At 38.0% G+C, this 144,179-nt stretch overlaps 11 protein-coding genes and 2 pseudogenes across 11 annotated transcripts; 5 read left to right on the forward strand and 8 right to left on the reverse strand.

Moving 5' to 3' along the window:
* The first annotated feature begins 1,318 nt into the window (after positions 1–1,318).
* On the forward strand, positions 1,319–2,257 carry LOC116894059 (olfactory receptor 51A7-like). Its single transcript, XM_032895782.1, has one exon. The coding sequence runs from the start codon at positions 1,319–1,321 to the stop codon at positions 2,255–2,257; it is 939 nt and encodes a 312-aa protein (XP_032751673.1).
* Positions 2,258–10,423: 8,166 nt separating this feature from the next.
* On the reverse strand, positions 10,424–11,395 carry LOC116894060 (olfactory receptor 51S1). Its single transcript, XM_032895783.1, has one exon. The coding sequence runs from the start codon at positions 11,393–11,395 to the stop codon at positions 10,424–10,426; it is 972 nt and encodes a 323-aa protein (XP_032751674.1).
* Positions 11,396–37,175: 25,780 nt separating this feature from the next.
* LOC116894061 (olfactory receptor 51H1-like) lies at positions 37,176–38,132 on the forward strand. The gene has a single exon (XM_032895784.1). The coding sequence runs from the start codon at positions 37,176–37,178 to the stop codon at positions 38,130–38,132; it is 957 nt and encodes a 318-aa protein (XP_032751675.1).
* An 8,648-nt stretch (positions 38,133–46,780) lies between these two features.
* LOC116894062 (olfactory receptor 51H1) lies at positions 46,781–47,731 on the reverse strand. The gene has a single exon (XM_032895785.1). It carries the CDS (start codon positions 47,729–47,731, stop codon positions 46,781–46,783), a length of 951 nt encoding a protein of 316 aa, XP_032751676.1.
* A 10,839-nt stretch (positions 47,732–58,570) lies between these two features.
* LOC116894063 (olfactory receptor 51T1) lies at positions 58,571–59,602 on the forward strand. Its single transcript, XM_032895786.1, has one exon. The coding sequence runs from the start codon at positions 58,592–58,594 to the stop codon at positions 59,600–59,602; it is 1,011 nt and encodes a 336-aa protein (XP_032751677.1). The 5' UTR covers positions 58,571–58,591.
* Positions 59,603–64,209: 4,607 nt separating this feature from the next.
* LOC116894064 (olfactory receptor 51A7-like) lies at positions 64,210–65,166 on the reverse strand. The gene has a single exon (XM_032895787.1). It carries the CDS (start codon positions 65,164–65,166, stop codon positions 64,210–64,212), a length of 957 nt encoding a protein of 318 aa, XP_032751678.1.
* A 13,758-nt stretch (positions 65,167–78,924) lies between these two features.
* LOC116894065 (olfactory receptor 51A7) lies at positions 78,925–79,888 on the forward strand. Its single transcript, XM_032895788.1, has one exon. The coding sequence runs from the start codon at positions 78,950–78,952 to the stop codon at positions 79,886–79,888; it is 939 nt and encodes a 312-aa protein (XP_032751679.1). The 5' UTR covers positions 78,925–78,949.
* An 8,770-nt stretch (positions 79,889–88,658) lies between these two features.
* On the reverse strand, positions 88,659–89,356 carry LOC116894066 (annotated as a pseudogene).
* A 9,075-nt stretch (positions 89,357–98,431) lies between these two features.
* Positions 98,432–99,375, forward strand: LOC116894067 (olfactory receptor 51A7-like). Its single transcript, XM_032895790.1, is given in 2 exon segments — positions 98,432–99,329; positions 99,332–99,375. Coding segments are annotated over 2 exon segments (936 nt in total). The 5' UTR covers positions 98,432–98,437.
* Positions 99,376–104,824: 5,449 nt separating this feature from the next.
* LOC116894068 (olfactory receptor 51G2) lies at positions 104,825–105,763 on the reverse strand. Its single transcript, XM_032895791.1, has one exon. The coding sequence runs from the start codon at positions 105,761–105,763 to the stop codon at positions 104,825–104,827; it is 939 nt and encodes a 312-aa protein (XP_032751682.1).
* Positions 105,764–114,214: 8,451 nt separating this feature from the next.
* LOC116894069 (olfactory receptor 51G1) lies at positions 114,215–115,156 on the reverse strand. Its single transcript, XM_032895792.1, has one exon. It carries the CDS (start codon positions 115,154–115,156, stop codon positions 114,215–114,217), a length of 942 nt encoding a protein of 313 aa, XP_032751683.1.
* Positions 115,157–130,226: 15,070 nt separating this feature from the next.
* On the reverse strand, positions 130,227–131,234 carry LOC116894070 (olfactory receptor 51A4-like). The gene has a single exon (XM_032895793.1). It carries the CDS (start codon positions 131,232–131,234, stop codon positions 130,227–130,229), a length of 1,008 nt encoding a protein of 335 aa, XP_032751684.1.
* Positions 131,235–137,526: 6,292 nt separating this feature from the next.
* On the reverse strand, positions 137,527–139,620 carry LOC116893167 (annotated as a pseudogene).
* Between the last annotated feature and the right edge of the window lie 4,559 nt (positions 139,621–144,179).

Raw genomic sequence — 144,179 nt, forward strand, 5'->3', positions numbered from 1 at the left:
TCTGAGGTTATGAGTCTATGGGTCTGGGAGGTGTTCTGTAAGAACATCAAGACTATAAGCATATAGAACACAACATCTTTATGGCCATGATTAAGATGGATATTTGTAAAGATTTACATACTTACCCATGTGGTTTTTGTTTTATTCTTTTGAAAGAAAGAAATAGAATCTTAAATATGAAATTCCCTTTGGGTAATTTCTCATCCTTACTGTGTTAATGTATAATATCATGCCTGTAAGTACATATTATTTCAGTGCAAACTTTTCCAACCTAAGGGTCATCAAATATTCCTATAAAAGTTCAGAATTTAAATGATTTACAATTTTCAGGCTAAGTATGACCTTATGAACTATGTCTCAATTCTTTAATTCTTGCTCTCTTTCTCTGTTTTAGAAACATCAAAGGCCTCTAATTTGTACAACAGTCAAAGAGGTGAGTTTATTTTCAAATCCTTAACGGTCACATAACTTGTGCCATAGATGACAATGTATGGTGAAAATATTGAACAATATTGTCAATAGCAACAAATTCCTTCAGTTGTCTGGGGCTTTTTTTTTTTTATAAGATTGGTCTGCATGAACACATCAGGGAGCTCTTCTATGCTACAAAATCTTATATTTAATTTACTTATTTTGTATCTTAAAACATGTAGTTTGAGGTACTGGGAAGATGGTTCTGACACGAATGTGCTTTCTGTGCAAATGTGAGGACCTAGATTCAGTTCCCTAGTCTGCATGTATAAAAAGCTGGGTGCAGAGGCATGTGTCTATAATCCCAGAACTGAGAGGAAGGAACAGAGGATTCCCACAGCTCACTTGTCAGCTAGTCTAGCTGAAGTGGAGAGCTCCAGATACAGTGAGAAAGTTTATCTGAAAAAGTAAGGTAAAAGAGATTATGGAATGCACCTGATGTTGACTTCATGCACAGATATATGGGAACCTACACACACACACACACACACACACACACACACACACACACACACGAAAATACATATGCATACAGAAAGATGTAGATTTTTGTTGTTAGTGGAGGGATCAAAACACATTTGTACTTTCTAGCTTTACAGTTACCTATCAATATATATGAAAATAAAAGTAAATATCTATATTCAAATAATGAAAAGGTCTTGAATAAATACTATGAAAAAATTGTTTAAATACGTTCCATAGTTTTAAAAGTTATATAGTTTTATCCTATAATTTGACTATATTAATTTTAACTTGAGATTTGTAATAATGACAACTAAAAGATGATACTTTTGATTACTGATGGCACTGTAGGTCCTGAAGTAGCTGACCAAGATATGTCTTTGTAATGATTGTCAATACCTCAGAGGTTGAAATCTCTTCATTCCTACTGATTGGGATCCCAGGCCTTGAGCATATGCATGTGTGGGTCTCCATCCCTATCTGCCTCATGTACCTTACAGCCATCCTAGGAAACTGCACCATCCTCTGTGTCATCAGAACGGAGCCTTCTCTGCATGAGCCCATGTACTATTTCCTCTCCATGTTGGCCTTCTCTGACCTGGGCCTGTCTTTCTCCTCCATCCCCACTATGCTAAGAATATTCTTGTTTAACACCATGGGGATTTCTGCTGATGCCTGCATTGCCCAGGAATTCTTCATCCATGGATTCACAGACATGGAGTCTTCAGTGCTTCTCGTTATGTCCTTTGATCGCTTTGTGGCCATCCGGCACCCGCTGAGGTACAGTGCCATCCTCACAAGCTCCAGGGTTGTGCAAATCGGGCTAGCCTTTGCTGTTAAAAGCGTTCTCCTGGTGCTTCCCCTTCCATTTACTTTAAAGAGACTCAGATACTGCCATAAACGCCTGTTGTCACATTCCTATTGTCTCCATCAGGATGTCATGAAGCTGGCCTGCTCTGACAACAGGGTTAACTTTTACTATGGGCTGTTTGTTGCACTCTGCATGATGTCAGACAGTGTGTTCATTGCTGTGTCCTATGTGTTCATCCTGAAGACAGTGTTGGGTATTGCATCTCATGGGGAGCGGCTCAAAGCTCTCAATACTTGTGTCTCCCATATCTGTGCTGTGCTCATTTTCTATGTCCCTATCATTACCTTAGCTACCATGCATCGCTTTGCAAAGCATAAATCTCCATTAGTTATGATTCTGATAGCAGATGCTTTCTTGCTGGTACCACCCTTGATGAATCCCATTGTGTACTGTGTTAAAACTAGGCAGATTAGAGTAAAAGTTTTAGAAAAACTGGGTCTGCATTCTAAGTAATGGGAACGATATTCTTAGAAGTTGCATTTTCTGTACAATAAGCTGCTTTGGAGAGACAGCAGTGTTTCATCCTCAAAGCAGATTGTCCCATTTACTGCATAGTTCTATAGTTTCTTTCAATCAATTAGTGCTGTCACTTTTCTGCTTTGAAGGAGGAAATGGCTTCATATTTTGTAAACTTCCATGAGACCTTTTATTGTTGTTTGGATGGTTGAAAACATCTGTATTTAGGCACAAAATTGAAGAATAAGAGTTTGCACAGTCTTCTAAAGAACATCTAGATGTGGTCTTCCCTTGTGTCTGGAAGAAGCCTGAAAGATACTGGAACTGTTTAATATTTGTCTCTTACTTTGATTCCCCCTGTGTTGCATTAAACCCTTTATCACATGTTTGAGATTGTCCAAGTCTGTTCTTTGCTGTTCAGTGTTGTAACACAGATATCACCCTGAGAGATGCTGATACTGCAACACTGCAGAATCCACACTACTACAAGCTCGTGAGTCAGTACTCACAGTAGGGGCATCCCGGGTAATTTACATCCCAATTAAAGATTGAGCAATATGTTCTAGGGTGATGTGAAAGTGGAAGCTATACAAACTGTCATTTGTCCATCCTGATGTATGGTGAAATCAACTTTAGAGAGATAAATTATAAAAGGGTTTTAGCATTTGTCAGCATCATGGTAAAAGTTAGGAGACAGAGAGAATGTATCTCAGGGGTTGGAGGATAATTTACAACTCTAGTTACCCCTGTATATGTTTCTTATACCAAAGGTATGATGGATTCCTACACAGAAAGGGGTTGTAGATTACTCACTTTTAAATCTCTTGTCAGTAATATAATTTTTCTATAGTATGAACTTGGTAGATATGTATCAGTTTGCACTGAAATTTTAAAGTAAATGAGGGAATACTTGAAAAAAAAGGTAGCATAAAGGGATACAAAATTAGCAAGCCTTTCTAGTTTTCTTTTGCTGTGATATAACATCCTGACCAGAGCAACTTGAGGGAAGTAAGTGTTTGTTCATTATACTTCCAGGTCACAATCTGTCTCTGAGGAGGAAAGAGCAGGAACACAAGGCAATAACCTGAAGCAGAAGCAGTGCAATCGTGATGCTTCCTGGCATGCTCAGTGCTTTGCACCCACCTCTCTTTCTCACACAGTCTAGACACACTGTCCTAGAGCTGGTGCTGCCTACAGTGAGCTGGCTCGTCTCATATCAATCATCAGTCAAGACAATCTCTCATAGACATGACCACAGGCAATCTGATCATGGCAAATCTCCATTTGAGGTTTCTTCTTCCCTGGTCAATCTGAATTCTGTAAACTTGACATTAAGAACTAACGAAAACAAAAAAAAATATAAAATCTTGACATTTTTGTCATGAGAAAAGTCTTGAATCAGATTAGCAAAGTGTATTCAGTAGGTAATGTTATCCAGGACCAATGTTCCTCTCGTTCTGCTGAAGCGAGGAGCCAGAGAAGTCATTACCTTGACTCTGTAAAGGTTCTCTCCTCTCTACACACCAGTGCAGGAAACTAATCCTTCAGGAATATGAGGATAGAGGGGTTCTTCTCTTTTAGTCAGTGATCATTACTTTTATCATTCATATATATATATATATATATTTGTGTGTGTGTGTGTGTGTGTGTGTGTGTGTGTGTGTGTATTAATGAACTGGCCCTTCAAGCTAACAGTTTCTCAGCAAACAAAACTCCACCCCTATAATGTAAAACATGATCAAATCTTGTCTCTAGCAACGTGGTCAGACAGCAGAGGGATACCCAGCTACACAAAGGTGACCCTGCTATTTATTCAGAAACAGTCTGGAAGTTGGGAGAGCCCGAGGCAGACAGTCTGGCATTTCACCTATACCAGTAGTGCTCCACTGGGGCACAGTAAAGAGTATAATGTTCCCGGGCAGTGAATACAGATTTAAAAACATAATACAATAAAGGCCAGATCACCAGTCAGAACCTGATCTGAGGGCATACTTTTAAGTTGAGGAGGGCAGTCTTGTTGGCTGTCACAGCTGGCATCAGATGGCCCCTGTAATGTCCGATCTGTTTCCCAATTCACTGGGTTGCTGTTCATCTTTCCCTGCCACGTGCCTATGTTTTTGTGTGATCTAAGCCTAGGCCAGCCAGAGTATGAGGGATCCCAAATCCTGTGAGACAGACAGAGAAATACAGGGTTCTGGGGCATGTGGAGACAGATGTGATTTGGACTAAGCTATGGGATTCTTTTCTCCTTTGGGGAATGTCAGGGTGGGGAGGTGGAAAGTGGGGAGGGGGAACACCCTTAGAGAAGTAGGGGAGGAGGATGGAATAGGGGGCTTATGGACAGGAAACTGGGGAAAGGAATAACATTTTTAATGTAAATAAAAATATCCAATTTAAAAAAAAGAAACTGGGACCTACTTTGCTCTGTAATCTCTGAGTTAATAATCAGATCACTCACTGCTCAGGATTTAACTCAGGAGCATGCAGGGGTGGGAGATAGTATGTTTTTGGGTGTGTGTGTGTGTGTGTGTGTGTGTGTGTGTGTGTGTAAAGCTATATCTATTTCATTAACTTATGACTAGTATTTTGAGTGTTTAGCATTTCTTTTGGTTATAAATGAAGACCATACAAGATGTGCTAGTCACAGTAGCTGTGACTCTGTCACCAATAGAAACCATTGGTTTTCTATTCACAGAATAGTCTGTGCAGGGTTTGCAATCACAGCCAGTATGCACGTATCAATAAAGAAGCACACGTGTTTCTGAATCTCGAATTAGTATAAAAAAATTCGATTGTCTTTGCAGCCTTCCATGCATTTATTCTTTTGTATTTATAAACACTGTTCTGACTAGATGTTGACAGTTTCATCAAACATGCTTTAATGGGTCATAAGTACCATTGTTTTAACTGATAGAGAACGGAATAAATTATCCTGTGTTAGCATTTTATCACTGAAGTGAAATACCTGTGATAACATATTTTGAGAAATGGTCTCACTCTGCAGCATAGGCTGGCTCTAGACTTGTACACATTCTCTTGCCTTTGCCTTCTAAGTGCTGGTATTACCTGTCTAAACCCTCATGCTGGCTCTCTCATAATGCTCTTTGGTGTCTTGACAGCTCGATTTCTAATCATGTTCCACTTCTTTGAGGTTTTAGTTCAGATTTTTCCTAAAGTAACAAAAGATGAATTTTGAGAGAATACAATAGTATTTCAGCCTCACACCCCCTCCTTTCCTCTTTTCCTCCCCTCCCCCTACATCTCCCTCTCCCTCCCTCTCTCTCAACTATGGTGCAGTTACACTGTTGAGCCAGTTAGTTTGTTTCCAGTGGGGCTCACTTGGGCACAGCACTTAGCCCACTGATACCTCCATTGCTCCATGTAGAAGACAGAAAACAATGTCATTTTCTTTGTTTTGTTGTGGCGTTAGATTAGTGATACCCTTTGCCTTTAAATGAAATGTCAATTTAAGGACTGAAATCCAGTGCATACCTTTAATCCCAGGAGGCTGAGGCAGGAGAATTATGAGTTCAAGGACAGCCTGGACATACAAAATGAAACTATCTTCAAAGAAAGAAATCAAACAACAGGATTCAGGAGAGGTTTTGAAAGTTGTACACTGGAGTGTAATTTCCCATTCATTCTCGTTAGAGAGGAATGATTTCCAGTGTTCAGGAAGGTTTCTACTCTTTCTGCTTGCCCTGTGTATGTCCAGAAGACAGTGAGATCACAGGGATCCAGAGGAGCCTGGCACATAGTAGTGCTTCTGTAAATGCTTGTTGGAACAGCTTCACTCGAAGCCTCAGTCCTTTGAAAGAGGCATTAAAGTATGAGTTTCTGCATATGAGATTCAAAAATTTGATGAAAGGACCCCAAGGTATTACTGCCAAAAGGGCTTTTAGCATTTCTGATTCCCCTCATTTTCTCCCTCCTTCTATCTCCCCTCCCTCCTTTCCTTTCTTCCTTCTTCCTCTCCTGATGTTTCCCTTCCTTTGTTTGAGGTAATATTGAAGACACAGGGCTATTAAATTATTTTGGATTTTAAGAACATGAAACCATCACCCAGTTGTGAAGTATTGCTGGGATGGTCCCTCTCAGTCTAAAATGCCGGCTACATGGGTCACTCAAATGTAAATATCCATCAAAGTATACAGTGTTTAAAATTATAGCACAATTTGGATATATTAAATGTTCAACTTTTAATGTGTGTGTCTTAAAGTGTCATTTTTTAAAGTGCAGAAAAGTTGATAGCATGTAATTTATCACGTTTACATATACTTGAAATGCAGACATTAATTAAAGATACGAACCATGCTCATCACAATCCAAAGCTCTCTTGTTCTCCTCTTCCAGTGGGCGAACACCTTTCAGATTACTAGGACCAGGGACTTCATTTTATCTGTTCAATAATGACATAGGAACTGGGGTGATATAGTCTGTACCTTTTTTGTGTCTGACAATTTTTATTCAACATTAGATTCAAAATTCACCCATTTTCTAATTTGTAGCTATACTTTATTGTTGACTAATATTGCATTATGAATATAATGTAGTTCATTCCATTTTTCTGATCATTTGGCTATTTCCAGATTTGACTATTCTTCCATTGAATCTAGTCCATTGTAAAGAAAACCAAAATGATGAAAATGTGTATATCGATGAAACTGGACAAAATTATAATGAGTGAGGCAACCCAACCCAGGCCCGAAAAAACAAATATGTTTTCTTCTGTATGTGAATGCTAGCGCTGACTGACTCTTTTGTTTGTTTAACTTGAAATACACATAGAGTCTGAAGATGATGTTGATGAAGTACTTTTTGGGAGTTAGCTGGTAGAAGATAGTTGGAATGAAAGTAGATTAGGAGAATATTATAAGGGAAATGTTATATCAGGGCAGGGTATAGGAGACTGAGGAGATGAGGAGTGAGTGTAGGAATGTTAACCAAAGAGAAGGGTGTATGAAATAGCCATATGGAAACCTACTATCTTGAAACCAAATAAAACTATAAAAGATACATTGAAGGGAGGTACATTGCACGAGTAGATACTGATGCTCTTTCAAGCAATGATTACTACAGAAAATCTTGAATGCCATATAGGAAATACTTATGTAGGAGTTATTGGTCAAGAAGATCCCATAGGCCCCCAATGACACAAGATCTTGCTAGTCCTTTTTTTCTTGCCTATCAAAACTAGGTTAGAAGACCCTATTGTTGAATATGTGACATACATGGGTTGTAAGATACAGACACAACAAGTAGGTAGAGAGTTGAAAACTTCCTCCCTATGGAGTTTAAATGTTCTAAAAGGCATTGCTGAAGCCTCTGGGGGAGAAATGACAAGCAGTTTTACTCAGTTGTGAGCCCCACAAGCTATAAAACTAGGCAAAATATGTCCATTGGTGCAATAGTGGCACAATTATTATGGGTGCAACCAAACGCATTCTGATTGTATTGAAGGCTCACACCACAAACGGGAGACATAATTGTTATTGGAAAGCTGGTCAACAATCCATACTATGAGAGGGAAGGTCCAAGGCAGGGGTATACCACTGTTGTTTAAATAAATTGACAAAGCATCAAATTGCATTCCGAATTTCTATGTATTTTTATAGAAAAAAAGCTACTTCCAGACTTAATGAAAGAATCTTCTCTTTGCAGTGAATGATGATGGATTTACAGATTTAAGGATAGTGAATATGGTAAGGCTGAGGGCTCAGCCTTAAATAAGACAGTTGTACTTCCTATTCTACACTAAGGTTTAGGGGACATTGAGGAAGAGAGAGATGGAATGAATGCAAGATCTTGAAGACTTTTTTTTTAAAAAATAAAAATATGTATTTATTTAGAAACATTCAAAACATCAACCAAACAACTGCAATTTTTCTTTTGCAATTACAAAGTGGTATCCAATTAACAGAAAAACATTTATTTTCCTATAGGCTGCATCAGAGACAACTGAAGATGAAAAACCTCAAAAAGCAAAACCAAACTTCTCTACCCATATAGAACTAATTTGTACTGCGCTCCAAGAAGAACTTGCTCTAAATTTCCATGCCAAATTACAACTCTCAGACTGTATCAGGCAAGGTTAGTGGCTATTGAAATACCACCAAGACAGGGCTATCTAATGACACATTCGGCAGTGTGTTGACTGTACAAAAAGGACACTGTGCAGTTTTAAAACAAATCCTACACAGCCTTACATTTCAATTATTTTTCTTTAAAAGGAGTGAGTTGTATACAGGGGGTGTTAAATGCTTTATAAACAAGAAAAATGTGCTAGAACCAACTTATTCATCATCCTCTTCATCTTCATCTTCCTCCTCTTCCTTATCCTTTTCATTCTCATTTCATCTTCCTTCTTTTTCTTGCTCTTTTCAGCGTTAACCACCCCCCCTTTCATTGCATTGGATTTTCCTTTCGCTCTGTAGGCAGCAATATCTTTTTCGTACTTCTCCTTTAGCTTGGCAGCCTTCTTGTCACAGGGTTGCTTGCCATCAAGAGTGGTGCTGTTCCACATCTCTCCTAATTTCTTTGCAACATCACCAAAAGTTAAGCCAGGATGTTCGTCTTTGATTTTTTTGGCAGTACTCAGAACAGAACAAGAAGAAGTATGAAGGCATCCTCTTGGGCGCATTGGGATTCTTGAATACCTTTTTGGTCTCCCCTTTGTGGGGGATATTATAGGTTTTCATTTCTCTTTCATAACAAGCCTTTTCAGCCTTTGGCATACCTTCAAACTTCCTTTTTTCTTTAGTAGACACGACCTTCCATCTTTCTGAGAACTTCTTGGAGAACTCATATTAATAGTCATGATAACATAACATAAAGAAAAATTGAGAAATCATCCTATGCTTACAGAATTGAACAAAAATTGAATTGTGTTCATTCATTTTTGTTGAGCACCATCCACAAAGCTTCTTTTACACAGTTATGGCACATGTTGTAGTCTCTAGATGAACAAATGTTCTCTTGATCTAGACTGCTTTGACTTCGTGGCTCACCCCAGGTGTACAAGTGGCAGGTACTTACCTCAGGGTACAGATTTTTCTCAGATCTGGACTGCGTCTCATTCTAGAAGCCAGATAGTGAGAGCAGAGACTACTAGAGAAGCACTTTCCATAGAATAGTAAGTTAAGTCTTGTTGAAGATTCCTTCTCTCATCACATTCATTAATACCCTATTTAACAAGCAGATACATGCACAGGACAGAGGAAATCAGGTGTCCAATCTCAAAGTCACAGAGGAAGTAGCTGGTGTGGGTGAGGATATATAATTGTCTTATTGGGAAGTAAAGAACTGAGAATGAAGACATCTCATGAACAGTGCATAAACTGTATATACTTGTACATGTGCATGCACAAACACACATACACACTTATTTTATATAGTTTTGCTATGTAGATCATGCTGGCCTAGAGTTCACAATTCTGCTACCTCAGTTTTTTAATTGGATTAGAGGTGCATACTATCATTCACTGCTCAGGACATTATATTTATTAACATTAATTAAAAGCCCAACTCTGGTTAACTTTGAGTGATATCAATTCATCTTTACTTGTTATTTTTCTCAAGTTCAAGGGATTTTAACCACAAATATACATACACTAAAATCTTGATTAAAATTTGAAAAATGAATAATGAAAGATACATAATTGTTTTTACCCTAGGCTGATGCACTTTATGGGCAATGTCTTGGTGTGAAGAAAATGAATAAGAGATGCTTGTTACTCTGATTATCACTAGGAATACTACATATGAGTGGAAAATCAGATGAAAACTCTTCTCCATCCATCTGGGCAGGAGGTTTGTCTTACCTTTTTTCTTCCATGTAGCTTTAAATTCTCCACTCTTCTCAGTTACATGGTACACAGTTATGGAATGAACAAGCATGCCCTTACTGGGATGACTGTGGTATGATACAGAATCCAGCTCTTTCTAATGCTAGCGATAGTGCCACAATAGATGGCTCACTTCAGTTCTCTGGGACTTTTATGTTTTCTTCAACATGCTCATATACAGTTGTAGAAAAAAGTAACTAATTTGTGTATAGATATGAATGGACTGAAGTAACCTGTCAGCTAAGGCGAAGTGAATTTTCAGTCATGGAAGCCTTTGCATTGGGAGTTCTTTATCACGAGCACGGAGGAGCATCTTTCCTCACAAAGCACAACCCACCTTTCTGGGTAGTAACCTCTTGAGAATTTTTTCTCTAATCTCCTTCATCTTGACACTGTAGAGAACTGGGTTTATCAGCGGAGGGAGCAGGAAGTGGACATAGGAGAGGAGAGTATGGGCAGGCAGAGGGAGTGGCAGCTTGAATCGGTTAATGAGTGCCAAGAGAATCATGGGTGTGTAGAAGAGGAGCACAGCAGAGAGGTGAGCAGCACACGTTTGACCAGCCTTCCAGCGATCCTCGGTAGACCCCACACCTTGCAATGCTCTGCCAATCAGGCCGTATGAGAAGAAGATTAGCAGAGGGTCTAGTGCCATCGCTGACAGTACCACAACCAGGCTATAGAATGCACCCCATGTTCCTGGGCAAGCTAGGCGAGCCATATCCGGGTGTAAGCAGTAAGAGTGTGTCAGGACCTGTGGACGGCAATATGGCATGTGAGCCAATAGGAATGGCAGGGGCAGATGGAGACTCAAGCATCGGAAAGCGATGGCTACGGCAATCTTGCTAATGACACCATTGGTGAGGAGGACTGAGTAGTGAAGAGGGCGGCAGATGGCTACTGCCCGATCAAAGGCCATGGCGAGCAAGACAGAGGACTCCATAACAGAAAAGACATGAATGAAGAACATCTGTAGAAGGCAGGCTGAGGCGGGGATAGCGTGAGCATCAGTAAAGGCCAGGCCTAGCAGGGTGGGCATTAGCACTGTGGCCAAGCCAACATCAGACACACTAAGCAAGAAGAGGAAGAAGTACATTGGTCGATGCAGTGTGGGCTCCAGGGCAATGATCCAGAGGATCGTACCATTGCCCAGGGCAGAGAGAAGGTAGATAGTGATGAGAGGAACTGACCACCAGGATGGTGTAGCTTCCAGGCCAGGCAGGCCAACTAACAGGAAAGTGGGGGCCATTAATGTGCTGCTATTTGAGGTTTCCTGAGTGGAAAATGGTGACATAGTTCAGGATCACTCTGAAACCTGAAAAGTAATTAAGCTTATTTAATTAATCATGGCCTTGTTTCTTTTTTTTTTTTGTTTTGTTTGCATGTTTGGATGGTACCTTCTACAACCTGTCTCTCCCCTCTAGGCATAGACTCATTCAAATAGTGCATTCATGCCCCCTCACATGCCTACCCTCCATCCCCAGCTGTAGCTTGCTTTGTATAGCTATTCTTTGTGCTTATGTATATTCCTTTAACCTTGTTTTGGTCTCCACTTTCTTCTAATTTAATGTTCTTTATTTGATATACGCCAGGAGATCTATGCTAACATGATTATCTTCTCTTCTTAACTAAAGGCTGCCTGTCTTCTGTGCTCCTTACTAACCACATTTGAGCTCCATTACCAATTCTCAATAAAGTCACCAATTACTATTTTGTTTACAAGCTAGATTGCTTTGTTGCTATATTTCATGTTTTGTGTTGTTTTTCATACAATATATTTTGATCATACTCTTTCCCCTCTCCCAATTCCTCGCAGACACTCCTACCTCCTTACCCACCCAAATTCATTTCTGTCTCTCAAAACAAAGACAAACAATAGAACAAAATATGAAAATTAGAACAAACAAAAACCATTATTAATAATAACAACTAAAATGAAACAAAAAGGCCATTAAAATACTATTGATTTCATTGTATGTTGACCAACTATTCCAGTACATGGGGTAAGAACTGGAGAATGAATGATGAACCTATTGACATTCCATTGGAAAACTGATAAAAGTGACTTTTAATGATATATATTAATATATTAGATATTTTCTTTAATCATTTATTTCTCAATGAGCCATGGCTTCATGATTCCCTTTCCTTTTACTTAAGTGCACCTCTCAGATTTAACTTTGCAGTATACTTGGGCTATACAGGGTGATCTTGATTCTAAATTTGTACAAAACACTAGAAAGAGAAAACCACAGGGTAGCATACATGCAAACAGGGGCCTAAAATAACTGTCCTTTGAGAGGCTTCACCCAGTAGCTGATGGAAACAGATGCAGAGACCCATAGCCAAACATAAGGCAGAGCTTGGGAAATCTTGTGGAAAAGGGGAAAGGAAGGATTGAAGGAGACAGAGGAGTCAAGGACACTATGGCGACTGAACTACCAACCGGAGAGCATGCATGAGAGAGGGGGAAGGGGAAGCTAGGTTCCAGATGTAAATTTAATAAATAAATTAATTAAAAACAAATAGATTTAAAAAAAATACATCCTTCTGGTACTGCAAATTAGGCTCTAGAATCTTAGTTATACATGACTTAGTTAACTTTGTTTGACTAGGAACCATTGCAATAATCTTTACCCATACATGTCATGCACCCATGTGTAGAAATTCTGGGTGTTGACTAAAATGTACTGATTAAAATAATGAGTTTAACAAAGCCACAGACTATGAAGGTTACCAGCAAACACTGATCATGTTCCCATATGGTAAAACTGAAGAAATTAGATATCAAATTTGGAAAGTATTTGCATTCAAAACAGCATTTTAAAAGTATATAAAACACAAAATAAATCAACTTTATATTTTGAAAATTACAAAAAGAGTTAAGAAATTACAAATTCCAAGGAATGTGCAGATATATTTCTGATTTGTAGGTTGGAAAACTCAGTAGATAAATGATCAGAAAACTTCCTAAGAGATTATCAGATATATAAGACATTGCAATAAAATTTAGATTAAAAAAAGCTATAACATTATAATATCATAAAACTCTTATCTGACACTAATTAGATTATATTTAACACATAAAATATTAACAAACATAATAGTAATAAATTAAATAATTAGGCTTTACGCAATGTTACATAAATGTGATGAGAGTACTTGGGAGGTGGAATGGAAATTGTGAATTTATGGGCAGCTGACCAACTCCAAAAGACCCCCATCTTGATGAAATCAAGCCAAAGCAAACCAACTGTAATAAAGCAAGGGTAACATTAACTGCAAACCATATGTACAGGTAAAATATGAAGGGATGAATGGAACAATAATTTCATTCACAGGAAAAGGATTTCAGCCCACATTCCTGAGAGAAATGAAGAATTTGGTCTACCTGAAGAACTATAAGTAATCAATAAATGGATGGAAAGCTAATATAAAAGATGGCTGTGCATAGTTAGTGATTATCATAGGAAAAACATAAAAGAAAGTAAACACATAAAAGTTAATTTCAATATTACTGACAGAATATTGAAAAAGTGAGGGCAGAGCCATTGTGCAAGAGAGCAATCAAGGGATGCTGAGTATGTAGTCAGGGTTTAGACCCTTGGTGTAGATAACACTCGACATTCTTAGTCCAACCTCTGTGGGTGGATGAATTAGGGGAGCAGTTCTGTGTCAACTATATTACATTTTTTCTATGCTGTGTCTTCATTAATGCCATATTTTAAAAGACAAAGCATTCTTTTACACATGTCAGATAAAAATACTTTTAAAGAATAAAAATTTCTACTGGAAGGAAGTTGTAAGAAAATACTTAGATCAATTTTTTTTTATTATGAAATTGTGTAGTCCCACTGGGAGCAATTGGGCAGGCCCTAATGAAATAAACTCATTATTAGTGTCTGCAGTTAAGTTTAGGTATCTGAGGGTAAGACTCACAAGACATAAAGAGGCATATGGAACTGTGCTTTTTAGAGCAAACAAGTAGAAGTTCTCATAAAGGGGAAAATAATGAACAAAGAACCTCAATGTCAATGGTTCAGTTGAAGAAATACTGTAGTTTGAGAAAAACTGTTTAAAAATACTTATGAAATATTGTGTCATGTATGTTTTTAAAACATCAAAAATTAACCGGTGTCTCCCACAAAGCTATAGTTCTGTGTAAATGCTAGAGAGAGATCTGGATTGGTAGTCCAGGATTTGTTCTGATGTGATGAAGTGGCTTGGGGCAAGAAAAATAATACCTCGAGTCTGTTTTAGAGTTCTGAGACTGTGGCCTCAGCTCTAATGTTTTGTTTCCTCTTTATTAGGCAGACTTTCATATCAGTTGCTGGGGAAGCCACATTGCTGCTCTCAGATCTCACCTTCTCTATTCACTAAGCAGGAAGTGCTCCTAGCTGGGACTTCTATCTGCCATACCATGGGCTTTTCTATCAATTTATCTGCCTTTCTGTCCCCTTTCTTTGTATTTTTCCATTTCTCACATGGAATTTGACAATATAGCTCTATCTTCTTGCCTAAGGCCTTTTGTTTATGCACTGCTTTAAGAAAAAGCCACATCCTTGCTTCTTGTTGAGAGAGTTCTCTTATGTTGCCCAGGTGATCTCAAACTAATGAGCTCATGTAATCCTCCTACCTCAGCTTTCTAAGTATCTGGGACTATTTCAGGCCTTTGTTGTCATATGTGACTGTTAGACTGCTCTCTCTCTCTCTCTCTCTCTCTCTCTCTCTCTCTCTCTCTCTCTCTCTCTCTCATCAACCCCTTTACAATCAGGATTCTGACAAGTACTTTTTAAAATCACTCCTGCTATATTTGAACTTAGGCATAGGAACCTTCCAGCATTGCCACGCCTCTTTAGATATAAAGATGTGTTGCTGTTTTTTATACTCTTCAATTATTACATCTTATAAAAGAGTGTTCTTCCTCTCTGTGCCATCCATCTAAAATGCATCATGGCATTCCCGTGCAGATATTGCTCCTCTTGTTCTCCAACTTCCTGTGACATCATTCTTCCCGTCATGCTTGTGTTAGGTACAGAGTGTGACTTAGTCTCTGCTATCTCCATTGCTCTTTTTGTTTGTTTGTTTCTCATATAATTAGGATTTTACCTTATAGAGAAGGTTTATTATTTACTGCTACGAATATTATCCCTTGTATAAACTCAATGTCAAGTAAAATGTTTCCTAAACCCTTTGCATGTCTGTGTAGCATTTCCTACACTGTGTTTCTCTTAAAATTTCTTCTGGGTTCTGCCTCTTATCTCTGAAATGTTTTCATCTTAATTATTTCTCAAAGCATCCCCATCTACTTCCACCATCCTGAAATACACTCCATAGATGCTTTCTTATAATATTAGTCTTACTGTTACTGTAGTCCTTTCTTCACAGTGAATAAGTTACCACTATCTTCCTGTGGATGTTGGGGTGTCTCTGTATAACATACATTCTAGAAAGTGCTTCTGAGTAGATGGGCTTGTACCCAGGACACTGAAGGTCTGCATGTACTTTAGAGAACATTTCTGAGATTTCCCAGATATATCACTCCTGGGCATACACCCAAAAGATGCTCCAACATATGACAAAGACACATGGTCTGCTATGTTCATAGCAGCCTTATTTATAATAGCCTGAAGCTGGAAAGAACCCAGATGCACTGCAACAGAGGAATGGATACAGAAAATGTGGAATGGAGTGTACTCAGCTATTTAAATCAATGACTGCATGAAATTCTTAGGCAAATGGATAGATAGAACTATAAAATTTCCTCCTGAGAGAGGTAACCCAGTCACAAATGAATACACATGGAATGCACTCACTGATAAATGAATATTAGCCCGAAAGCTTGGAATACCGAAGGAAAAACTCACAGATCATATGGAGCTCAAGAAGAAGGAATACCAAAAATGTAGAGGCTTCAGTCCTTCTTAGAGGGAGAACAAAGCACTCACGGGAGGAAATACCAGTTCAAAGAGTGCAGCAGGAACTGAAGAAAAGGTCATCCAGAGACTGCCCCACCTGGGGATTCATCCTATATGCAGCCACCAAACCCAGGCACTATTGCTGATGCCAAGAAGTGCTTGCTGACAGGAGCCAGATATGGATATCTCCTGAGAGGCTCTGCCAGAGCCTTACTGAAACAGATGAGGATGCTTGGAACTCTAACCATCAGACTGAACACACGGACTCCAGTGGAGGAGTTAGGGGAAGGACTGAAGGAGTTGAAGGGGTTTCCAACCCCATAGGAAGAGCGACAATATCAACCAATCAGATGCTCCAGAGGTCCCAGGGACTAAACCACAAACCAAAGAGTACATATGGAGGGAGCCATGGCTCCAGTCACATATGTAGGAGAGGATGGCATTGTCTGGCATCAATAGGAGGAGAAGCCCTTGGTCCTGTGAAGGCTTGATTCCTCAGTGTAAGGGAATGCCAGGGTGTTGAGGAGGGAGTAGGTGGGTGGAGGGTTAGCATGTTGTAGAAGAAGGGGGAGGGGCGGTGGGAGAGTGGGGAACCAGGAAAGGGGATAGCATTTGAAATGCAAATACATAAAATATCCAAGAAAAATAAAATTAAAAGAAAAGAATGGGTCATATCCTGGGTGTGCTTAGTAGAACACAAAACAAAGTGGGTGGTTGAGACTGGTGCTTTCAGAGAAAAGTTGTAAGGGATTTTGTGGGGCAATTTAAGTAGAAATGTCATTTAGATTTGAGAACTAAATCAGTCTCATCTTGTCTTATTAAAAATCTTACTGTACAGTCACTCATCACACGTAGCATGTCCATTCACACACCACTACACATTGACATTCAGAAGGTAGTGCGAATACCCATGTGCAACAGATATGCACAGCACTCACAAACATCACACATTTCTCACACATATACCTTTATACTTAGAAACATGTACACTTACATATTTACACAAATTATACTTCAGCAAAAATTGGTAAAGCGTCTCTAGATCTAATGAAAACAAAATTGTGTGTTCCTATCCATGTCACCCTCAAGAATGAAATAACAAATATATGCTCATTTTTTAGGCAAATAATTCCAAAAATATATTGATGTTTAAACATGCACTAATATGGAAAAGCCATGTGGAAACACAAGCAATGGTCATAAATATGTATTGTTACCATATATATATATGTATATATATAAAATCATGGATTAAAACACTCAATATTAATTGCTGATCACTAATCATTTAACAATTCACACAACCAAGAAAGCACAAAGACTTTATGAATTACGCTTATGCACATAGTTAATAACTTCTGTACTTCACATACAAATATGTTCACAGGAGCTTCATAAACATCTTATCAATTTGTAGAACTCACAAATGCAGCATGTGTGTATATATGTATGCACACACATGTATATTCATATATATGTTTAAATGCACGAGTGCATGATCTCATGAACAATTCCTTAGGAGAGTATTTCATGTCAAACCATTGTGTTATTCTTATTTTTCATATATAATAAACTTCTACAAATACATGTGCACCTCCAAATGAAACTTGAAGCCTAAGAGTTTAATTTTAGCTAGTCAACACAGGAAGTGAAGACATCATTGCTGGAAGACATTTGTAAATACCACACAAGATTTTCTAGAAGACAAAGTCTTTGGACTTTATGAAATTGGTTTCCTGTTACCTGAGACTCAACTGACTGACATGAGGCAGTGATTAGGACAGGATATTTAGTTATACTGGAGAGTTGATTCTCGTGTAATGAAGACAGCCTGCAGACACATCGAAGTGTCAGACAGTATTAAAAATTTGCAGTAATTTATGTGCCAGGCCTAGCCTTGACATTTAAATTTTTTCTTGACACTTACCAGACCTTGGATCAGACAGCGTCTTTGACTGTAGTGCAAACATTGATCCCTTCTTCCTCAAATCTATAATCTTAGAATGACTTTAGTGTGTGGTCAAAATGATAGAATTTATAGCACAGACTACACAGTGGGTTGTGTGATCTAGATCAGGCCAGGCTGGAAAGCAGGGCTAAGAGTGTGCATTTCTCTTCAAAGCAGTGATTTTGCCCCCTGTCTTGAGAGACTCCTGTGTGTCTCAGCATTAACTCATAATATAGTAAAAGAGATTCCTCAGTACTGAGCACTGTTGGAGACAAAGTAAGATATTAAGTCAGGAACATTTGAAGGATGGATGTGAGAAAGTACCCACATGAATATAAACAGCAAGATGCAAAATGAGGGCAGAGCCATTGTGCAGGAGAGCAATCAAGGGACGCTAAGTATGTAGTCAGGGTTTAGACCCTTGGTGTAAATAACACTCGACATTCTTAGTCCAATCTCTGTGGGTGGATGAATGAGGGGAGCAGCTGTGTCACACTATATTACATTTTTTTTCTATGCTGTGTCTTCATTAATGCCATCTGTGGGATTCAGCTTTTCCCTGAAGGACTGGGAGAACACAAGCTTAGTAGATTTCACTAGGGGAAAGGAAGTTAGAAGAGCAGCCCAGATTCAATTATCAAAGTTCCTCCAATTTACCATCCAGGGTATGTGGCTATCAGTGATCTGACTAAACTACACTATACGTTTTAAAGTTATGTACCAATGATAACTTTGGTCAACCAAGTCTGACGTAAATAAATTATACTTGTAAAATATGGTATTCAAATTTAGAGCATTTTATCCTCAGTTGACAACACCCCCCACCTCCATCCCTTTTAGTGCTGTGTGCTCCTTCACTGGATATCCTTGTGTGTACAGTTGTATCTGTCTCCTCAGTAGTGTACATCACAGGGGCCAGTTTAAGTTTCCTATGGCTCAGAGGCTCCCAGATCCTTCAGGCATTGCGATGCACATCCCTATGCCTGCATGCATCCAGCATACTTTAATAAGCCTCTCCAATCACACCTCTTACTCTGTGATTGATTTAAACACAAAGCTTATCTTTCCTCGTTTCTATTTCCATAACAACATCTAACCATTGCACCAGATATAGCTTGCTGAACTTCGTGAGCTTTAATTTTGAAGCCCTTGATTATACAAAAATTATTTCATGACCTCGTGTCTTTGTGTCTTCCCTGAGAACGCTGTGCTCTTCTTACCCCCCCAACCTGACCAATTTTAACTTTCCAGCTCTAGTCCACTTTTTATGTTAAAAAGAATCAAAATAACTTCCTAGTTAGAGTGTTTTATGGCTCTCCATCCTGAGCTCTCAAGCTCGATAGGGGAGGAGGAATGAGATGAGAAGCAGTGGGAGGGCAGAATGGGAGGGGGACAACAACTGGACTGTTAAAAAAATTAAAGAATAATACAAATAAATAAATAAAATACAACTAAAAATGGAACGTTCAATGCCCACCCAGCTCCTCCTTTCTCTCTTCACATTCCTTTCTTTCTCCCTTCTCCACACTTACATTGTCACCCACAAGACTGACATTTGTGGCTTTTCCCACATCAGCTTCTGTCTTTAATAGTTTACTCACCATACCTGGCTTCTCAGCGACCCTCACACACTCTAGTGCGGCAGTGAACTGCCTCTGTTGTAGTCTTTATGTTATGTCTGTCAGCCGCACTGAGTCTGGGGGAATGGGGAGGGTGTGGGGTGAAGGGAAGGTGAGCCCAGGTGTCCAGGCCTGTCTTTGCCAGAGCCCCATGGGGAAGCCTCAGTAAGAGCACTGTGGTTAGTTAAGAACCTGTTTGTCACAGCAGAAAGACCATGATGACCTTTAAATTGCAGCAGGAACCGAAGGACCCCTTCATTACTAGCTCTCAGCCCTGATTTCAGAATGGGAGGAGCAGACCCCTTTCCACTCCACACTGCCCTGACAGTCATAGACCCCAGCAGTCCTAGGTGCCCTACCTTCCCCTGACCTGTCTGGCCTTTGACCATTATCACAATATTTACCTAGCCTTTTGTTTGCAGACAGTGGATAATGAGCCCCTGAGAGTGTCTCCGGTTTGTTCTTTGGGGACCCCTTTTGGTTTTGTTGCTTCTGGTTTTGACTAATTGCCATTAACACAGTGTAGCACCACATGGTGGTAATAGGACCCAGGTCACAGGTTCAGTCTCCTCAGGGATGGCTTATTCACTTTGCTTTGCTTCCTCAATCTTAGGTCAGAATCAACCCAAATCCTACATGTGCTACAGCATGGTATTAATCCCCAGTGTGTTTTGATCTCTGACTCTACACACATGTAGTTGTATGTTTGTAATCATGTTTACCTAAAGTACACCTCAAGATTAGCAAGATTCTCTGACTCTCCTGAGTCAGTGGTTAAATTATTTTGCCTTTCTCTTCTCTATACTTTTCACATTCGTATCGCCCTTCTTGTTCTCAATAGACACATTCTTTCCCAGGTCTAAATAGGTGGTAGCATATCACCGGCATTTTCATTCCCACCCCAGACTGTGGCTTTCCCATTGCATCCTTAACCCAATCAGCCTATATCCCTCTAAATAACTTGGGTACCCACTGTGTACAATGCCCTCACTGCTCCTCTTCTTCCCCAGACCTTCCAGGAGTGCCTTTGACCCAGTCATACCTTTTACAGGCCCAAGTAACCAAATCCTTGGCATACCACAGCTCTTCACTATCTAACACTCTAAATGGTGCAACCCTTAGGACCTGAAGCGACTCTCAGATTTGCCCATTACACTTTAAATATTTGGCAGATGAATGAATTGGCCTTAGTTCCTCAAACCTGCAAAAGTTTCAAATCCAGGCCCATGTTATCTAGATTTTAATTTTGGTTAATAATACAAACACAAAACAATTAAACTTGTAGGGGTTTGTTAAGCTGATATCATTAATTGGATAAAAATTCATCCCCATACAACCCATTCTTATTTTATGAGATTGATGTCACCAATTACTCTTACACATTATATAATCATTGATCTGGATTTGTGTCTTTAAATGTTTCTATTATTTTAACTGACAATTGAAATCATAATAATGCAGTCCAAACCTGTCTTATTTGCAAAATGCCTGCTTTTTTTTTTTCTATTTTTTTTTTTCGGAACTGGGGATCGAACCCAGGGCCTTGCGCTTGCTAGGCAAGCGCTCTACCACTGAGCCAAATCCCCAACCCCCAAAATGCCTGCTTTTGTTTCAGCATATTGCTCTGTGGTGTCTTTCATTTTAACTTGAAGGGCCCCTTTTATAAGTTTTTACAAAGCAAGTCTTCAGTTTTTGTTTTCTGAGAATACTCCAATTTCACATATTTTGGAAGACATACTTTCTGAGCACATTGCTTTTGGTCCATAGAGTCATTGTGGTTACATTGTTCTTTCTGGACCTTTCCTGTTCAGCATCCACAACATTGATACAAAGCAAGATTTCTGCTGAAAATATATCCTCTGACCCCAGCTCATGTGGAAACGCCCTCGAATGAATTTAGCTGTTTCTAGGCATCTTCACAGTTCCGCTCTCTCTTTGAATTAGACAGTTTCATTAGAAAGGGTGCCTGCATGGTTCTCTTTTTTTGGTTTCATTTTAACTCAAACATCAGAACCTCTTGAATTTGTATGTCCACTTTCCCCCTAAGATTTGGGTTATTTTAAAATTTAGATTGTGTATTTTCCCCTGTCCTCTCTCTTCTTTTTCTGTAATTATAATACCATGTGTATTTTATTTATTCATTTGGTAGTAGTTCATGAAGCCATTTAATTATTTACTTACTTCTTTCCAGTTTTATAATTCTAAATCCAAGATTTCTAATGACTAGGCTTCCAAGTTTGAGAACTATTTGCCCTGTCTTATCTATTCTGCCTCTGGGCTCCTGTAATGCACCTTCAATTTTTATATCATTTACACCCAGGTCTTCTAATATTCTCTTTTACTTGATGCATCATAACCCTGATTTTGTTTTTGTTCTCTTTTCATTCCTCCAGTATTATTTTTATCCTGGAGTTTATCCTTATATAGAGTTTTAAATTTTTTATTTTATGTACCTTATAATGCTTTTTTGTACCCCTTGTATATTTTTATTATAACATGTGGCCCTTAAGAAAATATTTCGTTCTCCTGGGTTTTGCATGCTAGTTTCCTCCAGGGCTGTTCTCTCTAGTGCTATTGCAACCCATCCTCAGTCTAGAGCTGAGAAGTCTGACTTTCCCAACCCTTTCACCAGTCTCATGTTCCCCCTGCTGTCTGTTTGTGGTACCACAGTTACAATGCTGACAGTGCTTACCTTTTGTTTTAGCCACCTCCAAGACCTACTATAAGTCATTCTGTGCACAAAATGTCAATGGATCACATGAGAAGTCAAGAGAAAGCTTACACTAGAGATTAGGGAGATTGTGGAAATGTTGAATTTCATACTGTTATTTTTTTATGCATATAATATATGCATATGTATGCGTGGGTGCACAGGACATGTATATGTATGAGTGTGATGAAAGTCTACATGTAGCCACAGCTGCTGATTGTTCCCGATTGTAACAACCGTGTTACACCCAGAAGGTAACACTTCATAGCCCTTCTTCCCATCCTTTGTATCTTACAATCTTTCTCCCTCCTCGGTGACATTCTCCAGGCTTTGCAGGAGCTCCGGAGTTGAGCAGTTCATCGTCCCTGGTTCTTAGACCTTTTAGCTGTTATGAGTATTTGTACTAACCTGTGCATTCTACATAAAGAAACTTCTCTGTCAAAGGCTGAAAGCAGAACTAGTTCATATCTTATAAATTTTAACATAGTTAAAAATGAATTCTCTGTAATATTTGTTACAATGTAATGAAATTAGGGTCAACCCCACCCAATTTTTTATAGATGTCAATAGTTGCATCTACAACATGTAAGAAAAGCAATGGAACAAAAATAGGTAAAAATGATATTGAAAAAGTGAGTAAAATAGGAAAGAACCTATTTGGCTCCTAGTACCCTGTAAGTCCATAGTTCTTAGGGATGTGTAAAAGAAATAAACACATAACCATTGTGCAATACAAAGAGTCTAGGAAACTTCCACAAAATATAGACAAGAAAAAAAAAACCCAGCAAAATAATGCAGAAAGTAGAGCTTCTTCAACAAATTACTCTGTAATAATTTTATGTAAAATAGTTGTACAGAAAGTGACTTAGAAAGGGTTGTGAAACCTAACAGTAAAAATATCTAGATGAGAAATTGTAGAAAAATATATTCTTAACTAAAATCAGAATTCATTAAAAATCATATATATCATAAATATATACTTGATTTCATAAATTAAGTCTAAAATATTTTTAAAAATTTTAAAACAATCCAGGTGGTGGTGACACAGGTGGTGGAATCAGCACTCAGGAGTCAGAAACAGTCAAATCTGAGTTCAAGGCCAGTCTGGTCTACAGAGCAAGTTCTAGGATGGCCAGGGTTATACAGAGAAACCCTGTCTCAGAAAAGAAATGTTAAAATACATAGTTAAAAATGGAAAGACAAGGTATAGTTAAGAGGAAATAATTACAGGGCTAATGAGTGGATCATTTGCTTTCTGTGATTATTTTCAGTGAACAAAGATTACAGTTAAAGAATGGATATGAATTCTCAGGGTCAAACAGCGAGAGGGAAGAGCTAGCTACAAAGGAGTAACTTCCGTGAATGGTTTGGAATGATGGAATGCTTCTGTGTCATGATTAGGTTGAGGCTCAGAAGGCTCAAATGTCTCAAAATTTATGAAATAGCAAAAAAGTGTGAATTTTATTTTATGTAAATATGAAAAGCAATGAAGTTGACATTTTCACAGGACTTTTGACAGCTTCACTGTATTGGTTGCTTTTCTCATTGCTGTGACAAGATACCTGGCAGAATGACTTTAGGAAAAGAGTCATTTTCACCCACGATTTAGTGGCTGCAGTCTATCAGGAAAGTTGTGGTAGTGGAACGATTTTTGTATATAGGAAAGAGAGGATGAAGCTTCTTCCTCTCGTCTAGACAGAGCAGGAAGCAAGAGAGACAGATGGGATTCAACTGGCTTTCTCCTACTGTTCTTTAAAATTATCCATGTGAACTCAGCCCTTGGGATCACTCCAGACTCAGGAGAGATCACCTGCTCAGTTAATCCCCTTTGGAGCTTTTCAGTATGCCAAAGCCATGCCTCATTAATGACTTAGATATTAATTTGATCAAGTTGACAAAACTAAACATCATATTCATACTAAAATTTGTCCTAAGAAGTTATTCATCTCTTATGCTTCTCCTTTTCATATTTCTCTTGGTGACCATGATCATACAATATTTATTGGTTTGAGATTATGAATTCCAGCACTTGAATCAGACAAGCTCTACTAACTCCTTTCAAAACACTTCGCAAAGGGTTAGAATAGCTGAGCACTGCTAGATCCTGGAGAAGAATGGGTAGCATCTGGCTGGGTGAACTTTTCTCTGCAACATAAGAATACCATTACAGAAACCCACGACTAATGAAAATGCAGTTATGAAGCCCAGTCCACGCCAATGCAGTTACAACTCAACAGCTCCACCTGAGGATCAAGGAGTGCTTTGGAAAAGGAAGTGGACAGACTGTGGGAGCCAGAGGATCAGGGAGTTTGCTATAAGATTGTGCCTCCTCAGATGTCAGAAGATACATTCTTAAGGTCTCACCAACATGACTGCCGAAACATGAGCTGACCAGGGATGACACCAATAAACAACTGACATGGAAGGAAGAGGGCTAAAATACACAAAACTACCACCAGCTGAGGAATGCCAAGGATAGAACTGGTTTTCCTTGGGGGAAAGGAAAACTGATTATTATTATTCAAGTCAACCCTGAAAACATTCAGAGGGGTAACATTATACAGACTGCATGAGTATTTATTTGTTTAGGGATATGTATATGATCCAACAATACTTAATGGAAAAGAGGCTATAAATTTGGAAAAGCGCAAGGACGATGCATGGGAGGGGAAGGAGAGAGGAAAGGAAAGGAGAAGAGAAAATTATGTAATTGGATTATAATTTCAGAAAATAAAAAAATAATAATGAAGATAAGGGAGGACACTTCATATTTATCAAAAGAAAAACCCACCAAGATGAACTCTCAAGCCTAAATATCTATGCAAGGGAACCTACTTTCATAAAAGAAACCTTACTAAAGCTCAAATCATACATTGCACATCACACAATAATAGTAGGTTTCAACATCCCACTCTCATCAATGGGCAGATCATGGAAACAGGAATTAAACAGAGACATAGAGAAACTAACAGAAGTTATGAATGAAAAGGATTTAACAGATATTTATAGAATATTTCATCCTAGAACAAAATGAAGCAAATACACACAAAAGTAGTAAAAGGCAGGAAATAATCAAACTTAGGGCTTTTTTCAACCAAGTAGAAAAAAAGATTTATACAAAGAATCAAGAAAACCAGGAGCTGGTTCTTTAAGAAAATCAACAAGATAAATAAACCCTAAGAAAGACTAACCAGATGGCACAGAGAGTGTATCCAAATTAACAAAATTAGAAATGAAAAGGGAGACATAACAGAATCTGAGGAAATTGAAAAAAAAATCAGATCCTACTACAAAAGCCTGTATTCAACAAAACAGGAAAATCTGGAGGAAATGGACAATTTTATAGACAAATAACAGGTACCAAAGTTAAATCAGGAACAGATAAACCCTAACGAACTAGAAGCAGTTATTAAAAGTCTCCCAACCAAAAAGAGCCCAGGACCAGATGGGTTTAGTGTAGAATTCTATCAGACCTTCATAGAAGACCTCTTACCAATACAGTCCAAACTATTCCACAAAATGGAAACAGACGGAGCACTACCGAATTCCTTCTATGAAGCCACAATTACACTTATACCTAAACCACACAAAGACCCAACAAAGAAAGAGAACATCAGACCAATTTCCCATATGAGTATCAATGGAAAACTACTCAATAAAATTCTTGCAAACTGAATATAAGAACACATCAAAGCGATCATCATCATGATCAGGTAGGCTTCATCCCAGGGATTCAGGGATGGTCCAATATACTGAAATCCATCAACGTAATCTACCATGCAAACAAACTCAAAGAAAGAAACCACATGATCATTTCATTAGATGCTGAGACAGAATTTGATCACCTCTTCATGATCAAAGTCCTTGGAAAGATCAGGAATTCAAGGCCCATACATAAATATAGTAAAATCAATGTATGACAAACCAGTAGCTAACATTAAACTAAATGGAAAGAGATTTGAAGCAATCACAGTAAAATCATGGACTAGACAAGGCTGCCCACTCTCTCCCTACTTTTTCAATATAGTACTCCAAGTCCTAGCCAGAACAATCAGACAATGAAAGAAGGTGAAAGGGATACAAATTGGAAAGGAAGAAGTCAAAATATCACTATTTGCAGATGATATGATAGTGTACTTAAGTGCCCCAAAAGTTCCATCAGAGAACTACTAAGCCTGAAAAATATCTTCAGCAAAGTGTCTGGGTATAAAATTAACTCAGACAAATCTTTAGCCTTCCTCTACTCAAAGGATAAACAGGCTGAGAAAGAAATTAAGGAAATGACATCCTTCACGATAGTCCCAAATAATATAAAATACCTCAGTGTGACTCTAACCAAACAAGTGAAAAAGATCTGTATGAAAAAAACTTCAAGAAGTTCTGAAGAAAGAAATTGAAGTAGATCTCAGAAGATGGAAAGACCTCCCATGCTCATGGATTGGCAGAATTAATATAGTAAAAATGGCCATTTTGCCAAAAGCAATCTACAGATTCAGTTCAATCCCAATCAAAATACCAATCCAATTCTTCAAAGAGTTAGATAGAACAATTTGCAAATTCATTGGGAATAACAAAAATCCCAGGATAGGGAAAACTATACTCAACAATAAAAGAACTTCTGGGGAAATCACCATCTCTGATCTAAAGCAGTATTACAGAGCAATAGTGATAAAAATCTGCATGGTATTTGTACAGAGACAGACAGATAGACCAATGGAACAGAATTGAAGACCCAGAAATGAATCCACACACCTATGGTCACTTGATCTTTGACAAAGGAGGTAAATCCATCCAATGGAAAAAAGATAGCATTTTCAACAAATGGAACTGGTTCAACTGGAGGTCATCATGTAGAAAGATGCAAATAAATCCATTTTTATCACTCTGCACATAGCTTAAGTCCAAGTGGATCAAGGACCTCCACATCAAACCAGATACACTCAAACTAATAGAAGAAAAAGTGGGGAAGAATCTCGAACACATGGGCACTGGGGAAAATTTCCTGAACAAAACACCAATGGTGTATGCTCTAAGATCAAGAATCAACAAATGGGACCTCATAAAACTTCAAAGCTTCTGTGAGGTAAAGGACAATGTCATTAGGACAAAATGGCAACTCACAGATTGGGAAAAGATCTTTACCAATCCTATATTCAATGGAGGGTTAATGTCCAAAAAATATACAAAGAATTCAAGAAGTTAGTCCCCAGTCAAAGAACCCTATTAAAAATGGGGTACAGAGCTAAACAAAGAATTCTCAGCTGAGAAATATCAAATGGCTGAGAAGTACGTAAAGAAATGTTCAACATCCTTAGTCATCAGGGAAGTGCAAATCAAAACAACCCTGAGATTCCACCTCACACCAGTCAGAATGGCTAAGATCAAAAACTCAGGTGACAGCAGATGCTAGCGAGGATGTGGAGAAAGAGGAACTCTCCTCCATTGTTGGTGGGATTGCAGACTGGTACAACCATTCTGGAAATCAGTCTGGAGGTTCCTCAGAAAATTGGACATTGAACTACCTGAGGACTCAGCTATACCTCTCTTGGGCATATACCCAAAAGATGCCCCAACATATAACAAAGACACATGCCCCTCTATGTTCATAGCAGCCTTATTTATAATAGCCAGAAGCTGGAAAGAACCCAGATGCCCTTCAACAGAGGAATGGATACAGCAAATGTGTACATCTACACAATGGAATATTATTCAGCTATCAAAAACAATGACTTTATGAAATTCATAGGCAAATGGAGGGAACTGGAAAATATCATCCTGAGTGAGGTAACCCAATCACAGAAAAACACACATGGTATGCACTCATTGATAAGTGGCTATTAGCCCTAATGCTTGAATTACCCTTTATGCACAGAACACATGAAACTCAAGAAGGATGACCAAAATGTGAATGCTTCACTCCTTCTTTAAAAGGGGAACAAGAATATCCTTGGAAGGGAATAGGGAGGCAAAGTTTAGAAGAGAGGCAGAAGGAACACCCATTCAGAGCCTGCCTCACATGTGGCCCACACATATGCAGCCACCAAACTAGATAAGATGGATGAAGCAAAGAAGCGCAGGCCGACAGGAACCGGATGTAGATCTCTCCTGAGGGACACAGCCAGAATACAGAAAATACATAGGCAAATGCCATCATTAAACCACTGAACTGAGAACAGGACCCCCGTTGAAGGAATCTTAGAAAGGACTAAAAGAGCTTGAAGGGGCTTGAGACCCCATATGAACAACAACGCCAACCAACCAGAGCTTCCAGGGGACTAAGCCACTACTCAAAGACTATACATGGATTGACTCTGGGCTCCAACTGCATAGGTAGCAATGAATAGCCTAGTAAGAGCACCAGTGGAAGGGGAAGCCCTTGGTCCTGCCAAGACTGAACCCCTAGTAAATGTGATTGTTGTAGGGAGGGTGGTAATGGGGGGAGAATGGGGAGGGGAACACCCATGGAGAAGGGGAGGCAGAGGAGTTAGGCAGATGTTGGCCCAGAAACCCAGAAACCCGGGAAGGGGAATAACAATCGAAATGTAAATAAGAAATACTCAAGTTAATAAAGATGGGGAAAAAAAGAATTAAGGCAGAAGTGGAGCCAGCATGGGCTACATGGAACTCTGTCTCAATAAAAAGTGTCTTTGGGGGAAAAGTCAGGTTTCCATGGGTATTATGAAAATCACTTATGGTATATAGAAACCTTAAATAGGTATAAAAATTACTCATAAATGCATTATTGTGTTATCAACTAGCTCTGACCATAATTTTTCATAAGAGCTCCATAATAGCTTATGTAATAGTGAAATTGTTTAATTACCTATAATAAAACCCACCTAATCAATTTAATCAGTGACAAATGTTATTTGTTAATACTTCAGAATAACTTCATAAACATATGATATGAGAACCTTTCATTTCTCAATTAAAACAGAAGGAAATAAAGAATTGTGAAATGTAATAAGCATAGAACTTCTTTTGAAATAAAAAAAAGATGTTGAATAGTTCTATAGAGAAAACATAAAATAGATTTCCATTCTTAGAAAGAGGAGAGGATATTAGAGACATTTAGGAAGTACATTATCACAGTATATCATTTATTCTCTATTTTTAAATTTTAATTGAAAATAGATTTATTTTTTTCATACAGTGTATCCTAATTATAGTTTCACTCCCTCTACCCATCCCAGTTCTTTCCAAATCCACTAACCATTGGATCCAATCCCATTCTCTCAGAAAAAAAGAGATCTCTATGAGATAACAACCAAACATAACAAATTAAGTCTAATAGTCTAATAAAATGAAGCAAAGACTTTCACATTAACATAGGAGAGGGCAACCAACATAGGAGGTAGAGAGTCTCAAGTGCAGGTAACAAATTCAGAGACCAACTTATTCTCACAGTCAGGAGTTCCATAAAATACAAAACCAAAACCAAACCAAAGCAAAAAAATAACTAAAAAAAAAACAAAAAACAAAAAACTGTGGGTTTTTTTGACAGATTTTTAAAATTCAATTTACATCCCATTTGTTGTCCCTCTTCATGTCCCCCCTCCCAACTAACAGCTTTAATATATACACAGAGGAACTGCTGTAGACTCCCGTAAGCCCTGTTCTTCCTGCTTCAGTGTCTATAAGCTCATGTGCACATTGCTTAGTTTATTCCCTGGATGCTCTCCATACCCTGGTTCTTAGAAGCTTTCCACTCACTCTTCCACAGGATTCCCTAAGCTCTGAGGGGAGAGGTTTGATGGAGATTTCAAATTTAGACTCTCTTTCTACATAATGTCTGGCTACAGGTCTCTGTATCTTTTCTGGTCTGCAGCTAAAGGAGACTTCCCTGATGACTGGATAGAGTACGTATCTATGAGTATAGAAGAATGTCCTTAGGAATCATTTCATTAGGAATCATTTCATCTCAGCCAGTCTGTTGATCAGTCTTTCCTCCTCCTCTTTTCTCCTGCTGCTGCTTCTTCCTCCTCCTTTAGAACAATTGTATTTGGTCTTTGAGTCTTTGGGATATTTAGTTTTGGTTTGAAGTCTATTTTGTTAGATATTAAAACAGTTACACAAGTTTGCTTCATAGGTCTATTTGCTTGGCATATCTTTTTCCAAGCCTTTACCTTTAGGTAATGGCCATCTTTGATGTTGAGGTGTATTTCTTGGATGCAACAGAAGGAAGGATTCTGCTTTTGTGTACATTCTGAGTCTTTGTCTTTTGAAGGCGAGGGGAATTAATACATTACATTGATATTGAGGGATATCAATGACCAATGATTGTTGATTCCTATTGTTTTGTTGTTGTTGATGATGATGGTATTTGTGGTTCTCTTTTGATTTTGCTGATGTAAGATTATTTATTTCTGTGTTTACATAATTGTAATTAACCGCCATAGGTTGGAGTTTTCCTTGTAGCATTTTCTGTAGGGTTGAGTTTGTAAATAGAGATTGTAAAAATTTGACTTTATTATAGAATATTTCTCCATCTATAATGTTTGAATGTTTTGCTGGGTATAGTATAGTTTGGACTGGCATCTCTGGTGTTAGAGTTTGAAGCACATCTCTCCAGGCCCTTCTGACTTTTAGATTCTTTACTGAGAAGTCAGGTGCAATTTTAATAGATCCGAATTTATATGTTATTTGGTCTTTTTCTCTTACAGCTTTTAATATTTTTCTCTTTTTTATGTTTATTGTTTTGATTAGTATGGGGCAAGGTTTTTTCCTGGTTATATCTATTTTGGGTTCTGTATACTTTTTGTACTTCTATAGGCATCTTTATTTTTCATTAGGAAAATTTTCTTCTATGAATTTTGTTGAAAATTTTTTCTGGTTGTTTGAATTGGGATATTTCCCTTTCTTTTATTCCTATTATTCATAGGTTTGGTCTTTTCATAGTGCTCCCATATTTTTTGGATTTTTTTGCCAGTAATTTTTTAGATTTAATATTTTACTTGACAGATTCTCTCTTCCACCTCTTGTATTTCATTGGTGAAACTTGCCTCTGTAGTTTTTGTTTGCATTACTAAATTTTTCATTTTCACAACTTTCTTAGTTTATGTTTTCTTTATTGTTTCTATTTCTGTTTTGGGGTATTAAATGGATTTGCTCATTTCTATCAACTTTTTCTCTTGGCTTCCTATAAGGTATTTACTAATTTCCTCCGCTTTATTTGTGTTTTCCTAAATTTTCTTAAGGGATTTATTAATTTTCTCTTAGGAACTCTTTCATTTTTATATTGTTAGCTTTATGTTTTTTCTTGTGTTTCAGCTGTGTTGGAATATTTAGGGACTACTGTGGTATAATAGCTGGGATCTTGGGGAAACATATTGCCCTGGCTGTTGATTGTGCTTTTACAATGTCTAGGCACCAGGGCTTGGGATGATTACAGATCTAGGTGATGGGTTTTGGATTTGTCTTTGTTGGGTTAATGTTTTGTTGCTTGGTTTCTGTTTTCCTTTTGGATTTTGGAGAGTGTGATGGCTGTCTGCTGCTTGTTTTACTGCCCAGTTCAGTTGGCAAATTCATAGAGAATGCCTTCTGGTATTGTGGGGCTAGTATACAGGGACGAGTGGGGTGAGGGTGGTTAGGAAATAATGTCAGTAGGATCCATGGGGGATGTAGACAGGAGAAAGAGATGCTGAAGCTGCTGTTTTATTATAGCATTAGGACAAGACTGAAGGATTGGGTCTTGAGAAACAGAGAAAGAGAGAGAGGAGAAGGTCTGTGGACAGCATACCTTATAAAAGTAGATCATACAAAGCCCTTGAGCCCTTCTTGTTACTTAGCTTCTTTGGATCTGAGGATTATAGCATAATTATTCTTTACTTTATAGCTAATATCTACTTATAAATTATTTATACCATGCTTGCCTTTTTAGGTCTGGGTCATCTCACTCAGGATGAATTTTTAAAATTCCATCCATTTGCCTATATATGTTGTGATTTTTCTAACAGCTGGGTAATACTCCATTGTATAAATGTACCACCTTTCCTTTATTTATTCTTTGGTTGAAGGACGTCAAACAGTGGGAGAAGGGACTATCTCTGAATCTTTTACTTATTTTAGGGACCTTTTCCTCCTACCGAGTTGCCCTGTCCAGACTTAATATGAGGGGATGTGCCTAGTCTTATTGCAACTTGACATGCCATAATTGGTTGATAACCCCTGGAGGCCTGGCCGTTTCTGAAGGGAAACTTGAAGAGACAGTGAGGATTAGATGGAGAAAGGAGGTGGTAGAGAGGAGAAACTTGGAGGAAAAAAGGGAGTAGAAACCAGTTAGGATGCAGCATATGAAAGAAGAATAAAAAATTTTAGAGTAGATTGTGCTATCAATAACAGATTTTATTTTCAACTGAGTTATAAAGTTAAAGAAATGCTTAGTAAGATATTAGTAGTTAGAATGTTGTGTTTTTCATCAACCAACATATTAAAATAAAAATGATGTGATAAAATTTGTTAAAGTTGTATAGTTGAGCTGATTTGGTATGAGAGAAAAACAACAGAAATCAGATTACATAGAGATATACTTGATTGATTGACTTGGATAAGTAATAAAGTAATATTTGTTAGGTATTTAAAATAAAATCATGATTATTCAAACGCAGAAACAATTATTTGTTTGAAGTGAGAAAAACTGAATAACAGCATGATATATTGCGAGATGACATATTTACTATGAACACTGGAACACAGAAGTTAGGATGTTGAAAGTAGAGAAGATCTTTATGTTATTAGCTTGGTAATCATACTAAAACATGGTTATGTGATTTAAAGATGAACCTTGAGTTGGAAACATAACATTTTGAGGGACTCTGAGAATACAAGAATGTCTGTACCGGTGCTGACAAATCTGGAGTTAACATGCAGATAGATGAACAGCAGATGTGGAACAGGGACCAGTACATGAATTCCATTCTTTGTCATCATTTTGTCCTCCCCTTTAAGATTATAGGACACAAGGGCACAATTTTGCCAGAGTTTCTTCTGTTATTTCTATCCTGTGTTATTTCTTCTATTTAATTTCTACAAATTGTCTGGAAAAATTTCTAAAATGATCTTTTCTGAACAAGAGATCAATATACTTGCCATATTTATAAAGAGTCGTGTGTGTGAAAGACTATGAATAAATGTAATAAATAATATTATAGGAGATATTATTGATTATGAATGCTGTCAGCTATTATTTTATTTTTTATCTGAAGTGATAACTAGATATTGTAGAATTCATTTTCCCTTGATTGATGGAGGCATTGACTAATGACTCCCCATATTTCCTCTTACTTGCCTTATGATTAGATTTACTAGATGAATTTTGATGACTGAAAAGTGAAGGTGAAATATAAGAAAAAGTGATGAGAAAAATCATTGTAATTTGGAATGTTTTCCAGATGGGAAAATAATGAATGTATTTTTCTCTGATCTTTTAAAATTTGGATGTATTTTGAGATAAATAAAAGTGTATATCACTTGTTCAGTGCATGGAAACAGTGAGATGCATAAACAGGCCAGGAGAAGATGTCATAGGCACTAACCAGTTTCTGGAACGCCCCACGTACTGTCTTAGTAGTTGGTGCTCTCAGCATTATCTCATTTTAAAATCCCGAATGGTTGGGTGTTGGTTTAGTTGCCCTGGAGAGATCTCTGTTTTGGAAGCCCAGGGGATCTGCAAAAGTCTCCATGGCACAATAAAGGGGAGAATCCTAGAATAGGTCAGTACATAAAATTCCTAATCGTGTCACGGCAATGGTTTTGCCAGATGAACCTCTGGCTGGGATGTTTCACATCTTTCCTTAGTTAGTGTACTCTCCGCAGGCAGGTAAGTGTGAGAGAAAAGTAGGAAGATCAAGCTGGCCACGGGAACGGAGATTTTAAGATAGCACTACGAAAGCATCCTTGATGCCTCCTTTATCTCTGTCTCTTGGCTTTGATTTCTCCCCAGAAGCAGCCTGTGGCTTGCGTGTTGTTCTCTTTCTTCTCACATTTAGTTTAAGGGAAAGGTGTGAATCAGTAAACTTCTGCAATCTAACCTGTAGGACAGGGATGGAGATCATGTTCCAGAGTGAACACACTGACTTGGAAACAGTGGATTTCAGCCATGGAGTTAATGTGGCCGAAGACACATGTCACCTATGGGTTATGGTGTGCTTATTTCTGTATTGAGCAAGGTCGGAAATTTCTTTCCTTGTGATGGACATTCATGGTTTAACTAGGTGATGATGGTTATAGTTAGTCTATGCTGGGACAGTTTTTATTTTATACTTATTTCTCTAATCTCATCTGCCCTTTATACATATGGAAATAATGAAGAGTAAATTTCTCCTGTTAATTCCAATCCTAGTCATAGTCTATATTATGCCAATAAATGGGGATCTTTAGTATCCCAGAAGTCACTTATTGATTTACAGAAAATTTAGATCTGTTTTGGTTTCTTGGTGGAATAAAAGATTCCATCTGCTTCTTCAATCTAAGATGTACAGATCTTAGGCTAGGAACCTAAAGGACAGATATGGAATATTTACATGGCCTCACATATCCACCAGGAGGGGTACAGTGCACAGCATAGAAGGACAGGGCTCCATCAAGCCACCAATGGCAGAGTTTTGAGTCCAAGGGCACAATCTTCAGAAGATAGAGTTGAATTCCATTTGTTTTCTAGATCTTAGATAATTTACATAAACTCAAGACTTAGGATTCATGTGGAAAGGGTCTCTGTCAGGAGTTGCTGTGAGTTTGCCGTTTCTAATCGAGTCTGCAACTCCCTTGGCATTTAGTTTTAATTCTCAACAATGCTATGCAGCTCCTCATCTCTTATTGTCATAGAATTTTTCCTCCTAAAATGAGTGAATGAAAGAATAATAGCAAAGAATGTTAATTCTATTATCTGGGCTTCAGAGTTTTGTTAATAAATAATTAAATGCATCAACTTTTATCTCTACTGCTCCTGGATTTCTGTTTTTTCTCCTCTTCTTATTTTCTCCCACACTACTGTACCCCTCTTTTATTTGCTCACCTTTTAAAATTCTTTTATCATCAATCTGTATTACAGGCATTTTGCTTAGTAAGAGTTTTCCTTCTCAAAAAGCACTAAGGCATAGATATGTGACACAATAATTTATCGGAGAGGTAGAAAATGTAAGCTACTAATATAAAAGATGAAATCATTTAATGAATAGTCAACCGTGTTTTGTAAGCACAATGGAAAGAAATGAGTATTGCATAGAAGTAGTAAATGTCTCACTTGGAATTCTTGGTAAGAAATCTTTAGAGAGAGATAGCTGGAAGAGTTAAAGCACAATTACAAGCAGCTATCATATATTTTTCCAACATGTCAGAGAGTCAGCCATGAATGAGATTGGACAAGCACAGGATGATCTGCTTAATAATAGCAGAACAGAGGGTGAAAATGTTTTTAATTACAAAAGATATTGATTAAATATAATTCTTTGTGTTGTGGGAAAAACTATCAGCTTCAACTTCCACTGTCTGAAAAGAACTCTGCTTCATATAAAAAAGTAAATAAGACTTCCAAAAACAAGAGCAACAAAATTAAACAGACAAAATACAATATCAATATTAAAACATATGTATATTCTAAATTATCATGATCCTAGCTCATATTATTTTTTTTCTTACCAGTGATCCTTTTGAGTAAATACTGTCATTGTCTCATATTATCTGACTGTGAATGGAGAACTGGGATTTGAGTTCATAATAGGTAGATATAGAGTGTATATTATTAATATTTCATTGGCCAACATGAAACTTGATTCCAGCCAAATGATAAAGTAAACAATTGCATATGTTAATGCTGAGATATTTTCGAAGAGTATATTCTACTTCTGGTTGTGAATCATGTGATGACTTCTCAAGGGGGGTCTCTGGAAAAATCATAAATACTGGTTCTGGTTATATAAGCATATACTATATATTTTCATTAAAGTGATCATATCTTTCCCTCAATTAGGGTATGCGGCATGACAAATGTGCTTTAGAAATAAAAACTGTAACATGAAATGATCTTTAGGTGAGCCCCAATGTATTCTACATTAACAAAATAAATAGCTTACTCTGGAAAAGATTTTAACTGTTGCTTCTTTATTCTGCCTTCTACTAATATCTCACCAATTTAGAAGAGACAAATACTCTCATTTTAATGATTGATATGACTGCAGTATTTGGATTCACGTTAAGGCTGGTGTTACATCCAGACTCAACAGGATGAAGAAAGGTTGTGCTTTGAGCAGAAGTATACAAATGCGAACTAGGCATTTTAAGAGCCCAACAAGTGTGATTGGTGGGAGAGGTAATCATTACGGCAAATAAATAATTTATATTTTATGCTATTATTGTTGGGATTGTACTGTGTAATTTGTCCTCAGTCAGTCACTGGTGCTGTGTCACCTTAGGTATGACTCACATAGAGGTTGTACAAGGGAGGGCTGGAATCTGAATAGAAGATGTGTGCTTCTCAGCTTAGTAAATTTGAATCCAATCAAATAATAAGGAACACTGTGTCTTAAGATTGATTCTCAAGAAGGATGTTCTGCCTTATCAGCTGCTGATTAATCAACATGAAGGACTTTAATGAGGAAGAAAGAATAGAAAAGGGGAAAGTTTTCCTTTCTTCTGCATTTTATATAAGTAGTATTGTGGCTGATGAATAGCTGGGTGTGTCATTTTCCCCTGGACCATTAGGCATTTCTTCAATAAGATCTTCTTTAGAATGGTAAGTTCGGCACACACTGAATGAGGAAACAAAATGGCTTCACTCCCAAAGAGGTCAGTTTGTAACACAGCAATAAACACTGCCATTGTCTTTTCAGGAAGACACTTATCAGGATTCCAAAGATTCCTCATGCCTGTACCATATTGACTTCATGGCAGATCATAACCATTCTCAATTCCAGCATCTGTACTTTGTCTTAACTGGAATCCCTGGACTTGAGCAGAAGTATTACTGGATGGCATTCCCATTGGGTGCTATATATGCCATTGCTGTCTTTGGAAATGGTATCATCATCTCTACAATCAAGTCTGAATCTTCTCTGCATATTCCTATGTACTACTTTCTGTGTATGCTGGCATTTGCAGATATGGGGCTCACTCTTTGCACTCTGCCCTCTATGCTAGGCATATTCTGGTTTAATTACAAATTCATTTCTTTTGATGGTTGTCTTGTTCAGATGTACTTCATTCACACCTTCTCAGCCATCGAGTCAGGAGTGCTAGTTGCAATGGCCATTGATCGGGTCATAGCAATCTGGAGCCCTCTTAGATATGGCACCATTTTAACCAATGGTGTGGTCTGTAAAATAGGGGTGCTTATCTTGTCAAGAGCAGTCTGTGTGGTCTTCCCGGTGCCTTTCCTCATCAAGAGGCTCCCTTTTTATCGCTCTAACATCCTCTCACACTCCTTCTGCCTCCATCAAGATGTCATGCGCCTTGCTTGTGCCAGCACTCGTGTCAACAGTCTCTATGGCCTTATCGCTGTCATCTTTACCAAGGGTTCTGACTCCCTTTCTATCCTCTTCTCCTATGTGTTCATACTTCGCACGGTGATGGCTATTGCCTCTGGGGAGGGCCGGCTGAAGGCTCTCAACACCTGTGTTTCACACATCTGTGCTGTACTTATCTTCTATGTGCCATTGATTGGGGTGTCACTCATTCATCGCTTTGGAAAGCACCTGTCGCCACTGACTCACGCCCTCATGGCAAATGCCTACCTTCTTGTTCCCCCTGTGCTAAACCCCATAGTTTATACTGTGAAGACGAAGGAAATACGGAAAAAGATTATCCAGATATTTATTCGAACCAGGATTTCCACAGAAGGTTAAAACTTCTTTTGAGATAGCAGGAAAAAGTTCTGTAAACACTCAACTATGACTATGAAAATTAACAAAAATATATTTTTTAAAGTTTTCTGTGTGAGTTAAATTGTGAAAAGACATTTTCCTTCTTGGAAAATGGATACTTCATTTCTCCAGTGCCAAATTGTAATTTTCTTTTCTTTTCTGTTTTACTTATTCACTTTACATCCTATTCACTGCCCTCTCCCAGCCAACCCTCCCAAGATCTTTCCCCCATCCCCATCCCCTTCTCCTCTGAGCAGGTTGGGGACCTTGGTATCTCCTAATCCTGGCATTTCAAGTTTCTGCAAGGATAGACACTTCTCCCACTAAGGTTAGACAAGGCAGTCCAGCTAGTAGAACATATCCTACACACAGGAAACAGCTTTTGAGATAGCCCCCTTTCTAGTTGCTCAGGACTGATACGAAAGTCAAGCTGCACATCTCTTACATATGAACCAGGAGGCCTAGGTCCAGCCTGTGTATGTTCTTTGCTTGGTGGTTCAGAGGAGTAACATATGTAATTCTGGCTCCTTTATAAAAAAAAAGTAAGTTGTTCACATTATGTGCATTTGCATTTGTGTCTTTGTCTTTCATTCAGTTTCATTTATCAAAATGTCTGTTTTTGTGTGATTAATTTTGTGAGTTCTTTTTTTTAAAAAATCTGGCTACTTTACTGAAAGTGTTTAGCTGTAGGAGTCCTCCAGAGGAAGTTTTAGGCTCACTTAGGTATACTGACATATCATCTGGAAATAAATATACATTGACTTCTTCCTTTCCAATTTGTGTACTCCTGATATCCTTCAGTTGTTGTATTGATCTAGCTAAGACTTCAAGTACTATATTTAATAGGCAGGGAGAAAGTGGACAGCCTTATTTTGTTCATGATTTCAATGGAATTGCTTTGCGTTTCTCTTCATTTAATTTGAAGTTGGTTATAAACTGCTTTTATTGTGTTATGTCTTTTGTGTTCTTAATCTCCCCAAGACTTTTATCATGAAAGAAATTTTGTCAAAGTTTTTTTTCCATCTAACGAGATTGTAATATAGTTATTGTCTTTCAGTGTGTTCAGATATGGGATTACATTCGTTGATTTTAGTATGTTGAACCATCTCTGTATTTCTGGGATAAAGCTTATTTGACCATGGTGGATGATACTTTTGATATGTTCTTGGATTTGGTTTGCAAGTATTATGTTGAGAATTTTTGTACCTAGGTTCATGAGGGAAATTGGGCTATAATAATCTTTCTTTGTTGTGTTTTTAATGTGGTTTGGTATCAGGGTAAAGTTGGTCTCATAAAACAAATTGGACAATGTTCCCTCTATTTTTATTTTTTAGAATAATTTGAGGAATATTGGCATTAACTCTCTTTAAAAGTCTAAAAGCATAGTGTACTACATCATCTAGCCTTAGGAATTTTTTGTTTGAGAAATTTTATGTCTGTTTCAATTACTTATCTAATCTTAATTAACTTTGATAAGTGGCATACATCAAAAAATTATCCATTTATTTTTAGATTTTTCCCACATGTTAGAGTACAGGTTTGTAAAGTATTGTCTGGATTTCTGCAATGTTTGTTTTTATACACCCCTTTTCAATTCTAATTTTGTTCATTAGATAGTCTCTTTGCCTTTCACTTTAATTGATTTTCTCAAAGAACCAAATTTTTGTTTAATTGACTGTAATTTTTTGTTGGTTTTGTTTCTGTTTTATTGTTTTCAGCGTTGTGCTTGATTATTTTTGGCATGTGTTCCTTTTGGGCATTATTTATCCTTCTTAATTTTCAGGCGTGCTTGTATGTTGTTAGTATCAGATGACTCTAATTTTTATGTAGGCATTTAGTGCTCTGAAGTTGCATCTTACACTACTTTTTATTGTGTCACATATTTTTGTGTATTAAATTCCACTCAATTCCAGAAAGTCTGTAATTTCTTTCTTCATTTCCATCTTGACTAAATTTTCATTCAGTAGTGAGTTGTCCAGTTTTCATGAGTTTGTAGGCTTTCTATTGTATCTGTTGTTGATATCCAGTTTTAATTCACTGTGGTCAATAGGACACATGGTGTGATTTCAGCTTTCATATATGTGTCAAGACTTGGTTTGTATGGGAAAGTTATTGGAGAAATTTTGGAGAAAGTTCCATGAGGTGCAGAGAAGGAATATTCTTTTGTGCTTGGGTGAAATGTTTTGCAAGTATTCGTTAAGTCCATTTGGTTTATAACCGCCGTTATTACCAGAATTTCTCTGGTCGGTTTTGTTTAGATTATCTGCCTATGGACAAGAGTCAGATATTTAAGAATGAAGTACATCACTATCAGTGTGTTAAGGTCAATATTTGGTTAAAGCTGTAGTAGTGTTTATTTCACAGACATTGGTGACCTTGTGCTTTGGACATAGATGCTATGAATTGTAATGTCTTCTAGGTATTTTTGCTTTGATAAATATGTAATATCTTTCTGATTAGTTTTGTTTGAAATTTATTTTGATAGTTATTAAAATGGTTATAAGAACTTGCTTCTTCGTTCCATTTTCTTAGTATATCTTTTTCCATCCTTTTAAGCTAATCCAATGTCTGTGATTGATATTAAGGTGTATTTCTTAGAATCAGCAAAAGGATGGATATTGAATCCATTCTGTTTGTCTATATCTTTTTATTGGGGAATAGAGTTGATTGATATAGAGAAATATCAATGAATAGTAGTTGCTGATTCCTTTTATTTGGTTATTGTTGTTATTTGTTATTGCTGTTCTTGATGTTGGTGGTGGTATGTGTATGTGTGAGTGAGTGTGTATGTGTGTGTGTGTGTGTGTGTGTGTGTGTGTGTGTGTGTGTGTGAGAGAGAGAGAGAGAGAGAGAGAGAGAGAGAGAGAGAGAGAGAGAAAGAGAAAAGGGTTCCTCTCTTTCGATTTGTTGATCTGGGATTAGTTAATCTGAAATTGGGTGGTGTTAATTTTCTTAGGTTGGAGTTTTTCCTTCTAATAGCTTCTGTAGGGATAAATTTTAGATAGATATTGTTTAAATTTGGTTTTATTAGATGGTCTTATTTTCTCCATCTATTGTAATTAAATTTTTCTTTTTTAATAGTATTTTTATTTATCAATTTTAAGTATGTATATTTCTTTTTATTGGAGTTTTTAAAATTTATTTACATTTCAAACAATATCCCCTTTCCCAGTTTCCTGTCCATAAACTCCCTATCACATCTACCCTTGCCCTTCTTCTATGAGGGTGTTCTCCTATGCATCCACACACCCCTTCCCCCCTCTCTGCCTTGACATTCCCCTACACTGTAGGGGTTGAGTCTTGGCAGGAACAAGGACTTCTCCACCCATTGGTGCCCAATATGGCCATCATCTGCTACATATGCAACTGGAGCCATAGGTCTGTCCATTTATATTTTTTGAATGGTGATTTAGTCCCTGGGCACTCTGATTGGTTGGTATTATTGTTCTTATGGGTTTACTAACCCCTTTATTTCCTTCCAACCTTTCTCTAACTCCTGCAATGGGGACCCCATTCTCAGTGATGTTTGGCTTTGAGCATCTGCCTCTGTATTTGTCATGCTCTGACTGAGCCTCTCAGGAGACAGCTATATCAGGCTCCTATCATCATGTACCACTTGACATCCCCAAAAGTGACTGGGTTTCATGGGTGTATGGGACTGGATCCCCAGGTGGGGCAGGCTATGAATGGCCATTCCTTCAGTCTCTGCTCCAAACTTTGACTCCATATTTTCTCTGATGAATATTTTTGCTCCCCCTTCTAAGAAGGACTGAAGCATCTGCACTTTGGGTGTCCTTCTTCTTGAGCTTCATGTGGTCTGTGGGTTTAATCTTGGGATGTGGATGGGGTGAACACCCATATGGAGGAGGGGGTGGGCGTGCGGGCTTATGGACAGGAAACCGGGAAAGGGAATACCATTTGAAGTGTAAGTAAAGAAATATATCTAATAAAAATAGTTAAAAAAAAAAGAATCGACAAATGGGACCTCATAAAACTGCAAAGCTTCTGTATGGCAAAGGACACTGTCATTAGGACAAAATGGCAACCAACAGATTGGGAAAAGATCTTTATCAATCCTACATCTGATAAAGGCCTAATATCCAAAATATACAAAGAATTCAAGAAGTTAGACTCCAGAGAGCCAAATAACTTTATTAAAAATGGGGTATCAATGTAAACAAAGTATTCTCAGCTAAGGAATATCAAATGGTTGAGAAGTATCTAAAGAAATGTTCAATATCTTTAGTCAGGAGGGAATGAAAAATAAAACAACCCTGAAATTCTACCTCACACCAGTCAGAATGGTCAAGATCAAATACTCAGGTGACAGCAGAGGTTGGTGAGGATCTGGTGAAAGAGGAACAGTTGTTGGTGGGATTGCAAGCTGGAAATCAGTCTGGAGTTTCCTCAGAAAATTGGACATTGTCATTAAAACAAAATGGCAAACAATATACTAACCCTACATCTGACAGAGGGTTAATATCCAATATATACATGGAATTCAAGAAATTAGACACCAGAGAATCAAATAACCCTGTTAAAAATGGGGTACAGAGTGAAACAAAATCTTTCTTGGGTATAGTATTCTGAACTGTTCAAGGTCAGCCTCATCTACAGAGCAAGTTCCAGGACAGGCAAAACTATATGGAGAAACCCAATCTCAAATTACCTAAAGGAGAGAGAGAGAGAGAGAGAGAGAGAGAGAGAGAGAGAGAGAGAGAGAGAGATTGATTCTGTCCCTTGACCTGGCTTTTTTCTCCTTCCTCTATTACTATTATTTTTAAATATGTATTTTTCTTAGTATCATACATTTCTTGGATGTTTTGTGCCAGGAAGTTTTTAGATTTAAGATTTCTTTTGACTTACATGTCCACTTTTTCTATTGTGTTTTCAATGACTTAGGTTCTCTCTTCTGCTTCTATTATTCTGTCAATGAGGCTTACCTCCTTTTCCTAAACTTTTCATTTCCAGATTTACCATAGTCTGGGGTTTCTTTATTGACTCTGTTTCCATTTTCATGTCCTGAAACATTTTATTTCACTCTTTATGATTCATGTTGATATTGAATAAAACAAGCATATCTCTAAATATTATTATATTCTACATCTAATCCTTTAAAATTACACAAAAATACAAATGTAACAGTATATATCATGCATGGTAACATAAACATAGTACTTTTTAAAAGATAAGGTTATCAAATACAAATACAAATCCAATCTATTAGCTTACCTTATAGATCAACAGGTTATAATGATTTTTGACTTTTTTTTGTTCATTTCTGCTTACATTGCATCAATACTGAGTCCTTGTTTAAGGTAGAATAATGCTTCATAACCTTCAGACTTATATATTCAAATTCTGCATAGATCAAGAAATGGTCAGATAACTTCTGTTGAAATCTCAAGCTTAGTCTTTCAGGATTATTCCTTTTTATTAATCACTTTATTTGCTTAAATTTCAAATGCTACCCCCCTTCCTGTTTGTTTCCTCCACAAACTCCCCCATCCTGTCCTTCCTCTCCCTCCTCCCCTTTGCCTCTATGAGGGTGCTCCTCCACCCACTCACCCACTCATGCCTCACTGCTATAGCATCCCACTACACTGGGACATCAAGGTTCTTCCCCTCCTATTGATTTCAGATAAGGCAATCTTCTGCTCTGTATGTATCTGGAGTCACAGATCTCTCCATGTATACTCTTTGGTTGGTGGTTTATTCCCTGGGAGTTCTGGGTGGTCCAGTTAGTTGATACTGTTCTTTGTGTGCAGTTGCATTCCCCTTTAGTTCCTACATTATTTCCCCTATCTCTTTCCCTGGAGTCCCCTGGTTCAGTCTGATGGCTGGTTGTGAGTATCTGCATCTGTATTGGTCAGGTGCTGGTAGAACCACTCAGGGAACAGCCATACCAGGCTGTCAACAAGTACTCCTTGGCATCAGTAATAATGTTGGGGTTTGACCTCTGTCTTAGGGTTTTACTGCTGTAAACAGACATCTTGACCAAGGCAAGTCCTATAAGTGACAACATTTAATTGGGACTGGCTTACAGGTTCAGAGGTTGAGTCCCTAATCATCAAGGCAGGAGCATGGCAGCATCCCAGCAGGCATGGTGCAGGAGAAGGAGAGTTCTACATCTTCATCTGAAGGCTGCTAGCAGAATTCTGGCTTCCAGGCATCTAGGGTGAGGGTCTTAAATCCCCCCCACACAGTGACACACCCACTCCAACAAGGCCACACTTCCAAATAGTGCCACTTCCTGGGCCGAGCATATATAAACCATCACAGTGTCTGCAGATGGGATAAAGCAATAGGTGGGGCAGCCTCTGAATGGCCTTTCCTTTAGTCTCTGTTCCATTTTTTTTGTCCCCGTCTTTCTTTGGACAGGAACATTTCTGTTTGAGATGCATGGGTGGCCCCATCCCTCAACTGGGTGCCATGCATACTTACTGGAGGTGGGAGATACAGGTTGTATCTCCACTTCATTGGGTATTTTATCTAAAATCATTGCTATTGGGTCCTGAGAGCCTCTTGCTTCCTTGGAGTCTGGGACTTTCTAGTGGCTACACCCAGTTCACCAAACCCCATTGCTACATGTTTCTACTCATGACCCTCTGTACTTATCTCTTGTCCGTTCCAATACCTGTGTCTGCCATCCTTTCTTCCCTTCCCCTCCTCTCTCCCACACAGGTCCTTCCCTCTCTCTACCTTCCGTGATTATTTTGTTCCCCCTTCTATGTAGGATTGAAGCATCAGGATTAATCTTAAACTGACTCTGTGTAGTTCATCTTGTGAAGTTGAAGTTTTTGTTTAAAGTTTTAACAGTATTGATTGTTTTTCAACCATCTATCCTAGAGCCACAAGGTCCTTTTTCTCTTTGCAATTGACTTTTGAATTTTGGAACCCCTGAGGACTAAGCCAAGTCTCAGTCCACAGGTTTCAGGTAAACAGCTTTCAGTTTGAATTCAGCTATGCCATTTATGAGAAGTATAACCTTTGACAAGTTACTAGTCTGTGCCTTACTTTCCTTCTGTATAAAAAAGCTTATACCTATTTTCAAAGATGGTTGAAGAATTCAGTGAAATAACAGGTAAATGTTCTAGTGTTATCAGATCCTATGCATTAAATGCAGAATGTCTAATATGGTTTTGCATTGTAATCTTCTGAGAGCACTTATTTATGGAGAAACATTGTAGGATTGAACAGAAAATACTATATGTTTCTTTGTATCCATGGGGTCTAGTATAATTACTGGGATTTCTTAGTATTAAATATATATTAAATGAAAGATAAATGACCTAACAAATTAGTTGTCTGATAGTTAACATAATTATTAAAACAGATACTAGTATAAATAGAAGAACAAGTTACATATTTATCTAACATGTGTACACTGCATTTCAAATCTTTCACTTATGCTCAGCATTTCTACTCAGCTTACACAAACCTTGGAAGTGGCTTTATTATGTTAACTTTTATCAAAACCTCTAGTACACAATAAAATGGGCAACAATCTTTCTAGGTCAAAAGAATTCTGCATTATTTTATTAAATATGTGAAGGAATACTAAACCTGCATCATTTTTAAAAAGATAAGCATGAGAAATAATATGAATAATTTATTTTTATAAGAGAATTCTTTAAATACACAAATAAATACCTGGACAGAAAGGTAATTAATTATTGCGCTGTATTGTAACTGTAGAGGAATTTTAATCCAACAACATGGCTGCTCTGGCAAGGGATCATATCCAAAGACCTTCTAGGTCTATGAGACCCAGCTGGAATACAAACACACCTTTGGTACACACTTTTAATTCCAAGCAATGGCATCTAAGTGAAGGGCAGTTCAGTGAGGACAGTCAGTTGATTTCAGGCATGCAGTATAGTTCAGGTCTGTTTAGTTTACGCATCAGTGCAGTTCAGTTTGTGGAGTTCAGAGGCAATGTTTCCAAGTAGAACAATTCAGTCAGAAGCCGAGAGAAGCAGTTTTAATCAGTCAGCTTGGAGAGGAGTTTGAGCCAGAACAGTTGAGTTGAACCAGCCAGCCAGAGCTCAGAACGAGGTAGAAAGGGTGGGTTTATTCAGCAGTAAGCTTCTGTGACAACAATTACATCTGGTGAATAAAAGAGACTTACATATAACAATTCTTTTTCTATTTAAATTTTATTATATTTATATTTAAATATAATATTCTACAGCCAATTATTCAGTAGTTTTGTGGGATGTATTGAATCATTGTTAGTGCAACTACTGCTTAACAGGCACATCAAATATTACTTAACATTATGAGAATAAATTCTCAAAGAACAAATAGAAAGGATAAAGAAAATACTCATAAGGATTATTTTATCTGTAAACCCATAATACATCATTACTAATGCTCATGTCTAATTTGTAGACAAAAAGTACATCATCAAATTAAATTTGATTTTTTGATAGCAGATATCAAAATGTGTGCTTTCTAAAATTGAATACAAACATAACAAAATGATGTGGCTTATCTTTGCCCATACCCTTGCTCACTCGTACATTGCATTTAAATCAGATTTCAAAATTTGATTGTGTTATAGCTGTTGAAAATGGAAATATAAATCACTCCAGTGTTGACTGAATTTTTCATGTGATTCCATTTGACTAGGCTCTGCTCTTTCTCCCCTGGAACATTCTCATGACTCGACCTCTTATCTGTTTGTTCTTTACACTGTACACAATAGGGTTTAGCACAGGGGGGAGGAGAAGGTAGATATTGGCCATAAGCATGTGCACAATTGGTGATAAATGTTTCCCAAATCTGTGGATCATGGTGGCACCAATGAAAGGAATATAAAAAAGAAGTACAGCACAGATGTGAGAGAGGCAGGTGTTGAGGGCTTTGAGTCTCTCAGCTCTGGAGGCAATGCCCAGCACTGTCTTGAGGATGAGTACATAAGAGAAGAGAATGATGAGAGCATCAAGCCCTAATGTGAGGATCACAACAATGAGGCCATAGAGACTGTTGACACGGGTGCTGGCACAGGCTAGGCGCATCATATCTTGGTGAAGACAGTATGAATGAGATAAGATATTGGGATGACAGAAGGGCAGCCGCTTTATAAGAAAGGGCACAGGGAAGACCACACAGACTGCCCGGGCAAAGACAACTAGTCCAATCTTTCCAATAACACCATGAGTAAGGATAGAAGCATAATGCAGTGGGTCTCGGATAGCCACAAATCTGTCAAAGGCCATGGATAATAATACTCCAGAATCTACTAACCCAAACACATGGATGAAGAACATCTGTGCCACACATGCATCAAAGGGAATCTCAGGAGCATTGAACCAGAAGACGCTGAGCATAGAGGGCAAGGTAGACATGGAGAGACTAACATCAGTCAAAGCCAAGATGCAGAGGAAGTAGTACATAGGCTCATGGAGGCTCTGCTCTACCTTGACAACTGCTAGGATGGTGCCATTTCCCAGGAGGGTTAGTATGTAGAGAAATCCCAGGGGAAAGGCCATCCACGAGTTCTTGTCTGACATCCCTGGGATGCCTGTCAGAATGAAAACTGGGCGACTGGTATGTGATCCATTCAAATTTACCATGGTGTGCTCTCCACTAAGTAAATTAACTCTTTCAATAGTTCACACTTGCAAATTGAAATAGTGCCTCATATGAGAGAAGTAAATGGCTTTATAATTGCAAAAATAAAACAACAGAGGAAGAAAAAGTTAAAAACAAATTTCTGAACAACTTTTATATTACGTCGTCCTTATCTTTCCTCAGCAGGTCATATGTGGTGGGTTTTTTTTTTGATTTATTTGTTGACCTGAAAAATGAAAATGACACTAAACATTCCATGTATACATTAGAGAACTTAAATCTCAATTCTTTTGACAATTCTCAAAGTTTAAAAAAAGAAACAAACATACAATTTATAGCCTAGAGAAGTGAGATAATAATAGAAAAGTTACTAAACTCACTTCCACAGTGACATCCAATTTCACCTACCCACATTTACAAAACCAACACACATATTCATAGGCGTACATGTATGAATATATATAGACACACCACATATACATACATTTATTCATCTACCTCACATTGATTCCAGCATATTCAAAATGAACTATGTGGATAGTGACATTTCGTTGGAATATAACTAAGAGCATAGTGAAAAATGCACTAGCTCATATGCACCCACATGCAAAACCTAAAATAATATACCACCTGCACAACTTTATTTAATATTGTAATTTAGGAACTTTTCTTGAAACCCAACATGAACCTATTGCAAACACTTCTACAAATCACATGACTATTACAAGATTCTGTCTTTCTGAGACCCACGAAGCTGTGTGACATTTTCCTTTGAGGTTCTGTTACTGGTCATCTACAACCACTAGGATTTTCCTCAAATGAGTTATTTATTCTGCAGTTAATGTTGTTGTTTTTAGAAATGTGATATATTCTGTACAAGCAGAAATTCCATTAAAGTGTTTCCAGAATCCTAGGCAATTTTCACTTTTGAGGTAGCATGGTTCGAGCCTTGTGCACCTCCCTGTTACTTAATTACACCATTTATTCTCACCTTTGATACCTTGAATTCAACTAATTTACAAGTGTGTTATCTCAGTGTCTATGTAATGAAGATAGGAAATAAGTAGTTGATGTTTGTAATGTTTCTTCTGGATTGACAGTTGAAAGCAATTACTGATAAAGCAAAATCTGGTATTTGGTCTGTATATTTATTTCTGATTTGGATTCAAATGGTCATATTATAATTAGTTCTATAATAAGAAGAAGTGGACTGTTATATAGTCATAAAATAATTTTGTTTTTCTGTCTTTATGTTTCACATTATATGTTGATATAAAGTAACATGGATGATGACTTTATTATGTGATTTATTTCCCTAAACCAAGATTCTATCATTGTTAGAATTTCTATTTTCCAGGTCTTTTTAAAAGAGTACCTCTGATAACAATAGAATAAAACAGAGATAAGTATGGAAATGTAGCTGTAAGAGCAACAGGCATTGCATGATAATCTCAAGTAGGTTAAAATTTAAAACTACCAGAATTTAATGCATTCTACTTATACCAAAGTTAGTTATTAAGAACTTCACAAATGTTATAAACTAGAACTGGAGGGATGGCTCAATAGTTAAGAGCACTGACAGCAGCTCTTCCAGAGGTTCTGAGTTCAATTCCCAGCAACCACATGATGGCTCACAAATGTTATAAACCTCATATTCATAAATTGGATGCAAAATATCTGAAACTATTGCAATTCAGTTGTAAACATTGTCCTATGAATAGAGCCAAAAGATTAAGAAATTTATGAGTGATATGGCTAATGTAATAACTTTAAGGGAGAAATATGACACAATTGTGTAGATCTATTCCATATAATAAGGAGAAAAATAGACTCTCTACTTTTCTGTTTCATTTTGCAGTATAAATTTATTTCAATTAAAAGCATAATATTGACAATGTAATATATATATATATATATATATATATATATATATCACAAGACATGAGAGATTTCAAAATACAGAGAAAAAATAATGTCTTATATCAGGACTGTATCAGTTGAGAACAGAACCTATTATGTCACAAATGAACACATATCAATTGTCTTTATTTTACTTTCTTTTCCCCCCGATCTTTTTGTTTCTCCTTTCTTTCTTATTTGCTTCCTTCTTCTTTCCTTCCTTCCTTCCTACTCTCCTTCCACTCTTCCGTCCCTCCTTTTTCATTTCCTCCATCTTGCCATTGAACTCAAGGCATTGTGCTTTGTAAGAACATGTTATACTACTGACTCATACCTGAGCCTTACTGACAACTTTTAAAGGCCTGTTCTTTTTTGAAGGGAATCATAGGATGAATGGATCGGGGGGAAAGGGGAGGTGGTGGCAGGAGGATAAGGAAGAGTGGACGGGGAAAAACTGGCTAGGATGTAATATATTAGAGAAGAATAAAAGAAAAAAATGTCCCTATTTCATATAGTTTTACATCTGGGTTGGCATATTGGAGGCAAATAAAACTTTTAATAATGCTACAATCGTAATGCAACATACACATGATTTTTTTTAAGAATAACTTGAAACTTTTATATAAAATATCTATAAAAATCCAGATGGCTACAGTTAATGGTTAATGAAAAAACAAAATCAAAAACAGAAGTAAGAAAGCAAGAAAATACTGAGGACATCTTAATTAGGCTATTGATGGACTAGATGTACAGCACTCATAATCTTTGGTTTTAGAAACATATAATTAGTATTCTGAATTAGTGCTTGTGAAGGACATCTGCATTAGCATCACCAGGGTAGCATTTAAAGCAGAGAAGCTCACTCTCCCCTGACAGGTCAAATCAATCTAACCACTGAGGGACAGTGCCCACACATCTGGTCAATCTTTTTCTTTTGGTAATATGTTGTGGTTTGCTTGATATTGAAGGAGCTAGAGACAGGAAGAAACACCACTGAATATAGATTTCTCTGCGTGAAAGTTTTGGTTATACAGAAAATAGATGACTGAAGAAAGTAGAAGAAAATAGAACCCAGGAAGATAATAGGGTAGCTGTAGAAACCTGGTCACTCATTTCTGTCTATGGTAACATCACCTGCTAACCCTATAACAAAAAGTTAGAGCCCAGCATAATAACAGGGTAGCTGTAGGAACCTGTTTACTCATTTCTGTCTATGGTAACACCTCCTATTAACCTCATAAAAGAGAATATGTATGTTCTACCTATTATTGTTGTTTCTGTGATAATTTTTATGTTGCAATATAAGAGTAGTGAGAGAGTAGGAAGTTCAGAACATACAAGCTCTATAAAAATGTAGAGCTAGGGCCAAATTAAAAGATTGCAAAAGTCTATTAAAAACTAAGAGAAGTTCAGATGCCAGCCAAAATTAAAGTCTGTTACACCTGTCACTTTGGGGGCCACATTGGATATTCTACTTCACATATAGTCCGTAATTGCCTTTGATATTTTCATCTGGGAAAAAGTAATACTTGCAAGTTTTTCACAGATTTCTCATTGTTCCTGCAATTTTCAGTTTGTGTATCATATTTCAAACCCATCATCTCAATATTTCTGCTCTTTGATTTTCAGTCCTTTAGGTCATCTGACTCCTTTCGCTGTTCCCTGCTCTGGTCTGTTCTTTCCATCTCAGCTGTCAACCATCTCTGCTCAATGTGCATGCTCTACCTGGTTCTAGCACCTTACCTGGCTCTTACCAGGAGAGGAGGGTCTCTGTCCATTCATTGTCCAGCTAAGTATGTGTGCACAGAGCTCATGGACCAGTTTATCTATAAGGAACTCAAAGCACAAGTGACACTGCCACTAGATACCCTTGGGACAGTAAACGAGGTATGGAAATTAGACGTCCTCAGGAGGCTCCACACACTATCATGAAGCAAGTTGCAATAATAAATTAATATCTCTTTTAAAGTTTTTCTTTCTTTAAAACAGTTTTCAAAATCTGCTTAATATGTATTCATTGGCACAATAGTGGAGCTTAATATGATATTTCAATAATGTCATACCATTAGCTGATCAGATGAGGGTTCTAAACAATATCCTCATAAATGACTCAAAATCTTTAAGCACCTTTCTTCTAGATTTTCATAAAACAGATGATATATTTTTTTTAAGTTATAACCATTCCACTGTGCTGTGGAACACTAAAATGTAGTTTTCCACCACCTTGCCTTGTCTAGCTTGTCCTTATAACTACTGTACATTTAAATGAGCATTTCTATATTATAAACACACTGCATTCAGTGTTCAATATGGCTATAGGTTTGCTTGTATGTCTTCATTTATCTGTTTCCATATATATGATAAAGTGGTATGTAAAGAGTTAATAAACAAGAGACAATATATTCAAAAGGAAACTGCATGTGCAAAGAATGGCACATGTAGTGTGCTAGAGGAATATCCATTTCCAGACTTGAATCTCAATTTCAACCTTATGTCCAATGATGCTCTGTTATCTCCATTTCATTATGCTGGAATCTTGCAATGAATTAAGATATCTAACAGTGTACAGTGTGTGTTCGTTTTTTACTATCCTATATACTACACACTAACCAAGGCCTTTTCCATCTCAGTGTACTTCAAATGCTTAGTGTAGCTCAGTATCTATGGGATGAACTTGTCTCATCTGTTAAAATTTAATTTAATAACCAATGATAACTGTACATCTCCCCCTTTTGAAAATATGTCCTCACAAAATATGTCCTCATTACAGTTCTTCCTGTACCCCTCCCAGTGCCTCTCTCACTTTAATCCAGATCCATCCCATTTTGTTTCTTATTAGGAAACAAATAGGCTCCTAAGAAATAATTATAATAAAATATAATGTAATGTGGTACAACCAAAATTAGTACATTGGAATAGGATAAGGCAAATAAAAGAAAAAGAATTCAAGAATAAGCATAAGAAACAGTTACAAATGCAGAGACATATTCATTCCCCATACTCAAGGATCCCATAAAACATTAAATTGGAAGCCATAGTATGTATGAAAAGAACTGGTAGTCTAGAAGAGTAAAATATATAATATAATGAAAACAATGATGAAAAATAAGATAAAGTTTAAAACTGCAACATATCACTATGAAACAAGGAATCATCAGTGTTGCTGTTGGACATCTAGTTCTGGGCTTGAAGCTCACACTTGAAAGTAGTTTGTTTCCCCAGTGAGACCCCCTGGAAAAATCTAAACTTTCATTTGTAAGTTGTTATCAGCTGGAGAAAGCTTCTGGGTTATGGGTGGGTGCATGTGTCCTTTCAGCTCCAGTACCTTATCTATTGCAGACCCGTGTAGGCTCTGTGTATGTCGCATCTGTCTCAGTGAGTTCACATGTGTATTGATCCCATTGAATCAGAGGGCCTTGTTTAGTTAGTATTGTCCATTCCCTCTGACTCTTTCTGCATCCTCTTCTGCAAGCTTCTTTGAGTCCTGAGGGGAGGGATTCGATGGAGATATCCTCTTTTAGGGTTGAGTGCTCCAAAGTGTCTCATTCTCTGAATTCTCTGCTTGGCTGTGGGTATTTATATTTGTTCCCATCTGATGCAGGAAGACGCTTCTGTGATGACAGCTGAGCTAGGAACTAATCTATGAGTGTAGCAGAATGTTATCAGGGGTTGATATATTGGTATTTGTTTTACTGGTGTTGTTATCTTTTGTTTTTAAAACAGTGAAATTCGGTTTTATACTAGGTCCCTGAGCTATCTAGCCTCAGGTTTTTTGGTCACCAGAGTGGTGCTAGGTATAGGTTTTAGGAATGAGCTTTAAAACCAATCAATATTGATTAGGTACTGTCACAAGTTTTGTGCCACATTGTGCTAGCATATCTGGCGGTCAGGGCAGAATTGTATATTGAAGGCTTTGTGCTTGCTTGGTATTTATGTTTCTTCTTTGATAGTGTGTGGAATACCTTCCTATTCAAATCTACTAACACATAGGGATGAAGTTTCCAAGTGGGCACTGGCTCAACTTCTCCATATTCAATGAGCTGTGTATGTTTTAGCTTCAGCAATGGGACCCTGCCTTCAGTTTGTGAAGAACAAAGTGCAGACTTGGCACTAGCCTGGATGGATTGATTGGAGGTTCCCATAGGACCCTTTCATCCAACAACTAAGTTAGATGCGAATATATATGTATATATATATATTCCATATATATGTATATTATCCATATACGTGTATCTCTATCTCTATCTCTATCTCCAATTCTCCAATGCTTCTACTGCATTAGGTTTCATACTAACCTCAAATGAACCATAATTGTAGATGTCACTCTCAATATTCCTTCTCATGCCTCTCTTCAGTCTCCTCTCCACTTGATTCCATTCCAGCCCCATCCATCTATAATTATCTTTCCCTTTCCCAGGGAGATGTACCTGTTCCCCTAGTCCTTACTGTATAAATAACCTCTGTGTTTTTATGAATTATAGCCTTTTTTATCGTTGACTTAACAACTAATACTCAAATAAAAGCAAATTTATACCATATTTGTCTCTGGGTTTGGGTTACCTCACTGACCATGTTTTTTTTTTTTTTTTTCCTAGTTCCATACATTTACCTGAGGATTTCTTTATCCATTCGTTTGTTGAGGGACTTCTATTGTTTTTAGTTTCAGGCCATTATGAACAGTACTGCCATGAACATGGTGGAACAGGTATCTCTGTGGTATGGTGAAACACTGGTGTGTGCCCAAGAGGCTTATGGATCTTGAGGTAGACTGAGTTCCATCTTCCTGAGGAATTGCCACACTGATTTGCATAGTGACTGTACAAGTATGTACTCACACCAGCAACAGATAAACGTACCACTTACACTACCTCCTTGTCAATATTAGCTCTCAATTGTTTTATTGGTTTTAGACATTCTCACAGATATGTGATAAAATCTCAAAGTAGTTTGATTTTTATTGCCCTTATGACTAAGGGTGTTGAACCTTATTTCAAGTGTGTCTCAGTCATCTGTGATTTCTCCTTTGAGAATTCTGTTTAGACCTATGCCATACTTTTTAGATTGGGTTACTTTTTTGATATTTAGGGTTTTTTTTAGTTTTTTACATATTTTAGATATTAGCTCTCTATTGAATGTTGGTAAAACGTATTTTCCTATTCCGTAGGTTTCCACTTTGACCAAAATACAATGTCCTTTGCCTTGTGGAATCTTTTCAGTTTTACGAGGTCACATTTACTGATTGTTGATCTAATGCCGTGCTATAGGTGTTCTGTTCAGAAAGGTTTCTTCCATGCCGGTGAGTTCAAGACTATCCCTAATTTCTCTTCTTCATTTTTATTGATTTTTTTGTATTTTATTGTATTTATTGCTACTATTTTATTTTATTTTTTTTATTAACTTGAATATTTCTTATATACATTTCGAGTGTTATTCCCTTTCCCGGTTTCCGGGCAAACATCCCCCTCCCCATTAAAGCCTATTTTTTTTAAAAAAGTATTTTCTTTCCTTTAAGAACTCAGGTAACATTTATAAGTCTTATTTGAAACCTTACTATCCCTAGGAAATGTATTTGCATATAAATAGGAACTTTTCTTAATTTGTAATACATGAAATTATTCATCTCTATATATTGTGATAAACCATTTTATTGTGTAGTTGTCATGCAAAGATTATAAAAATATGGCTAGGAAAACTTTTGAAAAGAGGCAAAATCCAGGGAAAATTCGCTATTATAAAGATTATTGTTTTAGTACCAGCTACAGCAAGATGGATTCTAGTCAAAAGGGGTAGGAATCAGGTTTATAGGATGGTTAATTGAGAATAAAACATTGGAACCATATTTACCAATGATGTGGATAAAACAGTTTACTGAAAAGGGTGTTGTAGCAGATTGAGTGAATTCTAGAACTTTGAGATAAGCATTCATTTAAATTCCAGGTCTATAATGTGTTAGCTTTTAGATAAAGTTACTCAAAATCTCCTTCTGCTGTTATTTCCCTCAGCTGTGTAAAAATTGGAGACTACCTGTTTTTGTTTTTGTTTTTTGTTCTTTTTTTCGGAGCTGGGGACCGAACCCAGGGCCTTGCGCTTCCTAGGCAAGCGCTCTACCACTGAGCTAAATCCCCAACCCCTGGAGACTACCTCTTAACTCACTATGTTGATTATGGTTGCATAAAAATATATTTTAAAAGTATAGCATAGGTTTTGTACTTAACATATATTAGATTGTTTATACTTAGGAACTGTAGCAAGCAGGTGTGACTCAAGTAGTATGGACTCTCAGAAAGGGTTCTTGCATAACAGAGGCTTATGTTTAGTATTAGAACTGTCAGACAAAAGGTATATTAGCATCATAGTAGAGAGGGATTAGCCTTTTATCATGTCCTAATTAATTTCTGACATTTAAGGGAGCTTATTTGGCTGAGAATCTGTTGCCCAGGGCTAGGTGAAGAGAAATGGCTGTAGTTATCTGACACAGGCAGGCTGTTTTTGTAGACACCTATTACAGACAGCCTCCAGGCCAGGCCTTTGCTCCCAGCTTTGATAGATGGGGCTTGTCTGAGCCTTAAAGCATTGTGTTCAGTTGAGTCTGAGCTGCTTTGGGGGAACATTTGATATTGATCTCATCATTCTTGTTTTATCTAGTGTACTTCAATAATTAAGATTACTATTGCCTGGTGACTCTATGAGACTCTCTATATAGTCCCCTTCTTAGGAACTGCTTAAATCTCGGCTATGTGAAGAGGCTCAAGAGATGTGGCCAGGTAAGTGGAGTGTGTATAAGGGAGGGGATTGGAGGGTGAAAAATTAAAGAGTGAGAGATAGAAGGAGAACAATGGAAGGAAGCTCAAGAAAATCTCAGAAGATGATAAATCTGGTTGAAAAAAGAAGAGAGAGGTTTTTAGAATCATAGTTACTGCAACAAAGAAAGAGAGGACAAGTAGAAAAATAAGAAAGAGAAAATAAACTTGACATCAGAACTTTCTTTTTATGGCCATTATTATGCTATAATCAATATTATTAAGTCTTCTATTGTTCCAGATCTTGTATCACTAGCTAGTACTGAGATATGTAAGACACACAAGCCATATGTATCAAGAAATTAACACTCCAGGTTGATAAGATGTCACTTGTTTATACTATTCTCAATGTTTCTTCTGGAGACCCTTGGTCCTATGAAAGCTTGATGCCCCAGCATAGGTGGCAGGGGGAGCACTGTCATAGAAGCAGGGAGAAGGGGGTGGGACAGGGGATTTTTGGAGGAGAAACTAGGAAAGGGGATAACATTTGAAATGTAAATAAATAAAATAACCAATTAAAAATTAAAATAAAATATCTAAACCAATACCCAAACATTGTGGCCCCAAAATTTATCAGCAGAGGAGAATTTTCAATTTAGTATGCTCTGGAGTTGTCAAAGTATGCTGTAGATTGTGGGGAAAATGCAATAGAGTATTAATAATTGGGAAAAAACAGTGTCTGGGAACTACAGAGGTTGGGCTTTGTCAATGTTGATGCTGGAGGCAGTGTTGTAGTCCTTTAAGTTACTAAAGTATAGAATAGAGTGGGTCTTTATCTGAGTCATTGTTTCTTGCCTCTTATATGGGCCAATGTTACTTCCAGCTTGGCTGGTCAGATAAGGACTTGTGTGGTAATTAAAAAGCACTAATCTCTTTTATTCTGGTTTGTGGGACATGTAGGGAAAATGAGAATTCTTCTAATTCTACTAGAACAATGTTCAGAAATCTTGACAGGGCTCTTTAAAACAGTATACTTGCAGTATGTATGTTCAAGTCACATGATGGATCTCAAAAGGAAGGGGTGTCAACCACAGAGCAAAAGTGTAATTAGGAGGAAAGAACAGGAGCTAGCTGGTTCAGTAGAGCTGGAAGCTGCACAGAGAAACAAACAGAGCAGTGAGGGCAGCTTACAAATATGTGTGGTGGGAAAAGGAAGGCTTATTGGAATTATTTCAATCTAGGAAATAAAATAAAGAATCTATGATACTAATACTAGACTATGAGGAGAGGGTGGCCCATGATTCAGATACAAGGAGACATCTGCACAGCAACTTCTTAAAGCATATACTAACAGGGTCATCCTGTGGTGTGTATTCTAAGTGGCAGTATTCCTCCAATGTACTTCTCTAGTACTCTGGAACAGATCAGCTTAGTGGCTCACTGCAAAGTCCTACTGGGTTACAACATAACTCTTCTTATTTCATAGTCTACATTTGTGTGATATATGTTTATAAGATTTTATGTCAAGTCTAATCTGGAAAATAAGATGTGAATGAACCTAGGGAAACTAGGAGAAATAATTTATAAAGGAGAAAGGCTCATTTCATTTTATGGCTTTAGTCCACGGTACTTGACTTGGTTGTTTAAGGTTGTGGTAAGACAGTGCACCATGGTAGAAGGCCAAAGCAAAGAAAAATTTCTCATTTAATGGCAACCAGAAGATAGAGAGAAAGAGGAAGAGTCAGGAATCAAAATGCATACTTCTATGGCACACCTTCAGTGACTAACTTCTTTCAAGTTTTTTCTAAATATCTTTATATCTTATTGAGCTAAATAAATTAATACAGACATGATTTTAGAGATTTTCATGATTTAATCAACTTTAAAAGCTCAACTATAAACAGTGCTATACTTGGAACCAAGAGCTCAACATATGAGTTTTGAAGATATTTGGAGAGTAAAATGCAAGCGCTAGTAGCTATATCTAACAAGAACAGAGGCAAGAAAGTAGAACCAGGAGCTAGAAAAATGGTTTAAAGTGCTGTAGAAATTATGTCAGAGGTTTTAATCTCTTCGTAGTATAGAGATTGAGGAGCTCCAAAAACAGGAGATACAGTTGTGTAATTTGAGAAAGATGTACAAAAACACTGGAGTTTACAAGAAGGATCTGATGACAAATACTATTACTCCCATTTTTTTTTCAGAGTGTGTCTTCAACTCGCCATGCTGATTTTCAATAATACCACGTCCACCGCCTCGTCCAGCTTCCTCCTCACAGCCTTCCCTGGTCTGGAACTTGCTCATGTCTGGATCTCCATTCCTGTTTGTGGTCTCTACACCATTGCACTCTTGGGAAACAGTATTATTTTGTTTGTCATTATCATCGAACGTAGTCTCCACAAGCCCATGTACTATTTTCTCTCCATGCTGTCTGTTGTTGATCTAGGTCTGACCATCACAACCCTTCCCACAGTCCTTGGTGTCCTTTGGTTTCATGCCCGGGAGATCAGCATTAAAGTGTGCCTCATTCAAATGTTCTTTGTGCATAGCTTCTCATTCCTGGAGTCTTCAGTGTTGGTGGCCATGGCTTTTGACCGCTACTTAGCCATCTGCAGCCCTCTCAAGTATGCTACTTTCCTCACAGACATGATGAGTTTTGTGATTGGATTGATCATCTGTATAAGACAGGTGGTTTTCATTTTCCCCTCAATTATGGCTGTGAAGAGTGTGTCCTTCCAAGGAGGCCAAGAGCTTTCCCATCCATTTTGCTTTCATCCAGATATAATCAAATTCACATACACCAACCCCTGGATCAGCAGTTTCTGGGGAATGTTTCTTCAGCTCTACCTGAATGGTACTGACTTATTGTTCATTCTTTTCTCCTACGTCCTGATCCTTCGCACTGTTCTGAACATCGTGGCCCCTCAAAAACAACAGAAAGCTCTTAGTACATGTGTCTGTCACATCTGTGCTGTGACCATTTTCTATGTGCCAATGATCACCCTGTCTTTGGCACACCGTCTCTTCAGTTCTACGCCCAGGGTGATCTGTAGTATTTTGGCCAATATGTATCTGCTCTTGCCACCAGTGCTGAATCCTATCATTTACAGCTTGAAGACCAAGGTTATTCGCCAAGCCATATTCCGCCTGTTCCGATTCAAGGGCTCGAGGGGCTATAATATGAGGAGCCTCAGAGGAAGGTGGGATAGAAGGAGACAGTTTTCTAGTACATGAGTTATGACTAAAGAAGATTATTGGCTAGTTATCCCCAGGCATGATGGCTAATAAGGAAATTCCAACTTGATTATGGGAGAGAGAAGAACCCCGTGTCTTTGAGTTTATGAAAGTTGTAAAAACACGTTTTAAAGCCAATTAGTGAGCAAATATGTAAAACTGTATTTAAATAATTTACATGGACTTTCATGTGCGAAATGATGCTTTCATGGCTAGTGAGATGGCTCCCTCGGTAGATGCACCTGCTGTTAAGTCTGAGGACCTGGGTTTTATCTCCTGGATCCACCCCAGGGGAGAGAGTACTGACACCAATGAATTGCTCTTTGACCTGGTCCTATACCACGGCACACCACACACACACACCACAAACCCTCAAAATCTTTCTAGTGGAACTCCTATCTCGCTATAAAACAGGAATATTTAGAACAGAAACAAAGGGCATTATTTACATTTTTGTATTTGACTAAATAAATTCTTCTTTTTCCCCACTGAGGTTCATATTCCCCAGGGAATGATTTTTTTTTTTACCCATGCTGGTGAAAGGAAAAGTTACTTGTGTGTGCACAAGACACAGTCATAGAAATGTGTAATTAAAAAGTCTAGAAAATTCTTACACGCTTGTTTCTCTTCCAATCAGAGTCCTGTTTCCTTGCACAAGGACTCTCATACATTTTTTTGTTAATCCTTTACTTTCTTAAGAAAGATGTTGCCTTTATATTTAAACCACTTTCATATTTCCTTTTAGTACAATATATAACATTAAATTTTACCATCTGTTGTTGTTGCATGACCTAGGATGCTAGTATAGGTCCTTATTCTTAGTCCCCAGCTCCTCCTTAGTGCAGACTCTGCCTCTGTCCTGTAGCCCTTGTTCGAAAGTGTTTGCTGCCTTCTTACAAGCTAGTTACCTCTGGCTGCCCTTTAGTGCAGTAGACACAGCAGCATTGGGCAGGGACTTCAGTGTTCTTTAATGAGGAATTCTATGCTGTGTACAATCAGTCGTTTTGATGCAATTCTAACATCAAGAGACCACCTTAATTAAAGATATTTGTTTTGTAGTGAAATGCCTGGGGTATGGTGTTGATGGTGGAGTAGAGTTTTCTAAAATCTTTTTACACTCATGGAATTATAAAACTTTTTTCCCATCTGGAATAATCCATGACTGAACATAGAAAGGCAACAGATTTTCTGATCTGAGCCATGGGCTTCTTTACAAAGTAGCTAATACCAGTCTTAAACTTTCCTATGTGTCTCAGTTTTCTGGGGAACGCCACTGTTCTGCAGAAACACTGCTCGCTTGGTGATTCTGCTTTGCTTAGCTCACTATATTTTTTTCAGTTAATAATTACCAAGGGATAGTGACAGTACTTTAATCAAAGTTATTTGTATTGGGTTCCTATTTGGTGAAACATTCAAGTGCTTTAGCTATTTCACACAGTTTATGTTCCATTGGAATAATCACTTTGTTACTCATTTACGTGTGCTTAAAGAATACACATTCAGTCAGAAAACTTAATTATTAATTTAATGTTCTTTCCAAATCAAACTGTGAGATCTTTAATAGTGGGCCTACATTCCTAGGTAACCCATAACTTTTAACTTAGTCAATATCACTTAGTTAATACAGTGTGGCATGTATTAAATCATAATTAATCTTACTAGTTATGACTTTTAATAGTTCAGTAGCTTCTTACATAAACTCTTACAAGCAACTATTTGATAACGCCAACCATTATCTTCATAGATTCTAAGAAATTGAAGTCCTAATTTTAGAAGGAACCTAAAATGTCAAAATCTGATGTAGTGTTGTACGCTTTGGATTTACAGTTTCTGGCCTCAGATTCAATGTCTAGATGCTTTAGAAATCTAGGTATTTGAAAAGGTTTTTAAATTTTTTTCTAAGCTTTAACTTATGACTGTGGAACAGGGATAAGCAATGAACTTATCTTTCACATGCTCACACCAAGCCTCTTGGTATTAATGGAATCAGAGTCCAGTGCCTGGATCTGGTAGCCATAGACCATAATCATCCACTAATTATAGTACCTTAAAAGTTATTTTTGAGTAAAAAACACCATTTTATTTTGCACAAAACTTCTATTTATTAGAGTTGTTCACAGTCAAAGTTATCTCTGTAATCAACATATTTTGTTTATTTCTATGTGACAAAAATATCAGAGCTACACTTATAATACTTAAGCTGATTGAATTTGTCTTTTCACTGTTATCTGATTAGCCAATCTATCTCTATCATGTGATATTTATAAGCATGTTGTCTTCAATAATGTATTCAAGCTGTTTTGCTTGTCCTCTTCACTGATTTACTAAGGAAACACAAAGGTTTAAAGCTTCTTAATAAATGCCAGTATCACACTCAGCTTAAACGCAGTTTCCATTTGTTTTTATTGTGTATTCATTCATATACTTTTGTATCTTCAGTTTTAGAATTACTTGGGTAAATTCTAAAGGAATTGGTATTATAAGTTTGATGGGAAATGCATGGACTCTATAAAAGGCTCAGGGAAAGACTTGCTTTAGCCTATTTACCCTTCTGGTGGAGAAATAGCCTAACTGATGGGGATTTAAATTTCTGAACACAGATTAAAAATTAGGAGAGATATAAACATTTTCTTGTTTCTTTCATGACAATGTGTTTGCATTATGGTATAAAAGAACATGTGGTATTTTAGGTGCACATTTGTTGAGTCTAAGGTGGGAATGGAGTAGTGGCTCAGGGAGCACCCTCATAGAGCCAAAGGGGAGGGGAATGGAATGGGGGTTCGCAGAGGGAAACCGGGGAGGGGGATGACATTTGAAATGTAAATAAACAAAATAACCAATAAAAACTAAAGAAGAGAATAAAAGTTTAAGCTACCACCTTTCATTTGTAACAATATGGCTTTTCTAGAATGAGTGTGAAGGTTCAGGTGTGTTATCCCAAATATTAGGATGTAGAATTGGAGACTCAGAAATTAGAATGTAGCCATCTGGACTACACAGTGAAATCAAGGCCAGCATGAGCCGTTCTGAAACTGTGCCTGAGAAAATCTAAATATGAGAATGGAGGTCAGTGATAAATGTTCATCTCATATCCAAAAGGCCCTCAGTTTGATCCCTACCACAGTATTTGAAGAATTCGATAATCTCTGCATGTGTGTCTCTTTTTATTCCATCTGACTAAAATGTTCCCCAATCATTGAAGCTCCAGTAGTAAATATGACTTACCTAACTATTCAATTGAAACAGAATTCAAATTAGAAAGATGAAGTTAAGTGTTGTGACATAACTAGAGAATGCTTGGGAGCACCTAGAAAGAACTGAGCATGCTAACTTAGGAAGAGGCACACAAGGTCCATGTAGGCCCACAAGCGCCGGTCATTGTTACTGAGCAGGGTAACCTAGGAAGAGGCACACATGCTCCAACTAAGCCAGGAGTGCCAGTCATGGACAGGTAGCCAACAGTAACTTCCTGAGTAAACTTACAAGGGGCATAAAACCAGGCACACTTAATCATTTAAGAATAACTTTATCAGGATGGTTCTTTGGAACAAAAATTATATTCAAGTACAACCTAAGTAAAGAAACATTGATAGTTATTGACAATTATTTTCTTTCAATTCATGTACAAAAATTTAAGCTTTGAATTAAATAGTTTTTAACTTGTTTAGCAGTGAATGTTCACAAATAAAAGCAGAACAGGAAACAAGAAAATTATTTGAGAGACCCAGTCATCTTTTGTTAGCTGTTTATCTTGTTAGAACATGGAAAAAGACTTTCAGACACACACATACACACATACACACACGCGCATGCACGCACACACACACACACACAGAGGAATTTCTGCTGCTAATGTACAAATATCTTCAGTTACTTAAAAACTACCTCATGTTCATTGGGTTAATTTTAAAGTATTTTAAAAAATCCTACAAAATCCCTTATTTTATAATAATTTTAAACCAGGCAATAAAAATTCCAGTTATTTAAAAATGCCATATATTTGTTTGCAACTTCTCTAATTCTTACTAATAATGAAGTCTTCTTCCCCTTTATCCTTATTTTGGCCATTATTGCTAGCAGTTCAGAAGTAATGTAGAGAAAGATTTTTTTTTATTCTTAAAGAATAATATATTGGAGAGAAGGACAATCTAAAATAAAACCTCTAATTGAATTAAATTGGAATAATAGTACTCTATAATTCTCAAGTACTCTGATATTATTTTTAAGAAGACAGTAACTACTTCATTCTGTAAAGAGTAAAGTCAAAATATTATAAAAATGTGTGAACTCAGTTTCAATTATATAATTCTTCTCCATTCATCTGTCAATTCCTATGAGAATCTTCCATTCATATAATATCCAGACTAGTAGTTGTATTAATTATAAAAAATGGTTAAGATAGATAATTGTGAATTTGTATCCAGACCACCTTGGGTGGTCACTGTGAGATCACCTGATGTTGGTATTTAAAAAGATTTGTCCTGCTTAGAACTTCTCTGAGAAAATGGTATTGATGAATTCTTGAAAATCCTTTGCTTAGAAAGAAATTATCTTCTCAGTGATTTTGACTAATCTGACCCAGATTCCTGCCCCTCTCAGCTGAATTTTTATTTTAGACCTAATTTTCCAAGAACCTTTTCACGAATTTGCCGTGTCTTTACACAGTACACAATGGGGTTCATCAGAGGTGGCACTAGCAAGAAGATGTCAGCAATAAGGATCATGGCCATGGGTGACTTGTGCTTGCCAAAGCGGTGCATAGAGGCTAAAGCAATGATGGGCACATAGAAGATGAGCACAGCACAGATGTGGGAGACACAGGTATTGAGGGCCTTGAGGCGCTCTTTGAGGGATCCGATGCCCATCACAGTCTTCAGGATGAACACATAGGAGACAGCAATGAACATACTGTCTGACATCATACAGAGTGCAACAAAGAAACCATAGAAAAAGTTGACGGTGTTATCAGAGCAGGCCAGCTTCATGACATCCTGGTGGAGACAATAGGAGTGAGAAAGGAGACTTTTCCGGCAGTATGCCAGTCTCTTCAGAGTGAAAGGGAATGGGAGCACTAGGAGCATGCTTTTAATGAGAAACACCAATCCCATTTTGGCAACTCTTGCACCGGTGAGGATAGAGCTGTATCTAAGGGGGTTGCGTATGGCCAAAAAGCGGTCAAAAGACATGATCAGGAGCACTGAGGATTCCATGTCTGTGAAGCCGTGGATAAAGAATTCTTGAGCAAAGCAGGCATTTGGGGAGATTCCTGTGACATTGAAAACAAAGATCCGGAGCATGGTGGGGAGGGAGGAGAGGGACAGGCCCAAGTCAGAGATGGCCAGCATAGAAAGGAAATAGTACATGGGAGCATGGAGTGAGGGTTCAGTCCCGATCACAAAGAGGATGGTACAGTTGCCCAAGATGGCTACCAGGTACATGAGGCAGATGGGAATGGCGATCCACACGTGAGCATCCTCCAGGCCTGGGATTCCAATCAGGAAGAAGGTGGTGATCTCAATTTCTGAAGAATTGAGAATGGACATTATAGAAGACTTCACAAGCATTTACTTAGACAGCTGAAGTGACAGTTCCAACATGAACTCCTCTTGCTTATCTTCCTTCTTTTTACCACAGATGCCCAAGAGACAGAGAAGATGCAGTTAAAGCCAAAAGAAGAACACATTTATTTTAGGTAAACTATGAGATAGTTGGTTCCTGTTATTTGGCAGTAAGAATATAATCACTGCCTCAAGTAATCTTATGTCTCCATTCCTCGTTCAGGGGGAAATATATAAAGAAAAAATAACCTGCTGATTTATTTCCTTTGCCATATCAACCTTTGTTCTTGTCATTTGAAAACTCACCGAGTCATGCGGAACTCTAGGATAACTTAATTTCTTCTGCTTGGGTCATAGAGATCCTTGAGGGAGGGAGGGAAAAGGAAAGGAAGGAGAGGCTGGAAGGTTGAGAAAGATGGATGATAGAAGGTAGACGATAGATGATGGACAAGATAGGGAAGGCACTATTAACCTTCAATTACAGTGAAAATCTTTCTTTGTTGTAGAACAGCATATGTAAGAAAACAATGTCACATATGATATATGTTTCTTAGGGTAGGATAAGTTATCTTAATACGCTGAGGTATTAAGCCCACAGAAAGAAAGTAGCTTACCGAGTACCAATCCAGAGGAAAAGTACTGAGGATGGATGGGGTCAGTACTCAGAGAATTTTCTGGCACCATAAGACAAGTAGACTATCAACTATGGAATAGTTTCAAAGGCGACTGAATTAGCAGCATGTTTCTGAGACTCTTATTTAATTTCATCAAGGAAAACGAATCTCTAAAATATATAGAACAACACTTGCTTTTTGGTTTAAAGAATGTGAGGGCTTCTTTGCGTCGCTCTTAGGACAATTAAGAGCAGATCGAAAGATTCTGTATTGTATTTTTTTTTTTGGTAACTTTTGGTTGAAAGTTGATTTTATGATATTAGAATGGCTATTCCAGCTTGTTTCTTTGGACCATTTGCTTGGAAATTTTTTTCTCTGCCTTTTACTCTGAGGTAGTATCTGTCTTTGTCACTGAAGTATGTTTCCTGTATGCAGCAAAATACTGGGTCCTGTTTACATATCCAGTCAGTTAGTCTGTCTTTTTATTGGGGAATTGAGTCCATTGATGTTAAAGATATTAAGGAAAAATAATTTTTGCTTTCTGTAAATTTTGTTGTTAGAGTTGGAATTATGTTTGTCTGGCTATCTTCTTTTGGGCTTGTTGAAAGATTGCTTTCTTGCTCTCTTTAAGGTGTAGTTTCCTTCCTTGTGTTGGAGTTTTCCATCTATTAACATTTGTAGGGCTGGATTTGTATGAAGATGTTGTATAAATTTGATTTTGTCATGGAATATCTTGGTTTCTCCATCTATGTTAATTGAGAGTTTTGCTAGGTATGGTAGCCTGGGCTGGCACTTGTGTTCTCTTAGGGTCTGTATGACATCTGCCCAGGATCTTCTGGTTTTCGTAGTCTCTGGTGAGAAGTCTGTTGTAATTCTGATAGGTTTTGTGCACTTGGTGTTTTGATTATTATGTGATGGAAGGAGTTTGTTTTCTTGTCGAGTCTATTTGGAGTTCTGTAAGTTTCCTGTATGTTCATGGGCATCTCTTTCTTTTAGTTAGGAAAGTTTTCTTCTATAGTTTTGTATTGTTCCTTTTCCATAATTAGTCAATGAAATTGTGTTCTAGGGTACCTAAGCTGCCCTCTCAAGGGAATGAAGCAGAGGACACACCATGATCTAGATACTAGCCACTCCTCTAAAATGCTTCTTTCAGGACAGTGTAACTAGCTCCTCTGTTACTACAATTAGAGGAGCTATGGAGGGCCCTGCTCATGGAAGACTTTTTTTTTTTTTTTTTTTTTTTTTCTTTTTTTTTTTTTTTTTTTTTTTTTTTTTTTTTTTTGAGCTGGTGACCGAACCCAGGGCCTTATGCCATAGGCAAGCACTCTACCACTGAGCTAAATCCCAACCCCTCATGGAAGACTTCTTAGTTACTCCAAGCAGGGACCATGTACCCAACGGCCAACTCACCTTGTAACTATATTACAGAATCTCAATGGGCATCTGATTGCTGTGTATGTGTCTCCTTTCCATAGTAGCCAATAAAGTTGCTTATAGAATAGTTTCCATCAAAGTGATTCTGACATTTACCTGACCCAGCACAGTTTCTGCCAAATACAGATCCATTATTCTGAATAGTATGCATCCCAACTTATTGAATAGAATACATCCTATCTCCTATCTCATAGAATAACTAAGTGGTATTGATTTTTATTGCTTGAAAATTATGTTTTAGCTTCTTATGAGGTAAGATTAATGTCATTTCCTCGGGTTTAGCATTAGGCTACAATTACTACCTATAAAATATTAAAATAAGCCATTTCATATATCTATATACATACAAACTATATATATAGCAATAATCATAAAATACCATTCTAAGATTGTTAACTTATGTATAAAATATGTATATAAATATGTATAGAAATAGTAAGTAGATAAATACCATTATTTGTGCTTTCCTAGATACTAAATCTTAGAAAGAGGAAGTGTAGCAAGTTCTTAAAGAGAAGAGTGGAGAGTGAAATGATCAAACACTGATGTTCAACTGACACCAAAACACATACAAGCTTCTCTAAATCTGGTATCTCATTCAGTCTTCACATCAAAAGCATTATTTCTAATGTAAAATTTAAAAACTGAAGCCAAAGTTCAAGAAAGTTTTCAGTATAGCATTGTGAACAGATATAAGAATAATAGACTGTTCGAATTTGAGCTTTGTCAACTATGTGATTATTTCCATTTCATTTTAGCTAATATAGTAAATACAAAGAAATTGTATTCTATTGCTGGATACATAAATATTGATGCTGCTACAAGGAATGTATCAAAAATGGCTATTGCCTTGAACTTTACTATGGACAAGTTACACATTGTCCTGCATAGTTCTATTAGTAGTGTGATTGCTGACTAAAATGAGTCAAAGTCTGTAACAACAGTTGGGCTTGTTGATAGCAAAACCCACCAAGCAGCATCCACTCTGAAGCAGTAAGACAGATGCACATTGTCAATTTCTGTCTAGGAAGACCAGGGGATGTACAGACAAGACATGGCCTGGGCTTTTGTTCTGAGAGGGTAGAAAAAAGGAAGAGGGGGTGAATATTTTAAAAATACACACGCACACATACACACACACACACACACAGGGAGAGAGAGAGAGAGAGAGAGAGAGAGAGAGAGAGAGACAGACAGACAGACAGACAGACAGACAGACACAGACAGACACAGAGACAGACAGAGAAAGAGAGACACAGAGAGACACAGAAAGGGAGACAGAGTCAGAGAGAGACAGAGAGAAAGAGACAGAGACAGACAGAGAGACAAGGAGACAGTGAGAGACAGAGAGACAAGGAGACAGTGAGAGACAGAGAGACAAAGAGATAGAGAAATAGAAATAGAAAGAACGTGAGAGACACATTGAGATCTCTTAGAACATACTAGATACTTTGTGATTCTTACATTAAAGGCGTTTTATTTTATTCTAATATAATAAAACATCTATCTATGGCACCAATAGTCTGGTGAGCAGGGCATATCAAAATAACACATTTTCTTTAAGGATGAGTGATAATCTTGTCAAAGTTATATATTAATCTAAAATATAAGAAATTTCTTATTAGCCTTATTTATAACTAGAATGCTATAGTATATTTATTTCCAAGCTCTGTAACTGATAAAAAAAATCTGAATACCATAAAAACTTGGCATTTTTGAAAGAATGTCTTAAATTTTACTATTAACAAGAATTGAAACGCAGGTTGGCTTTTTGTTAGATAATTCTTTGAGTTCATTATACCTATCATTTTATTTAATTATATGAGAACCCCTATGAAGCAATGGCCATTAGTTACTCTTACTAGTTAGGAAGGAAATAACTAGGAAGGAACACACAACTGCAGCTCCAGCCTATGTCCCCTTGCTGCTTCTGTTGTAATTGCTTACAGTGCACAGGCATCACTGGTCTTCTTGATCCAAAGTTTTTCTTCCAATCACTTGAAAATATAAACTTATCTCACTTGCCAGTTCTTCCAATAATAAAGTTTTTCTCCATAACTCCAGCATAGCAACTGGGGTTCTGTTTTGACAATCTGAATTCTGTGTTTGGGGATGCCTGTCTTTACTAGGCAAAATTATTTTATCCTTTGTAGATGAACTTTCCAAGCTATTCTTGTACTAAAAATTGGAAGATTCTGATATAGTCATTCTTATTGACAAACCACTTTGAGTTCTGGCTCTTGAAGCATTATTGGATTAGGTGTGCCACGGGCCTCAAAGACATATTACACTCTAAGACAATGTGATGTTATCACCACTTACCACTCAACCGAACAGCGAAGTAAAATGAATTTAGACCAGATTTTTCTCAGTCTGCTGCTCCAGTCAAGTCTGCCAGTCAAGGCTCTTATCTACATATACCAGATGTGTAGAGGTGCCTTTGGGCTTTGTTCTCATGGGACACCTATTACATCAGCTCTCCTCCCCTCTGTAAACAAGTGATTTCTTTGACCAATGGAATAAAAGAAAAGGTATGAAAATAATATGACAAAGCTATGTTCAGTTAATTTTACCAAAAGAGGTAAAAGCAAAGAGAGGAAAAACATAACTTATTTAACAAATAGTGCTTGTGGTTTATCTGCAGGAATATGAAATTAGATTTAGATCTTTCATTTTGTATACAAAGCAATTAAAAATGGATTGAAGAACTTAATTTAACTGGAAACACTGAAACTTCTAGTAGAATGAAACAGTCAGTAGGGAATGCTCTCCCAGACACTGAAGTTAGAAAGGACTTTGTAAAAAGATTGCTAAACTGAGCACCAAAAGATGGAAATATGTACCCTAAAATGAGAAGTTTCTGCACAACACCAAAACTATCACTGAAGCAAACAATCAACAGATTGGGAAAAAACTCTACGAGCTCTACTTCAGCAAAGAAGCTAATATTCAGAATTTACAAAGGATGCCAAAATTAAATATCAAGGAAGTAGAAGTATTAGTAAACAATTGGAAAAATGAATCCCCTATTGACCAGTAACTACTTTAATTGAAAGAGTTGAAGGAGCTTGCAACCCCATAAGAACAACAATGCCAACCAACCAGAGCTTCCGAGGACTAAACCACTTCTGAAAGACTACACATGGACTGACCCAGGGCTCCAAATGTATATGTAGTAGAGAATAACCATGTTGGGGCACCAGGGGAAGGGGAAGCCCTTTGTCTTGCCAAGGTCGGACCCCCAGTGAAGGGGAATATGGGGGGGTCAATAAAGGGGATGTATAGGGGGAATAACCGTATGGGGAGGGAGAGGGGAGGGAATGGGGGCTTATGGACAGGAAACAAGGAAAGGGAATAAAGTTTGAAAAGTAAGAAATATATTAATAAAAATATAAAAATAAAAAAAAATTATTCAATATCACTAGCCATCAGAGCAATACAAATGAAAAATTCTTTAGGATACCACCCTGACCCGGTCAGAATGATGTCATCAGCTACTGACAACAAATGCCAGAATATGGGGAAAGGGAAACTCTTATTCATTGTTGCTGTGAGTACAAAACCATACAGCTATTGTGGAAATCAGATTGGAGATTTCTCAACAATTAAAAATAGAACTATGCAAAGACCCAACAAAGAAAGAGAACTTCAGACCAATTTCCATTATGAATATCGACGCAAAAATACTCAATAAAATTCTGGCAAACCGAATCCAAGAGCACATCAAAACAATCATCCACCATGGTCAAGTAGGCTTCATCCCAGGCATGCAAGGATGGTTTAATATACAGAAAACCACCAACGTGATGCATTATATAAACAAACTGAAAGAACAAAACCACATGATCATTTCATTAGATGCTGAGAAAGCATTTGACAAAATCCAACACCCCTTCATGATAAAAGTCCTGGAAAGAATAGGAATTCAAGGCCCATACCTAAACATAGTAAAAGCCATATACAGCAAACCAGTTGCTAATATTAAACTAAATGGAGAAAAACTTGAAGCAATCCCACTAAAATCAGGAACTAGACAAGGTTGCCCTCTCTCTCCCTACTTATTCAATATAGTTCTTGAAGTTCTAGCCAGAGCAATCAGACAACAAAAGGAGATCAGGGGGATACAGTTTGGAAAAGAAGAAGTCAAAATATCACTATTTGCAGATGATATGATAGTATATTTAAGTGATCCCAAAAGTTCCACCAGAGAACTACTAAAGCTGATAAACAACTTCAGCAAAGTGGCTGGGTATAAAATTAACTCAAATAAATCAGTAGCCTTCCTCTACACAAAAGAGAAACAAGCCGAGAAAGAAATTAGGAAATGACACCTTCAAAATAGTCCCAAATAATATAAAATACCTTGGTGTGACTTTAATCAAGCAAGTAAAAGATCTGTAGAATAAGAACTTCAAGCCTCTGAAGAAAGGAATTGAAGAAGACCTCAGAAGGTGGAAAGATCTCCCATGCTCATGGATTGGCAGGATTAACATAGTAAAAATGGCCATTTTACCAAAAGCGATCTACAGATTCAATGCAATCCCCATCAAAATACCAATCTAATTCTTCAGAGAGTTAGACAGAACAATTTCCAAATTCATCTGGAATAACAAAAAACCCAGGATAGCTAAAACTATCCTCAACAATAAAAGGACTTCTGGGGGAATCATTATCCCTGAACTCAAGCAGTATTACAGAGAAATAGTGATAAAAACTGCATGGTATTGGTACAGAGACAGACAGATAGACCAATGGAATAGAATTGAAGACCCAGAAATGAACCCACACACCTCTGGTCACTTGATTTTTGACAAAGGAGCCAAAACCATCCAATGGAAAAAAAGATAGCATTTTCAGCAAATGGTGCTGGTTCAACTGGAGGTCAACATGTAGAAGAATGCAGATCGATCCATGCTTATCACCCTGTACAAAGCTTAAGTCCAAGTGGATCAAGGACCTCCACATCAAACCAGATACACTCAAACTAATAGAAGAAAAACTAGGGAAGCATCTGGAACACATGGGCACTGGAAAAAATTTCCTGAACAAAACACCAATGGCTTATGCTCTAAGATCAAGAATCGGCAAATGGGATCTCATAAAACTGCAAAGCTTCTGTAAGGCAAAGGATACTGTAGTTAGGACAAAACGGCAACCAACAGATTGGGAAAAGATCTTTACCAATCCTACAACAGATAGAGGCCTTATATCCAAAATATACAAAGAACTCAAGAAGTTAGACTAGGGTGACAAATAAGCCTATTAAAAAATGGGGTTCAGAGCTAAACAAAGTTTCACAGCTGCGGAATGCCGAATGGCTGAGAAACACCTAAAGAAAAGTTCAACATCTTTGGTCATAAGGGAAATGCAAATCAAAACAACCCTGAGATTTCACCTCACACCAGTGAGAATGGCAAGGATCAAAAACTCAGGTGACAGTAAATGCTCGGGAGGATGTGGAGAAAGAGGAACACTCCTCCATTGTTGGTTGGATTTCAGACTGATACAACCATTCTGCAAATCAGTCTGGAGGTTCCTCAGAAAATTGGACATTCCACTACCTGGGGCCCCAGCTATACCTCTCTTGGGCATATACCCAAAAAATGCCCCAGCATATAACAAAGACACATACATGCTCCACTATATTCATAGCAGCCTTATTTATAATAGCCAGAAGCTGGAAAGAACCCAGATGCCCTTCAACAGAGGAATGGATACAGAAAATGTGGTACATCTACACAACGGAATATTACTCAGCTATCCAAAACAATGACTTTATGAAATTTGTAGGCAAATGGATGGAACTGGAAAATATCATCCTGAGTGAGGTAACCCAATCACAGAAAAACACACATGGTATGCACTCATTGATAAGTGGCTATTAGCCCAAATGCTTGAATTACCCTAGATGCACAGAACACATGAAACTCAAGACGGATGACCAAAATGTGAATGCTTCACTCCTTCTTTAAAATGGGAACAAGAATACCCTTGGCCGGAATAGAGAGGCAAAAGATTAAAACAGAGACAGAAGGAACACCCATTCAGAGCCTGCCCCACATGTGGCCCATACATATACAGCCACCCAATTAGACAAGATGGATGAAGCAAAGAAGTGCAGGCTGACAGGAACCGGATGTAGATCTCTCCTGAGAGACACAGCCAGAATACAGCAAACACATGGGCGAATGCCAGCAGCAAACCACTGAACTGAGAACAGGACCCTGTTGAAGGAATCAGACAAAGGACTGGAAGAGCTTGAAGGGGCTTGAGACCCCATATGAACAACAATGCCAACCAACCAGAGCTTCCAGGGACTAAGCCACTACCCAAAGACTATACATGGACTGACTCTGGGCTCCAACCTCATAGGTAGCAACGAATAGCCTAGTAAGAACACCAGTGGAAGGGGAAGCCCTTGGTCCTGCTAAGATTGAACCCCCAGTAAACGTGATTGTTGGGGGGAGGGCGGTAATGGGGGAAGGATGGGGAGGGGAGCACCCATATCGAAGAGGAGGGGGAGGTGTTAGGGGGATGTTGGCCTGGAAATTGGGAAAGGGAATAACAATCGAAATATAAATAAGAAATACTCAAGTTAATAAAGGAAAAAAAAATAGAACTACAAGTTGACCCACATATTTCACTCCTGGTTATATACCCAGAGAATTTCACACCCTATCACAGAGGTATTCGCACCACTATGTTTACTGATACTCCGTTCTACTCATTATAACAGTAAACGGAAACAACTCAATTGTCCATCAGTTTGTTAATGAGCAATGAAAATGTGGCATGTATATAAAGTAGAATACTATTCAGCTCTGAAGAAAAATGAAGTCACATAATTTATACAAAATTGATGAACTTAGGTTCGATATTAAGAGTGGGCACACAATCTCAGGAAGATACCAGCACATGTTCCATGTTCTCCCTCATATATAGAATCTAGTCTATAGTCTCTCTCTCTCTCCCTTCCTCTCTCTCTCTCTCTGTGTGGGTGTATGTGTGTGTGTGTGTGTGTGTGTGTGTGTGTGTGTGTGTGTGTGTGTGTCTGTGTGTGTGTGTTTGGTGTTGTTTACATGTAAACAAATGTACATCTGTGTACACTATGACATACAGAATGGAGAACAAGAAAGAATATACATTAGGAAACAAGGACTGAATGCAGGTAATGGGCACATGCGTCATGGAAGAGGTTGTAAAGCTAATTGTTTTTCTGGGTTTAACTCTCTCATAGACTTTTTATTTTCAGGTGATAGATAAGTAAATAAAATATATTTGATAGTGGAGATATAAAATCCAAGGTGATGCTCGCCATCTTCATAATGAGTGCTCTATCTGCATAATAATTCACTGAGATAGAGTTTGAATCTGGTTAATTTTGATTTATGATTTTTTTATTTGGAGATTCTTTTTTTTATTTTTTATTGGGTATTTTATTTACATTTCAAATGTTATTCCCTTTCCTGGTTTCCTGTACATAAGCCCTCTATCCTAGTCCCCTCCCCCTTCTTCTATAAGGGTTTCCCTCCTCCCCAACTACCCCCCCTTCCTTCCTCCCCACCCTGACATTCCCCTAGTCTCAAAGGTGGGCCCAGCCTTGGCAGGACCAAGGGCTTCTCCCCCCATTGGTGCCCAACAAGGCCATTCTCTGCTACATATGCAGCTGGAGCCATGGGTCTATCCATGTGTAGACTTTGCGTAGTGGTTTAGTCCCTGGGAACTCTGGTTGGTTGGTATTATTGTTCTTCCTATGTTCAGTTCCTTCAATCCTTTCTCTAACTCCTCTATTTCAATGGTTTGCTGTGAGCATTCACCTCTGTATTTGTTATGCTTTGGCAGAGGCTCTCAGGAGATGGCTATATCAGGCTCCTGTCAACATGCACTACTTGGCTTCATCAATATTGTCTAACTTGGGTGACTGTATACATATGGGCTGGATCCCCAGGTAGGGCAGGCTCTGAATGGCCATTCCTTCAGTCTCTGCTCCAAAATTTGTCTCCATATCTCCTCCTATGAATATTTTTGCCCCCCCTTTTAAATAGGACTGATTTTTTATAACAAAGTTTAAAGAAAATATTTAGGAAACCAATACTTAAAACTTAAATATCTTTAGGTAACTAATGGTTGCCAGGGTGAATTGACTTAGAAGGCCCCATTCATCTTTGAGGGTCTATAGACCAGTCGGTAATGGATAATAGGGAAGGAACATATATTTTGTTCAATGGTATAGTCAATTGTAAGTTGTCCATATGCCTTTAAATAAATCTTGTTCTTGCAAATAATTTTAACTGATGTCATTAGGTTATTTAAAATAAAAATACATGAAAGTAGAATTGTTGAAAAGAGAAAGATCAGTGGGAATGGAAAGCTGACAAGAGAAAGCAGTGGCATGGGTGACTACAATAAAAGTACACTGTATACACAGATGAAATGTCATAATAAAATCTTGCCATTAATATACACTAATAAAAACACATTTTCTTTTTTTATAATTTTTAAAATTTATTTTATTTATATGAGTACTCTGTAGCTGTCTTCAGACACACCAGAAAAGGGCATCAGATCTCATTACAGATGGTTGAGAGCTACCATGTGGTTGCTGGGAATTGAACTCAGGACCTCTGAAGAGCAGCCAGTGCTCTTAATAGCTGAGCCATCTCTCCAGCCCCATATTTTTCTTTAATTGTGTATTAAAACACAATAAATGAGACTTTCTACAATTGTCCAAAAATAATATTGTATCTGTCTCTATAATTTATATGTACAACATTATTGTCAAGTCTTCATTACTGCTTCATAGTTTTGAAGCAACTATTACATAGGCTTGATAAAAATCATTAGAAAGCCATGGTGGAAGCACACAGAGTGGCCATCACGTACCTTATCGTGAGTATAGCATGTAATGCAAGAGGGGTGTAATTCTGAATTATCTAGCTAAAAATGTGACATAGGACCACCAATCACATGCACTTCACTGTTTACCAACAGCTTTGTGGATTACTGGAAAAAAAAAAACATTCTGGACTTGTAACGTGGTTTCAGAAGTGTTCCACCCTTGGGTGTCACTCATTATTTTACGAATTAAGAAAGTAATCTGAAGGAAAGTCCAGAGGTATGGCTTGGAATTGAAATTAGAATGTTTAATTACACCAAGTCCATTTTTTAAATTATGCTTCGAGACCTATGTGAACATCACGTTTCAAACTTCATTGTGATTTCCACTGTCTAACTCTCATGGATGTGATCACGCAGTTGGTGACCTGACTCTGGCTCCTGCCGAGACCTGGGTGCTGAGCAGTTAACTCACAGACTTACCATGTTCTTCATAAGCTTACAGTCAGAATGCCCAGGAGACTTCCCTTAACTCCCAGAGGCCTATACTCCAGAGCAGACAGAAGAGACCGATCTAGATAAAGTAGAGGACAAAGAAGAGGGCTCTTGTTCTTACCTTTCAGGGAAGTGTGCTTCTGGTTCTGGTAAGGAAGAAGAGCTAAACATCCCTTTGAGAATTTAAAATTAAAGCTTTGTTATGTGAAATTAAAGCTAATTTTTGAGTAAGTAATTATGAAAAGGAAGGGGATGCAACTTTGGTCTATGCCTGTGTAGAGATATTTATGAGAATAAGTGTGTGTTTGTGTGTGTGTGTGTGTGTGTGTGTGTGTGTGCATGGTTGGCAAGTTCATGTATGTGTGCAAGTGTGTTTGTGTGTGTGTTTTGAATAGTCTGATGGTTAAACACCAAGGTTAAGTATCAGTCTATTTCATTAATATTCTGACATTCTTAGCATCTCATTTAATTGATAAAATGTTGAATAACCGTAGCCCTTATCATCAGTAAAAAGAAGCGCCACCTGCTCCATTTAGCATGTGATGCCACAAAGAAATGGTTGGCCATTTTTTTCTTGAATTATTTGTAAAAGCAGCTGCTACTATTGATTATGTGTATTTTGTTAGAAACCACATCATACTGTCTCCAATAACTCTGAAGTCGAAATTCTTATTTATAATATTCAATGAAACAGGATAATACATTTGATTTCTTAGATTTAGTACGATGCCTGGTTGAGCACTATACACAGATATTCATAAAGTCTTCTAAGGTCTAGTTTCTTAACTGTGGATTTTATAGAAGCTCTGGGAAGTGCTTGATCATTCTTCCTTGGCACCTACAACATCCACTATCATAGCCTTTTTCCAACTCTCTGTTTTCAATACATAACTCTCTCAGAAATCTTGCACTTACTAAAGTTTAGTGAGATTCAAATTTGTATTTTGTACATTTTTCTTCCCTCCTTGATGATTTCATTTATTCTTATAGACCCAGTTAACAACTATTATATCAATGTTTCTTAATCTAATGTTTTGGGTTGTAAAAAATTCTCTAGCGATCCCAAAGTAAAAGCACATATTAAATGAAAGTTAACTACCATGTCTTTGATCTCCGACCTATCCTTGGTTGTTCCTCATTCCTACTAATTTGAATTTTTAATAATTTCAATTTTGTTTCATAATTTTATTAACTTATACATTTATTTCCAATAGTCTTAAATATAGGACAGTTTATGTTAAATATATTTGTGTTATTTTGAATATATTTAGAATCAAACAACATTGGGTTACCTTGAATCTAAAATGTATAAATTGCAAAATTATATATTGAATCTAAAAATGAAATAATTGACCTCATTAATACAACCAGATTTTAGGTTATTATATGGATGCATCTTTAATATTTATACTTCAAAGGGAAATTGTATGGTTTGGATTTGTTTCTAAATTTGGACATTTTTATTCAATTGATCATAGCAATCAGAGTTAATTAGTCTAGTCAGGATGGGGAAGGGGCATTTGTTCATCATATTGCACAAATTGCTTCTGAAATAATAAGATGAAAACCTGAACTGTGACCCATAAATGCTTAAACTAGGAAACTTCTCATGATACAACACCTGACTACATGGGTGAGGAAACAAACAGAAAAAAACCTTTCAGGGTTAATTTCTCAAACTGTGTTAGAAACTAGTATTTTTACTAAATTAAGTTAATATTTAAAATTATTTTTAATGTGATATATATGTATACTGATTAAAATCTACTGGGAGAGAATAAATCATACTGATACAAAATCTGGCTTAAGACAGTAAGAGTTAATCAATCAAGACCACTCAAAGTAGTGGTGTAGATGCTTGAACAACATTTTGTTATTTTCATTTTTATAAAATTATTGACAGATATGTAGATATGTAGTATAGATAATATGAATAGATAAAATTGCATAATGAAAACTTATCTCTTAAGATTACGACACTAATTACACTTGCTTTCTAGCAGTTTGCTTTCTAAATTATTTTCAGTGATTTCTGAGTATTTTAGTAGACTATAATTTTAGACTCTCTTCTATGAAATTCAGAGATTTGTAATAAAGTCAACATGGAAATCGCTAAAGGTTGTTTTGGGAAAGTAGTGCAAAGGATTTTGGAATCTTTTAACTGATCCAAAACACATAGTTGAATTGCCATCAATTTAGAAAAGTAGTTAGAACTGTATTTTGCCATATGAAAGGTGTTAACATGCTGAGGGATTAACAGTATGTTTGGAAAACTTCACAAGTTGCATATATTAAATATGTTTTGTTGCAAAGTATTTAACTCATTCCTGTAAAACTGAATATTGTCTAAAAGAATGATTTTTTTCTGTTTTGTTTTTACATGGTTTCAGATACAGCTCCTGTCCCCACGCATGTCTGTTTTCAACAACTCTGAGGTCAAGTATTTTCTTCTAATTGGGATCCCAGGACTGGAATATGCCCACGCATGGATCTCCATCCCCATCTGCCTCATGTACCTTATTGCCATCATGGGCAACTGTACTATCATTTTTGTCATCAAGACAGAGCCCTCCCTTCATGAACCCATGTACTATTTCCTTACCATGTTGGCTGTCTCTGATATGGGTTTGTCCTTCTCTTCCCTTCCTACCATGCTTAAAATCTTCTGTTTCAATGCCATGAGAATCTCACCCAATGCCTGTTTTGCTCAAGAGTTCTTTATCCATGTATTCACTGCCATGGAGTCCTCTGTGCTTCTGATTATGTCTTTGGACCGCTTTCTTGCCATTCACAACCCCTTAAGGTACAGTTCTATCCTCAACAGCAGTAGGGTTGCTAAAATAGGGCTAATTTTAGCCATCAGGAGCACAGCTTTGGTACTTCCATTCCCTTTCACACTAAGGAAACTGAAATACTGTCAAAAGAATCTGCTCTCTCACTCATACTGCCTTCATCAGGACGTCATGAAACTGGCCTGCTCTGATAACAAGATCAATTTCATCTATGGTTTCTTTGCGGCTCTCTGTACTATGCTGGACTTTGCCTTGATTCTTATGTCTTACATGCTGATCTTGAAGACAGTTCTCAGTATTGCATCTCTGGCAGAAAGGCTAAAAGCCCTAAATACCTGTGTCTCCCACATCTGTGCTGTGCTCATCTTCTATGTGCCCATCATCACCTTGGCTGCCATACATCGCTTTGTCAAGCACAAAAGCCCCCTACTTGTAATCCTTATTGCAGATATGTTCTTGTTGGTGCCACCCCTCATGAACCCCATTGTGTACTGTGTAAAGACTCGACAAATCCGGGAGAAGGTCTTGGGAAAGTTGGTTAACTTATGTGTGAGATAAGGACTTGGTAATATAAATAATTCATTATCTGCAAATAGGTACTTACTGGTACCTGCTGTGCTCAGCGTCATTCATGGTGGTTATTATCTGGTGAATTTCTGGAGTGAGGCACTGAAATTCTGTGATGTATAGAATTTATAATGGGTTGAGAACATTTCCAGTAACTGTACAAAAATCAGCTGAGAGATATGATTTAGTGAGGCATAACTAACAATTTAAATGGTTTTTTAAATAAATCATTTATGTGATTGAACAGATAAATCAGGCTTTAACGAATTGACAAAATTTGAGTAGACTTACTACCTTTCAATTAATATTTATAAAATATTTCTGTAATGCATAATATTTATACCACAAAAGAAATCAAATTGGCAGCATAGATAGTAGTTATTTGGCAAATACTGAGTGATAGTTTTAGATGAAAGGCCTGAACTGGGTTAGGAGTATATGAAAGAAGTTGAAACCTTGACATATTTTGAAAGTTTTTTTGGGAGGAAGGGCAACATGTCTGATCTATATTCAAGATAGATTGAATCTAGGAGAAAAAAAGAGACAGGTCAACACTCTTCTGTGATGTGATAACTCTTATATGAGGAGAGAGGTAACAGAAGTATATAGTTTTTGTCGTTTGTTTTCGTGTTCTCATTTTGATTGTTATTAAATAAAAATATAATTTATATTATGTTTCCACATTTCAGAAAGTACCTGAAAAATAGCTTTAAACTCTGTTGTTCTTGTTTAGTCTTTTATGTCATATTGTTAGTGACTTTCAAATAAAATGTAGCTCTTAAAATTAGATTTTTACAGGTCACAGAATTTCATACCAAGATACTTTTCATGATATTTATTTATTTATTAACATTTTCACGATATAAGAAAATTTTTAAAGAAAGATTACATGTTGCGGTGCGTGTTGAAGTGCAGTTGAAAGAAAAGTTAAGGTGTTAAGGTTCTCATGGGACACCTATTACATCAGCTCTCCTCCCCTATATAAACAAGTGGTTTCTTTGACCAATGGAATAAAAGAAAAAAATATGAAAATAATAGGACAGAGGCCTATTCAGTTAATTTTACCAAAAAGAGGTAAAAGCAGAGAGAGGAAAAATACAGCTTATTTAACAAATGGTGCTGGTGGTTTATCTGCAGGAAAATGAAATTAGATTCAGATCTTTCATTTTGTGTGAAAAGCAATTAAAAATGGATTGAAGAACTTAATTTAACTGGAAACACTGAAACTTCTAGTAGAATGAAGCAGTCAGTAGGGAATGCTCTCCTAGACACTGACTGTTAGAAAGGATGTTGTAAAAAGATTGCTAAACTGAGCACCAAAAGATGGAAATATGTACCCCAAAATGAGAAGTTTCTGCAGAACATCAAAACTATCATTGAAGCAAACAGCCAACAGAATGGGAAAAAAATTTACCAGTTCTACTTCAGCCAAGGGGCTAATATCCAGAATTTACAAAGGATGCCAAAAGTAAATATGGCGAAAGTAAAAGTATTAGTAAGCAATTGGGAAAATGAAACCCCTATTGACCAATAGCTACTTTTAAAAGTTACTCAATATCACTAGCCATCAGAGCAATACAAATGAAAACTTCTTTGGGATACCTCCCTGACCCGGTCAGAATGGTGTCATCAGCTACTGACAATAAATGCCAGAATATGGGGAAAGGGAAACTCTCATTCATTGTTGCTATGAGTACAAATCCATACAGCTATTGTGGAAATCAGATTGGAGATTTCTCAACAATTAAAAATAGAACTACGAGTTGACCCACATATTTCACTCCTGGTTATATACCCAGAGAACTTCACACCCTATCACAGAGGTATCCGCATCACTATGTTTACTGATACTCCGTTCTACTCATTATAACAGTAAACGGAAACAACTCAATTGTCCATCAGTTTGTTAATGAGCAATGAAAATGTGGCATGTATATAAAGTAGAATACTATTCAGCTCTGAAGAAAAATGAAGTCACATAATTTATACAAAATTGATGAACTTAGGTTCGATATTAAGAGTGGGCACACAATCTCAGGAAGAATTACCACCACATGTTCCATGTTCTCCCTCATATATAGAATCTAGTCTATAGTCTCTCTCTCTCTCCCTTCCTCTCTCTGTCTCTCTCTGTGTGTGTGTGCATGTATGTGTGTGTGTGTGTGTCTGTGTGTGTTTAGTGTTGTATACATGTATACAAATGTACATCTGCGTACACTATGACATACAGAATGGAAAATGAGAAAGAATATACACTAGGAAACAAGGACTGAATGCAGGTAATGGGCACATGCGTCATGGAAGAGGTTATAAAGCTAATTGTTTTTCTGGGTTAAACTCTGTTTAACTTTATTTTCAGGTGATAGATAAGTAAATAAAATATCTTTGATAGTGGAGATATAAAATCCAAGGTAATGCTCACCATCTTCAGAATGAGTGCTCTGTCTGCACAAAAGCTCATTGAGATAGAGTTTTGATTTGGTAATTTTGATGTATGATTATTTGGAGACTCTTGTATTTAATTTTATTTTTTATTGGATATTTTTATTTACATTTCAAATGTTATTCCCTTTCCTGGTTTCTCAGACATAAGCCCTCTATCCCATTCTCCTTCTTCTATAAGGGTTTTCCTCCTCCCCAACTATCCCCTTCCTGCTTCCCTACCCTGACATTCATGAGGGCATACAGCCTTGGCAGGACCAAGGGCTTCTACCCCCATTGGTGCCCAACAAGGCCATCCTCTGCTACATATACAGCTGGAGCCATGGTTCTGTCCATGTGTACTCTTTGGGTAGTGGTTTAGTCCCTGGGAACTCTGGCTGGTTGGTATTGTTGATCTTATGGGGTTGCAAGACCCTTCAGCTCCTTCAATCCTTTCTCTAACTCCTCCAATGGGGATTCATTCTCAGTTCAGTGGTTTGCTGTGAGTATTCACCTCTGCATTTGTTATGCTTTGGCAGAGACTCTCAGGGGATGGCTATATCAGGCTCCCGTCAGCATGTACTTCTTGGCTTCAGCAATATTGGGTTTGGGTGGCTGTATATATTTATGGTCTGGAACCCCAGGTGGGGCAGGCTGTGCTCCAAAATTTGTCTCCATATCTCCTCCTATTAAAATTTTTGTTCCTCCTTTTAAATAGGACTGATTTTTTATAACAAAGTTTAAAGAAATTTTTTAAGAAACCAATACTCAAAACTTAAATATGTATAGGCAATTAACTCTTGCCAGAGCTAATTGGCTTAGAACGCCTCATCCATCTTTTAGAGTCTATAGACCAGTCAGTAATGGATTCAGTGCAAGGAAGATGTCAGTACCCGTGCTGACATGGTACTGAGAGCCGGGCATAGGCCTGTGAGGTTTAAGAAAAAACACACAAACTTGGGTCATTCATGTTATGAAAAGAGAATGCCAAATCTTTTACTTGATTCACAGAATATATACCCCAAGTTCACCTGGTGGAAAATTCCAGGAAGCACAGTGGGAAATCCGGCTTAGGCCCTCAGGAACAAAGAAAGAAGAACAAAAGACAGGAATCGTTTATCGCCCAGGCAAGTCCCTTCAGAGCCAGGTCGTTCCTTTGTTAGGAACAGAAGGCTTCCACATGCATTAGCAAGGCTTCAGCAGGGGTCAAACGCTGAGGGTGGCCCAAGAGGATCTGACAAGTTTCCCTTTTTTACTTTTTATTAAGTAGTGCCTTCTGAAGGACTGGCAGGCAGTGGAACCATGCTTGAGATCCGCACATCCAAGGAAAAGTTCCCTGGACCTCGGCAGCTTCATGCAGATGGCATTCCTGCAAAACCACAGACTGGGACATGGCAACACCAGGTTTGACAGCTGCAGGGTGGGGGGAATGGGGAGCGATAGGGGTAACAGCTGGAGTCCAGCCTTTTACTCCAGTATGCAGTGGTGCTCGGAGGGTCAGAGTGCAGACCACAGTGGGATGGGACATGCAGCAGCTGTAACAATGACTGCAACAGTGCCAAAATCTTCTCTGTGATGACACAAGGTGAGGGGGAATCCTCCATCTTCATCCAAGGGCACAGGGACGATTCCAGGGACCCAAACCACAAGAGCTGAATCTTCGTGTTTCCAGAAGGGTCAGCAAACAGGACAGCTGTTTTTCCTGTGGCGAACACTGCTGGCCAAACTGTGTTCCTTATGCCTACTGCCATCAGGATCAGTGGATTTTTCACGAAGCTCCAATAGGTCTCCATCAGTACCAGATTCTGTGGCACCAGGACACACATAACGCTCAGGAACCCAAATGGGTGCTTCAGCATCTCTAGGAAAAACACAAGCAGAACCCCTAATCCTAACTAACACAGGGTCAGGACCCTTCCATAATCCTGAGGTCAAATCTTTCCAATGGACCAGACTTTCCTTACATCTATTCCTTTCCAATGTCTATCTGCTGTTGAACAATTATTCTTATCTACTAACAAAAATTTAAAATATAGATAATAAAGGAAAGTTGAGCCGGTGGGGAATTCTGGTCCACTGTTTTTGTTTTTTCGAGATAATTCTTAAGAGTTAAATGAGCTCTTTCTACTATGGCTTGTCCTTGAGGATATTAAGGAATGCCAGTTTTATGTACAATATCAAAATCCTCACAAAATTTCTTTTTTTTTTTACATTTCAGCAAAGAACTTCCAGTTTTTTATTTTTAAAAATTATTTAACAAGAAAAACAGTCAATCAAGTCTTAAAAAATTAGAATGAATTAATTTACAATTAAACAGTCAACTTAAAATATGAGCCCCTTCAGGAGGACCATGGAGGCCAATAGTTCTCCTTTAAACAGGATTGCAGTTGACGTTCTGACCTATATTTAACAGCACAGAAATACAAAAGCCAAACAACTTCCATCCACCTTCCCTTCTCTTCAGAGTTTAAACACTTGCTTAGAGAAATACTCATATTTTTAAAAAACCAGTTGTATTTTTAAAAATATCTACAACTAATCTCATGGAGAACACTCTTAAATCAATTCTTATAAAACACAAATACCTTAAAATAATTTTGTGGCACATGAGATTGAAAGAATAAAAAATACAGCCAAAAAGTCAGAAGTTTAGGAATGCTGTCTCACCCCTAAGAAGCCCTAAATACCTCAAATTCCAGACCCTGCCCTCTACCTGTAAGTAAGTAAAGGGTCATATTTCTTGAGCTTGCTCTCCCAGGATCCAGATAAAAGGGTTTAAGATAAGGCCCTTAGATAGGCGATCCCGACCTAGTAAAGATAAGAGGAAGCTTCTCCCAGGAACTAGCTGACCATAACGTTAGATTAAAATCTTAGAGAACAACCTCGAGAAGCGGGAAGCTTCTCCTAGGAACTAGCAGACCATAAAGTTAAGCAATCTTGAGAGACAGGAAGCTTCCTGTGATTTTCCAATGACACCACCCTTGCCCCCTTGGGTTGTGGTTTCTCCCTTTAAATACCCTTTCTCCCAGCTTCTCGGGGTCGAACTCCACTGCCCCTGCGTGGGATATGAGTCTCGACCCCAGTGCACTGGTTCCTATCAATAAACCTCATGTTTATTACAGCAAGGACGGTCTCATGTGAGTTTTGGGGGGTCGCATCATCCCGAGACTTGAGTGAGGGTCTCCCTGCTCCGGGGGTCTTTCAAGATAGCTTAAAGAAATAGCAAAATAAAACTAATGTTCAAGAATGATCATTTCTCTCTCTTCTAAATAGAAACCACGCAGGCAAAATGTTTTCCATTGCTACCTCTGCGTCCCACAATCAGCAGAGCTAATTCTACCAGGTGAAACGCACCTTCTGATCCGCACCTTCTGATCCTTGGTCATAGCTGCCAGCTTCAGAGTTTATGGCTAAATACAAAAGAAGATAAAACTAAGCTCACACATTCTGCAGTGGGGAAAACAAACATTTGTCTTTAGACAGTTTTTGTCTATCTTCAAGTCATGACAAAGTTCACAGCAGTTTAAAGGCTGACTCTGCAGGTGGCCGGCTAAAACACACCCACCTCCACTGTACACACAGCGCTCCTAGGGCACTAGTATACAAAGTACTGAGTTACCAACTCACACACTCTAAGTCCTGGAACACATGGCATTTAACAGGTTTACATGGATTTGGTGTCAGAGTTCTTAGAATGCTTATTTTCATACTCTCCAATGTGTGAACAAAGCTTCAACCAACTGCCTTACAGGAACATGTTAATTTGTGACAGTGGGCCAGGCACTTCAATTCAGGAAGAGAGGCTTTGTGACTTTGAGGTAAACCAAATCTTCATTAATTATGCTCTCTAAAAACACTTTGATACCACACCAATTGGACTTACTTGGCTTTTAAGTTTGTCACTGTTGTGCCGAAACCCACACCCTGTGGGAATATATGCTAGTAAGAGCATCTGAACTAGAGACCAACTACGGACACACATACATATATGTTTGTGTACACACACACACACACACACACACACACACACACACACACACACAGGATATGGTCAAAAGGGCCAAGGGGAGTAACTCTCTCCCTAACTGGAATTTGATAAACTTTTTAGGGATCCACCACCGGTCATACAGACACATTAAAAAAGAACAAGACCAAGTGTTGGTTGGCCTCAAGCAGCTTCAGGAGGATGACTGCACCATGTTGTAAAAGGCAGCAGTTTGCTTAGGAATGCAAACCCCTTGTGAATGATCCCAGCATTAGCACTGAGGAGCACAGCATATGTTTCTTCCCTCTTCTGATTAGTTTCAAGGTGATGGGGAATTTGCTTAACAATAAAAATTCATTAGAAACCAGATCAGCTAGGTGTGTGTGGTGGCATGTGCCTGTAATCCCAGCATTTGGGAGATTGATGCAGGAAGAGTATTGTGAGTTTGAGGCCAGCCAAGATTACATAGCAAGGTCCTGTTATAAACAAATGAATCCCAAGGATCTCAGATTTTTAGGTGTTGTAAGATCAGAAGAGAAAAGGGCCATTTTGGAATTAGGTTTGCTTTTTTCAATCAAGGCATCCAATTTTATGTTTTCATTAAAATTACTGAGATGAGTTATATTTTAAGTATCACCACGACTAACAAAACTTACCAATGAATTTCAGGGCATTACCACAAATATCAAACTTCTACATGACAAAATTAATGGCATTTTGCATTCTTTTTTCAAGTAGCAAAGGATACCTCTTTATTTGAACAAACACATCAGCTTTTGTTAGTTGGTAGCCTAACTTATAGACATGTTTTAAATACTTTTAAAAAGCTATATAGACTAAGAATATTTATCTAATCGGGGAAGAGATGGAGGTGTGAACTCTGGCTTCAGTTTCCATGAGGCTAAAATTACGGGTCTGAAAATGTAAAGGTGTCTAGGCTTACCCAACAGCTCACCAGGCATTCCCAGTCCTGGTGTAGAACCACACTAACTTTTATCCTTATAGCACGAACAGCAGGCATCAGGCAAAAGTCTACAAGCAGGAGTAATAGGCAGGGAGCAAATATGGTTGAACTATTTTCTCTGTGATCATAACTGGCTTGTTCAAGTTTTGAAACCATGACCTGGTCCATTAGCACCATGGTTTATTCAACTGAGATAATTATTCAAGCTCCTATAGGATGCTCGAACTGATCTAGGCTGAAAGAGAGGGATGGTGAGATGGGAACTGAGGGCCACTCTCTGCATATGTGTGTGTATATATATATGTGTGTGTATATATATGTGTGTGTATATATATATTTTTTTCCATGAAGAAACTATGCAGCAAAGATATAACTGCCTGCTAATAACTATATTTAAGGTTTGAAGAATCACTAATCACAGGTATAAAGTAATAACATGCCAATTCTTACAGTATCTGACTAACTATAAATGGAGGGCTTCCTGGTATGAACCAATTTATTATAATGGAAGCTCATTGACTATTAGATTATCAGTAAGCTAGAAGAAATTACAAATATTTATAGGTGGTAACCTACTCTCCGCCCCCCCCCAAAAAAAGAGATTAGCTAGAATTAAATGAAATTAGTCATAATTGTTTCAGTTCCCTCTTTCTCCTGGGAGAACCACAAACAGGGAAACTGTCTTTGTGTACATATACAAAGCATCTGCCATCAGGTAGATCCACCTTTCCGTCCAAGGTAGATGGCTCATAGTCACTTTCCTATACAATGGTTCTTGAAACATCTATTTCAATACGAACTATAACGGAAGCCTACAGAGCACTGTTAGGACAAAGGCACTTTGTTGTGAACGTTGGATTTAATTGCATGCAGCTGAGAAGACTAGGATGCACTCACGTCATTATTCACGTTTGCATTTATGAATACAGAGCAGACACCAGCTTATAGAATATAGCTGATCACATTGCAAATCAGGCAATCACCAACACTAATTCTATTCTATTTTTGACATTTCCCCCAAAACTAACAAGGCCAAGTTCAACAGTTGAACTTGTAAAGGGGGAAAACACCAGCAACTGTTACCTTAGAGCTTAAGAAACTGTTGACAACAGAATTGCTTGTCTATAGTTTGGTTCTCTGCATCAACGTAAACTGCTTTTTGGAGGACAAAGCCAGCTGGCAGGTGTGTTTATTTCTAGGGGAAACCCAGGGCAGAGAACTACTGGGGAGAAACAGGTTCATTTCTCTGGTCGGACAGCCGAGTGAGGAGGTAGTTATTCTGAAGAGGTCTCAGGTTAGATGGCTGTGCTCAGTAACTGAGTCAGGGAAGCAGGAAGCAGGCGCTTCTCTGAGATGCAGAGAGCAGCAGAAACACATCTCCTCCAGGGATGTCAGAACCAAGGCATCAGTGCAGCTTACTACATCACCACACAGGGCAGCCCCATACAGCCTTGAGTGCCATCCTCACTGCTGTTGAGCTTCTTCATGCAGTACTGGTGTATCTCCCTTATGAGCGTGTAAAAGGCATCCTCCACACCCTGTCGGGTCTTGGCTGAGGTTTCAATGAATGGAATTCCATAACTCTTGGCCAGCTCGTGGGCTTGCTTTGTGTCAACTGTCCTTGTTGGCAAGTCACACTTGTTCCCTACCAGCACCATGGGTACATCATGAGTCTTTCACGCGCTTAATTTGCTCCCTGTAGAGTTAATATCTGCAAAGGATTTGCTATTATTGATGGCAAACACACAGAGGAACCCTTCGCCTGTCCTCCTGTATTGGTCTCTCATGGCACTGTACTCCTCTTGTCCAGCTGTGTCCAGTATGTCCAGTAGGCAGGTCTCACCGTCAATCACCACTTGTTTTCAGTAAGAATCCTCTATGGTGGGATCATATTCATCCACAAAGTGGTTCTGAATTAGCTGGATTGTCAAAGCACTTTTCCCAATGCCACCTGCTCCAACCACCACCAGTTTGTACTCAGTCATTTCACACCTGCAAAAATCTTGAACTCCGCAGACCCCGCCTCGGGAGGCTTTTGGATTTCAACCTGAGAAGCTGTTGGAGACCCTGAAACCGCCATGAACAGCCCCCACCCAGCAGCAGCCCTCACAAAATTTCTTCAAAGGTCCACTAGTATGTGCTGGACCATTATCAGTTTTTAATTGCTGTGGGACTCCCATAAAGGCAAAGGCCTGTAAGCAGTGACCTAACATCTTTAATTTTCTCTCCACTATGTGCAGAGGCAGAGTAAGCCAGAATAGGTATCAATAGACACGTGGACAAACCGTAATTTCCCAAAGGAAGAAATATGGTTAACATCCATTTGCCAAATATCATTAGGCTATAAACCTCTTGGATTAACTCCCAAATTTGGAGAGAAAATACATGGGGCATACTAACCCCTAATCTTAACTAACACAGGGTCGAGTCCCTTCCATAATCCTGAGGTAAAATCAGGAGAAGGTCAGCTGATCCTGAGGGGACATTGACTGACTATTAGGGCTACTTGTTCTTTAGTGACTCCATTGTGATACCTCAAAGAATTTGCATTAAGATGAAATTTTCTATGCATCTATAAAGCTTTATCATAGACAGTACTATTGATTGACATATAATAACATGGAGACTGAGTATAAGAATCGGCCAACTCATTGTCTTGTGCTAAGGGGCCGGGTAACATGGAATGTCCTCTTATATGGCAGCCAATGCTGCCCTAGCAAAACCTGTACTTGTAATAAACAGGCACAAATGGATGAAACAGGAGTAACAAAGGCAGTGGTCTCAAAGGGGTAAAACAATCTGAGACACATGCACACTATCAGTGTATATGTTACAAGGCTCATCAGAAAACATATCCAAAGCTAGTTGTAAAGCTGTCAATTCTGCTAGCTGTGCAGAACATTTAGGAATTTTTATAACCTCTGCCTTCCCACCAGACACTACTGCAGCGCAGTCACTGGAGGAAATATCAATTAATACTAAACGGGCCCTTTGTAAAGGGGAACTAACAATAATTCATGGAAAAATTATTGAATTCATTTTTTAAAAAGTGACAAATTTTACCATCAGGATAATGGTTGTCAAATTGACTAACAACTGTGCACATTCAAATAGCCCAATCTGTAAGTCCCTGGGCTAAATGTTGTAGCTATTCCTTGGTATAGGGTGTAATAATAAGATCTGCAAAGGTCTGTAAGCTAATTCTTTGAGCCTTAAACAGTAATTGAGCAACAGCCTGAGGATAACCCATCACTATTTTTTGCAGGTGAAGCTTGTAAATAAACCCACATTAAAGGTCTATCTTGACAAAAAAGCCCAGTAGGGGAATGAGCAGATACAAAAATCAAAAATAAAAGAGGCTTAGAATAATCAATATAATTAAGGTGAGCCTCTTCCAAAGCCTGTTGTACTAAATTTAACCATTCACAAGCTTCTAGAGTTAATTGTCTAGATGAATTTGGAGAGGAATCACCTTTTAAAACATCAAATAATGGCTTCAACTGTCCTGTGGTTAATTTTAACATTCAGTCGAAGCCAATTTATATCCCTTAATAATTTTTGAAAGTCATTTAAGGTCTTTAGTGTATCTAATCTAATTTTAAGTTTTTGTGGGTGAATTCCTTTTTGTAATAATTCATGTCCTAAATATTGATATGGGAAGTTCTTTTGGACCTTCTCAGGGGCAATCACTAACCATGCAGTGCCCAAATCTTCTTGTAAGTCAATATATGCAGCATATGTTAACAATTCCTATTCATCTGGAGCTGCCATCAAAATGTTGCCCATGAAATGGAAAAAATATATATCTGTGGATATTTCTGCCTCTTAGGGCAGAGATTACATACACCTGACACATAATAGGACTATTGACCATCCCCTGAGGTAACACAACCCAATAATAACAATAAGAAGGCTTTTGAAAATTTATGGAAGGAATGCTAAAGGCAAATCTCTCACAGTCTTTAGGATCTAGTGGAATAGTAAAGAAACAATCCTTTATGTCAATAACTATCATATGCCAATTTTTTTTTGGTATAGCTAAAGGAGAAGGGAGACCAGGCTGAGTAGGTCCCATAGGTATCATAATTTTATTAATTTCCCTTAAATCTTGTAATAATCTCCACTTTCCAGATTTTTCCTTAATCACAAGAATGTGTGTATTCCCAGGGAAAATGGAAGGAACAACGTGACCAGCTTCTAATTGTTCCTGTGCTAATTGATGAGCTGCCTCCAATTTCTCCTTGGACAGGGGACACTGTGGAATCCAAATTGGATCATTTGACTTCCAGGTGATGGGAAAGGTCTAACATAAGGCAGTTTATTAACAGTGACCCTTAGGATAAATTTCCTAAGCCTGTTTTATCATGAGGATGTTTAATTATTTTTAGTTCTTCACTTACATGTTGTTGTAAAAATATAAAAATAAAAAAGTAAAGTTGTCTTTTACCCTGCTAGCTCTGGCACCATAGTGTCCCAAGATATCTGTTAGATATCTTGGCGGAAACACATCCCCACTCCTTGGCTGCCCAGTGTTTCTTGCTGCCACACACTTTCCTATATTCAAACCCTCACATAAAAGCACACAATAATCTTTGACCCAATTGATAAGACATAATTGCCCACTTAAACATACAAAGCCCGGTACCATTCATCCCTTAGGAACATTAATAACAACCTGTAAATACACAGAGCAGAGTCTTAATGTCACCTGCCATGGCTTCTCACCCTCTCCTCCTTCCCGTCCTAGTCTCCTCCTCTTCCTTCAAACTTCTCTCCTGCCCATCCTTCCTTCTCCTCCAATGACAGGCTTCCTTCTATCCTGTACCTGCCCCTCACCTGTACTTTACAAATTCAATGGGGAGGTGGTTTTGGTGAAGTCACCTGAGTTCTGAGTACTGACTAGGCAGCTGTCCTTGGGGCAGTGGAATTAGCATCAAAATACAGATAACAGCAGGGCAAACCACAACACTTACACTGTAAGGTTTGTCTTGTAAATTTTTGCCCAATCCTCTCCCTGGGATGAAGCCTTGTTTTCTCCTCACATTTCATACAGGCTGAGTTGTCAGCACAGCCCCCATATCATTGAGCACATCTCATCCCCACAAGTTAATAGGTATTTGCTCTAAAACAAAAGGCTGAAACCATCCCTCATGTCTTTCCTCATCTCTCCATTTAAGAATCTTGCTCTTTTTTGAGGAGCTATAGCTGTTCCCTCTCATTGTAAGGTGGAGTAAGATATCTCTAAGGGCCAGGCCTTTGGCCAGAAGACCATAGCTATTACAGTGATATCCGCTCCGGTATCTAGGAACTCATGTAGGGGTTTTCCTTCAACCCATAGAGTGAGTGTGGAACGTTTCTCTAAAGAGGACACCCAAAATGCTCCAGGCCCAGTGGACATGAAACCTGATTTCCACAGGCAGATTTAAACACAAGATTGTTAGTGTAAACCCGTGGCAAAAGAGCAAATTGAGCTATCCTATCCCCTTGAGGAATAACTACAACTCCTTTTTCTACAGAAAACATGATTTTAACTTCTCCAATAAAATCAGAGTCAATCACCCCAGGAAAAATTCTTATTCCTTTCATCAAGGCACTGCTGTGGCCTAGTAAAAGGCCTATACTCCCTGGGGGCCCATTTGAGGTGTTAACACTGCTCTGGTGGAGGAGCAGTGGTCCAGTCCTGTGCTTCCTGGGGTAAGTCCGACAAGGTCTTTGACATGAAGGGATTGGTTTGAGGGGTAAACTGTATCGGGGTAGGTTCTACCATAGAAGTTTTCATAGCTCCATGAAATCTGGTTTGGAGACCACGGAGCAGGCCCCATCTCCCATTTCCCAGAAGGTATAAAGGATGCCCCTTGACATCTTGCTTAGATCTGCACTCATTTCCCCAATAACAGCCTTTATGGAACCGAGGGCATAATCCAGGGCCTCCTATCCTTTTTTTCTGAGGGCACTCTCTTCTAAAATGTCCAGGTTGTTCACACCTAAAACATGTCTTGGTCCCTCCATTTCCCTTCTGCATAGCTGCAGCTAAGACTTGTCCCATCACACAATTCCCATCTACTTTTTTGCACAATTTAATATAGTCAATTAAACTCTTACTCTTATGAAGTCTAATAGCTTCCTTGAACCATTTATTAGAATTTTCATAAGTCATTGTTTCACCATTGGAAGAGCAGAAACAACATCTCCAAACAACTTCCCAGCCAACTGTAATAATCTATCCACAAATTCCTGGAAAGGCTCTGAGGGTCCTTGTATCACCTTGGATAATTGTTTTCCAGCTGCCTTATTAGGCAGTGCCTTCCAATCTCTAACTGCCCCTGAGGAGATTTGAGCATAAACGCAGGATCATATTGAATCTGGGCTGGAAGGGCTGCATATTGTCCAGCTCCTGTCAGTATTTCTAGATTTCTTTGGGGGGAATCCTGCTTGCTCATTAAGTCTAGATAGTTGCACACATTGTTCTTGATATTCTCCCCTCCATAATAGATAATCTCCCTCACTTAATACTGCCCTACATAATTGTTGCCAGTCTCTAGGAGTCAGATTGGCTATAACATAGGACTCAAAAAATGGTAGAAGTAAAGGGAGCAAGGGGACCATAAGCAGAGACTGCTTCTTTCAGGTTTTTCAACTCCTTAAAATTCAAAAGAACATGCTGTCTGATAGATTGACCTGCATTGATGGGGTCTGGGACCTCAACAACAAGATACACTGATCTCTGTCCAAAGCGAGGCTCAGGAAAAATTATCCCTCTTCTTGGAGCTTTGTCTTCATAACACCACTCCAAGGAAGGATAGGGTTCATAGGCAGGAGGAACAATAGCTCTCTCTCCTTTAAAAAGGGATTTTTCACTAGCAGGACAAGATTCTGATTTTTTTTTTTAGTAACCCTGCACTATTAATCTTCCTCTTAGGCACCTCTATTTTTTTCTTCTAATGTCTCTTCTTCATCCTCCTCTGAGCTTTACCTATGAGAAGCATCATCCTGTGCTGCTCTGAATGTTCTATCTCTGACATTCATCCCATTATATTAACATTAGTACTCAAGAGAGCATCCCTAACCAATCTCCACAAAGAGAGCATGGTGACAGGAATGCCATCTCTCTGCAGTGTTCTTTGCAAATCTCTCTTAACTTATTCCCAATCAGGAATATTAAGTCCTGAATGAACAAGCCAGGGACTAGTCTTTTCTAAGATTTTAATAAATTCTTTAGCTGTTTTTACCTTTATCCCCATTCCCTGATGTTTGAGGAAAGCAACTATCTGATCTGTTAGCTGTAAAGTAGAACTCTCGGTTCCCATGGTGTGAAAATTTTCCTTTTCGCTGTATGCTTACCCAATATGTCCCTCCTTCTTCGCTAGCTTTTCGGGAGGACCCCATCAGAAAATTCCTCACTTTCTTGGTCTCAGTGGGACATCCATTTGTCAGTGCTCCCCACCGACATGATACCAAGGTTTAAGAAAAAACACATAGACTCAGGTCAGTCATGTTAAGAAAAGAGAATGCCAAATCTTTTACTTGATTCACCAAATATATGCCCCAAGTTCACTGGGGAGAAATCCAGGAAGCACAGTGAAAAACCGGGCTTAAGCCCTCAGGAACAAAGAAAGAGGACCAAAGTCAGGAACCAACTATTGCCCAGGTGTACCACCCAGGCATGTTGCTTCAGTGTCATTCCTTTGTTAGGAACAGAAGGCTTCTGCATGCATTAGCAAGGTTTCAGCAGGGGGCAAACACTGAGGGGGCCCCAAGAGAGTCCACAGGAAGATATATTTTGTTCAATGGTATAGTCATTTGTAAGTTGTCCATATGCCTTTAAATAAATATTGTCCCTGCAAATAATTTTAACTGAAGTCATTAGGTTGTTTAAAGTAAAAATACATGAAAGTAGAATTGTTAAGAAGAGAAAGATCAGTGGAAATGGAAAGTTAACAAGAGAAAGCAGTGGCATGGGTGACTAGGATAAAAGTACACTGTCTACACAGATGAAATGTCATAATAAACTCTTGCCATTAATATACACTAAAAAACCACATTTTTTCTTTAATTGTGTACTAAAACAGAATTAATGAGATTTTCTACAATTGCCCAAAATAATATTATATCTATCTTTTTCATTTATATATACACATTATCACCAAGTCTTCATTGTTGCTCCATAGTTTTGAAGCAACTATTGAAGTCTTGATAAAATCATTAGAAAACCATGGCGGAAGCACACAGCGTGGCCATCAAATACCTAATCATAAGTATAGCTTGTAATGCAAGAGGGATGTAATTCTGAGTTATCTAGCTAAATATGTGACATAGGGCCACAAATCACATGCACTTCACTGTTTACCAACAGCTGTGTGGATTACTGGAAAAAAAACATTCTGGACTTGTAAAGTGGTTTATTATTTATTTATTATTTTACGAATTAAGAAACCAATCCAAAAGAAAGTCCAGAGGTATGGCTTGGAATTGGAATTAGAATGTTTAATTACACCACGTCTATTATTTTAATTATGCTTTGAGACCTATGTGAACATCACGTTTCAAACTTCCTTGTGATTTCCACTGTTTAACTGTCATGGATGTGATCACACAGTTGGTGACCTGACTCTGGCTCCTGCCCAGACCTGGGTGCTGAGCAGTAAACTCACAGACTCACCATGTTCTTCATAAGCTTACAATCAGAATGCCCAGGAGACTTCCCTTAACTCCCAGAGGCCTATACTCCAGAGCAGACAGAAGAGACCGATCTAGATAAAGTAGAGGACAAAGAAGAGGGCTCTTGTCCTTACCTTTCAGGGAAGTGTGCTTCTGGTTCTGGTAAGGAAGAAGAGCTAAACATCCCTTTGAGAATTTAAAATTAAAGCTTTGTTATGTGAAATTAAAGCTAATTTTTGAGTAAGTAATTATGAAAAGGAAGGGGATGCAACTTTGGGCTGTGCCTGTGTGGGGATATTTGTGAGAATAAGTGTGTTCATGTGTGTGTGTGTGTGTGTGTGTGTGTGTTGTGTGGTTGTGTAAGTTCATGTATATGTGTGTGTGTGTGTGTGTGTGTGTGTGTGTGTTTGTGTTAGTGTATATTGAGTAGTCTGATGGTTAAACACCAACGTTAAATACCAGGCTATTTTACTAATATTCTGACATTCATAGCATTTTTTTAATTGATAAAATACCAAATTACAGTAGCGCTTATGATCAATAAAAAAAAAAGCACTACTTAGTCCATTTAGCATGTGATGCCACAACGAAAAGATTGGCCTTTTTTTCTTGAATTGTTTGTAAAAGTGGCTATTACAATTGATTTTGTGTATTTTGTTAGACACCACATCATACCATCTACAATAACTCTGAATCAGAAATTCTTATTTATAATATTCAGTGAAACAGGATAATAACATTTGATGTCTTATGTTTACAGAGAGTACGTTGCCTGGCTGAGCATTATGTACAGATGTTCATAAAGTCTTCTAAGGTCTAGTTTCTTAACTATGGATATTCTAGGAACTCTGGGCAATGCTTGATTATGTACTTCTCAAATCATTCTTCCTTGGTACCTACAACATCCACTATTGTAGTCTTTCTCCAACTCTCTGTTTTCAATACATGACTCTCTCAGCAATCTTGTAGCTCCTAAAGTTTTGTGAGATTCCAATTTGTATTTTTTTACATTTTTTCTTCCCTCCTTGAGGTTTTCAGTTATTCTTATAGCTCCAGTTACCAACTATTTTATCAATGTTTCTTAATCTAATGTTTTAGGGCTGTAAAAAATTCTCTAGTGATCCTAAAGTAAAAGCACATATTAAATGAAATTTAACTAACATTACTTTGATCTCTGACCTATCCTTGGTTGTTCCTCATTGCCACAAATTAAAATATTTTATAATTTAAAATTTGTATCATAATTTTATTAACTTATATATTTATTTCCAATAGAGTTTTAAGTAGAGGACAGTTTATGTTAAATATATTTGTGTTATTTTGAATATATTTAGAATCATTCAGCATTATCTTGAATCTAAAAAGTAGAAATTGCAGGATTATATATTGAATCTAAAAATGAAATGGTTGACCTCATTAATACAACCATGTTTTAGTTTATTATATGGATGCATCTTTAATATTTATACTTCAAAGGCAAATTGCATGGTTTGGATTTGTTTCCAAATTTGGACATTTTAATTCAATTGATCATAATGACCAGAGTAAAATAATCCAGTCAGGTCTGGTAAGGGGAGTGTGTTCATTACATTGCTCAAATCATCACACTGCACAAATTGCTTCTGAATAATAAGATGAAAACCTGAACTGTGACCCATAACTGCTTAAACTAGGAAACTTCTCATGATACAACACCTGACCACATGGGTGAGGAAACAAACAAACAAACAAACAAACAAAATTTCACAGTTAATTTCTCAAACTGTGTTAGAAATCAGTATTTTTACTAAATGATGTTAATATTTAAAATTACTTTTAACATGATATATATGTGTGTTGATTCTTCACAAATATTTGTAACATAAAAATATACTGGGTAAGAATAAATCTTACTGATATACAATCAAGCTTAAAACAGTCAGACAGAGTTAATCAATTAAGACCAATCAAAGAAGTGGTGCAGATGCTTGAACAACCTTTTGTTATTTTCATTTTGATAAAATTATTGATAGATATATAGATGTGTAATAATATAGATATTATGGAGAGATAAAATGTGCAAAATGGAAATTTATCTCTTAATATTAAGACATTAATTATACTTGCTTTCTAGCAGTTTGCTTTCTAAATTATTTTCAATGACTTCTGAGTATTTTGGTAGACTATAATTTTAGACTCTCTTCTATGAAATTCAGAAATTTGTAGTCAACAAGGAAATTGCTAAAGGTTGTTTTGGGAAAGTAGTGCAAATGATTTTGGGAATCTTTTAACTGATCCAAAACACATAGTTGAATTGCCATCAATTTAGGAAAGTAGTTAGAACTGTATTTTGCCATATAAAAGATGGTAACATGCTAAGGGATTAACAGTATGTTTGGAAAACTGTACAAGTTGCATATGTTAAATATATTTGGTTGCAAAGTATTTAACTCATTCCTGTAAACTGAATATTGTCTAAAAGAATGATTTTTTTTTTGTTACATGGTTTCAGATACAGCTCCTGTCCCCACGCATGTCTGTTTTCAACAACTCTGAGGTCAAGTATTTTCTTCTAATTGGGATCCCAGGACTGGAATATGCCCACGCATGGATCTCCATCCCCATCTGCCTCATGTACCTTATTGCCATCGTGGGTAACTGCACTATCATTTTTGTCATCAAGACAGAGCCCTCCCTTCATGAACCCATGTACTATTTCCTCACCATGTTGGCTATCTCTGATATGGGTTTGTCCTTCTCTTCCCTTCCTACCATGCTTAAAATCTTCTGTTTCAATGCCATGCAAATCTCACCCAATGCCTGTTTTGCTCAAGAGTTCTTTATCCATGTATTCACTGTAATGGAGTCCTCTGTGCTCCTGATTATGTCTTTGGACCGCTTTCTTGCCATTCACAACCCCTTAAGGTACAGTTCTATCCTCACCGGCAGTAGGGTTGCTAAAATAGGGCTAATTTTAGCCATCAGGAGCACAGCTTTGGTGCTTCCATTCCCTTTCACACTAAGGAAACTGAAATACTGTCAAAAGAATCTGCTCTCTCACTCATACTGCCTTCATCAGGACGTCATGAAACTGGCCTGCTCTGATAACAAGATCAATTTCATCTATGGCTTCTTCGTGGCCCTCTGTACTATGCTGGACTTTGCCTTGATTCTTATGTCTTACATGCTGATCTTGAAGACAGTTCTCAGTATTGCATCTCTGGCAGAAAGGCTGAAGGCCCTAAATACCTGTGTCTCCCACATCTGTGCTGTGCTCATCTTCTATGTGCCCATCATCACCTTGGCTGCCATACATCGCTTTGTCAAGCACAAAAGCCCCCTACTTGTAATCCTTATTGCAGATATGTTCTTGTTGGTTGCCACCCTCATGAACCCCATTATGTACTGTATAAAGACTAAACAAATCCGGAGAAGGTCTTGGGAAAGTTGGTTAACTTATGTGTGAGATAAGGACTTGGTAATATAAATAATTCATTATCTGCAAATAGGTACTTACTGGTACCTGCTGTGCTCAGTGTCATTCATGGTGGTTATTATCTGGTAACTATCTGGAGTGAGGCACTGAAATTCTGTGATGTATAGAATTTATAGTGGGTTGAGAACATTTCCAGTAACTACAAAAATCAGCTGAGAGATATGATATGATTTAGTGAGGCATAACTAACAATATAAAAGGAGTTTAAATAAATCATTTATGTGATTGAACAGATAAATCAGGCTTTAACAAATTGGCAAAATTTGAATAGACTTACTACCTTTCAATTATTATTTATAAAATATTTCTGTAATGCACAATATTTATACCACAAAATAAATCAAATTACCTGGATAGGTAGTAGTTATTTGGCAAATATTGAGTAAGAGTTTTAAATGAGAGGATTGAATGGGTTAGGAGTATATAAAAGAAGTTTAACCCTAGATATATTTGAAAGTATTTTGGGGAGAAGGGCAATATGTCTGATCTGTATTCAAGATAGAGTGAATCTAGGAGAGATGAGAAGACAGGTCAACATTCTCCTGTGAAGTGGTAACTCTTGGATGAGGAAAGAAGAAGCAAAGTATGTAGATTTTGTTGTTGTTGTGTGTTTGTTTTCTTCTTCACATTTTGAGTGTTATTAAATAAAAATATAACATATTAAATTCACAGATTTCAGAAAGTACCTGAGAAATTGCTTTAAACTCTGTATTGTTACTGTTTAGACTTTTGGTCATAGTGTTAGTGACTTTCAAATAAAATGTAGCTCTTAAAATTAGATTTCTACAGATTACAGAAATGAGTACCAAGATATTTTTCATCAAATTTATTTATTAACATTTTCATGATATAAGAACTCTTTTAAAGAAAGATTAGTAGCTAGAATTTACATGTGAAAATGCAGTTGAAAGGAAAGTTAAGGTTGTAAGGTTCTCATGAATTCTATGTAGGGTGTTGAGGCCCCAGTTTTGCTTTGATCACATCCAAACTTTTTAAAGATATCAGGGTTTTATAGGATGGATCTAATTTTTTGAAGATTTCTTTCAGGTGACTGAATATTAAATATAGCATCCTAGAGAACGCTTGAAACAGGAGGCTATCAGGGCTGATTATCAGTCACTAATTGTAGGTAGAATGGACCCCTTTGGGGAAGATGACAACACTTTCATTTAGATGTGTATGGAGTAAACATATATCTTAAAAAAGGATCAATCATCAAACTATGAGTATGCCTCATCTACTGAAATGCATCTCTAATGTCCTTCACCCACTTATACCCACTGCTATGTTTGTGGAGAGCTTTTGGGTCCTCTTCTAGAAATTTGTCAGAAATTTGTCATTGGGCTAGGATACGGAAATAGGCTCAGATAAGAATATTTACATTTGGGCTAATACAAAGCCTGAGGTAAACTTAGCCTAGGAATATGAATCATTCCTCTTATATTGGTCATCCTGATAAGCCCCTAGAAACAGTGACCACTGGGCTTTGTTTACTGCCTTATAGGGTCTCTTTGTTTGTTGCCTTATTTGATTACTTTGTCTTTGATCTAAAAACTGACCAATTCTTTGCATGTACCTAGAATGGTATAAAAGTGGACTGGGGAAAAATAAAGCTGCTTCAGCCTCAGCACTGGCTGGAGTCATGCTATCTCGTCTAATTGTCTTTTTTTCAATCCCCACTCCCTCCCTTGTGACCTTGTTTGCCTTATTGTGCAGGCTTGGTTATTTGCCCTAAGCTCATATTTAAAAATTTCCCTTTTATAATCTTAAAACAACTTTCAGTAATTTATACTGTAATGGCAGGTCTCTACACATTCATTTATATCATGTGTAGGGTCTTCCCTACTCTATATTAACATTGTCTGACTTGCGTTTTGAGCAACATAAATGCACCATGCTGCTAGTTAACATGTCTTAGCCTCTATTTGGGGTAAATCCTGAAGTGATGTATTTGTTTTCTATTATTTCATAACAAACTAACATACATTACATGGCTGAATACAATAGACATGTTTTCATCCTACAGTCACTTATCTTAAAATACATAAATTTCACAGGGCTAAAATCAAAGAATAGACAAACCCACACTTCTTTTTCCTTACTTTTCCAAGCTTCTAGAAATCACCTTCATTTCTAGATTTATGGATAGCCCTTCTCCCATATTCAAAACAAACAGCCTTGCATCTCAACTGGACTTCAACAGTCTATAGTTCATGTTTCCAACACTGATCACTGTCAGAAAATCTTCTATGAATTCATATTAATAAAAATAATATCTGTAGCTGTAATTATATCTGCAGAATATCTTTTGTAATGTATAACAGCATACTCATGATTATAGAAGCCAGGATCCTGAAATTTTTGGAGAATGTTTTTCTGCTTATTATGAATGTATTTCCTTTGCACCTTTTTCTACCTTTCATATCCTTAGCTGGGAATCACAGTCATGATTGTGACAATCAATATTGAAAATAACACTATATATGGGTTAGTGAATATCATGTTAATAAACTCATATTAACATGCATGACACGTTTCAGAAGGTAACACAATCAAATGACACTAAAATAATTTATTGAAAAGTGAAGTTATTGAACAAATTTTTACAGATTGCAATAATTTATGATCTCAACAGAAGAAAGGTGGAATGTTAAATGTTACACATGTATTTAACTTAATTTCATAATATATGTCCTATATCTTTTGGGAAACCTCAGAACATGGGTGTGACTGAGTGCCAATAAAACTTTAAACAAATACAAATCCAAGCTGTCTTAATACTATTACAAAATACCCAGGCCTTCAGATACTCCCAGGAACTGTCTCAAGAAAGTATTACAGAATTCCACAATACTCATGAGAACCTCTGATTTCTAAGTGAATCTGGAGCTTATGAAAAAAATGAAAGAGTCAGAAGCATATAAATAAAAGAGACATTAGACTCATCCCTCAAGACAATATGCATTCTCATATCAGGAGATGGAGGTTGGCACTACATTATGTCATGATTTTATGGCAGGTCTGGTTAGGAAGCTGGACTGAGTTGGGACTCTCAAGGTGATTCTGAGTCACAGATAGGAATTAAAACATCTCATCTTCACAGTGCATGCTTTTTGCCTGCAGGTGGTGGCACAAGTTGAAAATATCCTCTGATTGCTTCCAAACAAGACCTCTTTCAATTACTTAGCTATTTTCCTCCAGGCATCATAATTATAAAGCAGATAGTTGTGGGTTAGAAATAGATTCTGTGTTAGGTTAAAAAACAATGCAGGGGCTTGGGGCATTCTCTATTTCTTCCATCGTCTTTGCTTCCTTCACTTTCACTTTTTCTTCTAGGAGCCATAGAGATCCTTGTACATGACTTAATAGATCACAATATTCCTCCACAATGATGTGTAAACTCTAAATGTCAACTTTCAACTAAATACCATTATGTGTCTACTCAGATGATATGGCCATTTGTTTCTGTTGCTATTACTAACTCTTGTTCCCAATCAATACCCTTTATTTCCTGGATTGTTACAATAACCCTTTAGCTTATTTTTCCCTGCTTCCTTCTGCAGGCAATTCTGTATATATCATATCCCTGGCATCTTCCAATAACGTCTCCATCTCATTCTGATTGAGATTAAAAATCTATCAACAACCTATCTATGTAATACAGAAACAGTAACTTTCTTTTCTTGCTATGCCGTCCATTCAGTGGTACTAGATGCAGTGGTATTTTTCACATGTACCCATTCTAGATTTTCTATCCATCTAGAACCCTTCCATGTGGCCACAGTCTTTTGCCATATACAACATATCTGTGAAATATTTTCTCCTTGGTGAAGATTTTCTTGGCTCTTGTCAAACTGAACCTTCTGGAGCATATTTTACTCAATTTTTCCATATAAGGTGCTCATATGACTTTCTAATGCTAGAAAAGATAAGCCACTGGCAGTGAATGGCAGGGTGCAGGTGACAAGCATGAGAGAAATGCTTGTCCTTAAAAGGGATCAATCAGGAGTGAGGTGTGGTTCCACATTAACTTGTGACAGGGGACTTGGTGTTTAGCCAGTCATCAATTGAATTATGCACTATGTACTGCTCTTCAGAACATGTCATTCACATGGTTTCCTTTAAGTGATCTAAAATACCCTAAAAGCATTTTATCCAGGCCTATTTTCCCATAAATGTCTCCAATCCAATGCCACAAATCAATATGCATGTCTCATAAAATAACTTTTAAGGTATAGCAATGCGTTGGTATAGTCATAATGCACATGGGTGCGCTTTATTCACTCACTTATTTATGACCTTTCTGATGTCATCTATGACTGATCTCTTCTTACTCCCCTCATCCTCAACTCTTCTCAGATACACAAGTGAACAGCAACAGCAAGAAGAGCAATGACAAAAGTTACTTCAGACCTGGAGAGATGGCTTAGGCGTAAATGACAATTGCTACTTGGTCATGTGGACTTGAATTTTGATCCCAACACCCAAGTAACAAGATGAGCCTCCAATAAACAACCCAAATGGAAGCTCTGAGACCTGATGTCCTTTTTATACATAGGAACCTGTGTGCACACACACATCCTAACTCTCTCTCACATGTATATAAATAAATGAAATTTAAAAGTACAAAATCATTTGAGTTAATTCCCTAGATACACTATTTCTTTTTCACCACAGTTCAGCTTTGCATATGCTATTCCAACAGCCTGGACTTTTAGCCTCTCCCTCCTCTAATGTTCAATGGCCCAGCTTGCACATGTCCTTTAGGATGAGAAATATGTTGTTCTAAAGAAAGCTTTCTTTATCCTCTTTGATGAAAATCAACTGTCTTCTATGCTATTCACTGTATTTACATTCTACTTTGAGTAACAAAATTAAAATTGATCCCAACTTTAGTATCTTAATATTTTTGCTTACAAAATACATTAGGATTGGGCTCACAGTAGAATTAATTCCTTTATGATTGCCCGTTGGAAAGACTAGAAAAATGAAGCCTGGGATAATCTGAATTACTTTCACACAGAGTTGTTGACATTGCTTTAACTAATAATGCTCTGGTATAAGCTTGGCCTATTGAATGGAAAATCTATATGGGGTCTCCCCATGGGATTTAGTCTTAGTGTAGTGGCTGGACTCCATAAGTAGACACCAATCAGATCATTTACAAATGAAGTTATAACTAGACCTTTTTTATTGTTGCTAAGAATTTTCATTTCTTGAGCAAAAAGTAGGAACAGCTATATTTATGCTGCTATTTTTTTGCAGTATGATTTAATCACACCATTCTGTATAATATCCTTTTATATCTTCCTGTAAAAGGATAACTGTATAATCAATTTGTTCAATCTTCTTTATTTGTTGAGTAAACAAATAATGATATCTTCTTTCAAGCATGTTCAGAGATAACGCATTTATGTAACTGATCTAGTTACAAAAGGCATTGGTTACTCTATCCCGGATCTGTTTGGTCTTGACACTATAGACTATGGGGTTCATCACAGGAGGGAAGAGGAGATACACAAAGCCCATGACCACCTGAACTAGATGGGGTGCCTGCTTCCCAAAGCGGTGGATTACAGACAATCCAATCATGGGAGTATAGAACAGAAGCACAGCAGAGATGTGTGATACACATGTATTGAGAGCTTTGAGTCTTTCAGCCCTTGAGGCAATGGATAACACAGTGCGCAGGATAAGTGCATAGGAGAAGAGGATGAGCAGAGAGTCCACCCCCACTGTAGAAACAATGACGAACATACCATAAATGCTGTTTGCCTTGATGTCTGCACAGGCCAGTTTCATCACTTCTTGGTGGAGACAATAGGAATGTGAGAGAACTAGGGAGCCACAATAAGGGAACCGTTTGAGCATGAAAGGCAATGGGAAAATAAGTGCCACACTACGGCCCAGAGAGGCCAGACCTATTCTGCCAATCACTGTGTGGGTGAGAATAGAAGCATAGTGCAAAGGGCGACAGATGGCCACAAAACGATCAAAGGCCATAGAGAGAAGCACAGAGGATTCCAAGAAGGACAAGCAGTGGATGAAAAAGAGCTGGGTAAAGCAAGCATCATGACCAATGTCTCGTGCTCCCACCCAAAAGATGCCCAGCACTGTAGGGAGGGTACAAAGAGAGAGACCCAGGTCAGTCAAAGCAAGCATGGACAGGAAGAGGTACATGGGTTCATGGAGTGAGGGTTCTGTCTTAATGATAAAAAGAATTGTGCAGTTGCCCAGGATGGAAACCAGGTACATGAGGCATAGTGGGAGGGAGATCCAGATATGCATGTGTTCCAGCCCAGGGATGCCACTCAGCAAAAAGGTAGAAGACATGCTCTCATTTCCTAGGGGTCCTGGAGTCATGGTAAATGGAATGAATGGGTTCAAAGTCCTGTTCAAAAGCCCGAAATGAATTGCGGAAGTGTTAGTAGTAGAATAAAACTGGCAAAATTGAAAGTAAAAACCGAAAAGATTAGAACCAAATAATCCTAGAACTGTATGGTTTTCTGAAGAGATTACTTCAATCATTTTCTGGTTCCTTCTTTTTATTGAAACAGGGTCTCATGTATGCCAGGCTGGCTTCAAGCTTGCTATGTAGCTGATGAAGATGACACATTGAACTCTCTATCTTCCTGCCCCACCTATCCAGTGCTGAAATTATAGGCATGGACCACATTGCTCATTTTACCAACCTCTATTTGAAGAGATATGTTTGCGATCTCACAGGCTCCTTATTAACCTGTGTAACTTCTAAGAAATGGAGTAGAGAAGTTCCATTTGTGATGAAGCTGCCCTCCACTTTCACTCTGTTCTGGCTTCCAGAGCCCCTCCTTACCCAGAGATTTTCCTACTAAATATGGCATTGCTATGTTCCCAGACTAGTTGTCTTATCTCTTGAGCTGAAGCAATCCTTCTGCTTTGAGCTCATGATTTAAAGTTAAAAATGGAAAGTAACATCTCATTTTCTTAGAGTACGGGTTCTGAAGAGCTGTCATACTTTCTGTCATATAGATGATAATTTAGTGACAAACAGTAGCAGTTAGCACAAAACAGAAGGTCCAATAGACCTTTAAAAATACTGATTCTTAAACAATATAACAATCTGATGCTGGACATATCAATTTTGGGGCCCAATTCTGTGTTTTCCAGACCTTTCTGATCTATATAATAAGTTCACATTATTCTTCAAATTTAACTCAGGAAAGTTGCTATATAAACTTACTTGACAAAGACAATAAGCCCTCAATTCCTGAAGCTTTGCCAGTTGAAGACAGTTGAGGTAGGATGAGTCAGCTTTTTTTCATGAAAGGTGGCCCTTATTAGGTGGCTTATGCTTCAACAGATGCCTGTACAATCATGCACACAAAGACAGCAATGGACTATGATGAAAAGAAATTAAAACGTTGGGAGGGGGATGTGATTTGAAAAATCTGGGGTTGGAGGAGGAGTAGGGATTGAAATCAAAGCTTAAATCTACCCTTTCCACTTTTTCAAATAAAGGCAATAACACTAACTTGCAAAGCTCTCTAAGATTCTAATAGAATTATTTGAAGATTGTTCTTGATAGATAGTAGATGCTTATCAGGGATTATATTTATTTCTTCTTCATTTTACTTCATTTTAACATCAAAAATATAGTGTTTTGTTTCCATTTTTTAGTTGTAGGTCTTCTTCATTTAGAATTTTTAAGCCATTCATTTTTTGAAAAGCACATGCATGTGCATAATGTGTTATAATCACATCAACTCCTACATCATATATTCACCCAGCAGTGGAGCTAAAATTCAAATTTAAATCTTCAGAACCAAAATGTTCATAATGAAAACTGAAAAATAGATCAATGATCAGATCAAGGTAGCTGTTTGGAAGCCAAGCATAGGCTGATGCTAAATAAAAAACAACATACAGAGATATCAAACATTTTCCATTCCCACCTTCTATTTGTTATAAGCTGAAGTTACATACTCTTTGGAATTTGAAATTGTTCTTGTTGGAAATGGAGTTGGAGTGGATCTGGGGGAGAGAGGAGATAGGATGGGTAGCAGAAGGGGAGGGAAGAGAAAATGTGGTTGGTATGAATTGCATGAGAGAAGAATCTATTTTCAATAAAAAATGTTCTTGTACTGTTAGGCTTCTTAGCCTTGTTGAGTTCTGTGGATTGTATCCTGGGAATTGTGGACCAGGAGGGGTATAAGGTTTGGACTGTAAATTAAATTAAAGAATAAAAAAATGTTCCTGTCATTGTAAGTGGGTAGCACTGAACAGAAACCATCAAGCATGATAAGGATAGGTGGGAGTAAGGGGAAATAGAAACAAAATGAAACGCAGAGCAGTGAGGCAAAGATAAGCATCTTTTAGCCTGCCTGGGTTTGCTGGGGATTGACACCTTAGTAAGGTAACTATTAAAAGCTCACGGAACCACTGCCAGGATGTGCATCTATCATCTGAGGGAGGTTTTATTGATGTATTATACTAAAAATGTTGCTGTAGTTAAGGTTGGGAATGGGAATAGATTTAACCCATGATCTTGTCTCTAGTTTTCCTGCTTGGAGATCTCTTTCTGAAATAAATATTGCAACTTTAATGGCTTCTATTATTGCAACTCTATGGTCTCTTGGGGAATAATTGTTTCCTGTCACAAGCAATATTTTTTTTCAGCAGGTCAATTAGCTTCCTAGCCACCTTATTTTTGTTCCTTAGAAAATTACTCAGGTGTCTTAACCTTGTTTGTAGACAAAGTGGTGGATGCTGAACTTATGATAGCTCAATTTATCTCAGCACCTCATTTTTACTCTTTCAGCTTGTCTCTGTTTCTCATCAGTATTCCCACTATTCCCATATAGGTGACAACTCCCTGAACAGAGAACTTAAATGAGTGGATAGATATGAAGAAGCTCTTATACGCTTTCTGAACTATCAGCTATCACACCTGAGATTTCACAAAGACAGGAAGACCTGGCTGCAGCAGCTGTCATCTTCAGCAGACATCCTTGTAGGCTTTTGGGGGTCAGAATCCATTTTTCTGCTTCTCTGAAGCCCAGGGTGAGTTTTCCATGGTCTCTTCTTAGTTCTACAACTGCACATTAAACACATGTCTACTGGAGTGACTCATCACATGCCAAGCTTCAGTCCCGAGTCTGCAGACCTCACACCAAGGCAGAGGGAAGCTGATGCTAGAGGTCATGAACATAGAGAGAGACTGGAGGATGGACACAAAAACCCCTGACTTTAAGTGACTAAGGTGCCACTGAGACACTTACAATTGCTTTTAATCAAGTCCCCACTGAAACTGGGCTCTTGGGGCTCATTAGTTGAGTTTAGAAAGTTTTGCACATCCTTCACATCTCCAGCAAAGCAAAGTAGGTGCTCTTGATAATGTTTTATGTATGCTAGGGCACACTACAACTTGAATATGTTAAATATGGCAATATGTGTGCTAAGGATAGATAAGCATTGTAGGATATTTATAAAGGACAGGGTTATTTTGAAGGAGAAATGGAGGAGCTAGGCTTAACTGGAGAGAGATACATGAAAGAAGAGTGAGGCAGGGCAGTTAGATAACATAAGGGATGTTGGAAAGGGGGAAACATTTTATAAGCTCATTTAAAATTATATTGTATATATAGAAAATGGAGTTATTACACATACAGTGATAATATTCCATCTAAGAGCCATAAACTGACAAATACCCAGTGCCAGAAAAGGGAAATCTCCATTCAGTTGTTGGTCAGAGGGGTCCATGACACTTCAAACAATATAGACTATTGCCATTTTCCTTGGTTACCTCCTAGAATTTGGTAAAGCCTCTCTGAAGCACAACAATGACCACCACCCAGAAAGATACTCTCAAGGGTGTAAAAGCAGTTCTTACACCTTGGGACTAAAAAACAGTTATCAAAATGGACTAAAGGTCTGCTTGATGCCCATACTTGGTACTATAAACCTAACCAACTACAACGGTTGGAGAGGTCGGAGAGCCTACTTCTGCTGTTTTCCTAAATATATAGAGTTTCTAGCTGTAATCTACATATGAATACGTCCCTTACCTCACATCAAAGGAGCATTTTTTGAAGCAGTTGATGGCACTACAGAGATCTATAACTGGTCAAAATGTAGAGAATACATGACTGTAATGTGCTAGCTCCAACTGGTAATACAAGTCATAGAACTCAGGCTCAGACGACATTGTGGAAGGTTGGGAAAGATTCTCAGAGGCAAGAATGCTTTCTACTAGATTGTATTTTCTAGACTTGACAGATGATGAACTCATGAAATAGCAATGATCTGGTTGCCCAAGAAAGAGCTGACTACTGAGCACACCAGTTGACATGTTAATGTGCATGGAGAAAGTCTACAAAGTTTCATCCACTAGAAGGAGCACTACAGGAGAAAATCAATGCTTCTAGGGAAAAAGTTTTCTTTCTGTGTGATAAACCTGATAAATTATCTGACAGCAACTGCTCACTCCTAAACGACTGTACATATGAACAACATTGAATTGACCTAGTAGTAGTAGTAGTAGTAGTAGTAGTAGTAGTAGTAGTAGTAGTAGTAGTGTGTAAAATAAAATAATACAATATATAACACAATAAAATCAACAATACAGTCAGAAAAAAAGGTCATGGATTTCAGAAATAGTTATGAGTTACATGGGAAGAATTAGAGGTAGGAGAGGGAGAAATAGAAATATGGTACATATAGTTCTCACCTATGAAATGCTCAAAATATATAAGTAAAAAATCACTTTTTTTAGTGAGGTAGCTCAGAGACCAGTACCACCCAACATCATTCATACACAGAATCAATCTAAAGAGTTGGTCTTGACAATGACAGGAGCAGAATAATCACCAGAGGCCAATGAGTGTTAGGTTGAATTCAATAGGGGAAAGGCTAGTTAGTGAGATCTGTGCTATAGTGGCAGACAGATAAAAAATGAGTTCTTGTGGGGCAGAAGAATAAAGAGATCATCTAGAAACTGAAAAGGAGTTGAGGGTGATATCTTAGTGATAAAATTTGTGCTTGACCTGTATGAGGGATTGGATCAAATCTTAGGTGTCAAATCCAAACAAAAAACAAAAAATAAAACCAGCATTTTATATGTTGATGAAGGGATTTAAACAATCATTTATTAATCTGATCCTGGGAAAGATGATAAAGAAGGTATTATAGACAGAAGGGTAGATACCATTTCAATGTTTAGTAATTACTCAACTAATTGTATTCAATTCATTGGAGGGGATATGAAGGAATTTTTCATAGTCCCTAATGCCATTGTAGTTTATTCCCACCTGTTGATTTAGCTGTTCTTTGAATGTGAATGGTTCCTCTGTGGCCATAATCCACTAGACTTTTGGTTGAGCACACTGTCTGCATGTTGGTGTTATGTAATAGTGTTAATTCAAATCACAGTTCCCCAGGTGATCTAGACTGAATGGCCTGTTATGTTTGTGAACATATTGATGTCTTGGCCTTACCTTCACCATAGCAAATCAAAAAACTTGGCATTTTAGATCACTACAAAGACTTGCATATTTTGTTTATCTTTGTGATTTGTTCCAATTTGATTTCAAAGCTTTATTATAAAATAATAATAAAATTCTCTTTCTAATAAAATTAGAACCTTCACATTTAGTCTGGAGTTATTTCAAAACCCAATTACCAGCTATAGTAATCAAATATGATAAAACGAAGTACTGTAGACAAGGGAGCTTTACAATAGCCGTTTATCTTTCGCACAGTTCTAAAAGAAAGAAATATCCAAGAATAAGGTGCATACAATTTTGATCTTCTAAAACTGAGTTTGTGTGGGTCATCATTCACAATGGTCCTTACATATTTTATCCTGGGTGAATTCAGCTTTGCCTTCTCTTGAAGTGTTCAAATCACCTCTTCCTATAAGTACAGCAGTTATCAGATGTTTGTCCTACTTTATTGACTTTATCTTACCTATTACCTGCTTCATGGCCTAATGTCTAGATATAGTAGCAGCCTTAATTCTTGCAAGTTAAAAATGATTCAACCTACAACACTTATTTTTCCACAATCCTGCCATCCATTTATTTATATATTAAAAATTTGCAGGAAAAATATTTTGTATACAATAAAATGTACATTTTATTCTTCACTCCTATGTTAGTATGTATTTATCTATAAACTTGAGCACTTGAATAATAAAGCTAGTATTAGAAATATTCTGGCTAGGTTTGAATGCCATATTGTAAAAAGGGAGGAAGAGAGTAAAGAAAGGAAGACCATGAGACAGAGAATAAAAGAAATGTTGTTAAAGTTTGACTTACCTTTAACAATCTTAACCAAAATGAACACAGAATGATATCTATCACAGACAAGCTTATTCTATCAGATTTAAGTCTCCATGAAGTTTTTGTAAGAATGAAATAGAGTACAATATGGAGAAATTAGATAGAATTAACAATCCCTGTGGTACCCAGCTATAAGAAATGCACTGAAAGTAAGGCATTTTGGGTGTGGTTCTAGGTTCTATTTTATTAGTATATGTAATATTGATTACAATAATTTATATTATTATTTAGTCTCTAAGAGGCTTATGTGATAATTGGAGAGGAAACAATCCCTTTCATGGTTGTAAAGGTTACCAAATAAAAATAATTTGAGAAAATTACAATTTAAAAACAATTACTATTTGACTATTTTAAAATTACAAGCATTCATGTTATTTATTTAGCATCCACATTAATAACTTCCACTAAAAGACTGAAAAAGTAGGAGTCATTCAACACAAGTCATGGTGAAAATGAAAATAAATTAATTAATTTGAGGGGTAAGAATCTCCAAGTGCCTTAAGATCAGTGTAGAAGTATTAGATACAAAGATCGGTGCCAAGGTCATGCATAGTATGCACATAGACCTGAGTTCCATTGCCAGTATTATTAACAAGAAGAAACAGAGAAATCAAGATAAAGGTAGGAAACACATGTACGTGAAGTCAGCTAATATATACTGTCATGCAGAACACTGTGTAAGAATGCAGGAGTGGGGAATGAGGGTGACATTCTTACCAATGCAGCCCAAAATATAGGGCCTTTACTGGAGTTGATAGTTGTTTTAGAGCTGATTAAGTTCATGTAAGATTGGTGTAGGCAGAGAGATGGGTGTTTTCTTGCAAGAAAAGAATTACTTTAGATCAGGGAAGGACAACACAAACTCCTGACTCAAAGCATTCGTATCTCTGGAATTCTGTCAACAACGAGCATGGTGTGTTAATCAAGTGGTGTGAAGTGATCACTGATGGTCTTAGGTCATTATGAGAACCAAAGAACCAGGCAGCATAGATTTAAAAAAAAAAGCTGATTTATCAAGCATGTGCATTAATTACCTGTTGATTTATCAGAAGGCAGTTTGGACACAGGAAGGCTGGAATCCGTTAGGATGTGTGTTCATAGAATCTACCTTTGTCTGTTGCTACATGTGCCTATGTTTACTACCCAAGCATGATTACTTTCACGGTTTCGCTCTTATTGCATGCTGCATGTGGAGAGCCTGTATCTAATATGGATCCTGTTTTAAACCTTCTTATATTGTTGCTAGTTCTACCTGCCTTTTCCTCATAGTGAACTGTTACTTTTTATAAATTCAGAATTAGACCAATACTAGACAGAAAGAAAGAGTAAATGAAACCGTTTTGGTTCTCATGACTAAGTGAAGTCCTAGAAGATGTTACTTCATCCTGTGTCAGAACATAAAATGTCACAGTTGGTGCTTATGTATCTAAAGAAATTTGATCATAGACCAACTAATTCACACAAACTGGACAACATGGACATAAGTAACACATGCAAACAAGTGGGTCACAGCAAAATACACACACACACACACACACACACACACAAGAACAGCAGTGTGTGTGTGAGAAAGAGAGAGAGAGAGAGAGAGAGAGAGAGAGAGAGAGAGAGAGAGAGAGAGAGTTGGCTAGATTCAGAGGATAGAAATATCTTGCAAAGAACAAAAATATATTTGTCTTTCAACTTCTCATCTGTGTTGTAGCTACACTAGCTGAAGGAAGAGGTCAAGTCCCTCGAGTAACTACTCAGTATGTTAGTGATATGCCCCTGTTTCCAGTGCCTCTTCTGAAGATTATTTATGAACAGATCTTTTATGGGTTTAATGTGATATCTTTCCTCAAAACTCCAGGGCATCTGTTCTCTTGCTAAATTTGGTGTGTGTGTGCGCACGTGCGCGTGCGTGTGTGTGTGTATGTGTGTGCGAGCGCATGTGTGTGCGCATATACCTGTGCCTGTGTATGTGTATGTATGTGTATAAGAGGTATCCTCATGAGAAGTCATTATTGTGCATGTAGATACAAATATCTACAAATAAATAAAAATTGTCATAATAAGGCAATAAAATACATCAAAATATAAGTTTAAAAGGAACCAACCACTAAACTTCATTGACCAGAGAGGATCAAAGGAAGAAACATATGCTAAATTGGACTTTCTCAAATTATGAACATTGGTATACATCGAAAATTATTTTCAGGCACTGTGCTAGAGATTTTCATGAATTATCTCATTTAATCTTTGCAATATTCTCATAGGACAGGAAGGGATTATATATATTTACATATTCTTTCAATTGTGAAAACTAAAGAGACAGAGGTAGGTAAATCCCTCAAGGTCACACAGACTGTCAATTGCACACCTACTATTTTTCATTGCTCTTAATAAGTGTGAGATCATGATATTTTCTACAACATGGCTGAAACAATAAACAAAGATGGCATTTGTGGCCCAATTTCACCTTCAAGTTAACCTAATTCTACTGAAAGCATCTCATTTACTTTACAAACTCAAACTTCTTGATAATACGCTGGCGTATTTGCTTGGTCTTGATGCTGTAGACAATGGGGTTCATGAGGGGTGGTACCAACAGATACACGTAAGACATCAGAATATGTACAATGCGGGGAAGGTGTTCACCAAAGCGATGTACAAGGGATAAGCCAATCATGGGGATGTAGAATAGCAGTACTGCACAGATATGAGAGATACAGGTATTGAGAGCACGGAGACGCTCCTGACGGGAGGCTTTGCCTAGTACAGCATGGAGTATGAGAGTATATGAGAGGAATATGAGTAGGGAGTCTACACCCACAGTACAGGCCACAACAAAGAGCCCATAGATATGATTGACGATGATGCTGGAGCAAGCTAGTTTCATGATCTCCAGATGCAGACAGTAGGCATGAGCTAACACATGGGAGCGGCAATAATGGAAGCGTTTAAGGAGGAATGGTAATGGGAGGATGAGGAGTGCGCTTCTGAGCACTGAGCTCAGCCCCATCTTCACAATCCTTCTGGTTGTCAGGATGGTGGAATAACGCAGTGGGTTGCAAATTGCTACATAGCGGTCGAAGGACATAGACAGTAGGACTGATGACTCCACTAAAGACAAGGTGTGGATGAAGAATAGTTGAGTAAAGCAGGCAGGAATACCAATCTCTCTGGCATCAAACCAGAAGATTCCCAGCACAGTGGGCAGTGTAGAGAGGCAGAGTCCCAAGTCTGTCAGGGCCAGCATAGCCAAGAAATAGTACATGGGTTCATGGAGAGTGGCGTCAGTTCGGATGACATGGAGAATGGTAAGGTTCCCTAAAATCACTATTAAGTAGATGGAGCAGAAGGGAATGGAGATCCAGCCATGGAACTTTTCCAGATCTTGAAAGCCTGTCAGGAAGAAAGTGGCCTTTTGGAGGCTGCTGTTGTAAAGGAGGACCATGGCTTTATAATCTTACATTCACCAACCTAAGGCAGAAAACGTGTTGCATGTAAGTGAATGATAGAACTGGATCCTCTGTCATCTAAATGTTCAGGACTAGGGAACCAGGAAGAGTTTGCATTCTCTCTAGAATGGCATGGTAGATGGATGATCATAACGGATTGCTATACCTCTCAATTCTATAAGATTTAGCCTTATGGCACCATGTCCTCTAGAGTTGGTCTCTCTAAGATTCAATAAGGTAATCTTATATATCACTTTGTGGTCTGTTTCTCTTTTAGAATATTTCCTATTTAATAACTGAAGCTTTCACAATCATCTCAGATGCATGAAGAACTCAAACTACAAGACACTATGATGAAACATCTATGAGGGTTAGCTGTACACAATGTAGCTTCAAGTATCTTAACTTGCCTGAGTGTTTTGTTTTATTACAACTTTTCTAGACTACAGAGGAAATATATAATAGTGTTTAATAGATGTTTGCTGGCATCCCTGAACTTGAAGGTTATAAGCAGAGTGAGATAATTCCTGAACCTATGTAACCTTTTTTGGGGAGCATTAGTTTCCTGGGGGAGATAATGAACAATCCCCGATAGGGCACCAAGGACCAAAGACATGATTTCAACCAAGTTTAGCTTGGTGAACCAATCAGTTTACTGGGTTAACATTCAGATGTGTTGGTGAACGGTTATTTTCAGAAGTATAAATGGCTCTCAAATAGATTGAAAATTCCCACTACAGAATGAGTGATGGCTCCCTAAACTCCATAGCTCTTCAACTGATACTCAATTTACTGTAGCATCTCCTATGACTACATGCAATTGGACAGAATTACATGCATCTTAGGTCAGGGCTGTTCAGCTTTAATTTCAAAAGATGTCCCAATGATCTTTTCTCCATTCTTTACATAAGGAAAATTTAATAGGCCTAACCTTTTAAAGGCACCTTGCAGGTCACTACAGTGTGCTGTGATACCAAGATGGCCATTCTTTTCATGCCCAGTGACACTGTTCCATAATAGTGGGCAAGGAGGCATACAGTACTATCTAAAGCTGAAGCTTAGCATTGAGTGAGTCCTTAGAGCTGTGGTTCCCAACTTGTGAGTCATGACCCAATTGGTAAATATCTCTCTCCAAAGAACTTACATGTTGATTCATAACAGTAGCAAAATTACAGTTAGAAGTACTAATGAAAACACTTTTATGCTTAGGGGTCACCAGAGCATGTAGGACTGTTTAGAGGGTCAAAGCATTAGGAAGGTTGAGAACCACAGCTTTAGAAGCTGAGGCCCCAGAAAATTGTTGTAGGAGAGAGGAAGAGGGAGGGGGAGGGAGAGGGGAGAGGAAGAGAGAGTTAATTCTGAGAGGTATTGGGAGAGATTAAATCCAGAATCAGAATGGATAAACCAGCCTATTGTAGACATGGTGGAGAAGGGGTGAGGATCAGTTTGGATGCCCAGAAAACAAAGGAAAGACTTCTGAAATGACCAAAGGGAGCCTCTAATCTATTGCTTAGGATGAAAAACCTCAGCTTAGCCTTCTTGGCTTAGATTGATATGATATCTTGGCATAGTTGCCTATAATATCTGAACAGGGCTGTTTTTTTCTCTTTCTTCAGAACCGATTACATTGCAAAACACTCAGTTGTTCCCCATGCAGACAAGTGTAGATTGACTAGTTATTATCTATCACAGGAATAGAAAGTTTCATGTAGTATTTGCCATATGTTATTTTACTAGATGCATGCCATTCAACTGTGACACTAATTCTGTCACAGAGGTCCTATTTTTAGGATCCAAATACATATGGAGGAACAGTAAAAAAGAGATTAAAAAGATCTGGGTTAAGTTTATCAAGCAGGAAAGAGTTGAGCATGAAATCCAAACCGTGGTTATATACAGAGTCAATGTTGTTTTTTCATATTGATATTGGTGTTGCCCAGAAAAGTACTTGTTTAAAGAATCAGGCAATTCAAAATCAAATTTAATGCCCAGTAGATTCTTTACCTTGGATAAATTTGTAGATGGAAGTTATATCATACAAACAGCAATAAATAAATCAAGACAGAAAAATAGTAGTGAGGAAACGTTTGCGAGGTGTGTGTGTGTGTGTGTGTGTGTGTGTGTGTGTGTGTATGTGCTTGGTTTGAGTAAGAGTATTTGTGTTACAGGACACCTGTCAGCTCTATGAAAAATAATGCTAAGAGAGTGTGGAAAGCAGAGTGTGGGGCTTAGATCACAGCTCTAGAAATGTTGAAATGAAGGTAAGCATAAAGTTAGATTAATAATAAACAGAGAGAGTCACAAGGAAAACAATACAGTAGAAATAAGATCAAGTTACCACTGTTAATTGCATGAAAGATAAAAAAGGATCATTTAAAAATATGATAGTGTGAGGTCCTACTGATTCACAGAAGGTTTTCATAAGCTGGAAATAATCACATAACTTATTTTTGTCAGACAGTGGAGAATAAATGAGAAGTGAATATTCTATATGATTTTTCCTTAGAAGAAAGTCTGTAGGTCAGTGTGGATATCAGAAACATTTAAAGAAAAAGAGTATACGGAGTTAAGGATAACCATATTCTCATGATGTAAGAGGACATAGGAAATAATTGAAAGCATACAATTCTCTCTCTAGCTTTACATATAGTGTAAATTAATACAAACAACAATGCAAAAATTAATTTGATAATACCCTCATTATTTCATGACTCTTAAAGAGAAACAAGGAAATGCTATAGAGAAAGAAAGCCAGTGTAAATGGGAGAAATGCAAGAGAGAAGTGGAAGATTGCAGAGAGAGGAGGTGAGGAACAGAGGCACGGATATTCTATATGATTTTTCCTTAGAAGAAAGTCTGTAGGTCAGTGTGGATATCAGAAACATTTAAAGAAAAAGAGTATAGAAAAAGAAAAGGAGGAAGAGAGGTTTGGAGCGCATAGTGCCAGTGGCTGGGAAGTGGTACAGATCAGCCTGAGGACGAGAATGCTGGGCAAGAGAGAAATGGCAAAAGGGAAATCTGCCATCAACTTGAGGGAGATGCGCTAAAAGGAAAAGTGTTCGTGTGGCTTTCAGCTGACAGATTCCCAGTGAAGCCTGTTTTCATCCATCCTACTTAGATCGCTTAAGAGTTTGAGAAGAGAGAGACATTACCCAGCCATCTTTATCCTCCCTCTATCTTCAGCAGGATCATCCTGCATGATGAATGGTAAGCTTTACCCATGGCTTTCTATTGTAGCTGTAATCTCGGTTGCCAATTGCCTTCCTTGCATCTTTTAGCTTTGTTATGAGTTACAGGGATAGAGCAGGGGACAGAAAAAGGAGAGCAGTTTTGGCTCACACCAGAGGAGAGATTTGCTTCATCCCTGGAGCTCTCACCTAGGTACAGGTAAGGGACCTAGTTACAGACTTGATGTAGAAATGTGTATGTGGATGAGGAAGAAGAGACACAGGAGAAATAAAAAAAAGAACCGTTCTTAGTGCTTGTCACTGGCACTTCAGATCAATGAGAGATGATCTCTAATTCACTCTGACAAAGGGATCTTATCCATAACATGCCTGACTCCCTCTGAGCTGAATTATTTGTATTGTTGCATTTAAATATATTCATTTAAAAATTTTAAATTAATGTCACATTTTTTTTAAATATTTTCCCATTGGCTTTTGCTTCACCATCTATCTGTTGACTCTAGTTATGTCATGCAGCAGAATTCTTATTACTTTCCTTCTAAGAGTGTTTTCTTCTCTGGATTCCCAGAATAATCCCTCCCTCTCATTGGATTTGAAGTGTAAGGAACAGTTAAACAAGTGACATGTTTTCATCCTACATTGACAGCCAGGTTGTAGCAAGAGTAGGTGATATGTACAAGGTTGTCTGTATTAGCTTTTATTAGCTCTTCCTCTCCCTCTCCCTCCTTTTTCCTCCCTCTCCTCCCCCTCAGTCCTCTTATTCTGCTCCCCATCCATCTCCTCTCATTTTATACATTTCCATCCTTTCCTCATTACTATCTACCATTTTTGACACGAAAGAACTTACAAATCTTTTTCCCAAGGAAGACCATAACCCTGTATTAGCACAGAGCTTGAATGTTCCAAGTTAATACAAAATTCACTGTAGTAATTTCATAATAGAAGTTTAGGTAGAAAAGGTAGAAATTATAATTCCAAGAAAAGAGTAAAAGTACGTGAAAGATGAACATTACTTTCATAAAAGCATACATAATAACTCAGAGAGAGTTAAATTTCCTGTCCCATGTCCACACATATACCATTTAGAATCATCACTAACATGATGTGGGGATGTGGCTAGGGGGCAGAGAGAGACAGGGAGAGAGAGAGAGAGAGAGAGAGAGAGAGAGAGAGAGAGAGAGAGAGAGAGAGAGAGAACGCTTAGTATAGGCTCTAGGAGTTCAGTCTTCTCTGTTTCTATCTGCTCTCTCTGTGCTTCTATTTGTAACATACCTGAACAATGAGAGCTGTAGAGAAAATGGGTTGGATAGCATGCTTCAACTCAGAACTTAAGTTCTGTGGCAGATTGGCTACAAGGATAGTAAGCAGTTCCTGTTTGAAATGCTTCGACCTTTTAAAGTGTCTAAAGCTTCTCCTGAGGGATCTCAGCTGTGGCTGATAATTCCCCGAACAGTTTGCTTTAGTGGTGCATTCAAGGAGGGGCTGAAATAAGTATCAAGGAAAAGAGGCCAGTGTTAAAGGAATACCCTCTGTCTTGTCTCTGGGCAAAGGTTAGGATCACAATGTTAGCATGATTTCAAGTTTTAATACTGACTATGACCTAGCTAACAGGAAATTATCAAAAGATAGTTTGATAGAATTTATCATAAGGACAGATAACTTTTTTATTATATTTTTATTACTTAAATTTTTTTAACTTTAAATATACATTTGTCATATTCTTCTCTTCTCCCAAATCCTTCTAGATCCTCTCCTCCTCCCTACCCACCCAACTTTTGGTCTTTCTCAAAAGAACAAAAACCCAATTTACAATTTAAAAATATGATATTTAAAGTAAATAAATAATAAAATAAAAATGAAAGGGTATTTTTGATTATTGTCTGAAGTAGATATGTAGATATGTAATGAGGTATTAGAAAAAGAATTAAACATATTAAAGAGTATATGAATGAGTATACACAAAGGTATTTGTCTATGTTGTAAAAATGTGTATCTTTCCAATAAAGCTACTGAATATTAAAAATGCTCATGTGCGGTATTAGAGGGGGAGATATGAAGATATATTTGGAATGAGCATTTTAAACTTGGGGCTGAGCAAGATACATATATATGCAAGGGGAGAGAGAGATGATTTTTACTAATTTTTCAATCAAAAAGGGGTATTCTTCAGATATATGTTTTCCAACTGGTATTAAAATACAGAAAGAGAAAAAGTTCTGAGACATAGCATATATACATGTAAGCATGAATAGACTTTCAAACAGAGACAAGTAAAATGAGCAACTGTAATATGGCCATGCGTTATTGTTAGGATAACCATGAGGGTGTAGGTGACAGTGCACACTGGAAACTTTTTTCCCTCATCAGGAGGGAAAGTCAAGAGATTCTGAGGCCTGATCGGTCTATACAGGGAAACACTGACTAATAAAATTACTCTTGTTAATGTGAGTCCTATGTCTCTAAAAGCAATAGTTTTATTGGTTTAAAATTTATATTCAAATATGCTGACAGTCTATAGTTGTTAAAATTGTGTACATGTTTTCATTCGAGTTTGGAAAACCAGTTGGTATTCTCTTCCCTGGGGCGAAGCATTCTTCCTGCTGTCTGTGTGCATATTTACATGTATTTGTAACAAAAATTAAAGAAAAAGAGGACATGAATTTGAAAGATAGTAAGGAGAATGTCTTAGTCAGGGTTTCTATTCCTGAACAAACATTATGACCAAGAAGCAAATTGGGAAGGAAGGGGTATATTCAGCTTACCCAATCACATTGCTGTTCATCAAAGGAAGTCAGGACTAGAATTCACACCAGACAGGAAGCAGGAGCTAAAGCAGAGGCCATGGAGAGATGTCACTTACTGGCTTGCTTCCCCTGGGCTGCTCAGCTTGCTGTGTAATAGAACCCAAGACACCAGCCCAGGGGTGGTGCCATCCACAGTGGTCTGGGTCCTTCCTTCCTTGATCACTAGTTGAGAAAATGCCTTACAGCTGGATCTCATGGAGGCATTTCCTCAACTGAGGCTCCTTTCTCTGTGATAACTTCAGCTTATGTCAAGTTGCCACATAAAACCAGCCAGTACAGAGAAATACAGGGAAGGGTTGGGAGAAAGGAAAGAGAAGGCCGTAAACACGAACTTAGAATCTCAAAAACTAAAAAGAATAAAAAGTGTGTGTGTGTGTGTGTGTGTGTGTGTGTGTGTGAGAGAGAGAGAGAGAGAGAGAGAGAGAGAGAGAGAGAGAGAGAGAACAATCCAACAATCCAGCTACCCAGCAGCATCAGCAACATTAAGAAAATGAATAAGAACTCCTAGCCCTTCTCTTGGATAGTGGCTTTTATTTTGTCACAAAGTAATGGAATGTAGAAGAATGATTTTAAAATAGGTACATACATAGATATTTTTCACATTATTTTATTGGTAAATATTTTAAAAAGGAGGGACTACAGTCTTCCAATATTCCTTTATGGTTCAGTTGTCAGATATACAACCTGGAAGTCTCTAGAGCACTCTGCTGCTAGGAAAACTCCGCATACTGAACATCATGAGACATTTGCTCTGTGTGCCATTTAACAGACAGATACCCATCATGCTGAACACCATGGCTCATCTGTTCTCTGGTCTCTGAATGAGGTAGAAATGATGCCAGGATCCTGAGCCCCATCTGACTGAGGTACTAAGGGTGTTCAGTTCATCTCTACTCAGCGTGGTTCTGTGTATCATGCTGCATTTCAGCATCCATTCTATCTAATTGCATTCTACCTAATTACTCCACGTTTGCTTTCTTCTTCCTCGGATCAGCTTCTTTTCAGACAAAGTTTGCTCAAAACCTTTTCTTGAATTTGATGGGTTTTCACACAATATACGACGGGATTCATCAGGTGTAGTACCAGGAAGTAAACATCAGCCATGAGGGTGTGGGCTAGAGGAGACATTCTTGGCCAAGCGGTAGAGCATGGCTGCACTCAGCATGGGCACATAGAAGATGAGCACAGCACAAATGTGAGGAAAGGCAGGTGTTGAGAGCCTTGAACCGCTCTCATCAGGTAGGAAAGGATAATAAACACCAAATCCAACATAGTAGAAAGTGCAGCACACAGCCCGTAGACAACATAGATTCTATTGTCAGAACAGGACAGCTTCATGACATCCTGATGGAGAAGGAAGGAGTGGAAGAGCTTGTTTTGGTGACAGTCCTTCAGTCTTTGCAAGAGAAAGGGCAGTGGAAGGATCAAAAGCGCATTCGTGGAAGTCAGAGAGACCCTGATTTTGATAACTCTGGAGCTGGTTAGGATTGTTCTGTATTTCAAAGGGCTGTGAGTGACTGATATCTGTCAAAGGTCATTACAGACATCACAGAAGCTTCAGTGACTATGAACAGGTAGATGAAGAACTCCTGGGCAAAGCATGTAGCTGCATGAATTTCATGAATTATAAGCAAGAATAGTCCCAAGGTGGTGGGTAAGGAAGAAAGGGACAGACCCTGGTCAGAGATGAAGAGCATGGAAAGAAATATATGGACTTGTGGAGGGTTTGCTCTGTCTTGATAAAAAAGAGGACCATAATGTTACCCAGGAAAGAGAGAAGGCACACCCGTGAGAAAGGACTGGACACCCAGATGTGACTCTTCTGTAGTCCAGGGATTCCAATAAGGAGGAATCTAAGAGTCCGTGTGTCATTGAGGGGAGTCACGCCTCTGGAAGGATACTACCTAGGTGATAACCTTGAAGCAGATAGGGAATTCTTAAAGGATGTTAGGGCAGAAGACACTCTTTTTCTGTTGCAATTCACACTTCTAAGGCCAGAGATCTATGCCACATTGTCAATTTATACTGTGAAAGCAAGACAAAAACAAATGAGAAGGGCGTGTCGGCATCCTCATCCTTTAGCTTGTTTCATTCTATTGTTAGCTGTGGGGCTGTGGTGCCTGGAGCTCTCTATGGAGGTCTCTGGCCAGGCTAGGTGTGCAGGTCCAGGTGAGGGGGCGAGAACTCAGGCAGGGACAGGGGACTGCTTCCACTGCCTTCACTGCTGGTCCTTCTCCAAAGCTGTGGCTTTGGTTGCTCAGGCCTGGCTGAGTGGGCAGGAGACTGACTAGCCTGCAAGGGGGTGCAGGGGAGCTTCTGGCAGCCATTTCTGGAGAGCAGATCTCTTTCCCAAGCAGCAGTGTTACCGCACTTATGACAGAAGTTCTCAATGATGGAATAATTCCTGCACACCTTTAATCCTGAACATGATTCTTTTTTTTTTTTTTTTGGAAACATTTAGCATTTTATTTTATTTTTTATTGGAGATTTTTTATTTGCATTTCAAATGTTATTCCCTTTCCTGGTTTCCAGTCCATAACCCCCCTATGCCTCCTCCTTCCCTTCTTCTATAAGGGTGTTCCCCCTCCCAAGTCAGCACTCCTTTCCGCCTCCCTGCCCTGACATTCTTCTACATTGGAGGGTCCAGCCTTGGCAGGACCAAGGGCTTCTCCTCCCACTGGTGCCTTGCAAGGCCATCCTCTGCTACATATGCAGCTGGAGCCATGGGTCTGTTCATGTGTACTCTTTAGATTAGTCCCTGGGAGCTCTGGTTGGTTGGTATTTGTTGTTCTTATGGGGTCGAAAGTCCATTCAGCTCCTTCAATCCTTTCTCTAACTCCTTCAATGGGGACCCATTCACAGTTCAATGGTTTACTGCTAGCATTCTCCTCTGTATTTGTCACACTCTGGCTGAGTCTCTCAGGAGATGACTGTATCAGGCTCCTGTCAGCATGCACTTCTTGGCTTCATCAGTATTGTCTAGTTTTGGTGGCTGTATTTATCTATATCTATATCTATACACACACACACACACACACACACACACACACACACACACACACACACACACACACACATATATATGCTGGATCCCCCAGGTGGGACAGGCTCTGAATGGCCATTACTCCAGCCTCTGCTCCAAAATTTGTCTCCATATCTCCTCCTATGAATATTTTTGTTCCACCTTTTAAGAAGGACTGAAGCATCCCCACTGTGGTCTTCCTTCTTCTTGAGCTTCAGGTGGTCTGTGGGTTTTATCTTTGGTAATTTGAGCTTTTGGGCTAATATCCACTTATCAGTAAGTGCATACCATGTGTGTGTGTGTGTGTGTGTGTGTGTGTGTGTTTGGGTTACCTCACTCAGGATGATATTTTCTAGTTCCATCCACTTGCCTATGAATTTCATGAAGTCATTGTTTTTAATAGCTGAGTAGTACTCCACTGTGTAGCTGTATCAATTTCTCTGTTGAAGGTTATCTGGGTTCTTTCCAGCTTCTGGATATCATAAATAAGGCTGCTGTGAACATAGTGGAGCATGTGTCTTTGTTGTTTGTTGGAGCACCTTTTGTGTATATGCCCAAGAGAGGTATAGCTGGGTCCTCAGGTAGTACTATGTACAATTTTCTGAGGAACCTCCAGACTGATTTCCAGAGTGGTTGTACCAGCTTGCAATTCCGCCAACAATGGAGGAGTATTCCTCTTTCTCCACATCCTCGCCAGCATCTGTTGTCACCTGAGTTTTTTGTCTTGGCCATTCTGACTAGTGTGAGTTGGAATCTCAGGGTTGTTTTGATTTGCATTATCCTGATGACTAAGGATGTTGAACATTTCTTTAGTTACTTCTCAGCCATTTGATATTCCTCAGCAGAGAATTCTTTGTTTATCTCTATACCCCATTTTTAACGGGGTTATTTGATTTTCTAGAGTCTGACTTCTTGAGTTCTTTGTATGTTTTGGATATTAGCTCTATCAGATGTTGGAAAAAATGATCTTTATCAATTCTACATCCAATAGAGTGCTAATATCCAAAGAACTCATATGTAACAGAGGATGGGTCTTGTTGGGCATCAGTGGGAGGAGAGGCCCTTGGTCTTGTGAAGATTCAATGCCCCAGGGTAGGGGAATGCCAGGGCAGGGAGACAGGAGGGAGTGGATGGGTGGGGGAGCACCCTCATGGAGGAAGGGAGTTTGAGGATAAGATGGGGATTTCCAGAGGGGAAACCAGGAAAGGGGATATTTGAAATGTAGATAAAGAAAATATCCAATACAAAATGAAAAAAAAAATAAAGTGCCTGCTGGACATCTTCAGTTTCAAACTTTGCTTCTTAGCATTTTGTCTTAGCAGATATTATATCCTGGGCACAAGAAGGCAAGGCAGGTAGGTGTTGCTCTGGTTGTTCATTTGTTCATTTGTTTTTTGTCCATTCTATACATGCTAGGGTTATCTGGGAAGAAAAAATCAGCTGAGAAAATGCCTCTATCCAATTGCTTGTAGGCGAGTTCCTAGCATAGTATCATGATTACTGCTTGACTATGGTGCATCCAGAATATGAGCATATGGTGGAGGTGCAGTGATATCCTTGGTACTTGATCCTTACTTGTATGAGAAAGCAGGCTGAGCAAGTCACGAGGAGCAAACCTACTTTGGGTTCTGTTTCCAGTTTTCTGCCATGAATGTACACACACACACACACACACACACACACACACACACACACACACATATATATATGTATATATATATATATATATATATATATATATATATATATAAAACTTGTCTGTGGGTTCCATATAGTATATATTTTCTCTCACCCTAGTATTACCTCTTCAGTTCCTTAGTCTTATTTACCCAGTTAAAGGAATAATCCATGGCAGATGTGTAAATTTATATTAAAATGACAGAAAAAGCTGAATGAAACATGAGCAAAACAAGGACCAGAAACCACAGGAAACCAGTCTGGATTTTCCTTGTAAACCATATATAATTTATTACTCATATTAGCTTCACAATAAAGATAGGGAAAGTAGAAGGCTAACATTTTACAATGTTTTCTCATATTTTGCCTATAATCTTTTTATGCCTTCCTATCTTCACTAACACGCAAACAACTTCAAGTTCTGACTCCCCCATCAATAATGGCATGCTTTAATGTAATATACTTTAGTTCAGTGCACAAAGGAATCCTCTTGAAGGATGATTAAGATAAATATTTTAGTCAGTTATTTTTAAAGGGGTCATAAGACTATTTTAGCAAGGTTGAGGGTAACATTTATGCTGATAAAACAGATAACCACACTATAAGACTTATTGCTTAAGTATTCTACTCTATGGTTCTGATAGGTGGAAGGAATCTTTCAGAATATTTTATTTGTTTGGAAATGATTAAATTGTTTAAAGAAGAAAAAGACAACAAAATGTGTGTTTGCTTCAATTAGGCTTAAAATAAAATCAATAATGGGAGTATTACTGGTGAAACTGGAAAATTGTATCCTACCTAATTTACACATCCTCTACATCTAAGAAATAAGGTCACTTTTGTCACTTGACATTGTATTCCATTTCACCCTCTGCGGTGTCTTCCCTTCAATCTCCACATGATCATTGTCCTGTAGAATTTCAAAATGAAACATATGGAAAATAACAACAAAACTTCTCATTTTGTAAAATGAAACAAATACACTCTTATTTCCTGGTAGCATGCATTATCATCTTTTCATTTCTTAAACGGAATCTATTCCTTTTTTAGAATTGTCCACTGGTTGCCTTCCAAGAAAATCTGATGGTAGATTGCCCTTAGGTTCTTTGTAGCCTAGATCAAGGTCATCTGGGTAATTATTTGCTTTTTGATCATTAGAAGTGCTTGCTGACAGGAGCCTGGTATAGCTGTCCCCCTGAGAGGCTCTGCCAGAGCCTGACCTTTAAAGATGCAGATGCTCCTTGTAGCGTGACTGACACAGAGACCTGAATGGAGGAGTTAGGGGAAGGATTAAAGGAGCTAAAGGGGTTCACAATCTCATAGGAAGAACAACAATATCAACCACCCAGACCATCCAGAACTCCCAGGGACTAAATCACCAAACAAAGAGCACACCTGGAGGGACCCATGGCTTCAGCCAAAGACTTAACAGAGGATGACCTTATCACATCAGTGGGAGGTGAGACCCTTGATCCTGTGGAGGCCTGCTGACCCAGCATAGGGAAATGCTTGGGCAGTGAGGCAGGAGTGGGCAGTGGGTGGGGGAGGACCCTCATATAAGCAGCAGGGAGGAGAATGGGGTAGGAGGTTTGTGGTGGGGAAACTGGGAAGAGAGATAAGATTTGAAATGTAAATAAATAAAATAACCAATAAAAATAAAAAAAAATAGAAAGAAAACTCTAGTTTGTTAGCCTCAACTCCATTGACTGAGTAGCTTTGTATGTTGATTGCAATCTTAAATCTATCAACTATAACATAGTCAACATAGATCTATTCCAGCATATCAGAAAAAAATGCTTACATCCTAGCTCTTGACTTTCTGTCTGCAGGAAGTTCATTAAATAGGTCCTACAACTTTAGTCTCTTGATATCTGAAAAGCTGATACATTGTGAGAATAAAAGGAGAATGTACACTAAAATTCCTAAAATATATCCTGCATGTATTAGAAATTCACAAAACCAAATGCACCTATGTATTAAAAATCTGTTCTTTAGTTACAGGTCCCTAGCTAGTTCTGGAATGGTTACCCTTTAAACAACTGTTATTTTTGGAAAGTGCCTTTTGATTTACTGGAGGGTAAAAGTATAGGCAATGGTGCTGATGCAATTGGTGGTAAAGACTTGCAGCAGGCATACAAATATTCTAATATTGTTTCAAATAAGATGCACAACTTTTGAGTCTATATAGTGAAGAAAATGAGAATATTTGCTTTAGATTTTAAAGGACAGTGGCGTTCTTGTAATGATTATATTCCATTTTCCTATTTTTCAAACTTTTCAGTACCTGTGATACCTTAATGATAGAAATAGCACTTAACAGAGCATATCTCATTATAATTGAAAATTGCAATAGTCTTCAAACATTTTTCAAAGTGCCCTTATTTTCACATTAATTTATTAGCAATGGTTTATTGACATATATACACTGCATCAGAAATATACTGGTCATTAGTTTTGTTAAGGTCCTTTGTTTCTGTATGTTTTGTTTTTGTTTTTTAAGTTTTTTTATTAATTGCTTATTTTGTTTATTTACATTTCAAAAGTTGTCTGCCTTCCCAGTCTCCTCTTTGCAAATCCCCATCCCATCTCCCCTACCCTTTGCATCTAAGAGGGTGCTCCCCACTTACCCACACACTCCTGCCTCACTCCTCTAGCATCCCCCTATGCTGTGGCGTCAAGCTTCCACAGGACCAAGGGCTTCCCCTCCCATTGATGCCAGATGAGGCAATCCTCTGCTATATGTGTAGATGGAGCCATGGACCCATCCATATATACTCTTTGGCTAGTGGGAGGTCCAGTAAGTTGATATTGCTGTTCTCCCAGTGGGCTTGAAATTCCTTTCAGCTCCTTCATTCCTTCTTCTAACTCTGCCATTGGGGTCCCCAGGCTCAGTCCAATGGTTGGTTGTGAGTATCCCAATCTGTTTTAGTCAGGCTCTGGCAGAGCTTCTTAAGAGGACAGCTACACCAGGCTCCTGTCAGCAAGTACTTCTTGGCATAAGAAATAGTGTCAGGGTTTGGTGTTTGCAGGTGGGATGGATCCCTAAGTGGGGCAGTCTCTGGATGACCTTTCCTTCAGTCTCTGCTCCATTTTTGTCCATGCATTTCCTTTAGACAGGAACAATTCTGGGTTAAAATGTTTGAGATGGGTGGGTGACCCTATCCCTCAACTGGTGCCATGCCTATCTACTGGAGGTAGTCTCTTCAGGTTCTATCTCCCCTCTGTTGGGTATTTTTACTAATATAGTTCCTGTTGAATGCTAGGAACCTTTCACCACTTTCCTGGCATGTAGGACTTTCTAGTGGTCTCCCCTCTTACTAAACCCCCACTGCTACACATTTCTATTCAATCTCCTGACCCACTGGACGTCTCTCCTGTTCAAATAGTTCTATCCAGCTTTACCACTACTGGGCATGTACCCAAAAGATGCTCCAACATATAATAAGGAGACATGCTTCCTTATGTTCATAACATCCTTATTTATAATAGCCAGAAGCTGGAAACAACCCGTATGTCTCTCAAAGAAGAATGAATACAGAAAATGTGGTACATATGTGGTACATATGCACAATGGAGTACTACTCAGTATGAAAAATGATTACTTTATGAATTTTACAGGCACATGGATAGAACCAGAAAATATTTTGAGAGAACCACATGGTATGTTTTCACCGATACATGAATATTAGCCCAAAAGCTCAGAATACCCATGGTACAGCTCACAGACCATATGAAGCTTATCACGAAGGAAGACCAAAGTGTAGATGCTTTGATCCCACTTAGAAATGGGAACAAAAAAATCACAGGGGTAGAAGAAGGGAGGTACCTGAAAGGGAGAGACCAGAGGGAGGAAAAAAGGTGGGGAGAGTAGGACTAGGTATGGGAAGAGAAAGAAGTCCTTTACCTGTTTTTTTCTTTAATATTTAATTTATTCATTTTAACATATATGGGTCTTACTCTTTAATATTTTATCTAAGGTTGTTGATGACTTATATCCTCACAATGGGTGATAAAATGGTGGTGACTTCATGAGTAAGTGTCCATAATAACTTTCTACTGTACAAATCAGTTACGGCTGAGTTAGACTCACGATGGCCTTTACTTTTATTTGCAAACATATTTTAAAATTTTAGTTGTACGATCATTGAGAAAAGTCTTTATTGTATTTGACACTTGATAAAATTTTATTGTTGGTTGCACAAAAGTATGACAGTGAGAAAGGAGAGACATTTATCTAGTTCTAACCTGATTATAACCTCTATACTGATGTAGATATTAACAGAGTGTTTGTTCCTTTTCATAAAATAACCAGATTGGTTTACTGGATATATGTAGTGCACCTTTGTGGTAAGGGAGTATTTTTCATTGTAGCTTTTTAATTTCTACATGTATTCAGATATAGTGGTGTAACCCACACTTTCATGGAAGCTGAAATTTCCCACCTATAATGTTTCTTACACAATTTGGTTTGGATCAGATTTCTAATCTGCTGACTCTTCACAGAATATACAATGGGATTCATTAGAGGTGGAACCAGAAGGAAAATATCAGCTATTATGACTCCAATAACTGGAGAAACGTTTTTAGCAAAACGATGAAGGGCTGCCAAGGTGATGATGGGCACGTAGAAGATGAGCACAGCACAGATATGAGAGACACAAGTGTTAAAGAACTTGAGGCGACCCTTCTGTGAAGTAATGCCCAGGACAATTTTAAGGATCAGCATGTAAGACACAGAAATGCACACCAAGTATAACAGAGATAAAATAGCCACAAAAAACCCATAGATCACATTGATTCTGTTGTCAGAACAAGCTACTTTCATAACGTCCTGGTGAAGGCAGTAAGAATGAGATAACAGACTTTTCTTACAGAATTTCAACCTCTTTAGTGTAAAGGGAAATGGCAGAATAACTGCAATACAGAATGTAGCAAATATTAGGCCAGTTTTAAAGACCCTCCTGACTGTAAGGATGGAGGTATATCTCAAAGGGTTGTTGACAGCTATAAAGCGGTCGATGGCCATGATGAAAAGCACCGAGGACTCCATAGCTGAGAATCCATGAATGAAAAACTCTTGAGCAATACATGCATCTGAGGAAATCTCTGTGGAGTTGAACAAGAATATTCTCAGCATGGTTGGAAGGGAAGAAACGGACAGTCCTAGGTCAGAAAATGCCAGCATAGAGAGGAAATAATACATAGGCTCATGCAGAGATGTCTCTGTCTTTATGAGGAAGAGAATGGTGCAGTTTCCCATGATGGCCACAAGGTACATGAAGCAAATTGGGATGGAGAGCCAAATATGCACATGCTCCAACCCTGGGATCCCAATCAGAATGAAGGTGGGGATTTCTATGGCAGTGGTATTGAAGACTGACATTATAGGAATACCAGGGCCTCAGGACCTGGGTTGGAGAGGAATGCTCCTGCAGTGGTATAAATGAATTGTCTCAAATGAGTACACTTTAGTTTAAGTTAGTACAAATATTAACTTGGTAGATATGTATCTGCATTAACCTTAGACCTTTAAAAATAACCAGCAGAAAAAATAAGCATCTGGGATTATATCAGCAGAATTCAATGAGGTAAATGAAAATATATCTGCATAAATAATCAGCAATGGAGAAATAAAATTTTAAATGCTTATCCTGGTCTCAGATCACAGGCCACAAAAAGTTTCCAAGACTGAATTACCTCTGATACATTTATTAAGGTAGCAGCAATACAAACTTTGAGATCATGTGAATAATTTAGGATAATGATAGTCATTTATTATAATTTCATTTGCAATTATTCAAGAATATTAATACATGCTATTGCTTCAGGAAATAATCTAAGTGAACTCTACAGGGCTCAATTATTTTTCAAGGACTTATATTTCTAAGTGATGTAGAGTTTGTCCTTTAATATGAGGGGAAACCTAGGACATATTTTGTAGAGTTGAAGCACAACCTTATTTTTCTTGGAATACTGTGCTTGTTCCTCTTTCCTTCCTGTCTAGAAGTAAACAACCCAGGCTGATTCTCAAATTGCCCCATGATTAAACCAACTGAAGAGAACAGCAGCACCTCAGTGCTCAGTCATCACAAATTATGCTTTATGCCTCCCTGCTCCAGATTGACAGCATCCCATAAAAGCATACTTTATATGCACTGGCAGTAAATGAATAAAGTCATCTTCTCAGTTTGATAGACTCTGTATTTAAATCATATGACTGAGTAGAATTTGCATAAAACCTATTGTCACAAGGCTGCTCAAGTGCCATGAGTTTGTAGTCATATTTTTGTTATCATCATAGAGTTGCTTTCTCATTTATCAAGAGATAGAAATTGTCAGGCAAGGACTTAAAGCCAATGAGAAGCACGCTAAGTGAGCACAAACTACGGAGGCCAGAAACTCTTATTCATTCTTGTTGCTTTCTCGCCAAAGCAACGTCAGTGTTTTCATTATCCAAATTCTAAATAACTTATTAACATGTAAGTCAGTTATACCCCTTTATCCCTTTAGCAGCTTTGTCTCTAGACGGGTCCACATACCTGGAATTGGATTTCTTTCTGTGTTTCTCAATGACTTGGGGGTAGTTGTTAGTTGATCTTCATGAGTTCATAGAATTCTGGGCTTCTAGCAGGCATTTAGAAATACTGTTGGGTTTTTGAAAAGATTGAGGTTCTGGCCTTTAGCCCAATAACTTTGAAACTTGGATCAGACGGAAGGAAAGGGTGTTTGCTTGAGGTGATACAAAGGAAAATTGGAACTCTGTCTGTGAGAAAGCTTACTAGGACATTGGCAGGTATTTGGACACAGAGAGAAGGGGACACTGGCATGGCACAGTCACTAGAGCTTCACTGCTGAGCAAGAACAGCAGTTTATCCTCTCCTCAATGCCTAGTCCTGCTTCCCCAAGGATTCCCAATTAGTCCACAGAGCTCCGGGGATTCTAACTCAGCAGAACACACTTAGAAGAAATGAAAACTACCACTAGGTGAACCCTAAGATGGCCCGGGAACGATGTCACTGGAGATATTTAACCATCAATAAATACACCATCAAGCCTCCTCTGCTGCTCTGACTCAATATCCCCTTCTTCTCTCTCAGGCTCCCAGTGCACCATGTCACAGCACCCAAACAGCCTCTAGATGTACAGCTATGTCTCTTTTTTCTAATTTATTTTTTATTTACATCCTAAATGCCTCCTCCCAATCCCCTCTCCAAGGGTGCCTTTCTACCATTCTCCCTTTCTTTCTGGTGCCCTCCTAGAAATCCCCTCTCCTGGTGCAGCAAGTCTCTGCAGGATTAGGCACATCATCTCCCATGGAGGCCAGACCCAGACAAGACAGCTCTCTGGAGCATACGTGCCAAAGGGCCTCAGACCAGCCAGTGTATGCTCTTTAGTTGGTAATTAAGTCTCTTGGAGCTCCCAAGGGTCCAAATTAGTTGACACTTTTGGTCTTCCTGTGGGCTCACCATTACCTTCAGGGCCTTCCCCTCACTCTTCCTTAGGGGTCTCCAACCTCCGTCAAATGTTTGTGTGGGTATGTGCTTCTGTCTCGGTCCACTGCTGGGCAGAGTCTTTCAAAGGACAGACTCTTCTTATCATAAACTTATGATAGGCATAAACATATAACATATTTTACCTATTTAGTTTTGTCTACCATATATAAAAGTAAGTAGGTAGATGTACATAAAATTAAAGTAACACTGTGTAGAATATGTTTTTATCTAGATTATTAGTGAATCTCTGTTTATTTGACAGCACAATTTGGAGGTTGTAAGATACCTAAAATTATTTGGAAACCATTTTAGTCATGTAAATAAGAACACTAAACCTGGCCGTGATCTCTGTTTTATTGTGCATAGAATTTAGGAAAGCATAACAAACCAAAAGCAGTTACATTCACTGGGGATTTATGTTTGTATCAAGTGTGGTGTGCATGTTTAGTATTAGGCAATAATTAGTGTTATGTGCATTATTGCTTTAGTCATTTTGTATAGGCCCTCTATTTATTTCTAAGTCAACAGAATAGAATTAATTTATTGTATTTGAATTCATCTTGTAATGCTGGCTAGGGGTAGAAAATATTACTTATGTATAACATACACAAGTACATACATAAATTTATATAGGCACAGGAGGAAACCTTACAAATTTTTACTCTGAATTAAAAAATAGTTATGAAAGCTTACTAGTTTGTATAAAAGTTATATCTCATATTTACCTACTTTATACTCTAAACCAAATTGTGTTTCAGACAAAAAATGGAACAAACTAATTTTGCTGAGTTTATAAAATAGTAATACACACACACACACACACACACACACACACACACACACACACACACACACACATGTTTGTTTGAAACAGTGTCTCATGTAGCCTAGACTGGCTTTCACAACACTGTGTACTGAGGATTACCTTGAACTCTTGGTCATCCTGACTCCTCCCAATACTCGGGTATAGAACCATCATGCTTGGCTGTACTGATATTTTATAGTTGAGTCTGTGAAAAAGAGTTTTTTGTTTGTTTGTTTTGTTTTCAAATGTCTGTTTTTTTCTTCATTAACTTGAGTATTTCTTATTTACATTTCGATTGTTATTTCCTTCCCGGTTTCCGGGCCAACAACCCCCTAACCCCTCCCCCTCCACTTCTATATGGGTGCTCCCCTCCCCATCCTCCCCCCATTACCGCCCTCCACCCAACACTCACGTTCACTGGGGGTTCAGTCTTGGCAGGACCAAGGGCTTCCCCTTCCACTGGTGCTCTTACTAGGCTATTCATTGCTACCTATGAGGTTGGAGCCCTTTAGGTAGTGGCTTAGTCCCTGGAAGCTCTGGTTGGTTGGCATTGTTGTTCATATGGGGTCTCGAGCCCCTTCAAGCTCTTCCAGTCCTTTCTCTGATTCCTTCAATGGGGGTCCTGTTCTCAGTTCAGTGGTTTGCTGCTGGCATTCTCATATGTATTTGATGTATTCTGGATGTGTCTCTCAGGATAGATCTACATCCAGTTCCTGTCGGCCTGCACTTCTTTGCTTCATCCATCTTGTCTAATTGGGTGGCTGTATATGTATGGGCCACATGTGGGTCAGGCTCTGAATGGGTGTTCCTTCTGCCTCTGTTCTAAACTTTGCCTCCCTATACCCTTCCAAGGGTATTCTTGTTCCCATTTTAAAGAAGGAGTGAAGCATTGGCATTTTGGTCATCTGTCTTCAGTTTCATGTGTTCTGTGCATCTAGGGTAATTCAAGCATTTGGGCTAATAGCCACTTATCAATGAGTGCATACCATGTGTGTTTTTCTGTGATTGGGTTACCTCACTCAGGATGATATTTTCCAGTTCCATCCATTTGCCTATGAATTTAATAAAGTCATTGTTTTTGATAGCTGAATAATATTCCATTGTGTAGATGTACCACATTTTCTGTATCCATTCCTCTGTTGAAGGGCATCTGGGTTCTTTCCAGCTTCTGGCTATTATAAATAAGGCTGCTATGAACATAATAGAGCATGTGTCTTTGTATATGTTGGGGCATCTTTTGGGTATATGCCCAAGAGAGGTATAGCTGGGCTCTCAGGTAGTTCAATGTCCAATTTTCTGAGGAATCTCCAGACTGATTTCCAGAATGGTTGTACCAGTGTGGAAAAGAGTTTTATAAGTTTTGTCTCCAGTGTGTGGTAAAACAGAGGCTTTGAACTACCTTTCAGGTGATTTTTGAGGAATCATCTCACAGCAGTCTGACTGCTTCCAAAGTTAATGAAGATAAGTGTTCAGTTTCAATTAATGTGAGTCTTTCTGATGAGATAGCATGTTTTCTGGTTGTAGGGAGGTATGGGGTCTCTTGAGGGTTCTAGTGAATCTAGAATTCTAATGTTCCAGTAACAACAAGGAGTTGGAGAGCCAAGGTGGGGAAAATGTGTTAGAGATAGAGAAAGGGAGAGATCAGAGTCTCAGAGCAGCATGAGGAAGGGCAAAAAGGAATTGAAAGGAAAATTGATAGGTAAAGAGGAAGGAAGAGAAGACACAGTGGGAGGGAGTGTTTAAGTGACAAGTTAGGGAGTGCTGAGATTTCCAAAGGAGACTCTTGAAGTATCAAATCATTCCCCCACAAATGAATGAGAATAGAGCCAGCAGGGTTGGTAGATGCATTTTCAACAAAGTGTCAGGAAGATATATAGACAGAGCCTGTCTAGACTTTCCTTGGAAAGATCAGAGTCCATTGGAAAGAAAGAGAGATTCTGACAAGACACAGACACCACTCAAAAGAAGAATTAAGAAAAAACACCCCAGCCTTGAGGTAGACATTCTTGCTCAAGCCATAGTCAAGATGAAAGACATTTAGATCTGTGTGGATTTTCTGACAGAGCACCATGGTTTCTAGCCAAACTGTTTGCTTGGAATGTTAGTACAACTTATACACCATACTGAAATCTAAATAACAAAGGATTGTCATTCTTATAATTTAACTGATTTTTTTTTCTGGCACAATGCTTTATAAGTATGACTTATGAATGGCTCTCTAGTTAAGAGTAAACACAAAGGGTTAAAAAGTGTAACCATAGAGTCATTGGTAGAAAGGTAACTGTCTAATTATGTAGTTTGTAATTTATTGCATCATGAAACTTTTAAAAGAATTATGAAGAAGACATTATCCAGGGTAACTCTCAAGGCAGTTAAAAGCACCTATGGAGATTCATAGAAGGGGAGACCAATTAGATTCAAATCATAATAACTGATTAAAGCCAAAATTGATAAGCTGAGACAGGATACTGGAAGCATAATTTGTACAGAGGAGATATCTAATAGTAAACATTGGGGATGAGGTGGAAGGTTTCAACTATTCTTATATGCTGTTTGCTGAGGTTAGGTCCCAATGATCAGTAATCATCCAAGAAACTGTAGCACAAAGGAATCTATTTCTGTGTTTATGGTAATAGAATATAAGCAATGAAGTGTTTGGTTAAGCATATTTAGCAAAACTCTTATTAAAGTGTACAATGTAAAGATGAATATGGGGATGGAAAGTTGAGAAGAAAGTTTGAAGAGAAAACTGAGCAATTTGCTCAAGAATTTTATCATTATGTGTAATTGCTGTAGAGACATGAGAGACAAACAGTTGTTTTTATACATCAAGCCCAGATAATTATATTTAAAGGCTCAGTAACGAACTGTTTATAAAAGTAAAATAAATGTGTAAAAATTACTCTATTAAAAATTTCATTTTAACGTTTGCTTTAGTGGCATCATGTTAATTGTCATTTTTCATATTAATTTAGTTTATGATTTATAGAGATATGTTTATAGTTACCAAAACTATGTGTTTAGTTTAAATGAAGAACTACCTTCAGTCATGTTTCATTACTAACCCCATTTTCTTATGAATTTTTATCATCAGTTTTCAAATAAACATAATGAACATTTCTTAAGGATAAAAACATTTATAATACCATAATCTTATGATATGGACAATTTAGTAAATGTAGAAATATATTCTATGTTTACATTAATATGCCAATATCAAATATTAAATAAATAAAAGTTGCAAGGCTGATTTTTTAATTTTGGCAAATATGTAGAAAGATGATACTGAAGAGTTAACATTCAGCTTGCTTCCTTATTGGTTTGTTCTGCTTAATTTTCTGGTGTAATGATTGGATTTTCATGAGATTGAACATCTTTTACAGCTTTGTTTCTGACACAATTTCTCTAGAGTCACATTTCTTATCTGTTGACTCTTCACACAGTATATTATTCGTTACAGGAGGCACAAGCAGGAAATGTTAGCCATGAGGATCTTAGTTAAAGGGGTACTGCATTTGGCAAAGTAGTTGACATCAGAGAGGGAGACATAGAAAATGAGTATAGCACAGATGTGAGAGACACAAATATTGAGGACCTTGAGCCTTTCCCTTTGGGATGCAGTGCCCAACACTGTTCTCAGGATGAGTATATAAGATATGAATATAAATGTTATGTCAAGGATGCCTATGAGAGCCACGAATAAGCCATAGATGACATTGAAGTTGTTGTCTGAGCAGGCCAACTTCATGACATCCTGATGGAGGCATAGGAGTGTGACAAGATTCTTTTTGCAGTATCTTAGATGCTTTAGAGTTAGAGGGAAAGACAGGATCAACAGCACATTCTTGAGAGAAAAGGCAAGCCCGATTTGAAGGACCCTGGCACTGGTAAGGATGGAAGTGTATCTCAGAGGGTTACAGATGGCAACAAAGCGATCAAAGGACATAATGAGAAGCACAGATGACTTCATAGCTGAGAATTCATGAATAAAAAACTCCTGGGCAAAACACACATCGGGGAAAATGTCTGAAAACTGAAGAGGAAAACCTTAAGCATGGTAGGAAGAGAGGAGATGGACAGTCCTAAGTCAGAGAGAGCCAACATGGAGAGGAAATAATACATGGGTTCATGCAAAGAAGGCTCTGATTTTATGAAAAAGAGGATAGTGCAGTTGCCCAGGATGGCAACTGTGTACAGGAGACATATGGGGATGAAGATCCAAATGCGGGCCGATTCCATCCCTGGGAACCCAGCCAAATAGAAAGTAGACACTTCAGTAACTGAGATGTTGGGACTGGACAGAGCAGTATGTGTGGAATCAAGATGAAAGGCTCCAAAAAGGTGTGTTTTGGTGCTGAGAGTAAAGTGATTGAAATCTTTAAGGTGCTGTCAAACTAAGAGAGGTAGAAATTGTTCTTAGAAATGCACCTAACATGGAGAAAAATAGGTCAGAGATAACCATAGTAGTATATCAAATACAGATATATAGTATATGTCAATATCTATATCAAAGCATGGTATGACTTCTTCATATCCTGAACTCTGTCTAATGTTTGGCTGTGGGTATTTGCATCTGTTTTGTTTAGCTGCTGGGTGGTGTCTCTCAGAGGACAGTTATTCTGGGCTTCTGTCTTCAAGCATAACAGAGTATCACCAATCACATCAGGGCTTGGTGCTTGCTCAAGATTCCACTATGTTCATAGTAGCTTTATTTGTAATAGCCAGATGTCCCACAACAAAAAAGGGATACAGAAAAATGTGGTTCATTTACACCATGAAACCCTCTCTTGATGGTAAAAACAATGACACCATGTATTCTGCAGACAAGTAGAATAAATGAATGATCCCAAGATCATGCATTGTATGTACTAACAGATAATTGGATAGTATCCAAAAGTACAGAATATGCATGCTAAACCCCCTAGGCCCAAAGAAGTTGGAAAGGAGGAAAGTGGTTGGAAGAAGGGAGGGGGAAGAGAATTGGGGGCGGATATAGGGAGAAAAAGGAGAGACAGGGAGCCAGGAGAATGAATGAAAGTCTGCAGCTACCAGAGTTTGGGGTGTGAGGGAAATCATTAAGAAGTTCCAGAGATCTGGGATGAAGGAGACTTCCAGGAGTCAATGTGGTAACCTTAGCTTAGATTGTTAACAATGGGGACATTGAACCTGAAGAGGCCTCTTTTGTAGCTGGAAAAGACCACCACTGAAGGGATAAAAACTTACCCAGAAAACGTTCAATCCAAAATTTGTCTTGTCTAGAAGAAATACAGGAACAAAGGTGGCACAAAGACTGAGGTAATGCCTAACCAATAACTGGCCCAAGTGGAAATCCTTAGGGATTTTTAAAGATTATTGACAGGCCATTAAAAAAGTCTCCTGAGACACCTCCTGGATCTGAAGGGACCGGGTCAAACAGCACCCTGCACCAACACCCGGGGGAGGGAGAGCTATACCTTCAGAGGGGCAGACATGCCTGGGAAGTCAGAGGAGACTACTCTCTGCCCATATTTCTGACTCTAGAGGAAAATGCCTGGCACCATCTGGGCCCCCTGTGCACAGGGTCCAGAGCGAAGTTTGGGCAGGCCCTTTTGGTTGCTGCCCTCATCGAGAGCTGAAACTCAGCTCTGAGAAGTGACTCCAGGCTCGAGAACAGAGGTAAGAACAACTTTTCTGCTCCAAGTGACCTGCCTGGTGAACTCAGGACACACGCCCACAGGAACAGCTGAAGACCAGTAGACAGGAACGACTACACTCCTGAAAGCAGAACACTCTGGTCCCATAATTGGCTGAAAGAGAACAAGAAAACAGGTCTACAGCACTCCTGACACACAGGCCTATAGAACGGTCTAACCACTGTCAGAAATAGCAGAACATGGTAACACTGGAGACAACATTATAGCGAGAGGCAAGCACAGGAACCCAAGCAATAGAAACCAAGACTACATGGCATCATTGGAGCCCAATTCTCCCACCAAAGCAAACACTGAATATCCAAACACACCAGAAAAGCAAGAGCTAGATTTAAAATCACATTTGATCATGATGCTGGAGGACTTCAAGAAAGACATAAAGAACCCCCTTAGAGAAATGCAGGAAAACACAAATAAACAAGCAGAAGCCTATAGAGAGGAAATGCAAAAATCTCTGAAAGAATTCCAGGAAAACACAATCAAACAGGTGAAAGAATTAAAAATGGAAATAGATGCAATATAGAAAGCACAAAAGGAGACAACCCTGGATATAGAAAACCAAAGGAAGAGACAAGGAGCTGTAGATACGAGCATCACCAACAGAATACAAGAGATAGAAGAGAGAATCTCAGGAGCAGAAGATTCCATAGAAATCATCGACGCAACTGTCAAAGATAATATAAAACAGTAAAAGCTACTGGCACAAAACATACAGGAAATCCAGGACACAATGAGAAGATCAAGCCTAAGGATAATAGGTATAGAAGAGAGTGAAGACTCCCAACTCAAAGAACCAGTAAATAGCTTCAACAAAATCATGGAAGAAAACTTCCCTAACCTAAAGAAAGAGATGCCCATAAACATACAAGAAGGCTACAGTTCCATCCATTTGCCTATGAATTTCATGAAGTCATTGTTTTTGATAGCTGAGTAATATTCCATTGTGTAGATGTACCACATTTTCTGTATCCATTCCTCTGCTGAAGGGCATCTGTGTTCTTTCCAGCTTCTGGCTATTATAAATAAGGCTGCTATGAACATAGTGGAGCATGTGTCTTTGTTGTTTGTTGTAGCATCTTTTGGGTATATGCCCAAGAGTGGTATAGCTGGGTCCTCAGCAATGAAGAGCCTAGTAAGAGCACCAGTGGAAGGGGAAGCCCTTGGTCCTGCCAAGAGTGAACCCACAGTGAATGTGATTGCTGGGGGAAGGGCGGTAGTGGGGGGAGGATGGGGAGGGGAACACCCATAGAGAAGGGGAGGAGGAGGGGTTATGGGGATGTTGGCCTGGAAACCAGGAAAGGGAATAACAATCGAAATGCAAATAAGAAATAATGAAGTTAATAAAGATGGAAAAAAAAAGAAGAAGAAGAAGAAAAAGAAGCCTACAGAACTCCAAATAGATTGGAACAAAAATAAACTCCTCCCGACACATAATAGTCAAAACACCAAATGCAGAAAACAAAGAAAGAATATTAAAAGCAGTAAAGGAAAAAGGTCAAGTAACATATAAAGGCAACCTATTGGAATTACACCAGACTTCTCACCAGAGACTATGAAAGCCAGAAGATCCTGGACAGATGTCATACTGACCCTAAGAGAACACAAATGCCACCCCAGGTTACTATATCCAGCAAAACTCTCAATTAACATAGATGGAGAAACCAAGATATTTCATGACAAAACCAAATTTACTCAATATGGTTGTACAAATCCAGCCCTACCAAGGATAATAAATGGTAAAGCCCAACACAAGGAGGCAAGCTACACCCTAGAAAAAGCAAGAAACTAATCGTTTTGCAACAAAACTAAGAGCAGACAAGCACAAAAATATAATCTCACATTCAAACAAGAATATAACAGGAAGTAATAATCACTATTCCATAATATCTCTCAACATCAAAGGACTCAATTCCCCAATAAAAAGACACAGATTAATTAATATACTGGATACGCAATGAGGACCCAGCATTTTGCTGCCTACAGGAAACATACCTCAGAGACAAAGACAGACACTACCTCAGAGTAAAAGGATGGAAAACAACTTTCCAAGCAAATGGTCTGAAGAAGCAAGCTGGAGTAGCCATTCTAATATCGAATAAAATTGATTTTGAACCAAAAGTCATCAAAACAGATAAGGAAGGACATTTCATATTCATCAAAGGAAAAATCCACCAAGATGAACTCTCAATCCTAAATATCTATGCTCCAAATACAAGGGAACATACATACATAAAAGAAACCTTACTAAAGCTCAAAGCACACATTGCACCTCACACAATAATAGTAGGAGATTTCAACACCCCACTCTCATCAATGGACAGATCATGGAAACAGAAATTAAGGAGAGACATAGACAGACTAAGAGAAGTCATGAACCAAATGGATTTAACAAATATTTATAGAACATTCTATCCTAAAACAAAAAGATATACCTTCTTCTTACCACCTCATGGTTCTTTCTCCCAAATTGACCATATAATTGGTCATAAACCAGGCCTCAACAGATACAGAAAGATAGAAATAACCCCATGCATCCTATCAGACCACCACAGGCTAAAGCTGATCATCAATAACAATAAGGGAAGAACACCCACATATACATGGAAGTTGAACAATGCTCTACTCAATGATAACCTGGTCAAGGAAGAAATAAAGAAAAGAAATTAAAGACTTCTTAGAATTTAATGAAAATGAAGGTATAACATACCCAAACTTATGGGATGCAATGAAAGCTGTGCTAAGAGGAAAACTCATAGCGCTGAGTGCCTGCAGAAAGAAACAGGAAAGAGCATATGTCAGCAGTTTGACAGCACACCTAAAAGCTCTAGAAAGAAAGAAGCAAACACACCCAGGAGGAGTAGAAGGCAGGAAAATCAGAGCTGAAATCAACCAAGTAGAAACAAAAGGACTATAAAAAGAATCAACAGAACCAAAAGCTGATTCTTTGAGAAAATCTACAGAATAGATAAACCCTTAGCGAGACTAACCAGAGGACACAGAGAGTGTGTCCAAATTAACAAAATCAGAAATGAAAAGGGAGACATAACTACAGAATCAGAGGAAATTCAAAAAATCATCAGATCGAATTTCAGACCTATTTCCCTTAAGAATATCGACGCAAAGATACTCAGTAAATTCTGGCAAACCAAATCCAAGAGCACCTCAAAACAATCATCCATCATGTTCAAGTAGGCTTCATTCCAGAGATGCAGGGATGGTTTAATATATGGAAAACCATCAACGAAATCCACTGTAAAAACAAACTGAAAGATAAAAACTACATGATCATTTCATTAGATGCTGAGAAAGCATTTGACAAAATTCAACACCCCTTCATGATAAAAGTCCTGGAAAGAACAAGAATTCAAGGCCCATACCTAAACATAGTAAAAAGCCATATACAGCAAACCAGTTGCTAACATTAAACTAAATGGAGAGAAACTTGAAGCAATCCCACTAAAATCAGGGACTAGACAAGGCTGCCCTCTCTCCCTACTTATTCAATATAGTTCTTGAAGTTCTAGCCAGAGCAATCAGACAACAAAAGGAGATCAAAGATACAGATTGGAAAGGAAGAAGTCAAAATAGCACTATTTGCAGACGATACCATTGTCTGTTTAAATGATTCCAAAAGTTCCACAAAAGAACTACTAAAGCTGATAAACATCTTCAGCAAGTGGCTGGGTATAAAATTAACTCAAATAAATCAGTAGCCTTCCTCTACACAAAAGAAAAACAAGCCGAGAAAGAAATTAGGGAAATGACATCCTTTATAATAGTGGCAAATAATATAAAATACCTTGGTGTGACTTTAACTAAGCAAGTGAAAGATCTGTATGATAAGAACTTCAAGCCTCTGAAGAAAGAAATTGAAGAAGATCTCAGAAGATGGAAAGATCTCCCATGCTCAGGGATTGGCAAGATTAATATAGTAAAAATGGTCATTTTACCAAAAGCGATCTACAGATTCAATGCAATCCCCATCAAAATTCCAATCCAATTCTTCAGAGAGTTAGACAGAACAATTTGCAAATTCATCTGGAATAACAAAAACCCAGGATAGCTAAAACTATCCTCAACAAAAAAAAGGACTTTGGGGGAATCACTATCCCTGAACTCAAGCAGTATTACAGAGCAATAGTGATAAAAACTGCATGGTATTGGTACAGAGACAGACAGATAGACCAGTGGGATAGAATTGAAGACCCAGAAATGAACCCACACACCTATGGTCACTTGATTTTTGACAAAGGAGCCCAACCCATCCAATGGAGAAAAGGTAGAATTTTCAGCAAATGGTGCTGGTTCAACTGGCAGTCCGCATGTAGAAGAATGTAGAT

The sequence above is a fragment of the Rattus rattus genome, chromosome 2 (assembly GCF_011064425.1).
Source record: "Rattus rattus isolate New Zealand chromosome 2, Rrattus_CSIRO_v1, whole genome shotgun sequence".
In the NCBI taxonomy this organism is placed as follows: Eukaryota; Metazoa; Chordata; class Mammalia; order Rodentia; family Muridae; genus Rattus; species Rattus rattus.

What these genes read in the sequence shown, in the direction of transcription:
- LOC116894059 (XM_032895782.1), top strand. Translation starts at nt 1,319, where the DNA reads ATGATTGTCAATACCTCAGAGGTTGAAATCTCTTCATTCCTACTGATT.
- LOC116894060 (XM_032895783.1), bottom strand. Translation starts at nt 11,395, where the DNA reads ATGTCACCATTTTCCACTCAGGAAACCTCAAATAGCAGCACATTAATG.
- LOC116894061 (XM_032895784.1), top strand. Translation starts at nt 37,176, where the DNA reads ATGGCAGATCATAACCATTCTCAATTCCAGCATCTGTACTTTGTCTTA.
- LOC116894062 (XM_032895785.1), bottom strand. Translation starts at nt 47,731, where the DNA reads ATGGTAAATTTGAATGGATCACATACCAGTCGCCCAGTTTTCATTCTG.
- LOC116894063 (XM_032895786.1), top strand. Translation starts at nt 58,592, where the DNA reads ATGCTGATTTTCAATAATACCACGTCCACCGCCTCGTCCAGCTTCCTC.
- LOC116894064 (XM_032895787.1), bottom strand. Translation starts at nt 65,166, where the DNA reads ATGCTTGTGAAGTCTTCTATAATGTCCATTCTCAATTCTTCAGAAATT.
- LOC116894065 (XM_032895788.1), top strand. Translation starts at nt 78,950, where the DNA reads ATGTCTGTTTTCAACAACTCTGAGGTCAAGTATTTTCTTCTAATTGGG.
- LOC116894068 (XM_032895791.1), bottom strand. Translation starts at nt 105,763, where the DNA reads ATGACTCCAGGACCCCTAGGAAATGAGAGCATGTCTTCTACCTTTTTG.
- LOC116894069 (XM_032895792.1), bottom strand. Translation starts at nt 115,156, where the DNA reads ATGGTCCTCCTTTACAACAGCAGCCTCCAAAAGGCCACTTTCTTCCTG.
- LOC116894070 (XM_032895793.1), bottom strand. Translation starts at nt 131,234, where the DNA reads ATGTCAGTCTTCAATACCACTGCCATAGAAATCCCCACCTTCATTCTG.